Source organism: Balaenoptera ricei, chromosome 14 (genome assembly GCF_028023285.1).
Source record: "Balaenoptera ricei isolate mBalRic1 chromosome 14, mBalRic1.hap2, whole genome shotgun sequence".
NCBI lineage: Eukaryota > Metazoa > Chordata > Mammalia > Artiodactyla > Balaenopteridae > Balaenoptera > Balaenoptera ricei.
Window position 1 is genome coordinate 20739406 of NC_082652.1, and position 140181 is coordinate 20879586.

A 140181-nucleotide genomic window follows, 5' to 3' on the forward strand; every position below is an offset into this window, starting at 1 on the left:
CCGAACCCACACTCTCCTGGTTGCCAGTTACGTACCTTTGGCCACCATTTTCTCAGCCTTCCCCCAGCCTGCTTTTCTTCCGGCTCCTGATCTCAGCGAGTGGCACCACCACCTGACGAGCTCCCACACCAAAGCCAGCCTCCTTAGGTCTTCCCGCTTGTTCCCGACACCCCCTTGGTCACAGAGTCCTGCTCATTCTTCTTCATCGATGCGTTGCCTCTCCTCAGCCTCACTGCCTACATTTACGGAGCACAGACTATGAGCTGGACAGGTGTGTTCTAAGTGCTTTAATCCTCACAACAAGCCTCTAAGGTAAATTTTATTATCATCTCCAATTTCAGATTAGGAAACAGAGACACAGGGTGGTTAAGTAACTTGCATGAGGTCACACAGCTACTAAGTGGCAGAGCAGGATTCAAACCCAGGTGACCTGACTCAATTCTGGGTCCAGGCCCACTGTTCTCTCATCTAGATCACTGCAGTGGTCTCCTTGCAGTCTTCTGGCTCTGACTTGGCTTCCTCTAATCCTCCACCCTGTGGCCTGACTCAACTCACTAAGACAACAGTCTGACTCTTTACTGGATCCGCATGGCCTTCAGGATAAGTCCACATTCAGGGACCTCCGTAACCTGGTCAGCAAGTGTTTCCCTCTTTGGCTTCATGCGTTTGTTTCTTGGCCTCACTTTAATCGCCGCCCTGAAAGCTCCACTAGCCACAGTGACAGCCTCCACTGCCAGGTTTCTGTACATCGTCTGACCTGCCAAGAACACTAACTCTGGACTTCCCTGGTGGTGCAGTGGTTAAGAATCCACCTGCCAAGGCAGGGAACACGGGTTTGATCCCTGGTCCGGGAAGATCCCACATGACGCGGAGCAACTAAGCCCGTGCGCCACAACTACTGAGCCAGTGCTCTAGAGCCCAAGTGCTGCAACTACTGAAGCCCGCGTACCTAGAGCCCGTGCTCTGCAACAAGAAAAGCCACCGCAATGAGAAGCCCGCGCACCGCAACGAAGAGAAGCCCCTGGTCGCCACAACTAGAAAAAGCCTGAGTGCAGCAACGAAGACCCAATGCAGCCAAAAAAAAAAAAAAAGAACACTTAACTCTTTGCCCTTCAGATTTTACTTTTTCTGATAAGCCTTTTCTGACCTCCTGAAACTAGGCCATATGCCCCTCCTGTGAGCCCCTGTAGCCCCTGACGGTAATCCCTACTGTAGCATTGATTTCTCTGTGTTGTTTTGCCTGTCCACTGGTACCTGCTCTATCACAAGCCTGTGAACTTCTCAAGAACAAGGACCTGGTTAGGGTCACTGTTGTATCCTCAGTACTCGGCTTAGTGCCTGCCTGTGCACAGCATTTAATAAATAATCAGTGAATCAATAAACCTTTATTGTTTGTGTCATACTCTTTAACACCTACTTATAAATGCCCTATGTTGCTTTTATTTTCATATGTGTTAGCCTGATCTTTATAACCAGATTGCAAGTTTCTGGAAGATAGCAAATGTGCTCAGTACTTCTAAGTCAGAGGTTACTGACACATCATTAAAAACTAACAATTAGGGCTTCCCTGGTGGCGCAGTGGCTGAGAATCTGCCTGCCAATGCAGGGGACACGGGTTCGAGCCCTGGTCTGGGAAGATCCCACATGCCACGGAGCAACTGGGCCCGTGAGCCACAATTACTGAGTCTGCGCGTCTGGAGCCTGTGCTCCGCAACAAGAGAGACCGCGATAGTCAGAGGCCCGCGCACCGCAATGAAGAGTGGCCCCCGCTTGCCACAACTAGAGAAAGCCCTCGCACAGAAACGAAGACCCAACACAGCCATAAATAAATAAATAAATTTAAAAAAAAAACAAAAAAAAAACCAAAAAAACCCCCAAAAAACTAACAATTATTCTGGGCTCAATGAATGTCAACAATCCAAAGATGTAGGTACTATTTTTCTCTCTCTCTCCCTCCATATGAGGAAACTGAGTCAGGGAGTTTAGTAGCTTCCCTAAGATGACACAGCTAGTAAGCAACAGAGCTGGGATTTGAATCCTGACATTTGTGCCTGTATTCTCAACCCCTATAATCAGAGGCTAAGGAAACTTGGAATTACAGATGTTAAGTAATTTACCCAAGGTCATACTGTAGTGCTGAGACTGGGACCCAGGTCTTCCCAAAGCCTGCACTCTTAATTACACTGCTTCTTTTGCTTAAATATCCGTGCTAAAGCTCATACTGGGTGTTGATAAATTTTGAAAGCTGCAGATTCAGTTTACTGAGATTGGAGAATATTAAATTCCCTTCCAAAAGAAGCATAATTGTAGCTTACCAAGTTAATTTACCTTAAAGATCGCCAGCCTAGTCTTACCAGCCAATTAAGTTTATGGTCTCTACTTCTCTCCCTTCGGCGCTGAAGACTGTTTTCCTCAATGTGAAAGCCATGTTTTCTAAGACTGGCCTCTAACTCAAAATCAGCTATCATTCAGGAATTTACTCTTCGCTTTATTTCCCAAAACCAGGGATGTGATTGATGTTCCCAAGTTCCCTGCTCTTGTGGCCCCTCATCTCCCCAACGTGGAATGTCTTGTTTCTGAAAGTAGCCTGTGATCCACAAGCCTTCTTGGCTGTTTTATTGCTTACCCTTAAAAAATTACTATTCTCTGTCGGCTTAGACTCTTTTCCTCACATACTCTGCTTTTTCCCTTTATTGCAAACGTTTATTAAACACTTAACTATGTACCAATATGGACATAATCTAACTCACTGAAGGCCATACTTTAGAAACGGCCTTGAAGTTTAGATCTTTTGACTGGACTATGATTTCCTTAACAAACTTCATAAAACCATCTCCTGCTCAGTTTGCAGTTGTACACCCAAATATCTCTCAGCAAAATCTCAGTGGCCACTTCCACAGCACATAATATCCGGAGTCAACTCATTAGATCTTACCACGAAGAACTTTTTACCAACACCTTGGCCCTTTTGCTGACAAAAGGATTCTTAAGCCTTTTAACAGCGTTATGGCTTCCTTAGAGCTCTTCTAAGTTCAAAACGAACTGTCCAGCTTTCTTGGGAAATGCTCTGGAGGCTCTTTCCTGAGTTAACTGTACAGCTTTGTCTCTCTGGATTAGCACTGATTTAATATGAAACCAACAGTTAAACACCTCTGAAATAGTAAAATATGATTATATTTCACAATGTTGTCTTCAGGATATAAACAATCCAAAGTGACTATTTGGGTAGTGCTGTATCACACTATTATTGTAGTAATATTTTCAGAAGAAATCTGAAGTTTAGAATAACTATAGGCCATAAAATATGGACATATTGCACTAACACATGAAGCAAAGTTCAAATTTGGATTCTAAGAAAAAGACCAAAACATCACCAATGACGATGACAGGCACATCTCTGAACTTGATCTGATTTCCTTGAGGAAGGAAGGTACTGAACCGGTTATAACAGAATATGCCTTTGAAGGATTGAGCAACAAGTCCGTCATTCTCGAAAAAAATCAAATCATCCTGATAAATGTCTTAGTTATAAGGGAGAAAAAGCAGAGATGACTAAGCTGATAAAAATCTCCTCTGGACTGTCTTATATCTCTTCCAGGCAGTGCTGTTCCTCAAAAGACACATGGCACAAAATATGGTTTTGCTGTTATATCAAAGTGTGTAAGTTAGGGAAGATAGCAGTTTTTTAAACAGAAAAATTAGATGATAACAGCAACAGGTAAAGAAGCTTTGGGATTCTGAGGAGGAAGTCCTGGCACCCCTACATAGGCACAGTAGATAAACTGAAAATGGTACACGTGCTGGTCTGAGTACAGCCTGTCTCTATTGTAATCAGGAGGAAGAGTATTACAATCCAGCGGAAGTAGCCCTTCAAAGTCTAAGGAGGAGCATTTCATCAGACAATAATTGAGCACTCACTGCATACAAAGGCAACAGATTAGGTGCTGAGGGATCCAAAAGAACCCCCTGCTTCTCTGAAATTAGAACTGCATTCTCATTTTCTCAAGCCAATGTATTTTATGTAATGAAACAAAATATGCATCATAGATCTCTTGCAGTGGTGTAAGAGTATTCAGGACCTGCAAGGAAAACTGTGCAAAGAACCTTCCCCTTCAGTCTTTTTCCTGTAGAAATATCCTACTGGTTCCCTGAGAATAGTGTAAGCTTTCTTTAGCAAGTGAAATACCACCCTGTTACTCTCTCCCTCTTACCCTGTTTCACTTTTTTTCATAACACTTAAGACCACTTGACATTTTATAGATTTGTCATCTGTCTTTCTCAACTAGAATGTAAGCTTCATGAAGGCAGAGATTTCAAAATATTTTGTTTGCAGATATATTCTCAGTATCTCAGTATCCAGAACTATGTCTAGGGTTTCCCTGGTGGCGCAGTGGTTAAGAATCCGCTTGCCAATGCAGGGGACATGGGTTCGAGTCCTGGTCCGGGAAGATCCCACATGCCGCGGAGCAACTAAGCCCGTGCACCACAACTACTGAGCCTGCGCTCTAGAGCCTGCGAGCCACAACTACTGAGGCTGAATGCTACAACTACTGAAGCCCGCGCGCCTAGAGCCCATGCTCCACAACAAGAGAAGCCACCACAATGAGAAGGCCGCGTACCACAACAAAGAGTAGCCCCCGCTCGCCACAACTAGAGAAAGCCCGCACGCAGCAACGAAGACCCAATGCAGCCAAAAATAAATAAATTAAAAGAAAAAAAAAAGAAATATATCTAGCATGAAGTTGTTGGAGGTTCTCAAAATTTTTTTTTTAAATTTATTTATTATTTATTTATTATTTTATTTTTGGCTGTGTTGGGTCTTCGTTTCTGTGTGAGGGCTTTCTCTAGTTGCGGCAAGCGGGGGCCACTCTTCATCGCGATGCGCGGGCCTCTCACTATCGCGGCTTCTCTTGTTGCGGAGCACAGGCTCCAGACGCGCAGGCTCAGTAGTTGTGGTGCACGGGCCCAGCTGCTCTGCGGCATGTGGGATCTTCCCAGACCAGGGCTCGAACCCGTGTCCCCTGCATTGGCAGGCAGATTCTCAACCACTGTGCCACCAGGGAAGCCCAAAATTTGCGTAAAATTAATAAAAGTGTTAAAAAGACACCTGAATATTATATTAGAATTATTAAGTTATAAAATTTTGGCGTATCTGTGTATATATGGGTGGGTGTGAGAGTAAATTTACAGACTCCATATGGTGTGATTCCCAGTGGACACCAAGTTAGGAGTCAGAGGATCAGAAGCTTGTGTGGGGAGTTAGGAGAGTGATTGCAAAAACAAAGCAACATGTCTTATTTAGTGGATGGAAGGAATCAAACATTGTCAGCAAACGTCTCCAAAGAGTAAACCAAATGTATCTTTCTGTCCCTTCCATGTCTGAAATCTGAGTGTACTGAATTCAAATTCACTTCAGATTAGTTGGTTTGACATTAGCTTTCTTCCTTAAGAAAACTTTTGAAACTTCGGTAGTAAAGTTTTCTTCTTTTCCCTCCTCCCTAAATTACTGCCTGCAAGATGCAAGCCCTCAGATCCAAACAGTCTCCCATTTCTATTTTGAGATTTGCCTGAGTCACAAGGTAGTCTTGGCAAATCACTCTGCTCTATCTCTCAGTTTACTGAGGCTGCCTGGGAACTGGAGTTGTCAGCCAAACAGGAAGAGAGCTGTGTTGCCTAACTCCAGAAGGTCTCGGTCCTATGGATGTGGTGAGGTTTAATGATGGATATAAACGGCTGCAGATGGAATTCCCACAGGGTGGGGGTGGGGGGGGTGGGGGGGAAGGCAAACATTTTACTTAACTTCCTCTATAGGAACTCAGGGCTGGTAGAAAGGCCAGACTATTAAATATAGCTGAGCAGATATCCCAATATGTGTGCATGACATGTGTTTCCAACTAAAGAGACCCCTTCTGTATTCCTACTTATTCCTACATATATGACACCCCAAACCCCAAATATAAGCAAAGGTATGTGACTGATCTGACCCTGGCAAAGTGACACTGTTTTAAAAAAAAAAAAAAAGAGTCAGTGTCTATAAACATGTATAAACTACAAAGGCCCTTTTTCTTTTTCAAGAATGGGTATAAAGAGCTGCTTCCACCTGGATGCTCTGATTTGTGCCCCATCCACGGTCTCAAGTTCCTCCTGGTTGTGTAGCTAGCATGTTCTCCCTAAGTGGTTCTGCCTTAGTCACTGTGATTCTAAACTCCCTGCCCACCCCCACCTCCCAGTGATGCCTCTTGACAAAATTATTCTTTCTGTACTCACACAAATGGAAACAGAAGAGATGAAAGGCCCCGGGGATGCAGACAGTGCAGGTCTCGAGCTGAACCACTGCTAAGCACAACCTGAACTTTTCTGCCTCTCTTCGCTTGGCTGAGTTCCTCTCGTGACTCAGGGTAGAGTGATGAGCCTGGCATAGGAGGCTTAGGACCCAGGGGGCGCCTTTCAGCCGAGAGAAAAAAAAAAAAAAAAAACCACCTCTCTGCAGCAAGCTGGCTGGGAAGCTCCCAGTTCTAAAGAGAGGCTGTTTACCAGAAGAGCATAACAAGGGCAGGTCTGACTGCAAGGCTGGGAACGGGAGGCAGAGTCGCCGCCAAGGGGACCCCGGTTGGACCCTGGTTGGTCAGTCACCTGCAGGACGAAGGAGGTGAGGATGCTGTTGGCCTGGCTGCAAACAATCCTCGTGGTCAGCAACATGCTCCTGGCAAAAACCTATGGATCTGGAGGTGAGATTACTATCTTTCCTTTCTGCAGCAACTTAATGAAGCAGAAAGGGTAGAGCTCCCTATTTCCCAAGCAGGAAGGAAGATGACAGGAAACGAAGCTTTTAGCAGGTTCCTGTTGTCCCATGAAAGCTTTTTTTTTTTTTCCCCTTTCTCCTTTCCCTGCCAGGAGCTTGCAGCTCCATCTTTGCCATTAAGAACAAAGGCAAGTAGCCACTTTCTCTTTCCTTTTCCTTGCCTGTGGCTCAAGAGTGGATGGAACTTGGGGGTTCATCTCCCCTACTCCTAAGTACTGTTCTTTTCAGGGGCTTTGCACGGTGTCACCAGAGCGCAGGCCCTCCTCCCCCAGCCCCTTCCTGCGGCTCTCCAGCTGAGGGGAGTGGGAGTTTGGAGTCACATCCAGGCAGCGATGAGGCAGGTTCCCTCTGTCTGAGGTTCTCTTTTCCGTGACTGAATCAAGGCTTTTGTAGAATTCTCTTGGGAGGGAGTGTTGCCTGTGGAAGTGTGGCCACATCCACGGAGAAGGGAACACCAGAGTTTATGTAACATGGAATGACAAAACAGGGATGGATGTCGGGTCCGGATGCCCACCGACCGAAAACTCCCACCGTCTCCACAGAGAGACCTGAACCCAGGGCTCCCCCGCACCCTCCTGCAAACTGGCCACAAGTTCCAGAGCAACAACCCCTTGCACTTGTGCAGTGCTTTCCGGCTTACGAAAGAGAAAGAAAAGAAAAGAAAAAAAGCTAATACTGAGCGTTGGGGGCCGGGCACCGACTGGGGGCTCTTCACGCGCTCTCTCTCCGTTCTCTTTCCGGCCTCACAACAGCCCTGCGAGGCAGGCGGGGTTTTCCACGTGAGGGCAACGTCTCCCAGCTGGGATGGGCCCGGGCTCCCCTGCCCGCCACTCAGTGTCCTGTCCGGGGGACTCCTCTTCCTCACAGGCTGCTTCTGGGACAACGGCCACCTGTACCGGGCGGACCAGCCCTCTCCCGCGCCGGGCCTCCTCTGCCTCAACTGGCTGGACGCGCAGAGCGGCCTGCTATTTGCCCCCGAGTCGGGTGAGTGCCTGTCCCGGGAGGCGGGCCTCGGGCGGGCGGGCGGGCAGCGGCTGCGTCCCGGCCCCGGCCCATGGCGCCTTCTTTCCCCTCCCAGGCGCCGGCAACCACAGCTACTGCCGGAACCCGGACCAGGACCCACGTGGACCCTGGTGCTACGTCAGCAGCGAGGCCGGCGCTCCCGAGAAGCGGCCTTGCAATGACCTGCGCTGCCCAGGTACCCGCCCTGGACCCCGCGCCCAGGGGGGGCCAGAGAGCCGGCAGCGCACGTGCGGCTGCGCGACGCCGGCCGGCCCCGCCCCGCCCCGCGCCGTCCGATTGGCCAGGGCTGTCTCCAGGCCGCGGGGCCCGAAGCCCATTGGCCGGCGCCTCCGCCTGGAATGAGCTCATCCTCCGCGAGCGCCTAGTAAACAACAGTGGGCGGCGAGGCCCCGCCCCTCGGCCGAGCTCCCCGCCCCATGCACCGCCCAGGGAGCCGCAGAGTCGCGCGTCCCGGGTCTATGCCCTTAGTGAGACCCTGGGGGTTTACGGACCTCTTGTGGAGCGTCTGCTGTGTGTGTGCTAGGCACTCTGCTCACAGCACCCCCGCCATACCCAAGAACCAGTTTCGGGGATCTGAGCCTCAAAGAGAACTTCAGCGATTTACCAAAGGCAGTGGCAGGGTCCAGCTTTGAATCCAAGTTTCTTAGACTCCATAGTGCAGACTTGTGGCTCCCGGCGCAGCAAGACGATTCTCTAGGATTAAATGGGCTATGTAAACATATAACATAGGGATTGGCATAAAGCTTGGGTTCAGCAAACCTGAGCTGCTCAGAGGAGTCATGGATTGTTTCCTGGCATAGAGGGGGGGGCCCCTGGAGGAGGTGGAAGCTGAGCTGGGCCTTGGAAGATGGCAAGGATTTGAGCATATGAAGACGTGGGAGGCAGGAGAGGCCCTTTCTCATAGCCTTCCCCTCACCTTGGCCTCGTCCCAGCTATGGTGCAGCCCTTAGGCCTGGTCTTGCCCCTAGGTCTTGAAATCAGTGCATTCTAAGGTGGGCCCCCTCGTCTCCCCCCAAACTCAAGACACTTTCTGATGAGAGCTGTTTCCCACTTCACCTCCAGAGACCACTTTCCAGGGCCCGCCAACCTCTACAACAGAAACCGAGGAGGTGTCTGAAGTGCCAGGAGGAGATGAGGTGCAGGTGTTTGCTCCTGCCAACACCCTGCCTGCCCAGAGCGAGGCCGCTGCCGTGCAGCCAGTGATTGGGATCAGCCAGCGGGTGCGGGTGAACTCCAAAGAGAAAAAGGACCTGGGAACCCTGGGTATGACTGCCCACCCCTGTCCTTGTGGGATTTATTGAGAAATATTTGCTGATTATCTGGGGTGGAGATAATGGTATACCTTGTGTCCTGTGCTTGGCAGGCTACGTGCTGGGCGTTACCATGATGGTGATCATCATCGGCATTGGAGCTGGCATCGTCCTCGGTTACACCTACAAGAGGTCAGTAGCTTCTCTTCTGGGCTCTCTGAGAGAGGAGAGGAAGGTCCACAAAGTCAAAGCAGACTCCTTTGTGGCATTCTTACCCATAAAGGAAGTGAGGTGTTGGAAGAGGAAAACCAGCTCAAGATGTAGAGACTTGGTTCTAGTCTTTACCAGGTGACCTTGGACAAACCCTTTCCTTTGGTGCCTTTACTCCTCACCCAAAAGCCTCCTGAGGTAGGGGTTCTTGTTCCCCATTTTACAAGTGAGGAAGCCTTCATCAGAAAGGTGAAGTAAGCTTGCTCAAGGTTATACTGCCTGGGAGTGGCTGGATTCAAACCCAGCTCTTTTGACACCACATTCCCTGCTGTCTAATCCAGCGTGCCTGGTGTGGAAGTGAGTGGCCCTGCAGAAATCAGGCTGGGCTCTCATTGCAGGGACCCTGAGATTGAATTCTTTCTGTGAGTTATAAAATTCTGCTACTAGAAAAAGTTCCCAGCCACTGCTTTTGCAGTTGGGGCTTGAATGTCCTGAGCCATAAGCTGTGGGATCTCCTTTAGGACAGGAGGAAGGAAGTGAGTAAGAGGATAGGGAGTCTGTTAGCTACTCTACACCACATATGAGAAAGCCAGAGAGGCTACCTGGGAAACTCAGGGACATGACCTGTGGCTGGGACGGCAGGAGGAGGAATGCTTATTTTGAGAGGTCCCCTGAGATGCCATGTGGAAAAGGCTGTCAAAGCCAGTGACGGATGCACGATGATAAGCCAGTTATGCCCGTTTTTACAGCACTGGCTAACTCTGGGAAAATTATTTGCAAAATCTTGGGCAAAATCAGGGGATTAGACTTCTAGTCCAGAGTATGTGTGATGTTTCTTTTCTATGGTCTGGGAAGGCTTCCTATAAGGGAAGTGATGTGGTGGCCTGCATTTTCCAGTGGTGAGGACCACGTCTGAGCCCACAGTCCCAGTGGGTCACCCAGCATTAAGTAAACTGAGGTGTCCTTAGGGCAATGTAGTCAGCCTCCTCATTTTACAGATGGAAAAGGGGAAGAGTTGGGTAAGAATAATAACAACAATAGCAGCAGTAGCGAACATTTACCAGAGGCCAGGCACTGCTTCAAATGATACGCACACTTTAACTCAATCCTCGCAATCACCCCTTATGAGGTAAATGCTGTTATTATCCCCAGTTTACAGATTAGGAAACTGAGGCAAGAGAGGATATGTACCTTGCTTGAGGTCACACACCTAGCATTTGGTGGAGTTAAGTCTTAGCTCTGCCACTAACTAGCGATCTGTGTGACTTTGGGCAAGTTGCTTCTGTTTGCTACTCCAGGGCACTGCTGTAGCTGAGGCATGCGACTGCCTGGCCCATAGTAAGTGGTCAGTAAACCATAGCTATTTTTCTTTTCTGTAAAATGTGGGTACTGCACTAGCACTCTCTGGGCCCCAATGCTTCTCTGATCATCTGTGATTCAGGAAGCACAGGTTCAGAGAGGGGAAGTATTGACCTGAGCGTGTCTCCTGACTCCCAGTGCAAGGTTGCTGCCCTCAGTGGGATGGTTGACGTGGCAGGTCCAGGGGCACCTGCTTGTCATTTCACAGAGTCAGAGGAAATGATGGGGAGGCCCTGGTTACAGTTCACAGTCAGACCCAAACTGTGTTGGCTGAGTCTAGCTGTTGAAATATTTCCTCCTTCCTCAGCCACTGGATAGCAGTTGGCTCTCCTCCAATCCTGTGACAGTGTCCAGGCCTCCAGGTGCGTGAACTGACTGCTAAACGTCCTTAATTGCAAGCTCAGTTCTCAGGTCCAATGAGGAAGCCAAGCCTTTTTCTTCTAGATTTGTTCCTTCAGGCTGTCACAGGATTGCCCCGAGGCCTTGTATTTATTTTCCTGTAAACTCAGGGCGAGGCACCAAGTCACCAGACTCCCCGTCACTAACCATTGGACCACCCATTCCCTTGGCAAAAGTGCTCTGAGCACAGACTGTACAACAGGAAACCACATGTGGGCTGGAGGCAAGCTCTCAGCCCCCATCTCTCCCCAGAGTCAGAATACAGAGTGTTCTGGAAAGCGCTGTTGAGCGCAGGTCCTGCTACTTCCCTGCACCTCCGTTTCTTGTTTCTTGTCTGTTCAGTGGGGCTGTATCCCCACTCCACACACACACACACATACCCACCCCAGATTACCATTAAGTATTATGTGTAAACAGTAGAACACCAATCAGGTTAAATAACCACTAGCTGCCAGCATTTATTGCATGCTTTCTTAATAAGTGAGGCCCCACTGAATGTCCTTCCCTGATGATCACGCCCAAGCCTCAGGACCACACTAGAAGGACCACTTTTACACCGTTTTACAGTGAGGAGCTGAGAGCCAGAGAAGTTAAGTGCTGTGTCCAAGCTACATAGCCAATAAGGTGTGTCTAAGGATTGCCAGTATCTCCCAAAAGTCCAGCGAGGCCCAGGAACTTCATGCCAATTTGCATTGGATTGCATAGGACAGTAGGAAAAATTGGAACTTTCAAAATAAAATAGCTGGGTTTAAAAGTTAAAAGAACCAGGATCTAGTTCTGGAGCACCCAGTTCTGGGTGTGACAGTGGACAAGTCATTTACCTTCTCTGATTTCCTCATGTGTAAAATAGGGGCAGGAGGTTAGTGATGATACTCCCAGCTCTAATGTTGCCTAAAAAAAGACAATATTACCTGGTGGTGGCTGCAGGCAGTACTGGGTTCAAATCCCAAATCCACCATTTGCTTGAATAAATGATTAAACCTCTCTGCATCTGCCTTCCCATCTCTGAAACAGAGATCCTAATAGATGCCGCCTAGGTTTGTTGTGAGGATGAAATTAGTGTAGTTTGGGCAGACAGTTGGTGTTCCTAACCTTAGCTGCCTTGAGGAACTTGTCCTGAGCAGCAGCGTGGCACAGCACCACTTCTGACTGGGAAGGGAGCAGTGGCTCAGAGTTACATAATAATTTGAAGGAACCCGTGTTACCTGAAGGAGGTCTCGGGTGCCTCCAATCACCCCCCCGAAGAGGCTGTCAGACACAGGCAGCAGCTCCGTCCACACCTGCTCTCTGGCCAGCCCAGCTCCCGGTCCTGGCCCCGGAGCAGTCAGGATAGAATTACTGCAAGCCATGAGCCCCCCTATCCCCCTCCCCACAAAGGCCAGGGAGAGAGCTTTCCCCTGGCCGGGAGGGGCGGGCAGGTACCAGGCTTCCTCTCAGGGGAGGCAGGGTGGCAGGTGGGGGTGGTGAGGGCTCAGCCTGGAGGGTCTTTGTCCTGGTTGTCTGGGCCATGAGGTTCAGGTGGCCAGTCTGCAGCTCCCTGCCCCTGCCACTGCCCCTGCAGCGTCTGTGCTCTGGCTCTGGAGGGAGTGTTTATTTTCTGATACAAAGGCAAGGGAAAAACTGTAAGTCAACACCACTCTGCCTACTTAAGAGAGGAGCTAAGTCAGTGAATAAGTCTTTTGTTCTTTCTTGGCTGCCAGATAACAGCCTGGCTGCCCCCCCTACCCCCAAAAGGTGGTGAGAAGGGGCTGAGCCGCCTGGTGGTCAGTGCAGCAGACCTTCTGGCCTCTCTCAGACCTCAGAAGGGGCTAGGCGCAGCCACCGCACCTCCAGGACTCACAGGCACCATTAACAGGAGGCACGTGGGGTTGGGTGTGTTTTGAGGCTTCTAAATGGAAGAGACTGTCATCCAGATGAGTCCCAGCACCTGCTTCCTTCATTACCCTTGGCTGCTCTTCCAGCCCGTCTCTGCCCCATTAATCCAAATTGATTTTTTCCCCCTAAAGCAGCAGTACCCAACCTTTTTGGCACCAGGGACCGGTTTCATGGAAGACAGTTTTTCCACAGATGGGGGTGGAGCAGGGGGCGATGGTTCAGGCGGTAATGCGAGCGATGGGGAGCGGGAGATGAAGCTTCGGCTCATTTGCCCGCCGCTCACCTCCTGCTGTGCAGCCGGTTCCTAACAGGCCACAGACCGATACCAGTCCACGGCCTGGGGGTTGGGGACCCCTGCCCTAAAGACTTGTGTATGATGCAGCCTGACCATTATCAACAGCTCGGCTGACCACAGCTGGATGCTTGATAAAGTAGGTAGCTGAGGAAAGCAGGGCTTTGGAGTCAGACTCCAAAGCCTCACTTTCTTCTATAAAATGTGCGTGATATTTGCAGTCTTGCAAAGTTGGGTGGAAATTGAACAAAGATGGTACATGTATAAAGTGTGTGGCATCCAGTAGGTGCATAGGTAGCTCTTCTCATGCTGGATGATGGGAAGGCCATTTCCTGGCACCTTAGTGGGTCCTCAGGAAGCATGAGTTCCTGCTTTCCCTCTTCCTCCAGCCCCTTAGATTTTGAAATTCAGGCCTGGCCCAAGACTCTTGGCACATACTCTGCTTCTTTTGTAAATGGACTTTTGGTCTTCTGCTGGCTTGGGGGCTCCCTTAATAAAATTAAACCCAGACCTTCCAAGTTTCTCCCTACATGGGCAGACTTGAAGAATCTAGCATTTTGTTTTATTACAGAGGTAGGTGTTTTTTTCGATGCGGCGGCAGCTGTAACCAATGAGCAGTGCCCAGGGGCAAAGTGAATCTCAGGCTGTGAGTGGGGATGCACTTGGTCCAGACTGCCCTGTCCTCATGGCCCTCCATGGCCCCTCTGGGTGCTCTGGGAGGTCCTCTGCTGCGGGGGTTGGTGGTGTCCAGTACAGAGCCTGATGAGGATGGGTAGGAGCTGCAGGCTTACACATTCAGAAACTCGGCCACCCAGGGTGAGTCAGGGAGGTGAGCTTACAGGTTTGCCTTCTGTGACCTTACAGTGAGAAATAGGGAGTCAGGGCACATGTCATGCGTGGGATCTCACAGAATGTTAGGGTCCGTGGAGGTTATCAAGTCCAACTCCCTGTTTTACAGATGATGAAATGAAGGCCCCAAGAGAAGGGGAGCGGCTGAGGTCACACAAATAATACTCACCTTGGCTGGTCAGTAGGAGAGTTCCCTTGGGAACCCAGATTAAGATAACATTGCTTGGTGAGTCAAGTCGTATTCAGGGCAAATCATAACAGCCTCCTATGAGTTTTACAGCAGTTCCACTGTTTTTGAAATGCTTTCCCATCCATTATCTTATTTGGAGGCAGATATTATCCCCATTTCATAGATGAGGAAACCAAGGCTCCCCGAGGCCAAGTGTCACACAGCCAAGGCTGGGCTGATCCAAGTACAGACAACTGGTTTATTTAAAGACAGTTGTGAGGTACCTGTGCCAGCTCTTCCCTGTCCAGCCCCTGCTGTTTTCTCAGTGTTACTCTCCAGTCTCTGGACACTTCTGTCATCGCACCTCACATGGTGATGGCTGTGTAATCCATCTGATCTCGGCCGTCTCCCCAGGGAGTCTGAAGCAGGCCTGTGTTGCTGCACCAAGTCATCCGTTGGCTACTTGTTTCAAGGCCTCTTTGGGGTGGGCTCCTTCCAGGAAGATTTCCTCTGACAGCTGAGTCCACGTGTCTAGTTGCTGTGTCAGACGATGCTGACCTGCGTGCTGGGGGCTGGTTCTCGTGTGCAGTGTGCTAGGCACACACCAAGCCCCTTGGCTTGCAGTGGGGGTGGCCTGGTCCCATGGGGTGGGCAGAACATGTGCAGCTGGAAGACCGGGTGTGTGAGTCCCTGCCCCACTGTTTCTTTGGGGGTGACCCTGATCGGGTCAGAACTTCTCTTGAGCATCAGTCTGACAGACTTGGGTTTGAGCCCACCATGTCATTCGGAGAGTTCAGTTTCTCTGGACTTATTTCCTCATCTATAAGATGAATGATAAGACCCAATTGTTAGGGTTCAGAATGAAGTGAGATAACGCACATAAAGCTCTTAGCATGGAGCGAGCACTTCATGTGAGTGAAATGGGGCAATTCCACGGCCTGATTGGGTCACTGAGCACCATGAGAATTGGAAGGCGTGTGAAAACTCAGGGTCCCATGGTCATTGTCTCCCATTGACCTGAGCAGCCCTCAGAGTCCTTTTTGGCCCCTGCATGGTCCCTGTTTCTAGTCAGGGCTCACAGCTTCTGGAAATTTTGGATAAGATGTCTCAGAACAGGATGGTCAGGTCAGTTTTCTGGACAATTTTATAGGTGAGGGCTGAAAATTCTCTGGGTCTTGTGGCACGTTGGGCTGAAAAAGCAAAACTCCGCCTTGCTTTAAGAGTCTCTTTCCTACACGGTATCTTCATTGAGCCCCACTGCAGCTGTGTGAGGTTCATGCAGATGAGGTTTAGGGGCTCCTTGCTGAGTTAAGGCAGTCTGGCAGAACAGAAATCTAGGCCATGAGCCACTGACTGGCTGTGACCATGGCCAGCCCCTGCCCCTGCTGGGCCTCAAGATGCCACCTTAGGAGTAGAGCCATGCAGGAGGCACAGCCTGAACGCTTCCCTCTTCTCCTGCCAGGGGCAAGGACCTGAAAGAGCAGCATGAGCGGAAGGTGTGTGAGAGGGAGATGCAACGAATCACCCTGCCCTTGTCTGCCTTCACCAACCCCACCTGTGAGATCGTGGATGAGAAGACCGTTGTGGTCCATGCCAGCCAGACTCCAGTTGACCTTCAGGAGGGCAGTGCCCCCCTCATGGGCCAGGCGGGCACTCCAGGCGCCTGAGCCCCCCATGATGGGCAGGAGCCCATGCAGACACTGGTGCAGTACTGCCTACCCACCTACAGCTGGGAGGATCTACACTTTTTGTTGTGGTTAAAACCCCCCACTTATTTTTTTGGTTTGTTTTTGGTGAATCCTAAGACAAGCAGGTGGCACTGTGGGATGAGGGTGAGGCTGGGTGGGGTCCTACCAATGCTCTTCCTCCATCCCGTGGAGCAGGATTTTGCCCGTGGATGGAGGCATCGGCAGTCCCCACAGCAGTGCTGCCAACAGGGGCTTTCAGTGCCCCGGAACTGAACCAGGGATGGACAGGGAGCTCCCCCAGCTCCTCTGTGCTTTATTGTCCAAGATGGCCTCAGCCTCTGCCTCCCCATGTGTTCTCCTTGGGCTTGAGTGGTGCACACTGTTATTCACAGTTCAGGTCATGTAGGTTGAGAAGCGGTGTTTAAAAAAGATATTTAGTTTTTTAAATATTTGGGATGCAATTCCCTGCTGACCTCTGAGAAATGGAAATGAGTCTGTACGAAAGTCAGAACTGTGGGTTGAGAACGGGATCTAGGTGGGGGGCTGCTGGCAGTGATGTGCCTTGACAACCGTGGGCTGGGCCCAGGGACTCTTCCTGTTTTGAAAGGAAAGGAGGGGAAAAATCGCACTGAACATTCCACTTAGGAAGAGGGTAAAGAAAGATCTGCAGCTGCCTCAGGCCACAGGACCCGAGTGGACCTGGGGTACCCCAGACGGTTTCTCTTCAGGGTGGACAGTGACCTCTCTTCATTCTTCAGGGGTGAGACAGCAGCCAGCTAACCTACGGGAATGACACTGTGGGTGAGGCCTTGTGAACTGCTTCTGAGAGGTTAACCTGGAAACCCACTCGGAGGCAGGGCGATGGAGGGCTTCAGGACTTGGCTCCTGCCTCGGCCCAAATCTGCAGGTGGCTCTGTAGCCTCCAGGCCAGCGCCTTCCTGTGGCGTCAGTAGGGCGAGGGCCACAACCCCTAACTTGTAAAATAATCATAGAACCATTGGAAGGGACCTTAGGGTTCCCGAAGCCTTTTGGACAGAGGGGCCAGAAGTGGAAACTGACATTCAGGGTCACAGAGGAAGCTACCAGCACGGCCAGCCCTGAGGCCCTGATATCACACTCGGAGGCCTTAGCACTGCTTCCCGTCCACGTAGCTTCCTTCCCAAAGCCCTGCCACTGCCTCACATGGAGAGGGGTTAGTGGGGCCCAGTCTCTCCCGCAGGCTGTTCCTGGAAGTGATTTGCTGAGGGGATCTAGGCCTCAGGGGGTCCCTTGTTGGTAGTGATGCAGAAGAGAACATTACTGGTTTCTACTTTTCTATAAAAGCATTTCTCTGTGTACAAGTTTTATATACCTCATTCTGACACCTGCCTATAAAGTGCAGGAAATTGCTCTGCATTTGACTTACATAAATAAAAAAAAAAAAAGACGACTCCATATTGCCAAGTTTTTGTGGGGTATCAGGACCCTCCTCCCAAAAGTTGGGAAGTTTTTGGTTACCTTGTCAACACCTGCATGGCAAGCTCTGGCTCTCTGTCCTTCACTCGGGCCCTGCACCTGGGAGGCAGCAGCAGCTGGATGGTTCGAACTGCAGCCTCCGTGTTTGGGTGTCACCATCAGGAGCTTTTCAGGTCGAAGCTGCAGGAAAGAGGGTGTGTGGCATCCAAAAGGAGGCTGGTCACTGCAAATCCTCTCCCCCTCAGCATTCTTTCAGAGGTAGAGATAGTTAAAACGAACATCAGGCAGCCCCTGGCAGGGGCTGAAGATGGGGTGGTGGGTGGTGGTGCTGTAGCAGCCGAAGAAGGGATGGGTGTGCAGATGGGGGAAGAGTCTCCGGGCTCCCAGGAGCAGCTCTGGGCTGCGGAAGGTCCCTGCGGGGGTGACTCCTAGGGCTCCAGAAGAAGGTACCAACAGGAGTTCGTTGGGCTTTTTTAGCAGGGATTTAGCAGTAGGTTCTCAGCCTCTAGGAACACTTAGGGTGACCTCTGCCCATACCCAGACACTGCTCTATACTTCTAGAAGCAAGGGGCATCCTAGAGCATCAGTTTTTCCAGGAACCAGATCCTGTCCTTCAGTTGGACTCCAGCTTTTGGAGAAATCACCTTTGGCTATGTGGATGCCTAGTGTGCCCAGGATCCTACAAGCCAGATCGCAACATCTTGCCCAGCCGTCACCCTCCACGACAGACCCCGTGTGCAGAAGCAAGAAACGGGTCTCCCCTTGAGCGCTTGCAGGGAAACACCAGGGGTGGGGGTGACTTGCATGCATTTTTTCCCTTAATGAAGGTGGCACCCAGCACTGCAGAGAGGACTCCAGGATAGCCTGGCTATGGGAGCGCACGGATGTCAGAGGGTGGCAGCGTATGGCCCTGAAGGGATGACTCAGCCAGGAGGTGGGAGTCAGACCTGCAGCAAGGCCAGGGCTGCCTCAGGTGGGTCGTGCACATTCTCTGGAGCAGGCTGGTGTCTGTGTAAGGAGGGGAATCAGAGGGGGGCGGGCACGAGAAGTCCCTGCCATGGGGTCAAAGTGGCCAGCACACCCTCCACGTGTATCTCCCTGAACCAGGCCGCAAGTCACTTTCTCACAGCACGGTCGGTTATGTTAACTGCTTAATTTATTTGGTCTGCTCGATGGCCCCGCTTGGGCCCACCGCCCCACACTTGTGGGGACCACTGAGGCACCACCAGCCACACATGCTGGCCTCCCCGCTGCCGGGAGCCCAGGGCTCGACCCTACAGCGAACCTGCACACTCCACACTTAAGTATGGTCTAGACAACAAGGAAACTCTGGCCAGAGGTGACATCTAGTCCCACAACTCATCAGGTCTATGTACAGCATTTCACATAACACCCCACAGATAAAACAAGATAGTCTGAACAGCAACCGTTCTCCTGCATCACTCCCACCCGCCTCCTCCCCCCACCCCCAATATAACCACCATTGCAGTAAGATCCCAAACCCACCCCTAATCTGTTAAATATGGTGCAAGGTCACACTTACGGGGAGGCAAATCTACTTGTGTTCAAGACCCCCACCCCAGCTTGGAAGCCAGGGTAGAGGGTGTCCCCTGGGCTTTTCAGCACACACAGCTGTGAGCTGTGGCTCAGGAGGCTGGGGCCAGGAGCTCATGAGCTGGGCCAGCCAACATGGAAGGTAGAAGCCAGAGAGCCCGGCTCGGGGAGATGTCCCCCCCAGCACCTCCACTCTGGGACTCTGCCACCACCTCTTGCCACCCAAGCTGCTGCCTGGATCAGGCACAGTGAGGGGTGAGCATCGGCTGCCACGAGGACAGGGCCGGGAGACTGCTGAGATTCCCAGCAACCCCCCCCCCCATACACTGGGCCTGCGACCAGCCACACTGCCCTCCAGAACCCACCTAGCAAAATCCCAGGCTCCTGAGGTGCCCACCAGGGTGTGAGTGACAGCAGCCAGGATACTAGAGCTTTCTAGCGGGCAGGGCCTCTTTCCTTCCAGCCCCAGCCTCTTCCTGCACTTGTGGCTGACTGCTTGTGGGAGGCAGAAAGGAAGTTCCCAGCCAGTCTCCAGCAGCTCAGTTTGAGAACACGGGGGGAAGCTCCCCCTCGAGCTGATGTGGCCCCTGGGCCCGGAAGGTGAACAGAAACCAGCCCTTCCCCTGACTCCTGGCCGGACCCACTACAAACCGACTAAGGGACCCTTCAAAACCTACTCCCTTGACCCTGCCCAGGGGAGGGCGGGCTGTGGAGTGGAAGGGGGTAGCACCACTGTCACTTCACATCCTTGGATGGCCGCTCACTTGGCCACGCTCCCATGAGAAGTCCTCCTGCACCAGCTGGACCAGAGGCTTCAGAGCCCACAGGCAGGTGCACCTGGGATCCTGCCCAGCAGGTCCAGGTCGCAATGATTAGTGTAAGCAAGAGCCTCCCGGAATCCACTGCCAGGGAGTTCCCGAGTGGTCATGAGTAACAGATTCCTCCTGGCACGGGAACCAGGCTTTTTTTTTGTTTGTTTGTTTTCTTCTTCACAGCTTTCAGGCGAGTGTTGGATTTACAGACAGTAACCAGGCCCCAGAACCTGTGGAGATGGTTTCCCCGGTGCTGCACCCGCTCGCCTCCTGGGGAGGTAGTAGGGATGGCCGGTTCTGCTTCTAAACAAGCTGCCAATCCACAGGAAGCGCAGAAGGCCCTGCCCACAGCAGGGATGGGGCGCAGAGGGGGCAGTGCTGGCTGTGGAACGCCCCCCCGCAGGGGGCTGGGCCGGGGCTAGGGGGGCGAGTCCCTGGTCAGGCCATATTGCACGCTCACAGTGTGGTCCAGCTCCTCCAGCTCTGCAGGCAGCGGGATGCCCAGGTCCCCAAGGTACAGGGAGAGGGCCTCAAAGGAGTCCTCCAGTTTGGAGAATGCTGGTCTAGAAAGAAAAGGAGTTGGAGACAGGTGAGATACGGGGGTGGTGGCGGGGGGAGAGAAAGGGTGGCACAGAAGGCACCCAGGCCTGTGGCTCCACTGCTTCCCGGGTGTCTGACCTTGGGCAAGCCCCTTAACCTTGGTGTACCTCTGTGGGAAACAGGGGTCATGTAACTGCATAGGTTGCTGTAAAGATGAGAGATAATAACACTGGGAGAAGGCTGGTCTGGCTTGAGGGGGAAGCTCAAAAAAAGCAAGTCCAGGAGAAAAAAAGCCCATCCCAGGTCTTGGAGAAAATGCAACCATCACAGGTGGGACTGGACTAGGTACCCTTTTAAAGATCCTTTCCAGTCCTCAGACTGTTTCCACATCAATGGATCTGCCCTGGGAGGGGCATTTCATAGACTCTGGCAGCCCTTCCCAAGGAGAAAGCGAATGCCTGGCTCCTAGTGCCCTGGAGACAGCTCAGCTGCCCTGGAAACCTGACAGCTCAGGTTTACTCTCCCGCCTCCTCCTTGATTCTGCTTAGATATCTTGTCACCTTCTTGGCAAGGCCTATACTGATCACCGTGTTAAAAATTATAACTTGCACCCTAAACAATCCTCTTTCCTCGGCTTGACCCCTTTTTCCATAGCATCTGTCACTTCCTCATATTCAACACAGTTTGTCATATCTACTGTTTATCACTTCCCCTTGTTAGAATGTGAGTCCCCGGAGGGCAGGCCCCTTGGTTTTGTTCACTGCAGCATCCCAGAGCTTATGAGCACAGCGTCTGGTACGTGGTAGGCACTCAGTAATATTGTCTGAATTAAAGACAGACATTTTGAATGACTGAGAAGGGATATTAGCAAACGAATATTGTGTGGCTTAACATTTTCTCCTCATGCTCTTGTTCTGGTGTGACTGAAGGATTTTGGTCCTTTGGTCCACGAAGGAACAAGATTCAGAGCCTCCCACCAGCAAATCCCAAGTCTAAAGTGGACCTTCGGAAATCATTTAAAAATAAAGGTTATGTGCCAACTGGTTATCTTGGGGGGGGGATGGAGCTGGGGAGTGGGGAGTGCTGAGGGGCACACTGCTCAGGAGATTATAGAAAACGTATACTTCCTGTCCTATATATTTTGGTAATGTTTGAATTTGTTTTTTAAAAGAAACATAATTTTTGATAGCAGAAGCACAAAGGTTCTAGTTTTCTAATGCACGAACTTAAAAAGACTCAGAATAACTTTGGTAATAATGAAGGCTATAACCTGAGAAGAATAAAGGTAATTTTAAAAGATTTCTTTAAAGGAAGAAAATGGCTAAACGCATAAAGATGCTCACAGTAGTAACACCTATTGTAAGGAGAAACTGGAAAAACCTGAACATCTACATTATGTATATTATGTGTTCATACAGTCTCCTAGTGAATTTCACAGTCAACAAAAATGATAATCTGGAATACTGGGTAGTGACAAAATGCAGAGCAAAATGTAAAACTTCTCTATTTGACCTTATAAATGTACAAAAAATATGTATTTGGACATGGACATGGGAATATGGAAACATGGAGACACTTATTCTGTTAGCATGGTGTAGGTTTGGGTGAATTTCCTGCTGTTAAAGTTTCTTGTAACAGCTGTCTCTGGGTTATATCCAGGTTACTTGCTACGATACCCTCGTCTCCCGTCCCCTCGACTGGCATGTCAGGGTTCTCAGGTGGCTTCGGTGGTCGACAGCCATCCTTGAACTCAAGGCTTTTGCCACCCCAGTTCCTGGGAAGGGCTTGGGGATGGCTGAAGGCAAGGGCGAGCATCCCAGGACCATGCAGGTTGGGGGACAGGAGTGGATACCAACCTGCTCTCAGGCTCCAGTCTACAGCAGATGGCGGCCAGGGGGAAGAAGGCTGGGGGGCAGTCTGTGGGGACAAACTTCTCCCAGAAGAGCTTCACGTTGAGGCCGAAGTCCAGTGTTCGGGGCAGGCAATCAGGATCTGCATACACCTGCCCGATGATCTGCAGGTGGAAAGACAGTGGTCAGGAATGGGCTGCTGACGTGCAGCCGCATGGCAGGGGAGGGGCATGCTGGTGTATGGACAGGACAGGAAGGATGGTCAGAAGAGGGAGGTAAAAACTGAGCTTGGAGGGCTCCCCCTCCCCCGTTTCTACAGATCTTGCTAATCCAGACTTGTCTCTCGACTGAGAGTGTGGTTACTGAGGAGGGTTTGGAAGAGGCCTCACTGCAGCAGAAGCACAATATTCCCAACTGGCCTCTGGAGGGGCAGTTTCCACACACCCGACCCTGCCCTGCTCTGTCCCCTTCTGTCTGTGTCCCCTGCCAGAGTTTAGGCCCTGAGAAGGTTGGCGCTGGGTCTGATTCAAGTCTGAAACCCTTTGGCGCCAGACCAGTGCTTTGTACACAGTAGGTGCTCAAGTGATCTCTGTTAGAGAACAATATTTTTAAAAACCTTCCTTCATTATTCCAACAGTCCCTCTTGTCTCCTCTACCACATCTCACTCCGTGGGAAGCACAGAAGCCTTTGAATGTATGTACTCGACTCAGTGCTTCAAGACACACTGAGCTAAGCTCCTGAGGGCAGGACTCTTTCCGTGACTCACTCTGCACCCCACAGAGCCCAGCGCTGTGCCACACGGGCCAGCGCTTCCTGGAGTGGCTGCTTCTCCTTGTTGGGCTGAGGGTGGGGGCAGCACGAGTGCCTGGGAAAGGTGGCACAGAGGGAAAGGCTACATCTGGCCCAAGAGCTAGAAGGACCCTTCTGCCCTTCCTGGTGAAGTTTCGTGTCCCGCCCACCCCCTTACTGGCCGTGTGACCAAGAGCAAGCCACTGCCCCTTTCTGAGCCTCAGCTTCCTCACCTGAATAAGCCCGGCCCAATCCTTCTCATGGCACCAATGAGACTCGAAGGTGTCAACAGATCTGTGATAAACTACACAACCCTCCACTGGTGTTGATTTTATGGCAAGCTACTCATCTTAGGAGGAGGAGGAGCCCCAGTTCTGACTAGGGGGCCAAGCTGCTGGGCCTGCTGCCTCAGGCCCGGCCTCCATGCCGGAGCTCACCTCACAGAGGACGATCCCAAAAGAGAAGACATCCACGGTCTCGTCATAGCTCTTTCCTTGGGGAACACAGGAGAGCAGGCTATTAGGTTTAGTCCCTTCTCTGCTCTGCACTGAGTCTAGAGCCAGGTCAGGCCACAGCCAAGAAACAGGGTTAGAATAGGTTCTGTGGGGATGCCCCAAAGGCTACCCTGGATAGACACCATCTGAAAATCCCCTTTCCTCAGTCCTGGGTGGGCTGCCTTGGAGAGATCTTGTGAAACAACACTGCCCAGAATGAAACTGCATGGGATAGTGAAAGAGAATTGGACCAGGGTTCATATGGACCCTGACACTGCCTGCTGTGTGCTCCTGGGCAGATTCCTGAACCTCTCTGGGCTGCAGACTCCAGAAAGTGTTGTATCGGACCATTTCTGAGGCCTCACAGCCCTGTGAGGTTCAAGAATCCCAGTGAGCATCTCTGGCTGGTTTGAGCATTATCCACAAGGGGGCGCCACACTTCAGTTCTCAGCACGGAGAGAGAAGAAAAGGCAATAAACAGCCTGAGCTCTCAGCTACCCTTGGGGCACGAAAGCCACAGTCAGACCTCAGCGTGGGCCCAGGATGGGGCACTGGCCAGCTTGCAGGCCTGAGCTCAGGGAGGGAGGAGTTTATGAGGTCCAGCCTGGCAGGGGATAAAAACCATCTAGCCCTTAGCTCTGGGTACCTGGCCTTACACTTCACAGGCCTCCCCTGAAGCCCCCAGGGCTCTGCTGAGAGATGTGGCCCCACCTCCCCTCCGGGGCGTCAGGACTCACCATTCAGCATCTCAGGGGCCATCCAGTAGGGGTTTCCCACCACCGTGTAGCGTTTCTTGCGGTCACTCTTGCGCAAGGTACGCTTCTTGGTGGTGGCCTTCTCCACTGGGGGCTTCTTCCTCTCCTCGACTATGAGCCGTGACAGCCCAAAGTCTGCCACCACCACGGTCTTGTCCTGGGAGGACAAGGGCCAGGTTAGCACTCGGTGGGGACATTCCCAAAAGCAGCCACTGGGAAGGGGAGAAAAGGAGTGTAGCAAAGGGGTGTCTTAGCGAACGGGGCTCGGCGTTTGTTTTTTCACTGTCTGCTCTCTGCACAGAGCAGGCTCCCCAGGCCTGGGGGTGTTCTCAGCAGAGGCGCTGGAGCCTGGAGGGGTAAGGCTCTGAGACCCGGAGAGTGGAACTCAGAGGCAGGACAGAAGATTTCTATTGTTTTGTGTTTTTCTCATCCTGCCTTGTTCCCAGAAAGATTTAAGGCTGTGGCTAGAACCAGGATAAGACAGAAAAAGACAAGGTGGAGGCATTCAGTGGGGGGACGCAGGGGAGATAAGCTCTTCAAACAGCTACAAGGCAGTCATGTGGAAAAGGGATTAAGACTGTTTGGTTTAAGTGCAGAGGGCACAGCCAGGGCCAGTAAGTGGATACCCAGGAAGCCACACTGGAAGTCAACAGGAGTAGTAGTAACATTGTAACAGCCAAAGCTGACCAGCGAGGGGGATGGAGGCTGGTCCCAAACCAGTCACTGTGAATTTACTAGCTCTGTGGCCTCGGGCTGAGGCTTCAGGTGCCAAGGCTGTAAAACGGGGTCCTCAGTGAGTTGCTTTCACCATCACAGGGCAAAACCAGGAAAAGCGACAGGGCTCTATGTACAGTTAAGGAACTTCTCAAGTCCCTTCTAACCAAAGGATTTCAAAGGCTGCTACTGGGAGGAGGTGGGATTTGTCTGCATGTGTTAGGAAGCCCCTGGAAGACAGAGGAGGGCACTGGAGGCAGCAGGAGGGGCAAGACAGGAGCCCTAGGTGATACCTCTGGTCTAAAGCAATAGGGGACAGTCTACCTGGTGACAAGGAGGCCAGGAGGACCGCCCTGGGGAGGCCCAGAGTGGTGGGACATACCAGCTTGATGAGGCAGTTGTGCGAGTTCAGATCCCGGTGGATGATACACATGGAATGCAAATAGGCCTGGAACAGAAGTATGAGCTGAGGCCAATGGGCAGTTAATCAACCAGATGGTGACTCTGAAACTGGGGGCCACAGAACCTGCTCTTCTCCCAGGTCATCCCCACCCAGCTTCAGAACCAACCCGGACTCCAGAGCCCTCCTGCTGTCACTCCCTTGTCCCAACGCCAACAGAAAGCCAAAGGCCGCCGGGGCTTCCCCTCTCCCTGATGCCATCTCCTGCCCATCCTCTGTTCACTGACCCAACCCAGTGGATGCTCTCTCCTCAAGTCTCCGACTCCACTGGGCCCTGGCCCTTGCAAGCCTCCATCCCCTCTACCCACTTTACTTAGATGCCCCACCTGGGTGCATCGCTGTGTGCTCCTGGATGAGGAAGGTGCCCCCTCACACCCCCACCCTCACCCCAGTCTCTGGCTTCAGCCACTCTGGATCCTTCCTGCTGTGAAAGGGTAAGTGGCCTCCTCCTGGTCCAGCTGGCTCTGTGCTCCTGACATCCCCCTCCCCTGAGACTCAGCACCCTCCCCGCTCTCTGTCTACACTGAGACGCTCCCCGTGGTCTAGTGGTGAGGATTCGGTGCTCTCACTTTGACCTCTCCCTCTTCCTATCCAGACGTTTCCAAACTGGTCTCTACTTGCTATTTCCCCCCTCCAGGCCTCCGCCTCTGGCTCTTGTCACCCTGGAGCCACTTCCTTTTCCTTCCCTTCCTCATCAAGAGTGGAAGGAGCCACCCCCCAGCCCCCCGCAGCCCCCATAGTACTGCTTCCGTCCCCTGGGCTCCTGGAGCTGCTCGCACGCCCAGAGAGCTCTTCCTGACCTGCCTGCCACCCCTCCTCCGAGGCTGCCCATGCCTCTCCCGAGACACCTGCCCTCGAGACGCCTGCCTTTTCCTTCTGGCCTCCTCAATGTCAGCGCCTCTCAAAGCCACCTTCTCTTCACTGCTGACCCCCACGAACCACCAGCACATCAGCCTCAGCAGATGCCTATCCTATCCTAGCTCTTCCCAAACCCGTTTCCCGACCATCACTACCCACCCCCACCCGCCCCCGGCAGTCTGGTAAACGACGCCACAGTTCTTCTAGGCACCTCAAGGTGCCCCGGGCCCACCTCCCCCCACCCCTGCTCCCTCACTACCAACCAGTCTCCATTCGGACTCCACCCTGCCTCCCAGTCTCCTGGTCCCACAGCCCCACTGTAATTCAGAAACCTGAAAGGTTTCATGACTCCCGACCCAGGTCTCCCTGCCCTGAGTTCTCCCAACTCCCCGCCAACCTACTGACCACACCAGAGTCACCTTCAAAACAGCACAGCTCTGGTCACGAAATGTTCTTGCTTAAAAATCTTGTATGTGTATCTTTTTGGCTTCCTAAATAAAGTCCGGACTCCTTAGCTTAAATGCAGGGATTTTAATGTCCCCCCTGTCTAATACTGTCTTCATGGACCCCACATAGAACAGCAGGCATTAAAATCTCGGGCTTGGGGGTCAGACCAACTGGCCCAAGCTCCTAGCTCCGTCCCTGTGTAGCTCAGCTTCTCATCTGGAACCAGGGCTGTCATGAGGGGTGCTAGTCCCTCAGCTGAGTGCCCGGCTTGGAGAAAGCACTCGGCAGTTGTCACTGTCCCCATCGCTGTGACTGGCACCATTCTTTCCCAGTGAAACAGACTATTTCCTCCTCTCTCCTCCCAGCTCTTTGCTGCTCTCATCACCCCAACCTTGGGGCCTCTCTGCCAAGAGGAACTTTCATGCAATTCTGACCCATCCTTCAGGGCTCAACTAGAACACAATTCCCGCTTCTCTGTTTTCCTGGGCAGTGAGGTTCTCTGCTTGCTCCAAGGGCCCTCAGCACCTGGACGCCCCTGTGACAGCAGGGCCAGGCTGCCTCGTGCTAGTTTGCTTCTCCAGTTCGCCTTGCCCATACCCTGTTTGCTCTTGAAGATTGGGAATTCTTTGAGAGTAGAGTTGTAAGCTGAGAACAGCCAGCTGTGGGCAATTTTCACTGGCACAGAGAGAAGCTTGATAAACAGGTGCTGAAGGACCCAGCCCATGCAGGCTGCCTAGGACAGGGTCTCTGCCTTTCAGTGCCTGCCCACCATCCCTGCACCTCTCCTGACCCCCCACTCCCAATACCCCTGCTCCGCTGGCAGAGCTGTTGGCAGGACTCACCATTCCAGAGGCGATGCCTTTGGCAAAGCTGACCTTCTGCTGCCAGGGGAACGGGTCCTACAGGATGGAGGAATGCCCATCAGAGGCTTCTGGGCCCTGTCCCACTTGTGGTCCGGGCCCCATGGGTCAACATGATCTGCCAGCAAACCCTCCCTGCCTGTGCCCAGTCCCGCCCAGGCATGGCCCTTTGTAGGCAAAGCAGTGGGCCTCTCTGGCCATCATGGTTCCAGAGTAGTGGTGACACAGGTGTCCCACAGACAACCCACCAAGGCTCTCGGGAACTTTGGGGGTGGCGCGCTCACCACGCTGCGCAGAAAGTCCTTCAGCGTGCCTCCCTCGATGTACTCCGTCAGCAGGTTCAGCTTCTTGTCCTTGTACAGCACGCCGATGAACTTGAGCACGTTGGGGTGGTCCAGGCTGCGCATCACCTTCACCTGCAGGAGGGGAGGCCAAGGAGGGCGGGTGGTTTCTTTCTCACTCCTTCCCTCCAAGGAGTCAGCTTGACAAATGTGACCTGTATCTCCCACCTCCTGCTCATGTGCTGTGGAAGAAGGCCCCAGGTGGATGGGGATGGCCTCCCAGGCCTCACCCCTGGGACCCTGCCTTTCTAGGAGCTGCATCGGGGGAACTGGAGTAGGAGGACCCAAGGCCTGGAGGGCAGCACTCAGTGGAGCAATGGAGAGAGGTGGGAGAACCGTGTCAACATTCAAGGTGCCAGGCTCCCCTGGCACGGCGTTCAGGTGGGGTCACAGCATCGAGCTGCACTGAACTGGTCTGTGTTCACGTCCATCACCCCACACTCCACAAGCTCCTCCGAACCACATCTCGCTGTACCCAGCTCATGCTGTCTTTAGTGTTTGTTGCACAAATAATTATGCTGTAATTTAGAGGGGGCAGGGACGTTCCTCTAAATGATTTTTCCTGCCTTAAGAAAGTGACTCCAAACTAAGTTTCCTCTTGAAATCTTTTTTTTTTTTTTTTTTTGGTGCCAAAAGCCGGGATTGAAATCATTATTTAGTAACAACTTCCCTCTTCCAACAGTGACATCAAACTCCTAACCCCCACACTCCCCTTCTTACCTCAGTCAGAAAAGTCTTCTGTGTCTCCTCATCACACCGAATCAACTCCTTCATGACCATCACTTTGCCTGTGGCTTTGTGTGTCACCTAAAAGGAGGGTGACTGTTACTGGTGCAGAGACCAGAAGTGGTTCTGGGGAACTGTGTGAAAATCGATGTAACTGGCCATCCCATCCCCTGGAGGACACACTGAAGTAACCGGATCAAACTGACAGAGCTCAGGTGTAGAACACACAGCACGGGCCCCGGGGGACTAAGAGGGGAGCACACCCTCCTCCCTAGAGAGCTGGGCATGCACAGAGGAGAAGCAAGAATCCAGAAAAGGGACATGTGGGAGGAGGCGGCGGAGGGGGACTGCTGCCAAGCCAAGCAGGGCTCTGGTCACCTGACACAGGAGCATGTCCCCTGGGGGAAAAGGAGTCTGGGGGCAGGAAGGTCAGTGCCACAGACATGCACCAGGGAGCTGGGTGGGTCGGGAGTGAGCTCTCCAGCCCCACTGCCCCAAAGGCTGAGACACATGGCTTACCTGACCCCCCCTCCCAGCTCTCAGCAGAGGAGGAGGAGAGAAAGAGAGGTTAGTCCCCGAGACTATTCAGCAGGGAGGCAGGAGCCACTCCCAGCACCGAGGCCTCTGGGCACCTAAAAACACCCACTGACTGGAGGCGGGAGGGCCACAGGAGAGCTCGTCCCCACCCGAGGCTCCAGGTCCACCAAGCTCACTTCAGCAGCAATGCTGCCCTTCGGTGGCCTGGGAGGGCAGGGGTGCGGCCCTCACACCATCACCTCCAGCCAGGAGTGAGGTCTGGTATCCTGCAGGGCATCGGGGAGGCCATATGATGAGAAATCCCCAAAAGAAGGTGAGAGGGCTGGGGGGCAGAGAGGTGGCACAGCTGCCACCAGTGCTCACCTTGATGGCCTGCCCAAAGAAGCCCTTTCCCAGGACCTCCCCGTGGATCAGGTCACACGGCCGGAAGATCTGCTGTGAGTAACTGCTGGAACAGCGGAGGGATTCTGAGCGGCTGATGTCACGGCTGAGCAGGAGGGGCTCCTTTGGGGAGCTGGGGCCAGGGGACTTGGAGATGCTGTTACTGCGCCTGAGGATGAGGAAGGATGAGGGTAGGGACAGGGCAGTCCTCAGAGACCCGCCAGGAAAGCCTAGAGGCAGGAACCTCAGGTCCGCCCCGTCCATTCCAATGTCTGTAGTTAGGGTGCTGTGATGGGGGAGGGGACTCTAACATCAGACAGATGTGTCATCTGGGGGCTGCAGACATCTGCAGCCCATTTAAGCATGGTAAAATCACATTCAAAGCGGGAACCCTGAGTATCTCTCACCCAGTATCTCTCACCCGGAACGATGGACTAGAGACTCTACTAGCTGACAGCACTGTTGATGGAAATCCACTGCCTTCCGTGCCTGCCTGATTTAAGCCCTGACTGGCTTAGAGCGACAGCCTAGTACCACCCCAAACAAGCAAATGGGATTTCGGATATTTTGCACATCTTTGTAGTACCTGTCTGCATTTCCCGAATTTTAAAATAATCAGTGTGTATGATTTTTAGAGCAATAAAGTCACTATGTTTATGACATTTTTTTTGTTTTTTGGCCACGCCTCGCAGCTTGTGGGATCTTAGTTCACCAACCAGGGATTGAACCCGGGCCCTCAGCAGTGAAAGCTCGGAGTCCTAACCACTGGACCGCCAAGGAATTCCCTGTCCCTTCTTGAAATCTAAAACAACTTTAATTCACCTCTTGCTTTCTAGTTTTCAACGTCTTTACTTACACTTATTAACCCTATCTGTGCCCCTTCTCCAGCCTCTGAGCCCCATGCTTCCCCCACAGGCCATGCTATCCTTCGGGGTCCAGCACTGCTGCCTCCTGTCCAGCTCAGTTCAGTGGACAGAGCCTGACCCTCTGGTTTCTAGGGAAACCTGGCAGACAGCTGGGTCCCGGCTATGAACTGTGATCCCTGGGTGGGGGGAACTGGGTCAGCACAATTCTCATAGCCTGTCCCTGGCCAGCTGGTTCCCTTCCTAACTCTGCTGGCCTCTGAGAGCCGGCTCCACCTCGTCCGAGGGCCGGGCATGAGACAGCGCAGAGCCGGGGCGGGAAGTGGCACCTTAGGGAGCGTCTCCTCAGCGTCCCTTCCAGATTCTCCTTCGTGTCCAGGGGGCTGAGGGTGCCCGAGTGTCTGGCATTCTGCATGTGGGGAGAGAGCCGTGCATCCAACCGCAGCTGGTCCAGGCGCTGGGAGACGGGGTCATGTTCAATCAAGAGCTGAAGCGTCTGGCTCGTCTGGCTAATTGCATCTTCTACCTGTGGCCAAGAGCAGTGTAAGGCTGGCTCCACAGGCTGTCCCACTGCAGGCCACCCACCGTCAGCCCAGATGACCCAAGCCCAGTGTGGCCTCCAGCTGCCACTAGCCACTCAGTGCCCTCTGACAGTCTGGCAGGCCATCCCTGCTGCCCTGGTAACGTGCCAGGCTGACACAGGAGGTCACTAGTGGTCACAGGCTCACTGGCAAGACAAAGAGATAGACTGGGGGTGGGAAAAGGTAAAGGCCATGGCCTGATCTCCCGGAGGGTCTGTTCCGTGTCCCACCCCCACAGGACACACTGTACCTCTTCCACTCGGAGTGTGCGGACGGGGGTCCCATTGATCTCCAGGATGCGGTCCCCAGGGTGGATGGCATTGCGGTTGTTGGGACTGATGTGCATCCGGTTGACCCTGGGCCAGACAAGAGTTGAGGCGGGGCGAAGGCATCTTTAAAAAGTGTCTGACCAATTTCTCTTGTGCAGGGAGGGCTCACCAGGCCCCAGGCCCCTACTGGCCCCCAAGGCCCAGGCCACTCACAGGGAAAGGCCACACTTTTCACAGGGTGCCCCATCTCCGTAAAGGGCACCCCCACTCACCCAGAGGCCTAAGCCAGAAACTTGGACGGCACCCTCCCCATCTGGGGTTCCCTCACTGCCCCCCAACCTTCACCATCCTGAAGAATCCTCCATCACCATAGTCACCAACATCCCTTGCCTGGATCTTGCATCAGCTTCCTAACTGGTCTCTGCACCTCTAGGCCGGCTCCTCTCCCGTCCCACTTCCACGGCAGCCATCCTTCTAAAATGCTCACCTGGTTGTGTCACCTAGTTGCTTAAATCCCTCAATAGACCCGCTGAGTCTTCATAATCCAGGCCCTCCATGACTTAACAGACACCCTCTGGCTACTCCCAACCACCCAATCTACACCAGACACAGCCACAGACTCCCACCTCAGCCCTGAACACAGTTCTAGGCCTAGAGCAGACTTCACCTCACTCCCCCAACCCCAGGACCTCCCCCCTCTGCTGTGAGCACCCAGTGCCCAGCACACAGTAAGTGCACAGTCACCGTCTGCAGGGCTGGCAGCCACAGTGCCTCATTACTGTTATTAGGCAGACAGACTCTTCCCCCATGTGGTCGCTGGCCTGGACCTAGGATGGAGTCTTAAGCTTTTTCTCCTCCTTCCTCCATTCACTCACTCAACCAACGAAACAATAATCCATGCACACCCACTATGTGTCAGGCACTGTTCCAGGCCCTGGGCACGCAGCATTGAACAAGACTAAGTTCCAGAAGGAACTCGTGAGGAGGACACATGATAAACAAACATAACCAAGCCAGATAATTTCAAAGAGCAAACATGATCTGAAACTTGACACGTGAAAGGTGAGTGATTCTGGCGTTAAGTATCTGGTGGGGAGGAGCCTAGGCAGGGAGAACAGTAAGTGCCAAGGCCCAGGCATGGTGACAGCACAGTGAGCCCAGGAGGAAGATACGAGATGAAGATGTGGGGAGCTCTGCTAAGACTCTGGGGTTCCAATCCCTTCAAGGCCCATCTGTGGGCTCTGCTCAAGAACCCCTGCCCCAGACACTCACTCTTTTACTTGCACGGTGGTGGCGTAGTTGGAGCAGGCACTCTCCACGGACACGGAGAAGCCCCGCCTGCCCTCGGTGGTGGCCGGCATGGAGATGTGTGTGACGGAATAGGGCAGCTGGTCCTGGACAGACTCTGTGGAGAGTCTCTCAAACATGGGTGCCAGCACCACCTCGTTGTGGCACTTCCCACTGCGGGAGGAGCAGAAAGGGGGCTGAGAACCTGGAGCCCCACCTGGAAGCCCCCACGTGGCTTCAAGTAACAGTATCCATAGCCCCATGTTCACTGCCCTTGCCCGATTCCAGCTGGCAAGAATAAGCAGCCTGGCTTCTCTGGGGTGGGCTGGGACTGAGGGAGAGACGGCCTGGGTTCTCTTCACTCTGCATCTGACTCAAGTTAAGAACTGGGCCTCAGCCTGACTTTTTTTATCGACAGATAGTTGGACTATCTATCAGTTGGACTGAGTGAGTTCTACGTTGGACTATCAGTTGGACCGAGTGAGTTCTAAGGGGTCTTTGCCTTTAATGTTCTGGGATCCTTCTCCGAGGGCGCCCTCCCAGGCACTCTCTTCCTCTGCGAGGATTGCAGGGCAGTGTGGTTATTCTCCCAGTAGGTAAGGACAGAGGGCAGAGACGTTAATCATCTTGCTCACAGCTTTCAGACCTGGTTAAGAGCGTTGCTGTGATAGGAATCCAGCATGCTGATACCCCTGCAATCTTTCTGCCCAACTCACAGTGCCACTTGTCCCTCTCTCTCGGTCACTCTTGTAGGGAAGGATGGACACGGGGCCATCATCTTACCAGTAGAGGGTGGCGTGCTGCACCAGGGCGTACGCGTCCCCATCCTCAATGATCACCTTGCAGCTCATACAGGCAAAGCACTCTGGGTGGTACTTGAACTCCCCGGCCACCTGTAAGCAGGTAGGGAAAAGGGTGGACAGACATGGGGAGGAAGTGAGTTGTCACTGCTGCTGGAGTGAAGGTAGGGGTGGGTGAGGGACCTCCCATCAAGGATCTACAGACCCCAGTCATAATCTACCTTGGCACTCCCCTCCCTCGCGTTTCCAGAGAAAGGGTCAGATGGGTGCCTCCCTGTCATTTCTGAGACTGCAAAAAACTCTTTCGGTCTCAGCCATGAGAACAGGTTCCCAGTAGTAATCATCCCCACTAGAAAGGCTCATGCTCTCCTTTAAGGCCCTCATCCCATCGTACTGTGTCTCCTCCCTGCCTGCCTACCCACCCACCCCAACACTGGACTGTTAAGTCTTTGAGGGAAGGACCTTACCTGGCACTTAATGGGTACTAAAAAAACATCTGTTAAATGACTGAATAAATAAAGGGAGAGGCCTCGGCTGATGGGAAGACCAGAAGATGAATGGCCACGGGGAACTGGAGGTACTGACAATGGACTCTGATGACCAAGAGGGGCAGAGATGGAGGGATGCACGCACCATGACAGGCCCCGTCATCAGCAGAGAGCATCCATGGCAGAACTCCCCAAACTTCCCCCAGTAGTCCTTGTGGCAGTAAAGCTTCCCATCCTTCTCGTAGTACCAGTTGGTGAGAGAATCCTGGCATTCAGAACATCTGAAAGGCAAGATGAGAACAGAAACTCTCCCGGATCCTTGGAACTAGGTTACACGGGCCGCCCCTGGCTCCCAGGTGTAAGAACAAAATGGAGGGACCTCTTTGATCCAGAGCCAGGACAAGGGAATGTTACAGTTTGCTGCTATCTTCCCAACGGAAGCCAGTCTGAGTGAACAGGACCCCAGAAACCAGCTCTGTATGACCTGCCTCCGCTGGCGGACCTCAACCTTTCTGGGTCTTGAATCCCCTGGAGAATCTGATAAGAGTCAAGAAGCCTCTCCTGGAAAAATGCGCATAGGAGGAAAATGTGCATAGAATTTAGGTATGGGGTACATGTGTATCAAGGGTTGAAGCCTACTCACGGCCCCCATTAAGAACCTCTGGTCTAGACAGCTATCTCGACGAATCAAAGAAGCTCAAAAACCCACCTATTACCAACAGCATCACTGATGTAGCATTCTTTTATTTTTTTAATTAAAAAAATTTTTTAAATTAATGTGTAATTGATTTACAATGTTGTGCCAATCTCTGCAGTATAGCAAAGTGACTCAGTTATACACATATGGACATTTTTTTAAAAAACATTCTTTTCCATGATGGTTTGTCACAGGATATTGAATATAGTTCCCTGTGCTATGCAGTAGGACCTTGTTGTTTATCCATCCTATATATAACAGTTTATGATGTAGCATGCTTGAGAAAAATATGTTAAGCATAAAGAAACAGTCAGGCAAATCCAGAAAGGGGAGGTCATTCTATAAGACAACTGCTCTTTACTCTTTCAAAAAGTTAAGGCCCAGGGATTAAAAAAGCCTAGAGACATAGAAACCAAATGCGATACCTAAACCTTGTATTTGAATCTGGACTGAAAAAGAAAACAGACGAGAATGACATTTTTGGAACAATTGAGGAAATCTGAATTTGGACTATACATTAGATTATATTGTAAAATTACTGTCAATTTTCTTAGTGTGATAATGATACTTTGGTTATATAGAAGAATTTGTAGAAGAAAAAATAGTAAAGTAATAATTAAGGGGAACCTTCAACTGACTTTTAAATAGTTAAGTAAAAAAAAATAAATAAAACATGGTGTATGTGTGTGTGTGTGTGTGTGTGTGTGTGTACAGACAGATAAAGTGGCTTAAAGTTAGCAAATGATGAATCTAGGTGACGGATACATGAGTGTTCTTTGAACTATTCTTTCAACTTTTCTATATATTTGAAAATTTTCAAAATAAAATACTGGGGGGAAGAAACCAAAACCCCATCGGCGCTGTGTAATACATGCATGTTAGCCCCAGGCCTCCTTTCTGCTCCAGTCACTGTGACACTCCACCTTCGGTCAGGCGGGGGGGCGTTCTCGGGCCATGTCTGTACAGACATGCTCGTCCTCACGTCTGATCCTGGCGCCCAGTGCTAAGAGCCCCTCGGCCTGACAAGCCCATCCCACCTCTTTCTCCCTAGTTAACAGACTCTCTTCTCTTGTCGTCGAGGCCTCACACCACCCACACTGGCCACATCCTTGTTTTCTGAGAGGCAGGGTGGAGCTGCCTCTTGGTTTGAATCCTGACCCTCTGCTGCTTACTAGTTATATCATCTTGGGCAAGTGACTTCACTTCTCTGACCCAGCTTCCTTATCTGTAAAATAGACTGCTGCGAAAATAAAATAATCTGTATTAAAGTGTAGACAGTTTGGGACTTCCCTGGCAGTTCAGTGGTTGGGGCTCTGTGCTTCCACTGCAGTGCGCACGGGTTCAATCCCCGGTGGGGAACTAGGATCCTGCAAGCTGCGCAGCGGGGCCAAAAATAAAATTAAAAAATTAAAAAAAATAAAGTATACACAGTTTCTATAAAAGGTCTAGTGCAGTAGGAACTCAGTAAGTGTTCACTGCTGTTAAAGATGATGATGATAATGGAAGCTCACGTTATCGGCCCCTTACTGCCATCAGCTGGGTGGCTTTTGGACAACTTCTCTCAGTAGCTTTTCCTCATTGAAAAAATGTGACTCACAGCATCTATTACAAAGAGCCACTATGAAGACTAAATAAGTTAATGCAAGAGGAAAGCCTTTTGCAAACTGTGAAGGGCAAGGCAAGTGTATTATTATAGTAAATTGGCAAGCACTGTAGATAGAAAAGATAGATATACAAGGTTCCCTACTCCGCTTTCCAAGAGCTTTATAATGAGTTGGGGAAGAGAAATTCTAATCAAAACTTGATTAACAATGCAGGGTGAGAGGCCACGATGGGGGCTTCTGCCACCAGCCATTCCCACCTTTAGCATTTCCTACTTGTCCTTTGGATGCTGAATTTCAGGGTCCTGAGAGCTGGGTCTGGTGTGAAGAGTAAGGATATGAAGTGCCCAGAATGGCTCAGTGAGGACCACAAATTACAGGAGGTAGAGGAGAAGACCCTGTTCTGGGTTTGCAGCTCCAACTCCTCTCAACGTAAAAGGCATGCTGGGGGACTTCCCTGGTGGCGCAGTGGTTAAGAATCCGCCTGCCAATGCCGGGGACACTGGTTTGATCCCTGGCCTGGAAAGATCCCACAGGCCGCGGAGCAACTAAGCCCGTGCGCCACAACTACTGAGCCTGCGCTCTAGAGCCCGCGTGCTGCAACTACTGAAGCCCGCACACTGCAACGACAAGTAGCCCCCCCCCACCCCGCTCGCCACAACTAGAGAAAGCCCACGCGCAGCAACGGAGACCCAACGCAGCCCAAAAAAAAAAAAAGGCACACTGGATGAGCTCTGAATTAGGAGGAGAGACCTGGGTTCAAGTTCTTAGGAACTACATGCCCTTGGACAAGCCCCTTTCCCTCTCTGGGCTCAGTTTCCCCACCTGTAAAATGAGGGGTTAGACTTTTCCCTAGATGATCGAAGGTTCAAGTCTCAGCACCACTTCCCCCCTAAGTGACCTAGGGCCAGCTGCTTTACTCCTCATTTGTGAAATGGCAACATCACCACCTACTTTCGGGGTAACAGTGAGGATTAAACTAGGTTCTGGACGGCTGTGAGGTGCCTAGCACAGGGCTAGCACCAGAAGCAGGGGCTTCCTTCCTGCTGCCACCTGTTGATGTGAAGTTTCTGGGTATCTGCTTTCCTCCTTCACTGGATAGGAACAGTGTCCCACTTACTCCTGGCAGACTCAGCACCTTGCAAAAGGCTGGCAGAGTAAGCCCTTAGCAAATGTTTCCAAAGTGAAAACGGTGGGAGTGGCAAGAACCAGCAGTCCAGGTGGGAGCACAAGAGTTCCGGGGCTCACGGTCACCGGGCCCTACCCCTCTCCTGTCTGCAGGGGAGAAAAGCTGGTGCAGACGAATTTGCACCCAACTGCAGGCCTGGGCCCTGTCACACCCTCACAATGGTATGTGTGCCGCGGGGCACAGGAGCACCAAACACGTCCTTCTCTCCATTGCCAATATCCTGCTTTTGTTTGCTGCAAGTAGCCCTGGCCAGGCCCAGGAGAGGAGGCAGGGAGAGAAGCGAGTGCAGGCATGCAGGAGACAGCCACGCCAGCCTCCTGGGAAGAACACCTGGCCAGAGAGCGACACCACCGATGCACACATCTGTGTCAAGGAATGCCTTTGAAGGGCACAGCCAGCTGCATGGCCAAAGTCAGTCACCACAGGTGTCTCTGAAGAACAGGAAGGTGAACAGCTGATAGGAGGACTAGTTGTGGGTCCCCAAGTTGCTTTGTCACAGAACACAAGTGGTTCCAGGCCACCGGGGAAGTTGCCAGGGTAGACTTAGAGTCCTAGCTTAGACATTAACAGCAGCTATGGTGACCTGTTATGGGAATGCTAACCATACTCTGGGTGCTGTATGAGGTGCCTTACATGATCTCTAACCCTGACCACACCCTGCAAGGTGATAGGATTATCCCTGTTTCACAGACTAGGAGACTGAAAAGCAGGGTCAAGTCACTTCTGCAAAGTTGCCCAGTACACACATGACGGAGCTGGGATCTGAACCAATGTGCACTTGCACCTGACGATGCAGCACGTCCACTAAGCTGGGCCTCGGGGTTTGCATCTTTGCATCTTTGAAAACACGGAGGCTGGAGCCCTGAGAGCTCGCGTTCCTTCTAGTGTTAACACCTGCTGACACTCCTCCTTAAGCCCAAGGACCCAACAGTTAAATGGCACAGCGACTCTCCTCCTCCGCTGAGTCCACAGCAGGCTGGTCCCCAGCAGACTCTGCCTTTTTAAGAAAAGAATCCAAAACACACTCTGGGAAAGTTAAGGTGCGACTCAAAAGAATCCCACCTCAGGTTCTCAGGGGGCCACGGCCACAATATCCTCTCCCCAAAGCCAAGGCTTTTTCCCAGCTTTCAATTTTTTAAAGTTTCAAGTGAAAGTTAACATCTATCCTGGCTGTAGGCCAGAGGGCATCCAACTCAGAGGTGGTGGGGTTGATGGTGGAGCCCAGACCTGGGGTGGAGGCATCAGCCACCACACTCGCCCGGTCAGTGAGCAGAGCTGAAACCCTCCAGCCCACACGCCTTGACAACCTCCAGAACTTTTCCCGAGCACTACGGAGAGCCTGGGTGTGTACAAAGTGGACCAAACCCTGATGGTCAGTTCAGTGGGCAGCTCAGATCCAAGCTGAGGCCTTTTGAGTCAGCAGGGAACACACCGGTTAAAAAAAATAATACTTAGAGTCTCACAAATAACTTTTTTCAAGATCTGGGTCCATATTCCTTCTTTGCCATTTACTATCTGTGTCACATAAAGCCAGTTACTTCATGACTCTTGAGCCTCAGTGTCCTCATTTGCACACTGGTGATGATGAGAATTAAATCACGTACAACTGCCTAGCACGAGCCTGGCCCACAGCTGGTGCCCATGAAGTGTTCACTTCCCCACCTCCGTCTTTAACTTGAGAACACCAAGGGCAAAAGGAGACAGACCCCTTGCCCTGCCATGCCCAAGCAATATGGACCTGTTTCTTGGCCCAGAACCAAACAGATTTCTGGAAATAGAGACGGTTCCAAAATGAATTATTCATCTAGTCCATTAGAAATCAATTGATTATAATCAATTCCTACCAATTAGGAAATAGTTACTGTGCATCTAGGGTGTGCAAGACCAAATAGGCAAAGTGCTGGGAGAAGCCAAGTGAGATAAGACAGAGGCCTGGCCCTCAGTCACATGCAAATTCTCCAGACCAAATGTTTACAGGTAAAATTTCAACCTTATGTGGTAAAAGCAGCACACAGCCACAATTACAGTGGATTTACACAGGTTAAAGAACAAGCCCTCCCATGTCCTGGTTGAGGGCCTGGTTGGATGCTCATCCTTAGCCTCTGAATGAGCAGGAAACTATTGGGAAGAAGCTTCTTCCAGCCCCTGCCTCTGAGCTGTGACCGGGGTGGACAGGAGAGCGGACAGGTCTCTGCCCCTGCCTGAGAGTCACCACTGGGGATGCTACGCCTCCCCCAGGCCCAGGGGCTGCGGAGAGAACAGGGGCCTAGAGACTCCGGTCCATCAGAGCCCAGCGTTCTACCACCACAGACCCCTTTATTACTCCTCCTTCCTGCAGACCCTGTAGACTGAAACAGGCTGTCAATTAAGCTGTAATTATTTTGGATATGTTGTTATCCTGTTTGAAAAAATTAACCAAACACATAATGAGCCTCTGATCAGCAAGAAATAAGTGCTGCCAGAGTGCGTTGATTCAGTTCCAACCAAAAGCCAAGAAGGCTGTAATAGTTTCAAGCAATTTGTGCCGTCGTGCTGCAGTTAAGGGTAGAGCCTCCGGTATTTGGAAAAAATGGAAAAGAGCTTGTGTGTCTCTGAGGAGGTACATAGGTTGCGGAGTTCGGAACCATTCACCTCATCCAAGTCCTTCATTTTTCAGATGAGGAGAAAAAGAGTCCCAAGGTGGCTGCCAAATGTTACTGCTAAGCTGGGCTGGGTTAAGAATAGTTTCTCCCTTTAAACATGGGTTGCTTTAGAATACAAAGATGCACTTGTTTTCTTTAAGAGACAATGTGTAAACCCAACCCATTAAATCAATGTTGGGCATTAAACGGAAAAGCTATAAAAAGAAAAATCCTTTAAAGATGTCAGACAGAAGTCACTCCTTGGGCTTCCCTGGTGGCGCAGTGGTTAAGAATCTGCCTGCCAATGCAAGGGACACGGGTTCGAGCCCTGGCCTGGGAAGATCCCACACGCCGCGGAGCAACTAAGCCCGTGCGCCACAACTACTGAGCCTGAGCTCTAGAGCCCGCAAGCCACAACTACTGAGCCCACGTGCCACAACTACTGAAGCCTGCATGCCTAGAGCCCGTGCTCCACAAGAGAAGCCACGACAATGAGAAGCCTGCGCACCGCAACGAAGAGTAGCCCCCGCTCACCGCAACTAAAGAAAGCCCGCGCGCAGCAACAAAGACCTAACACAGCCAAAAAAAAAAAAAAAAAAGTCATTTACCTTAATTTACCTCTTTTGTAAATTCCAATTTGAGGTGTTTTCTTACTTGGGAGGACGCTTGTAACTGCATCTCACCCCCCAAGCTGGTGGCACCGGCAGCAGAAGACAGTGCCCTCTGCTGAGTGCGACCTGCCAGGCAGGGGTGCCGGGGGCACAGAAATCACATCTTTCATCCCCGGCTCCCTCCTCCCTCCCCTGCGCCCCGTCACGCCAGATCATGTCCCCGTGGAATCTGGTTGTGTCACTCTCCTTGCAACCAGAGCCCCAGAACTCCTGTGTGTTCAAGGCCTGGGGTCAAGGACTTAATTTGTTCCATGAATCTGGCAAGGGTCGTGTTCAGGAACCCAGGAAGTCCAGTCCCTATGCTCTGCAGAGGAGGAAACCGAGGCCCAGGGAGGCGTCAGAGGGTTGCCATGAGGACATACTGTAGTAAAGGAGAGGGCTGATGGCAGAAGCATCTTTCTGACCAGGCAGGGACAGTGGTGATTGATGAGACTGCTACCTGGGAGAGTGGAGGGTCTGGGTGGTCCCTCCTGTGGGGCACAGAGCCCCATGTGTGGCTAGCTCTTCAGAAGTGGCTTCAGGAATGTGGCCTCCCATTTGGGGGAGGGGGCAGCGGAGAGGGTCTATGGCCAGTCAGTCAGTCATCCCCCCCCCCCCCCAACTCCAGCTGGCCAAACAGAGTTGGGGGGAGGGCTGTCAGGTTGCCCAGAGGGGCTGCGGCAGAAAAAGATAAAGGACAGGCAGACCTGGGTGGTTTCAGTGGCCTGGCCCTCAGAGGTCCAGGATGAGAGTTCATTATCTGCTCTAGTGCCTCAGAAGTTGTGTCTTGTCCCTGGAGATTAAAAGGGGCACGTGTTCCTGCTTCTAAGGGAACAACCCCTCCCCCAAGCTGCCTATCCAGGATTAAGAGTAAGAGGGATTAATGAGGCCCTGGCTTAACCCAGTGGCTACTTCAAACACTTGGCATCTTGATTCCACATGGTACAACTCAAGATCAATTCCCACTGGCTCTGCAGAGGAGAATCTCTGCCATCCCTTCATATGCCAGGCACACTACGGGGACCCTTTTTCTGCTCTCTCTCTGCTTCAAGAGGAAAGCAAACCTGAGAACGATCCTGTGGGGGATACATGCAGGGGGAGGTGCAGCCTCCTGAGGATGAGAGAAGAAACTCAGGAATATAGATGAGGCGGGCCAGAGAGACCCCACAAGTTAACTATGTTGAAACCAGTTGCCACATCTGTAAAATGGGGATACAAAACGTCTTGAGGCTGTTGAGAGATCAAAGGATAAAGTGCATAGCAGGATGCCTGGAAGAGTCTGCCCTGAGGACCAGTTCCCTCCCCCTCCCTCAAATCCAGGGGTTTCCCACCACTCTACCAGGGTCTGGCAATTCCGAGAAACCGGTAATTCCGAGAAACCGCATGGTGTTCTGCTTTTCTGCCCAGGGCACAGCCACCTGACTGCGTATCCCAGCAGCAGAGTTAGGGGCAAGGGGCTGGGTTGGGGAAGCCAGACGGAGAAGTCGACCAGGACCATGGGTGAGGGGGAGGCAGACCTTGGAACAACAGGCTGCTCCCAAAGAATGAAAACAAGCCCCACCCCAGCCAGGAATGGCTCCATTCAGGAGGGACCCAGAGGGCCAGAACCCCCCTGGGGAGTTTCTGTTGGAGGAGGGGTGGGGCAGAGAGCAGAGAAAGGCAGGTCGGAGGTAGAGAGGAAGTTTCCACATCTCCCTCTGAAAAGCCCCACAGAAGCTCAGGCCTGGGGACCTGGCAGGCATGGGGGCCAGCCCCACAGCTCAGGATACTCCAAAGCCAGCTGCCCCAGTCTCACTTGCCCAGGCCTCTCCCCAGCAACCGTACTCATAGGGAGCACAGGAGCCCTTAAAGGCCAGAGGCAAAGGTGCCTGCCATTAAGAGAACAAACGTGTATAATGAGAGTGCCTACCGTGGACCGGGCTGCCCACACCCAGGCCTCGCCAGCTTCCATGCTGTTTGGCAAAACCTGCCCATCCTGCTTGTTGGGACAAATTCCTGGGCAGGCGGCACAGCCTGCAGGTAAGACGTGTGAGAGCTGGAAGAACAGCACCCTAGCTGTGCTCTTCCCCTGGAAGCAGTAACACCAAGGGCAGGCCGGGTCGGCGGCACCTCTCGGAGGCTCTTCCAGGTGTGTCTGGGAAGGAAGGAGAGGCCGAGCTCCCCAGGAGCTGCCTTCTGGGCCCACCCCTCACCTCCCATTCCCAGAACATGGGGGAAGCCTTCGCCAGCCTGGTTCTGCTTGGAAGCAGCTTCCACTGGCTTCTGCCTGACACACGGTCAAAGGACAAGTGAAATCTGAGAAGCAGATTCAGGGAGGCATCTGTCCTCCCCTCAGGACAAGGGGCCCAAAGAGGAGATGGGAAGGGGACTTGGAGCCCAACTCACCGGAAGGGGTCTCTGGAGGTGAAGTAAGCCTGGACGGACAAGTAACTCCCCATCTTCTTCCCACATCAGATACACAAGCTCAGCTGCAAACCCGTCTGGGAGGGCCTCTAGCCGGCAGACGGCCACCATGACAGGCCCGGGGCTCCGGCACCGCTGGCTGTGGGCTGGCTGCCCGGCTCACCTCTCCCTCTGGAGGGGCCGGAGAGGTGTGAGCGCTCCGGGCCCCCTGCCCCCCAGCAGAGACCCGCAGGGGCTCATGGCTGGGATGCTGCCTCCCAGTTCTTGGAGGCTGGATGGCCCCTCAGGACTCAGGAGAAGCACCTCTCTGCGGAGGCTACACACACAAGGATTCTTGGGCAGGGGCCGGTGACTAGCCAGGAAAGAGGCGCTGCTGTCAAGTTAGCCTTCTTCTCCAGCCCCACCCCTGCCGGGGGAGGGAGGGAGGAAGGGGAGGGGCTCCGCGCGGAACGAGGTGTGTGGTTGGAGCAGCTATTAGGAAACAGACCTTGCAGGCAAGGGGTGGAGCTGAGCTGGAGGGAGGCTGCAGGCTGGCGCCGCAGACAATAACCAGGACTGGCTGGGTGTCCGTCCCTGAGCTCGGGGAAGGGCAGGGCAGGAGAGGGGTGAGCACATCTGCCCCAAGTATCCCCAATCTGATGAGCTGCCCAAAGGACGGTAACTCTGCTCAGAGGTGAAGAAAAGCACAGGAGACCAGCTCCAGGCCAAGCCACACCCCCTAAAGGGGGGGCCCCTCTGGCAGGAGAGGTTGGTCCAGAGACCCAGGTCCAGAGAGCTGCCCTCTGGGCTGTCTGCTCTGGGCTGGCATCTACTTGGTGCTGGCACTAGGGTCCCCATTCATCCCTTCCCTCTGCCTGGCCTGGAAACTGCCACTCCACTTCTGGGCAGAGCTGCACTGCGGATGAGGAAACAAGGCCCATGGTGTTAACTGACGTCTGCTGTTTCTCTGTGTGGCAAGCGCCGTATGACACTCTCTTATTTCTTTGACATGGGAGTTATCTCCACGGTATACACAAAGAAAGTGAGGTACAGAGAGATTAGGTAACTTACCCGAGGCCAAAAAACTAGTCAGTGGCAGGGCTGGGATTTAAATGCAGACTCATGTGACTCTAGAGCTGGAGGTCTCAGCCCTGAGCTTCATTCTGTCTCTTCAAGGGGAAAGATCTCTTTCAAAGCCCTCCTGCAAGCAGGAGGAGCACAGAGCCTGGAGCCCAGGTCACCTGTCCCCCCCCCTCTCTCTTTCTTTCTTTCATTCATTCATTCCTAGAATGCCAGCCATCGGCCTCAGCAGGCAGTGGTGCTTATTCCACGGTGTCCATGGTAACCAGGCTTCTCAAACTGAAAAACAGGGCATGATGGAGGACAAGGCCCACGGTGTCTGTGGGGATGATTGGCCAGGTATCTGGAGTGGGGCCTGCCTGAAGAGCCCCAGCTGCAGGACTGACCAAACGAGGGCCCACCACTGGGAGAGCCCCCAGAAGAAGTAGGCACGTCCAGACCTCATTGCTGGACTTGAGGGAGCGACACCAGCTCTCTCCCACCAGGCACACACTCCTCTCCACTGAAGTCACCCTGTCACTGTGACAGGAAAGCCTGTGGCGAAGGTGGTGGCTGGGTGTCAAGGGAGCCTTTTCCCATTCCTCTACTGACTGGGCACAGGGATAACAACGAGTGTGATAAGAGAGGGTGTTTGCACCCTGTTATAAGCTAGCATTTATCGAGTGTTTGCACCCTGTTATAAGCTAGCATTTATCGAGACTTAGGACGTTCCAGGCCCCGTGTTAAGTGCTCTGCATCTGTTATCTATCATATTTAAATGGCCAATCTACAGGGTAGATGTTATCACCCCCATTTAACAGATGATGGAACTGAGGTTTTGAATGGTTGTGTCACTAGCCTGAAGACAAACAGCTGGTAAGTGGGGGAGCTGGGCTTCAAATCCCGTAAGAGCCGGGGTTGGGATACTTTTTCTGTAAAGGGCCAGAGAGCAAACAATTTAGGCTTTGCAGGCCTACACGAATACAGACTCTGTCACTGCAGCACAAAAGTGGCCATATATAAAATGTAAACAAATGGATGTGGCTCTGTTCCAATAAAACTTTATTTATGGACACTGAAATTTGAATTTCATGTTACTTTCATGTGCCACAAAATATTCTTTTGCTTTCCCCCCTCAACCACTTAAAAATGTAAAAATCACAGGCCATACAAAAACAGGCGGTGGGCTAGTCTGCTGACCACTGCTCCACAGGCAGCACACTCAACCACACCGTTTCCGGCCTCTAATCATGAAGACCAGCCTTTGGCATTATTGCAGAACTCAGCCACGTCTATCTCCTGCCACACAGACCCCACATTCCAGCCCCAGAGGCAGCCAGCAGGCAGTGAGCACTGGAAGAGCACTCACCCTCACTCACCCTGTCCCAAGCCCTACGCGCAGCACTTATAAGCATAAGTGAATTTTAACCCACACCAGCTGGTAGTCCTGTGATCTCCCCCTTTTTACAGAGGAAGGAACAGAGGTACAGAGAGTTTAAATTCCTTGCCTGAGGTCACTCAGTTGTACACGTGAGAGGTGAAGCCAGGATTTGAACCCAGGCTGTCGAACCTGAACTCTACCATTGCTATGCTGGAGCCCAGCCTGGGCCCGAAGCCAGACTGTCTGGGTTTGAATACGACAAGGCACTGCACATAAGCCCTTGGCACAGAGTCTGGAACACATTAAGGGTTGATAAATGTTAGCTGCTAATATCATTAAGACTATTGTTACTACCACTATGGGCTAGCTATGTGGCCTTCAGCAAGTCACTGCCTCTGTCTCAGCCTTGGTGAGGTCTCTAAATAGCTGCCAGCTTCAATGTTTTTCAGCCCTATGAGGTTGCAGAGGGCTCCTTGTTTTCCTTGGGTCTCAAGTTCAGTTTAAACCTCTTGAGCTGGCCCTGAGGGGATCAGGATCCTTGCCTGGGGGCCACACAAGAGCCACAGAGGAGGTGGGGCAGAGTGGAAGGGTGGGGGGAACAACACACAGGATACCGAAAGGCCGGCCCAGCTGAGAGCTGGGAGCTCTCTTTCTTCCAGAGACACAGCCAACTATTTCTCACCAAAAATCTATTATGTTCCCCTGTAATTCGATCAGGCAAGAAGGGGGCCCCGAATTAAGTCTGGAACTAGCAAATTATCTTCTAATTGCACCCTCTGATTTCCATCTGATGAACAGAGTGTGGATGGAAGAAAATGCAAGCCACAAAGAGACGGGGCCAGGGAGCCCATGAGCATAACTCCTCTTGACATTTCACACAGCTCTGCTGTTCCAGCGGCGGCGGGTGCAGTGAGTCGGTGTCTAGGAATGCGAGCAGGAGGCTGCAGGCGCTCTCCATCCCCCCTACTCCCCTCACAAAGGACTCAGTGGGTGGGTGGGTGGGTGTGTGGGGAACTAGTGTAAGGACCTCTCAATGCCATAAAACTGCCTCCCCCTGGAAGAGGTGCAGCCGCCTCCCCCAGTGCTGACCTGAAGTGGAGGCCCCTCCAAGGTGGAGTCCACTTGACCCCCATAAATCCAGACCGCAGGAGGAACCATGAAGGACGCGAAACCACCAGACGTGAGAAGCCGCTGGCCGATCAGACACAAGCGTGTGGCTCCTCAGGGCCAACTTCAAAGGGCTCCAACCCCCCCAGAACTGGGAGGCGGGAGGTCACAATGGAGGCTGTACTTCCACCCCCTGCCCCTGGATACTGGTTCTGGGTGGAAAGCTGCTCTTCTAGGTACCAGAGCAGCTGGCACAGGATTTAGAGGCTGCGGCTGCCAGAGGCAACTGCAGGGATCCTTGGACTGGCAGTGATGGACGGGATAAGATGGCAGGGGAGGTACTAATCTCCTGCACATTTCACAAGTTGGAAATCTGGCGGAGAGCCCAGCAAACCGACTCCTTGGAACCAGCTGAGACACTGGGCTTCAAGGCGGCTGCGAGGCTGGCAAGGACAGCCTTCAGGGCCAGCGGCCCCAAGTGAGTGCTCTGGGGAGCAGTGGTGAATGAATGAATCATCCCAACCTCTTCTCAGAAGGCAGCTCTGGTCGGATAACCTGAAGCCCAAGGAACTGTGTCCGTGTGGGGCCCTCTACTGGCCGGGAGGACTCCATCCAGGGACGGGAGCTCGGGGACCTTGGAAGGGGAGCGGCGTCATCCCCATCTGCTGTTTTTCTTGCCTCTGCTCCCCCTCAATTCCAGCTCACTTTCCATACTACAGCAGCAGTCAGATGAGGGTCCCAGCAAGTCTACTGCTAGAAATTTTGCCCAGAGAAATATTCCTACAAATGTGCCAAGACCTGTGTCCAGCATGGTTTCATGCTGAAAGATGAGGAACAATCCATGTGTCCATCAGCAGGGGTGGGCTACATGCAATCTCACTTCCATGTGACAGAATACTACGCAGATGTTAAAAATAATGAGGTAGGGGTCTCCCTGGTGGCGCAGTGGTTAAGAATCTGCCTGCCAATGCAGGGGATAAGGGTTCAAGCCCTGGTCCGGGAAGATCCCACATGCTGTGGAGCAACTAAGCCCATGCGCCACAACTACTGAGCCTGCGCTCTAGAGCCCACGAGCCACAACTACTGAGCCCATGTGCCACAACTACTGAAGCCCGCACCTAGAGCCTGTGCTCCGCAACAGAAGTCACTGCAATGAGAAGCCCACACACCGCAACAAAGAGTAGCCCCCGCTCACCACAACTAGAGAAAGCCCACATTCAGCAACTAAGACCCAACACAGCCAAAAAAATAAATAAATTAATATTAAAAATAATAATAATAATAATGAGGTAGACCCTAGGGTCCTGAAACAGAAACTGTCCTGGGTAAGGAATTACGTGAAAAATCCAGGCATCAGAGAGAGTGTACAGTATGAGCCCACCATTTCAAAAGTCTATGCGCGTAATCCTTAGAGACCACCTGGCGGACTCTACCATGTGGCTGTCGGTTTCTCTTCAGGGTAGTGAGACAAGCAGCATGGAGGAAACAGCATTCATTTTCTACCTTTTGATATTGCTTACATTTTTTCTTACACTTAAGTGCTTCTTTTTAAAATGATAAATGGACAAAAACAAACAGAAGTCCTGGGACCTCCCTGGTGGTCCAGTGATTAAGAATCCACCTTCTGGGCTTCTCTGGTGGTGCAGTGGTTAAGAATCTGCCTGCCAATGCAAGGGACATGGGTTCGAGCCCTGGCCCAGGAAGATCCCACATGCTGTGGAGCAACTAAGCCCATGCGCCACAACTACTGAGCCTGAGCTCTAGAGCCCGCAAGTCACAACTACTGAGCCCACTTGCCATAACTACAAAGCCTGCGTGCCTAGAGCCCGTGCTCCGCAACAAGAGAAGCCACAACAATAAGAAGCCCGTGCATCGCAATGAAGAGTAGCCCCTGCTCACCACAACTAGAGAAAGCCTGTGCACAGCAACAAAGAGGAAAAAAAAAAAAAAAGCAAACAAAAAGAATCCACCTTCCAATGCAGGGGATACGGGTTCGATCCCTGGTCAGGGAACTAAGATCCCACATGCCGCAGGGCAACTAAGCTTGTGCACCGCCAACTACTGAGCCCGTGAACTCTGGAGCCCGTGCACCACACCTAGAGAAGCCCGTGAACCGCAACTAGAGAAGCCAGCTTGCCGCAATGAAGAGAAACCCACGTGCCACAACAAAGACCCAGCACAGCGAAAAAAAAAAGTCCCATGGTTTAGAGTAAACACCTCCTCACGTGTTTTTCCTAGTGCTCCTGTCCAGAGGCAAAGCCTGCTTGGGTGCCCTGCACTCGGGACCCCCAGGGCTGTCTCTCCGGCTTCCCTCCTGGGGTCACCACTCTGGCCACCTCCTGCCCCACTCTACTTCCTGACCCGGCCACGTAGGCTCTCCCTGGGCAGTCCCCAAGCCTTTGCTCCCTTAGCTCCTGCAGCCTCCTCCACCTCCAGCTGGTGACTGTCTCCTCCTTTTTTTTTTTTTTTTTAATTAATTAATTTATTTTTGGCTGTGTTGGGTCTTCGCTGCTGCACGCAGGCTTTCTCTAGTTGCGGTGAGTGGGGACTACTCTTCGTTGCGGTGTGCGGGCTTCTCACTGCGGTAGCTTCTCTTGTTGCAGCGCATGGGCTCAGCAGTTGTGGCTCGCGGGCTCTAGAGCACAGGCTCAGTAGTTGTGGCGCATAGGCTTAGTTGCTCCGCAGCATGTGGGATCTTCCCGGACCAGGGCCCAAACTCGTGTCCCTGTATTGGCAGGCGATTCTTAACCACTGCGCCACCAGGGAAGCCTCTGTCTCCTCCTTTTTCCAGGCCCACCTCCAAAAGAGCACTCAGTGTCCTCTGGAAAGGGTTTCCTTGACGCATCCCCAAGCACATCACACACAGGAGGGGCTAGGAGCCCGTACCTGTCTACCTCCAGATCGAATACATGAGGCCCACACCAGGCCCACACCTGACATTTGCAGATGCCTAGTAAATGATTCAGGACCCCCATTACGAGCAACTTCTAGAGTGGTGATAACTAAGGTTTACAATGCGTTTTCAATTTACAAAGGGCTTTTATGCTCATCATCCAGGTTAGTCCCTGCAACAACCTCGAAAGGAGTACGTACAGCACAGACAGGGCAAGGGAAGCTGAGGGATGTTAGGTAATCCATCCAAGGTTACTGCGGGGAGGTGCAGGACTGAGATTAAAAGCCAGGTTTGCTGACCTCTAATCCCATGCCCCTTCCTCAACAGGAACCCTAATGAGGCATTCAGGAATCCAGCCTCTCCAACACCTACCCAGGGCCCCAAAGTGCTGGGTATGCTTAACTCCTCCATCTGATTTCTCTAGATTTTCTGCCCACATTCTTATTGTCAGGATATCATGAAAGCAAATGCCTTGTGGAAATCAAGAGGGTCTCGTGACCAACAACCCGGTGAAAACATGAAGTCAGGTCTAACAAGCCATGACTGATCCACCACTGCTGAATCCTCGCGATCAGCCCCCTTCCTAAATGCTCACTGTCCACCTATTCCATCATCTGCAAAATTCCACAGAATTCCACCAGAATTTGTCCACAAAATCCCATTCAGAATTCTGTGAAGGAGTCAAGTCAGAAGAATTCTAAGTTCACTTTTTCCAGGATCTCCTTTTTTCCTCCTTTTTGAAAACTGGGCCAGTTAGTGACCTCCATTCTTATTTCACTATTAGATCCCCAACGCCTGGTACACGGCAGGTATGGAACAAACTATACTTGGGGTATTACCCCATCTCCACGGTTTCTCAAAAGTAACTAACTGTTGCTGTGCCAATAAGGTCTCCCTGCTTTTTCTTCCTTCAAAATATTAGGAAATAATTTTTCCAGTCTGAAAATCTAAACACATTTCATGTGACTGGGTACCCTCATACATCTTGGGCTTTCTACATTCCCTTCCGAGTTTCAAGGGACTGGACTATATCTCTAAGGTTCTCTCCAGATTTCCAGGATACCTGATTAAGCTGGATGCCAAGGACTGTCTTTTGCCCCGTATTTGTTAACACGACACCACGTTCCAGAAGTCGTGGACACTTGGCTCCCTTTCTGTAAAACACTGACCGAATTCTATGAGCCCCGCACTGGGGTGGGCTTGTTCTCATACCCTTTCATTTAATTCTCATAACCCTGTGAGGTTGGGATGTCATCTCCTTGTTATGTATGAAGAACTGAAGTCCAAAGAGAAGGTCATTCAAGGTTACAGGTCTAGGAATTGGCAGAGCTGGGATTTAACCCAAGACTTTGGATTCCAGGTCCAAGACACTAAAGTTGCCTCAAATAACTATTCTATACTTGCTATTTGATTTACAGTGGTGTTTTTAAGTTTGGTCGAAAGAACTGCAGCATCGGACACCCCTGGGCAGCTTGTTGAAAGTGATGATTCCTGGACCTACCCCAGGCTGATATAATAATAATTGCTGAGAGCGAGCCCAAGTATTGCATTTTATAGAAGCCCCGGTGTTTCTGATGCAGACTGAAAGCTGAAACCACCGCTTTCCTCTTTCCTGTGTGCTCTTCCACTTGATTCCACTCTACTCTCACACGAACCCTGAGAAGCAGGCAGCACAAATCACTAGCATCCCCTTGTTACAAATGAGGAAATGACTGCAAGGCAGCTTGTTCATCTTCTTATTCTGGATGCAGCTTAAGTACAGAAATGTTTGGTGGTTGACATTCTGTACAGCCTTGGCTCGCTGGGGACTTCCACCCTCCTGGCGCTGTTCTTACTCATGTGTAACACACAGTAGCTGCCTCTGTCTTTTCCTCACTGACACCGCAGTGTTGCTCAAGGTACAGTGGGAAAAGGTGACTCCAGAATATAGGGTCTTCTCATGAAAAGGCAGCCTTTGCAACGGAAACAAGTTAACAAAACAAAACACAAGGGCTGACAAAAACAAAAACAGCCTGTGCTGCTGCAAGAGTCAGTGCTACTGATGGGAGCAGAGTGGGGCACCCTCTGTTCTAACCAGGATCACCACTGGGCCGCGTCAGCGAGGCAGGACCAGAAGGTGACTGACACGTAGAAGAAAACCACCCTAATTCAAACCTGGCTTGAGGTACTGGGAGGTTTTTCCTGGTAATGGGGAGGAGTGTAGAGACAGAGAGCTTGTTAGCACCCTTCCAGCACTGCCCAAGCGAGGAGGGATTCTAGCCCTTGCAGGAAAACTACAAGGCAAATTAGCACAGTGGGCTGGGCAGTGCAGAAGGCATGCCATCCCTCAAGGCTGCAGCATTGCTGGTTTTAGACTCCAGAATGGCATTGATAGACGGAGGTCTCATTCTATGCCCCCATTTCAGAAGAAGAGCTCTTGCCTGGGAGAATACTGCAGAACAAAGATATGGGGATGATGTGCACTGGCAGGGCTTTATCCAAGTGTCAAAAGAGAAAGATGGTTGTTCGATAGAAACATGATTCGCCCAACAAGCACTGAGTGCCCGCTGCGTTCTTGGCACTCGGCCGAGCTCTGGGAAACAAAGATGAACTGGATGTGGCTCCAAACTCAGAGAATTTCATACTCCGAGAGTGATGTTAGACGTGTAAACAGATACTGACAGGGCCACGACTGAGGTTATACAAGGAGAGTAACAAAGAGAGAGAAAAAGGCTCCTCTGATTGGTGGGGAGGAGTGTGGGTGCATTCGGGGAGGCTCCTCCACAGAGGACTGGCTGCATCGGCCGAGTCTAACAGGCTGATCGCCAGGCAGACAAGAGGCATTCCAGCTGAAGGAACAACATGTGCAAAAGCACTGAGGCAGAACAGGGGAAGGTCCATCCGTGCAGCGCAGGGCACATGTGAAGAGCAAGCAGAGGGGAGGCTGGGATGGGGGAAGAGGGCACGGCAGACCACCAAGAGCCAGGTCACCCACAGGTGGTGAGGAGTTATCAGAGGTATTTAAGCAAGCAAAGGCTCCCAATGAAGAAAACACAAAGCCTGAAACACCACAGAGAGCGCTGGTCCTTAGCTGCCAGTTCCTCTCCCTGAACGGGCATTTGTCTCAAGTCCACAGCTGGCTGTGTGTACGTCCACTGAAGCCTGCTGGCCAACTAGTGTTCACTAACAGCAGACCAGGGCTTCATCCTCAGACCACGTCTCCACCAAGGTGGTCCTTTTAACACCTGAGATTTGCCTGCATGAGCTGTAGAAGAACAGGGTCGCAACCCCTTGTAGATAATTATCCACTGTTGCTCTGTAACACTAATATTAGAAAACTGAATGTTTAACATTCAGTGTCAAATGCTGTGTCTACACATTCTTCCCCTGACTGCATGGGGTTTGGATACCTTGACAAATCTCCGGGAAATGTCTGGCAGAGAAGACCTGAAAATCTAACCTGGCTGACAACAAACTTGCTGTGTGATCTAAGGCAAGCCATTAAACATCTCTGGGCTTCCATTTCTTCCTCTATAAGAGGAAGGAGTTAGGTGAGCAAAACATTCTACACCAGTAGGTCAATGCTGAAGGGCTGTGGTCAGAGAAACGCTGACTGGCTGAACACCCAGAGACCTCTCCAAGGCTAGGGTCAGCTTGGTGAATCCAGGACCTTAATTCAGGCCTCATTTTTGACCTTTTAGGTCCAGGAACAGGACTTCATAGTATCCAGAGAGGTGCAGACATTCTAGGATGTGTCTATCCTAACCATTTATTAACCTTTGTCCATTTATGAATTGGCACTTGAAATCAGAACACCACATCCCCTGTACAGGTGCTGTTCCCTGATCCTTCCTGTCATCAAGAATCCCAGGAAGCCGAGTTAGGCATCAGAAGGCTGCACTGTGAGCATGGACTTAAAATACAGGGAAATGAGGAGCCATGGAGAGAAATTTCATTCTGGCAGCCATGAGCTAGCCAAACCAGCCCCGCCTACAACAAAGGATGCCCTTCTGGTGACTAAACCCAGATTCAGTATCTCTATGTGGACATACTTCTAGTTTTGCCTGACTTTTCACTTACTGTTTCACTTTTGGCCACTCATTATTCTACTGGTTTTTAAACTAATTTTTAATTGAAAAAAAAATCATTACTTCTTTAGACATGTAACAATCACCAATTCACGTACTATTCAGCCCTGGCAGACACTGGGCTCCCTAGGAGCTACTAACAAATGGCTAACAGTCATGGGCACTCACTCTGCAAGCCCTGGTCCCACCAGGGCCACGCATGGCTTCACTCACTCACCCCTCACAATAACATGATGAGGCAGGCACTAGGCTACTTTCTCCATTTCATAGATGAGGCAACAAAGCACAGAAAGGGTAAGTAACTTGCCCAAGGTGCACAGCTAATAAATGGCAGGACCAGGATTCGAACTCAAGCAATCTGGTTCTAGAGTCTTTCTTAACTACCACACAATACTGCTCTTGTTACACACAGATCCAACTAGTTTAACTCCCAGAGGACAAACTTCATTTCCAAGTTCTTGGGGAATTGCCAAACCATCCACCCCCTCCCTGCCATAAATCACCCACAAGTAAAAGATACTTTTTTCCCCCCACTTTATACTCAATGGGCATCTTTAGCTAATGCCATCCTTCAAAGATTTTTAAAAATTTGAAAAACAAATAAATTTAAAAACTTGCGATTAGAACTGGGATTTGTCAGATTTCAGGACAGTTCATAACTAGTTTGGGCCATAGTTGAACATTTCTCTTTCTCTCTCCAGGGCTTGCTCCTGTCTGGACTGTACCTACAGAGTACAGCTCAAGACCTGCTGCTGGACAGGAGGACTCCTGGGTCAGCCTCTTTGGCTCCTTTGGGGGCAGAAGACAAATCTTTCACTTTTCACTCAACACTTGTAGGCAATTGTCCCAAATAACCCAATGTCCGGAACCAATTCCTCCCTGCCATTTACAGTAACTGCAGCCACGGTGGCTGCTAAGGGAAGGATGTGGGGAAGGGGAAGGGCAGGGAAAGGCCTCGCTTTCATCACATCTCTTGGCCACCTCAGGCAATTCATTCAACAAATATCCCTCCCATGCCAACATGTGCTCAGTGGTGACACATAAGGGGCAAAAAACCCTGTGGTCCCTGACCAAGTTATGCTAGCATATTAGAGACCTCAGGATGTCACTAAGGAGATGAGCAAATGAATAAATGTGAGATTAAACCCACAAAAAAAGCTTCAAAGGGAAGGTCTATGAAAGCATAAAACAGGGGCCACAACCTATTCTGTAACTATTTCCCTGAGACAACCGTTCCTCATCCAGGTAAAGACCTGAAGGATGAGCAGGTGTTAACCAGGCGAAAAGAGGATGAGAGAGCATTCCAGGCAGAGGCAGCAGGATCAAAGTCCTTGTCAAAAGGAAGAAGGGCGAGTTTTGGACCTGTGAAGAGCAGCAAGGTTGAAGTAGAGGAAACGGGAGGCTATGGGGCGAGGCCAGACCACGGGGAACTCTACAGGCCACAGAAAGGACTTTGGCCTTTATCCAAGAATGCTGGAGAGTCGTTGAAGTGTATGAGGACAGAGAGATGACAGAGTGTGACGTGGTCAGATTTTTTTTCTTTTTAAAGATCACTCACTCTGGCGGCTCTGTGGAGAATGTATTGGGGGTCCAGAGTGACCATGGACAGTTAGAAGGCTACTGTGGTCATCACGTGAGGGATGATGGTAACCTGGAACATGGTGGCGATAGGAGAAATGGAAAGAAGTGGACGCATTCAAAGTATAATCTGGAGATAAAACTGACAGGCTTGGATATAAGGATGAGAAAGAAGAGGTATCATGAAGGACACCTGGGTTCTGGCTTGGGCAGTGGGCGGATGGTGACGCCATTCAACGGGACAGGTTACGATGGAAAAGGAGCCAGTTTTGGGGGGAAGACTGAAGGCCCAGCTGCGTCTGAGATGCCTGCAAGACCTCCAAATGGACATGTGAAGTTGACAGCAGGATAGCTAGTCTAGAACTCAGTGGAGAGGTCTGGACTGCACACCAATTCCATCAGTATGTGTAGTATGTGGTCAACAGCATGTGGAGGACAGGACCATGTGGGTGGGTGAGACTGCCCAGGGAGGGAACAGTGAGCCCACCTGGAGGAACGGCAATGTTTCAGAGCTGGATAGAGGCGGGTGAGCAAACTGGAATGACCACAGAAGTGGGAGAAAACGAGGGGGGCATGGAATGTCAGGGAAGTCAAGGGAAGGGAACGTTTCAAGAGTGACTGAGACACTAATAATAAACGTTAACATATATTAAGTCTTAATTACGGCCAGGCACTCTGCTGAGGGCTTTGAATACATGTTCAGATTTAGTCTGCACAACAACCTTTTGAGGTGGGAACCATTTCACTCTTTTATAGATGAGGAAACTGTGGCAAAGAAAGGTTAAGGCTGTGACTCATGAGGAGCTGGGATGGAAACTCAAGCAGCCTGACTGCAAACTCTGATTCACCTACCTCCAGGGCAGCTCGGGAGGCCATACAAGATGAGGACTGAAGAGTGGCCGGTGGACGGACTGCTGAGTCTATCCTCTGGGACACCCCCAAGGGAATGTTCCAAGGGAGAGACAGAATGGAAGCCAGACTACAGCCCACTATTAGGAACGCTCCAAGTTTTGACCTGTTTTTCAGCTGTCTGAGGGAACCAGCTAGGAGATATGACCAGTAGGTCCAAACTGTGTCCCTGACAGCAGCTAACTGGGTGCTTTAATACAGTAGATGATGCTCAAAATGAAATGAGAACGGCTCAGGAGCACAGTGTTGCTACGTGCTGCTGCTGACCCTTTATATCACCCCATCCAAATGTTTTCAGAGTGCTCTCTGATCTGTTACCTCCGTGATCCTCACAACAACTTCATGAGGTGGGTTACTTTTACCACATCTTAGAGATAGGAAACTGAGGCTCACAGCTAAGGAACTTGCCCACAGTTACACAGCTGGCCTGGCTCAGCTAAGGCTCAAATCCAGGTCTTCTGACTCCAGGTCTATTGTTCTTTCGTGGGAGTCACAGTGGAAAAAAGACCCTTCTTTGAAGCCAGAGAGACCTAACTTCGAGTTGCAGCTCTATGTGACCCTGGGCAAGTCACTCTACCTTTCTGGGCCTTCCTGTATAAAATGGGGTTGTAGGGTTACCATGAGGGTTGAATCAGATAATCTAAGTGAAACTCCCAATACAATGCTTAGTAAATTATCAGTCCTCCATCCCTGGCCCCACCCCCACCCCCTCCATCTCTCCATCTCTGCCCTGGACAGCCGATGTGGGGCTTCTACGGGGTCTTAGTTTTCTTTTTCCAAAGAACAGAGCAGAATTAAGGCACATTGAAGGTCACAAGCTGCTGCTACATATTAGAAGTCCCACTCTGTTCATGCTGGAGTCCCTTGTGGGGGCAGAAGAAGGCCCAGGTGTTTGTCCTTCCCCTTCTCTGCGGGGCAGGCCCCAGGCCCCAGTCCAGCAGCCAGCCTTAATGACCTGCTGGCTGGCTGTTTCCTTAGAGATAAACTAGACAAACTAGAATCAAAGGCTTTTGGGTCAATAAATGGGACAGCAACACCAACAGTACAACAGCAGAGGGCAGGGTTGCTCCACTGACTCCCACTCCAGGAGCCAGAGACCCAGGAGAAATTTAACAGCACTTTTATTGACACTAGAGAGTTCATGAAGCCTTTGAACCAATGTCCTTCAGTGCTATCTGACACCACCAGTGTGTGGAGGGTGATTTCTTTTCACCCTGAAGGTACAGAAGAGGAAACCGAGCCTCAGGGAGGGTAAATGACTGCCCTAGTCAGGAATGCAAAGACTCTGGTAAGCAAGGAGTCAGGATGCCTGGGTTCAAATCCCAGCTATGCCAGTTTCTAGCTCTGTGACTGTAGCAAGTAACCTCCATTTCCTTATATTTGTAAAATAGGTAAGACCAGTACCACCATTATTAGGTTGTTGTAGGAATTAAATGAGATAATGTACGTGACATATGCTTAGGACAGTGTCTGGTGCAGAGTAAGCACTCAATAAATGGTACCTGTTACTGTAATTATCATTCTACTGCGCTTGTTTGGATGGGGGTGTGGGTGAGAAAATGAGCACAGCTTTCAGCACCGCAGAAAACACTGTCGTCAGCCAGCCCATTATACCACAGTCTCGGTCGCTACGTGTGTGATTTCTTCACCGGCCTTTCCTGGAGTCACAAATTTAGAGGAAATGGTCTGTAGCTTGATGAAGTGACAACAGGTTTCTATGTGCATCATCCCTTTTCCAGAGCATCGCCATTAGGAAACAGTTCTCAAAAGAGAAAGCTGTTTGCGATCCTGAGAAAGGAGGCCCTGAAAGTTCCCAGGAGCCTTAAGAATGGTGGAGTTTCCCCTGTGATAATGCTGTCAGGAATCTGGTCAAACAACAGAGTTCCAGGTAGGGGCCATAAAGACTAATAGAGGCAGTTTTTCCCTCCTCCCACAATCTCTCCTCCTTGGCCAAACACCTCTGACTAGGGGGAAAGGACAATCAAGGACAATCGTCAGAAAACTCGTCAAGTTTCCCTGGTTTGCCAACATGCCAAGAGACCAGGTCACCATTCATAGCTTCTCATTTTAACCTCAACTACAAACAATGTGCAGTCCGGCTGCTTTCCTGGCCTCCCCCAGTGAGAGGGAGCCAGTTCCTGAGAGCTTCAGAGAGAATGGCCCCAGCTCTAGAACCAATGGCACTGCTCAAGAAGGAAGGCCAGAGGTACGGAGTCCAAACAGGCCCGCTGCGAAGGCTGAGGAGAGGAAGTGGGAGGGCTGGTCAGCCAAGCATCCAGAGATCAGAGAGATCCTGGCTGGGCGCCCAACTGCACCAGCACAATTATGGACTTCCAGGAGGTATGTTCGCTGGCCTCCAAAGTACAGCCCCAGGTCCCAGCCTTAAGTGGCTTCCTATTGTCTGGGCACCTGAGAATCTGGTGGAAGGCTATCGGAGGCAAGAGGCAAGATTACGGATGTGGCTGCAGACAGCGGATGGGCTAGTGTAAGGAGAAGGCGAGAGGAGGAGTTTGAGCCAAACCCCAGCAATTTCTCCATTCAATATCCAGCCCCACCCTGTGACTAGGAAAACAAAGGTATGGGGGAAGGGGAGAAGAAAAGTCATTTCCTTTATTGTAACTGGAGCCCAGCTGGGTAAGAGCGAGGCCGGAATGGAGTCAGGAAGAATGAATTACTTTGGGTAGCACGGAAGGAGGGTCCTGCTTCTAGCAGGCCTGCACCCAGACACTCTGAATTCATCAGAGAATCACAGATAAGCTGGGGTGGAAGAGACCTTAAAAGACTATTCAGGCTAATGCCTCAGGCTCCTCATAACCCAGGTCGCTTCTGGGGCCAGACAAGTACAATCCTCCCCAGCCCTGAAGATATTCCGCCAATTTGGGAAAAAGTCAAATTGGCTCCAAAGCAGCCAGCCTCCCCAGGGCAAATCACCAGGCTCCATCTGAGGGCTCCATGCCATCCAGTTTTCGTGGGAAAGCTCAGGAGTCAGGAGATGCATCCTTTCAGTAGAGCTGGATCAGGACTCCATCCTTGAGGCAAAGCTGCAAATAAGAGACTGAACCGAGATGCTCTGCTTCCCCCACAGGCATGATCTTTGATTTAACTGTGCCAGGGTGGTTCAAAGTTAACCTTAATCCCCAAGGCTCCACATCAAATGACCAATGAGTGTGTTAAGAGAAATACACGTATGCATGTAGGTGTATACAGACACACATTCACAATATAACATAAAGTGACAACTGCTGATTATTAAAGGTTTTCTGTGTGTCAGATGCTATGCTAGGGACTTTACATAGGTTATCACATTTAATCCTCCTGAACAACCTTGTGGGATGAGTACTATTCTCATCCCCATTTTACAGATGAGGTACCTGAAGTTCAGGGAAGTCACCTACGGTCAGTTAATAAACTGCAAAGCCAGGATTTGAAACCAGACAGTCTCTTCCATAGCCTGAACTCTTTCCCACCAGGATAACGTGCCTTACTTCTTTATGAGCATGTATTTGTGTGTCTGTCTCTTTTATACACACACACACACACACACACACACACACAGTGCACTCTAACAAGCTAACATCTTCAGTTCTAGGGCCAGCTCTTTTCTTCCATGGCCTAACTTTTTGACTTTTTGGTTTCAGGCCTCACATCTGTGATATGAAGGAGTTGTATCATATAGTAGGTGGTTCTTCTAGTTATAGGAGAATCCAGAAATCCCAAAGATTAGCTTGTTCTACCCATTCCTGCTTATTTTGGATAGAAGATATTCATACAAATGGGAAAATGGCAGGAACAAATACGACCGTATGGGTTGGAGGCCAAGGAGAGCCTCAGTCTGGGAACTCTTTGGGTTCTGATGCTACTCGTTTGCCTCAGTTGTAAAATGAAAAGACTAGCCAGAGGCCCCTGCAGCTCTGATACTCTGCTCCTATCTTACTAAAAGGCAAAGTAAAAGTGGAATCAAATTCCCTGAGGGTAACCAAGGAGGAGTAACCAAAGCAATCAGATCCACAGAGAAGACTGGAGAGCTCTGAGTTAGAGCTGAAAGGGCAGAAAAATGCTCCAACTCTTCCAGAGGCCAGAGCTCTCCAGGCCAACCCCCCACGTAATTCCCTGGGTGGAGACAAGTGCTTAAAGGTCAATTAAATTTCTTGATATCAGCACAGGGGATGCTTTGCAACATGAGCTGTGTGTGGGAGCTGGAGTTTACAGCACATGGTGCCAATCTACGGTCTGTCTCATTCTCAGATCGGAGCACGGCCCTGCCACTTCAGACCACGGGGGGCCACAAATGCCCACCCAGCCTCCGACGAGGAATGACTGCAGGCCAGGCGCTGTGTTATGCTCTGGAGAATACAAAGACAGGCTCCCACTCTCAAGGATTCCAACCATTCAGTGGGTGCCTACCATGAGCTGGACCCTTGGCATACATGACTTCAATTTCAACAAGTCTGTGACAGAGATGATTAACACCTTTATTTTCCTGATGAGGAAACAGAGTCTCAGAAAAGAGGAACAAATCTGACGTTAAAGTCTGTGATATTTTCAAGAAACCGAGCTGCCTCCAAACAATAATCTAAGAGCTATAATAAAGTTAATAACAAAAAGCAGGAAACTAGGGAGGCATCTCGTGGTGAAGAAGAGCTGGCTCTGCCAGCTGCACGACAAACAACCCTTGAGGCAACTGCGTAATCAGCAGTGCAGGCATGGGAAAGTCGCTCTTTCTCGGCCTCGGTCTCCTCACCTATAAAGTGAGGGTGCTGGGATACCCCGGAAAGGTCTCCCATCCCAAACCCCCCACCTCTAGCTGCACCCGGCCCATGTGTGGCTCTTCCACTTTCACCTGGTGTTTGCTCACGTGCTCTTCCTAGGCATATCCCTTTGCTCCCTGAGCTCCCCCGAAATGGAAACTCTCTAGTAGGAAGCTTGTTTTGTATTTTCCAGAAGATGAAATAGTGCCTGGTCCGCAGTGCACTGGCAAAGACAGGGGTGTGGACCCACTTACCGGAAGCAGGAGCTGTGCCAGGCTTCGCTGACAGTCCTGTACAACCTCTGGTTCAGAGCGACATGGTCTCCACAGCCCCGACACCTCCAGGCATCTTCACCTGCACACAAAACCAAGGGGTTCAGAGGCCGAAGAAGCAGGGGTGCAGGGATGGGATTCCTACCATGTAGAAGAAGACCAAGTTAACGGACTCTCATACTGAAAGGGCTGGGCGATGCTCTGCTGGATGCACAGTTCCCTCCTCCACAAGATCCCTGGTGAGCGCTCATCCAGCTGTTCATCTCCCCGCCACAGGGAATTCCTGGCCTCAAAAGTAGCCTCATTTTTTAAAATGAGACTTTTTAAAAAACGGTTCTGGTTGTTCCTTTTTCTACTGAAACAAAACCTGCCTTTTCCCTTCCTTCAGCCCTTGCTTATAGCTCTGAGTAGATGAAATGAACAAAGTCTCTTTCTTTTCGGGTCAGCCTTTCCTACAATGGTCCCCAGCCAGCACCCAGAAATTTCTCCTCTCTAGGTTACACGTGTTGCTGCCTTTCCCTACTCTTCAAAAGCCCTGGTTGTGCAGATTTTCCATCACCCCTATGGTTCCATCATTCATTCAACCAACATCATGGGTCCTCTTGTTGGACCCATGGGTCCAAGCTCTACATTGGAGGCTGTTGGATAAATTACCCCTGCTCCTCGAAGAGGAAATCCACTGGAAAAGAAACATTCTTCCATATTGTACTTTTTCACTGAGATGTTATTTCAGGGGTATAAGCAAAGTGCTATCTTAGTTCAGAGAAAGAAATTACAAGGGTAGAAGGGAAAGAACAAACATTTAATCCCTCCTATATGCCAAGAACTGTGCTAGATGCTTTCACAGACCCAATCTCATTTAATTCTCAAAACAATCCCATGAGACAGGTATTATTATATTCATTTAACGGATGAGGGAACTGAAGCTTGGGGCCGGGGGTGAAAGGCCAAGCGGCAGAGTTAGCATCCCAACTCAGGTCTGCCCCATTCTAAAGCCTGTGCTCTTTCTAGTTACTGCTCATTCCACTCAGGGGAGCCAGGAAAGTCTTTGCAGGGGAAGCTGAGCCTTGAAAGATGGGGAAGATTTACTACAGGCTGAAAAAGGATGGGGAAGAGCTGTGTAGGCTGAGAGATTAGCATGGGCAGTAGCACAGAGTCAGTCCACGTTCCTCCAAAAGGGACAGAGCACAATATTCCTGGTGTGGCTCAGATGCTAACTTGTTGAAATAAAAGGGCAGCTAAGATCAAGTTGTGGTACCTGACTCAGCCCTAGAAAGCGGGACAAGGTTGTTACAAGACTCCCTTGTGCGCCCCGTGTGTGCGGCTTTGTTCTCTCTGGGAAACTCCAGACTGCCACAGGCACAGTGACAGTCACCGGACCCTGTTTTACAGGCACAGGGGCCATGAATAGACAATGCATGGCTTCGGGCACTTCAGGATTGCTTGGCGGCATTCTGGGGCAGCCAGGGCACAGACAGCTGTCCTCATAGCCCAGAGGAGAGTTAAATGAGCTGGCAGAAGGCTTTAAAGCCTCGACCCACCCGCTCCTCTCCCATACATGTATCACCTCCTGGATCTAAACTTCCTAGACTCTCAAGAGGGAGGGGCCTTTGTGGTTTTTGGGTGGTAGTGGTCGGACAGTGCACCATCAACCTCACAAACTCCAAGGCAGAAAAGTCTGAGACACTCATTCAAACTGGGTTACGGGTGAGACAGTGAATTAGTGAGGTTTTTTTTTTAATATTATTATTATTATTTCTACATCTTTATTGGAGTATAATTGCTTTACAATGTTGTGTTAGTTTCTGCTGTATAACAAAGTGAATCAGCTATACATATACCTATATCCCCATATCCCCTTCCTCTTGCGCCTCCCTCTCACCCTCCTTATCCCACCCCTCTAGGTGGTCACAAAGCACCGAACTGATCTCCCTGTGCTATGCAGCTACTTCCCACTAGCTATCTATTTTACATTTGGTAGTGTATATATGTGAATGTTACTCTCTCACTTCATCCCAGCTTACCCTCCCCCACCCGGTGTCCTCAAGTCCATTCTCTATGTCTGCATCTTTATTCCTGTCCTGCCCCTAGGTTCATCAGAACCATTTTTTTTAGATTCCATATATGTGTGTTAGCATGCAGTATTTGTTTTTCTCTTTCTGACTTACTTCACTATGTATGACAAACTCTAGGTCCATCCACCTCACTACAAATAACTCAATTTCGTTTCTTTTTATGGCTGAGTAATATTCCATTGTATGTATGTGCCACATCTTCTTTATCCATTCACCTGTCAATGGACACTTAGGTTGCTTTCATGTCCTGGCTATTGTAAATAGTACTGCAGTGAACACTGTGGTACATGTCTCTTTTTGAATTATGGTTTTCTCAGGGTATATGCCCAATAGTGGGATTGCTGGGTCATATGGTAGTTCTGTTTTTAGTTTTTTAAAGGAACCTCCATACCGTTTTCCATAGTGGCTGTATCAATTTACATTCCCACCAACAGTGCAAGAGGGTTCCCTTTAGTGAGAGGGTTTTTAATGAACACAGATATCCAAATGAATCTTCCAAATTCTGGAAGTACCAGAGTTTGGGAACTCTTACATGAAAGGGCTTTCAGGCTGTCACCAGCAAATCTCATTATTTTAAGCCACACCTTGTTTCTTGCTTTTACTTTTTAACCGGCAAGGAATAGTCTCTGACCTGACCACCCACTTACTCAACAATTCAACATCTTGGCTCTGAGTGACCTCTGGTTGTTTCCAAAATTCAAAAAGAATCAGGACTTTCCACTATGAAGATATTCGAGATAACTTGTTATGGCCACACCCTCCAGAGCCTGCCCTGCCCTTCAGTCTTTTTTTTTTTAATATAAATTTATTTATTTTATTTATTTATTTTTGGCTGCGTTGGGTCTTTGTTGATGCACATGGGCTTTCGCTAGTTGCGGTGAGCGGGAGCTACTGTTCATTGTGGTGCGCGGGCTTCTCGTTGGAGTGGCTTCTCTTGTTGCGGAGCACAGGCTCTGGGCGCCCGTGTGCCAGTAGTTGTGGCACGCGGGCTTAGTTGCTCCGCGGCATGTGGAATCTTCCTGGACCAGGGCTCGAACCCGTGTCCCCTGCATTGGCAGGCGAATTCTTTTTTTTTTTAATTTTTTATATTTTTAATGCTATTCTTGTCTGCTTACATTCTTTTTATGTACGTATGTATGTATGTATGGCTGTGTTGGGTCTTCGTTTCTGTGCGAGGGTTTTCTCTAGTTGTGGCAAGCGGGGGCCACTCTTCATCGCGGTGTGCGGGCCTCTCACTATCGCGGCCTCTCGTTGCCGAGCACAGGCTCCAGACGCGCAGGCTCAGTAATTGTGGCTCACGGGCCGAGTTGCTCCGCGGCATGTGGGATCTTCCCAGACCAGGGCTCGAACCCGCATCCCCTGCATTGGCAGGCAGATTCTCAACCACTGCGCCACCAGGGAAGCCCGGCAGGAGGATTCTTAACCACTGCGCCACCAGGGAAATCCCCCTCCAGTCTTGAGAAACTCAAAGCCATTCAAACACTTATGTAACACGTGCTCTGTGCTAGGCACTAGGGGCACAAAAATCAAGACTCTCTACTCCCTCCTCTCATAGCCACCTGGTTCCACCTTTGAAATGTCCCTCCAATCCTTCTCTGTCCTTCAGCACAGCCCAAGTTCAGGTGTTTGGCTTCTTTTCCTGGTGTGCTGCACAGTCTTAGCTGGCTCACCCAGACTCCCCAATGTCTACAGAACTCAACTGTTGACTCCACCCCATCCCACCTCTCAGAAGACAGTCTCCACCACCACTCCCTTCTCCACTGGCTCCTTCCAACTGTCATTTAAATAAATTCAAGTCTTTCCCATTAAAAAAAAACAAACCTGGACCCCACTTTCTCCTCAAGCTACCACCCTTGCTTCCCCACGTCACAGCCACACATATTAAAAAGTTGTCTAATAGGGAATTCCCTGGCGGTCCAGTGGTTAGGACTCCGCACTTTCCCTGCGAGGGCGCGGGTTCAATCCCTGACAGGGGAACTAAGATCCCACAAGACATGTGGCGCAGCAAAAAAAAAAAAAAAAAAAAAAAAAGTTGTCTAATAAAAAACAAACTTATGGTTACCAAAGGGGAAAAGGCAGGGAGGGATAAATTAGGAGTTTGGGATTAACAGATACACACTACTATATATAAAACAGATAAACAACAGGAGCTACTGTACAGCATGGGGAACTATATTCAATATCCTGTAATAAAACATAATGGAAAAGAATATGAAGAAGAATATATATATGTATATATATATATAACTGAATCACTTTGTTGTATACCAGAAACTGATACATTGTAAATCAACTATACTTCAATTAAAAGAAAAAAAAGTTGTCTACACATCACTGCCTTCGTTTCCTCACTTCCTATTTACTGCCCAATCCACTGCAGTTTGACTTCCACCCCCACCATTTCTCTGAAACTGTCTCACCAAGGTCAACAGTGACCGCTTATTGCTAAATTCAATGGACACGCTTCAGTCATTCTTTTAGCAAGTATTTATTGCATGCCAACTATGTGTCTAACACCATGCTCGGGAAAGAGCAGCAAACAAGAGAGAGATTAAACATAGAGCAGATATTAAACAATAACATAATTATTTTCATTATAATTGGGGCAAGTGGTAGGAAGAAGATATCAAGTTCATAACTAAGCAAATGGGGTTGGGTAGGGCAAACTAGAACATATTCCTTAAGGAAGTAATTTCCAAGCTGAGCTCTAAAGGATGAATAGAAATTAACCAGGCAAAAGGAGGAGGAAAGGGTAACACTGGAGACTGGGATGGTGGGGAGATCTGTGTAAAGGTCCTGAGGCAGGAACACAAACTCCTCACTCATCACTAAAGCTGGCTCTTGTTAGCTCCTAAGGACTAGGGGAACTAAGACCAGTCCCTGGCCTACTACAGTTCCTCAAGAAATATTTATTGAAAGAAGGGATGGCCCTCCACAAGGTGGCCCCAAAGAACCTTTATCTTTCAACCTCCTGTACAAACGAATGCTCTAGTCACATCTTGATTTATTTTTTATTCCTGCCACACAAATTCATGGTCTTGTAGCCTAACATTCACACCTATAGCTACTCTGTGTGTTTAGGATACTTTATTTACCCACCTTTTCCTCCCTTAATCAGACTTCCATCCTTCCTTGATGGTCCCCCAAAGGCAGGAAGTGTTCGTTTCACTTGGTGTATTACCTGTTTTATATCATTTGTTCTATAACTACAGTTCATTATGTTTCTGTCTCCTTTAGTCCCTTCCTCTCTGCACCACCGCCCCCAGCTCTAAGGGGCAAAGACTGCATCTTGATCATCTTCAAATCTCCAGGGCCTAGCATGAAGTCTGGTGCAGAACTGACACTCCTTTGTGTGGCAAATCCAACTGAAAAACTGGACCCAACTGCCAGCTATAAAGGTAATTTCCAAAGATAAGCTCCAACGGTCAGCAGCAATGATTCACCTGGAATGTGTCCTGGCTCCCCCGTGACCACCTCCAGGTAAAGTCACATGTAGACGCACATGCCTCAGTCTGTCACACTGTACCCAAGGGAGGCTATTCACCCAGAGCCTTCAGCCTCCCAAACCCAGACTTTCTTCAAAAATACTCTTGGCCTCTTCAGCTCCCTTACACAGCCCTAAAAGTCAATGATCCTAACTCTCTTACAACCTTCATTCTAGGAAATGTAAGAGAAATGTAATAATACAAAGTCTTGGAGATTTCTGTGAGGCCTAGTGGAAGACCAATCTAGGGTCCAGTCCGGCTGGGAAAGTCTTCCTCTAGGAAAATACCTCATTGTACCAGGCTGTTCACCTCTCCCTCGACTGTGTTTACCTCTCCTATTTGCAGACTTATCAACAGTGGCTACTGATTGTCAGAGTCCAGAAAGGGAGCTTGACTAAGTAAATGTCCCCAGCAGCTTCAAACAATACGGAGCCCTTGTCAGGTGTTTAATAAACAGAAAACCATGCCTTCATGGTTATTATTGGGATTTGTTGCTTTTAAGAAGTACTAAGTGTGTGATGCAAACAAGGTGAGAATTGTAACAAATGGCTCATTACAAAGTTTCTCACCTTCAGGATCTTTTGAATGCTGGTATAAAATACATTCAGCTTCTATACCCTTCTCTCTCCCAACTTAATAATTGGTGACATGAGCCTCAAACAATCTGTGACTCTACTGCGGTAGGCACTAGGGTAGCAGGATGGTAAGGCTGGAAGGGCCTTTAAAAATCATCTACTCAAACCTAAGCCTTTCATTTTTCTGAAAGAAAAATGGGCTTGGAGAAGAATTGAGTTGTCTAACCATCAGAAAGCTGGTCCAGGAAGGGCTCAAAACCAAGTTCTGAGACTACCAGACCTGTTGCATTTTTATGACCCTAGGCAGCCTCAGACAAGTTGAGACTTGGAAGGGCTCAGCCTGGTACCCCAGCTCAGGGCCAGTGAGTTTCCCACAAGACACTAACATTCACCTTAATCTTGGTCTAAGAACTGGGTTTCTGCAAACTAGTCCTTTTCAACTTCAAAGTGGTGAGAAATCCCCAAGCACTGAGAGCTCACGAGACCATAAAGCTTGGCCTGAACCAACATGCACAGATCCTATCCTTTCACTTGAGAAAAAAAATCGTTGGTGCTTCTCATGTTCCACTAGACTATGAGAACCTGGAACAAAACCCAGCCAATTCAGTGCAGCACAAAACAAGTACGGTAACTATTGTGCCCCCTGGGAGCTGGCAGGTCAGGTATATAAATCCAACTTGTTCCAGGATAAAGCAGGAAGCAGAGGGGCAGGGCAGCAACTGGTATGGAACAACCAAGAGAGAAGAGATCACATTTGAATGAAGTGACTACCAACAAGATTAACAGTAATGATTAACATTCCTCCAGAAATTCTCCCCTGTATCCCAAAGAGTTTTCCTCCTCACTAGCTTATCAAATATTACCAAAGGGAGTGTCTAAGGAAGAAAGATTAGACGATTTTTAAAGGTGCTCCTGGACTTCTCTGGACCTTAGAGTCTTCATTCATAAAAGGAGGGATCAAATTACTCCTAACTCTGAGAGTCTGCGACACTAAAACAGGGGCCGCTCATTTACCAGGTCAAGGCACAGACATAGGCATCTCAGAGGTTTTATTCTTGCTGTTGTTCTCTTCTGCCTCTCCTTAGTTTATTAGGAAGAATTTGTAAGGGTCAAGCAGAAGAACCGGAGTTAGATCTGGGTTTGAAACCTGGCTCTGTGTCCTTGTGCAAATTATTTAACCTCTCTGAGCCTGTCTCTTAATCTTTTTTTAAGAAAGTAAACAAATAACTTTCTCCCCCAGTTCCTATCAGTAATTTTTAATAATTGAAATATAGTTGACATACATTATGTTAGTTTCAGGTGTACTGCATAGCGATTTGATGTTTGCATACATTATAAAATGATCACCACAAAAAATCTAGTAACCACCTGTCCCCATACAAAGTTATTACAATATTATTGACCTTATTCCTTACGCTGCATCTTATATCCCTGTGGCTTATTTATAACTGGAGGTTTGTACCTCTTAATTCCCTTTACCTATTTCACCCCCTTGTCTCTTAATCTTTAAAAAGAGGATATCACCCACCTTACAGCATTACCAAGAGGATTAAGAGAAAGAACATAATATTACCTGAAAATACCTCCCACAGTGCCTGGCACTTAGTTGGCAACTGAATTGTGAGTAGCTTTTCTTCTTTCTTTCATGTATATCTAGGGGACTGGCTGGAGAAAACGCTGAGCTATTAAATACATTAGCCTCTAAAATCTGATGGGAATGTTTTCAAAACAAATTCAGCAAATGTCTTCTATGTGTCCATGTGCAAGACAGAGACTAGGCCACGAACTTATGGGGCCCTTGTCGAGCGCTCATGGGTATGAGGGGCAAGGATATATAAAAAAATAACACACGTCAGAGAGGGACAAACCAGGTACTGGGGGCAGGGCAAGCTTGGTAGAGTAATAAGACACTTGGTAGAGAAACAAACAAGACAGATGGTTCTTGCTGCTTTCGGCTTTCGGGCACTCAGGTTCTCACTTCCAACCATAAGTTTACTTAGCTGTGAATGAGTAGGCATTTTCTTATCTAGGGGAAGGCCTACAAAGAATCTCTTTATCAGAGAACTGGTTAACCAATTCATACATTCTCAGATGGCAGTTCTCAACCCATTGTCAATGGCAGGGAAAAACTACTTTTGAGTCCTTATTATATGCCAGGCAGTGTCCTAAGCACTAGGCAAGCATGAACTAATTGAATATAAAGATTCCATGAAATAAGGACTAGTATCAAAGGACTATTATTGTTCCCATTTTAATGAAAAGGAAACTGAACTGCTCAACTAACAAGTGTTAGAGCTGGGATTAGACCACAGGTCTGCTTACTCCGAAGTCTGTCTTTAACTACATTTTAGACTTTCTTTACTGGAAAAATAAATTACAAGTAGAGAGATCTGACAAAATAGAATCCCAGGATGGACGCTCAAGGTGTACTTTAATAGAACCAAGCAATGGTTTCGTGTTTTAGCTACTGTTGGATGTTAATTAATAGTTAAGAGTCTAATTCTTGCTACTGTATAAAGAAAGGTCAAGAGTGGGAAAGAATATAGACTTGTAAGAGACTGCTACAGCTCCACGCCCTCTCACTGAAATGCCGAAGTGATACCTGAGAGTGGGCTCCACCCTTCCCTAGTATGCCTGAGCCTGAGCCCCCAACCCCAGGTTGCACTGATCAGAGGCCAGCCCTGGGCTGGAAATCAGCACAGCCTCCAGAAGAGGCAGACAACCCACCAGGAATGTGGAAAGCCTAATACTGCCTCTTGAACATGATGGGTTTCTATTCAGCTTTAAAACCTTGTGGTCTTCTTGGACCCTACCTTGCTCCCTCCATCCCATATCCAGAGCCATTCAAGTCACCCAACCCTGCCCATGACATGAGGCATTTTCCTCTGGTCAGTGCCTCCTTCTCCATTCCTATCACTAACAACCTCAGCTCAGGGTCCATTGTATGTACCCACCTCCAGACTGGTGCTTTTCCTCACCCTTGTCCAATCCATCCTGCCCACCAAAGCCAGATTGATAGTATAAACACAAAATGCCCACATCATGACTCTCCCTGACCCTAAACCTATGGTCTCTGCTGCAGATCAGAAAAGTCTACAAGCCTGGCATTAAACCCTCTGCAGTCTGGCTTCACCCACCCTCCCAGCCTTATCTTCCACTTCCCACACCTCCCAATCTTTGCCTCCACCACACATATTAATTCACCACCCCTTGTGAAGATCTTGAAACTCACCTGCCTTTGCAATCCTACTCCCACAGTTTTCTTCCTTACCCCTTAAACCCCCCTGCCCTTTTTTTTTAACCTACCTGAGACCTCTCAAATCTTACCTCCCTCAAGCATTCCCTGACCAAATCTGGTAGCCACCCTGGACACCCTGCTGTTCTTCAAACATGCCAAGCACATTCCTGGCTCAGGGTCTTCCGCTCATTCTCTTTTATTCCTTGTCCAGAATGTTCTACCCCCAGATATGCAAATGGCTCACTCCCTTGCTTCATTTCTCTGCTCAGATGTCATCAACCAGAGAGGTTCCCCTGACCTCCCACTGCACCTATGCCCTTATCATACTTCATCTCTCTTCAGAGCATTTATCCCTGACATATGATATTCATGTATTTATTTATTGTCTGTCTCTTGCCACCAGAACATACACTCCACAAGGGAAGGGATTTGATCTATTTTGCTCCCTGTTGTATCCCCCAGGGCCTAGAAGTGCTTGCCACACAGTAGGAACTCAATATATATTTGTGGAATAAATGTATGAATAAAGTTCTCCCTCACCTTTGAAATTCCCTAATGTTATCACCTATAGGCCTTATAATAGCTTGCCTTGATTTGTTCATTTTTTCCTCAATTACTCTAAATAGTGAATTTCTCAAAAGCATAAACCACATATTATTCATTTCCACAAATACTGTGTGCCAGACCCTGTATGCCTCAAGGACCCCGGAATATTGGAAAGAGCACTGGACAAGTCCTAGGTTAGTCCTGGCTCTACCACTAGTTGAGTAACCCTAGACAAATCCATTTTCCTCCCTAGTCCTCAGTTTCTTAACATGTAAAATGAGGAGAGTTACATTATCTCTAGCATCTGTTAAAATTTATAACGGGTAACACTTGGCCCAGCCCAGTGCCTTAGACATCATCGGTACTCAGCAAATATTTGATTTCTTTGCTGTTGATTCTCCTGTTACACAGGAATCTGAGTTGTCTTGGAACACAGCTCTGACAGAACAAGTAAAAGTTTAAGTCCCGCTTCCTTCTCTGACTCCATGGGCAACCTAATTCTGGTGTTTGTGATACAGAGAGGATGATGCACCAAATTTGAAGCTAGAAAATATGAACTCTGACCACTGCTATTTTTTCGGCTATGGAACCTTGAACAAGTAATTTCTGAACCTTAGTCTCCTCATCCATAAAAAAGCCGTATTGGCCTTCTCTCAGTCTTCAAAGGCACCACATGCCTTTCTGCCTCAGGGTTTTTTTATGTTCCCTCTGCCTGAAAAGTTCTTCACCCTTTCTTAGCTGGACTAGCTTCTACTTATCCTCAGGGCTCAGCATAAACTTGCTTTATAAAGGAATGTGTTCCCTATCCACTTCCCTTGCCCCTGGTGCAATTTTACATATCTCAACTGCTTATCTCAGTTATTATGGCATTTATCTCAATTGTCACCTCAATTATTTACTGTACATTGCTAGGGCTGTAAGCACCACAAAGGCCAAGAATTGTGTCGTTTTGCTCATCATTATACTCCTCAGCGCTTGGCTTAGTGTGTGGCCCAGAAGTATCCAACAAATATTCTTATGGAAGAATGTACAAACTAATGCATCTAGAGGCACTAATGCCTCTAGACAGCTTTTTGGTTCACTCAGAGAAAGAGCTAATAAACACTATTGCACTCCAAGATCTTTCGCAAGTTTCTGAGAATCAAGGTTCAAGACAGGGAACCTATGTTACTCAAAGGTTAGAAAAAATCATTAGAAATCATTTCAGACAAAGAATTCTGGAAACTAAAAAAAAAAAAAAGTAAAATAGGAAGGGACGGAGAATGTCTACCTCTAGCCCTTTTTCTCCAAAAGCCTATTATCAAGAATGAGGAGACAATCCCATGCTCCCATGGTGAGGAAGTGACCCACTGGTGGCCTGGTCCTTTTATTCAGGATGGAGGAAGTGACTGTCCACAGGCTGAAAGCCAGGAAGTGGGGGCAGATATCCAGGACAGCCTCCCTCCTCCATTATTCCCTCCTGCCAGCTCTAGAAAGCTTCTGGACGCTGACCCTGGTCGACCTAGAGGCTGGGCCACCCACACAGGTGGGTGTTTCCCACAACTTTCTGGGAAACAGAAAGTTCCTGGTACTGGGGGACAGGCAAGGAGGGCAGGAAGCTGCAGGGTGGTGTGAGATGACTGGGAGGGGACCGCAGGCCCAGCCAACCTAACCCTGAAGCTACCCTTCACCCTTAGACACTCTTCCTTCCAGGAGGTGTTTGGCCACATTCCTTTCTGGTCTCAGAGGGGCCATGGGAGGGCCCAGAGCCCCAGGAGGCCTACCTGCCTCAGGAAGAAGCTTCAATATCTCCCTACCCCCAGTCGTGTCCTAAACCCCAAGGGAGCCCACAATGCCCTACTTCCTGCAAAGAACCCCAAGACCCAGGAGACCGCAGGCACCAAGATACCCTCCAGAAGCCTTGGATCCCGTGGGAAAGTCATACTCTCCTTAATTTTCCACAGAAAATCCAGAACACGGGGTAACTCTCCATACCCTCAGAACCTACCCAAACTCTGAGGATGCCGTACTCCCCACATTCCCCCAAACCGTGACTCCAAAGGAAACCGGTCCCCTCAGCTTCCTTAGAAAGAGTTTTAATTTGAGGACCTGCAGTCTCCAGGTCCACAAAAAAAGGTGCCCCCCAGCATCCCTTCCTCCCAAGGACCTCAACTCGCGGGAAGCCGCCCACCCTGCCTGCCCCCCTCCCCGCGAGCCCTCTATCCCCGCTCCCCACAACCTCCGAGTCTTCGGGGAGCGCTGTGCTCACTCCCCAAGTTCTCCCTCTAAGAAGCCGGTACCCACGGGGGTCCACTCAGCCCGAAACCCCCGAGAGGTCGCCAGCTCCCCTCAGGCGCCCCGGGACCGGGACAGGACGGCGCAGCCCTTCCTTACCCGCCTGCTCGGCCATGGTCCCAGAGGCGCGGAAATAGGGAAAAGGAGGCCGCTACACCGGCGTCTCCGCTCAGCTCCTGCTGCCGCCTCAGGCGCGCGAGGACCTCTGCCCGGGGCGCGAGCGAGATGCGCCGCCTACGGCGCCCGGGGAGGACCAAACCGCACCTGGCACGGGGGCCCGCCCGCCGACGCCCCGCCCAGCCGACGCCGGGCCCCGTCCCTGGGCCTAGCCCCGCCCCTGGGCCTAGCCCCGCCCCGGGACCTGGCCCCGCCCCCTGGTTCTGGCTCTGCGCCCTCTGTGGGTGCCCGAACTGGTGAGGGTGATTCTGCGCAGGCTGGAGATCTCAACACAGAGGACCCTCTGCCCATTTTTTTTTTTTTTTAATATTTATTTATTTATTTTGGCCTGTGTTGGGTCTTCGTTGCTACCCGCAGGCTTTCTCTAGTTGTGGCGAGCCGGGGCTACTCTTCGTCGCAGTGCGCGGGCTTCTCGTTGCGGTGGCTTCTCTTGTTGTGGAGCACGGACTCTAGGTGCACGGGCTTCAGTAATTGCAGCACGCAGGCTCAGTAGTTGTGTCTCATGGGCTCTAGAGCGCAGGCTCCGTAGTTGTGGCACACGGGCTTTGTTGCTCCACGGCATGTGGGATCTTCCCGGACCAGGGCTCGAACCCGTGTCCCCTGCATTGGCAGGCGGATTCTTAACCACTGCGCCACCAGGGAAGTCCCCCTCTGCCCATTTTACCGATGCGGACAGCTGAGGACCAGAGGGGACAAGTTCGAACCTCAAAATGGCTCAGCTCATTAGGAGCTGAGCTGGGATGGGAACGCAGGCTCTTAATCCCCAGTCGAAAGCTCTTTCCAGTAGAGTGTCTGGAATCAAGACTATGAATATGGAGAAACCAGGTTTACCCACAAATAGCTTTGAGGGGGGTTGAGGGTGGGCTTTTCTTAGAAGCTTCCAGCTCAGAGAAGCCACTTGTCTGTGCCACTATAAGCAAGCTGACACTCAGTGGCAGATCCTTAGCAGGCCAGGTAGGTATGTAAATGAACCCCGAACACCAGATCTTCCAATTTTTCAAGATAAGCCAAAAATCCAGGTATTTAGGTGAAATTTCCCTCTTTTAAAAATGTTGGTAACATTCAAATTCTAAAAATGCCATGTAGGTCAAAGGAAATGTACCAGTGGTCTGGATTTGCCCTTCGGACTCTTCTTTGTAGAGAAGAGCCCTGGACCAGGATTTAGGACAGCAGACTGGTTTCTTGCAGCCGCTAGGTGGCTGAGGGGCCTTGAGAGAACCACTTCCCCTCACTTGGTTTGGGAGGGGATTGGGGTCCTTTGTGTGACTAAGGTTCGGCCACATCAGCTGGTCCCTGAGGTCCCTCCCATCTGATTCTCTTGTGCTGGGTCTTTGGCAACTGTTATTTCCTTAGATCAGATTTAGGTCATGAGAAAAGTGTACAAATAACCAGGAAGGGACAGGGATGGGGCCCAAGGAAATGGATCACGACACTCCCACCAAGGACGAAGTTCAACCCAGCACTGAAATACACAAAGGTGAGCACAATCCTCTTCCTTCCTGCTCTGACCGTGTATTCCAAACCAGATGCAGGTCAGATTCTTCTCCTCTGGGTGTGGCAGGTGGCCCCTGAAGTCCTGAGTGTGAAGAAAGTGCTGAGGGGCAGTGTGGGCGATATGCCTGACTTCTGTTCATTCCTGGGAACCCTCTTCAGCAGTCGGCTTTAGTTTCTGAGGAAATCTCTGCTCTGATTATAGTAAAGACAAAACTGTGTATTGAATTAAAGTGATGGTGATCCAGGGGACTCTCCTGACAAGCCACCTCATGGCTAGCGAAAAGGGGTGAGGCTTTTATTTGCCCTGCACATGGAAAGAGGTTACACTGTATTTTCCCAGACACCAAGGCACTGGCAGCCTTGGAACCAAGGCCCCTGGGAGTCTTCCCTCTCCCTCTGCCCCACAGCAAGGCACCCAGGTCTGTCTCTTCTCCCTCCTCACTCTCTCTCATTACACTTCTTTCCCACCTCCAGCCTCATGGTCTTCACCAGCAGGGAGCGGGAGGATAAACAACTCCCCCCCAAGTTGCTCCCAGGGAAGTTCAGGTAACTTTGAGAAATGCAAGTTGAAATGTAAAGGAAGATAACAGCAGTCTATAGAAATGATAAAACCCAGAGATACCTTTTCAACATGGACACAAAGAACATTCCAAAATCACTTGTGAACTCAAGGGGAGTTCTGGAGGGCAGAAAAGGTCTGCGCAGGGAGAAAGCCTTCTGGGTTTCTAGTACCAGGTCACCTGTCCGCAGTTTGATTACCTGACCATGGCTTGGTCAGTCCTTGAGGCCAGATTCTGCTGACTGACTCACAATCAACTCTCTGGACCTACAGAAATGAGGACCTGGGCCCTGACAAACACCTTAAGGTCTGGCTCTGCCATCCTGAGGGGACTGGTCTACTGGTCCACAGCCAGACACTCCCACTGTTCACTTCCATGTGCCTCAGACCAAGCCAGTCTTGGACCTCTAATTTCTCCTCTCCCTGAGTCGTCCTACCTAAAATGGACTGATTAATCTTCCAAAATTATGTTTGTCACCTCTGTGCTCAAAAACCTCCAATAGCTCCCTATTGCCTACAAAATAACAGCCAAACCTGGCCCTCAAGAACTAACCACATCTCACCCTACAGCCTTCTCTCCCTACTCCCTTTGCTCCAGGACTCTGCTTTTCCTGAATACCTTCTGCCCTTGTAACATTCTGCCATTCCTACAACCACCAGCTGTCCCCCACAACCCCACTGCTCCCCATGTTCTCTGTAATTTTGTTGTCCCATTCTGCCAGAAGTGCAGTCTTGTTTCTAAACATTTTTTTTTTTTTAATAAATTTATTTATTTATTTTTGGCTGTGTTGGGTCTTCGTTGCTGTGCTTTCTCTAGTTGTGGCGAGCTGGGGCTACTCTTCGTTGCAGTGCACGGGCTTCTCCTTGTGGTGGCTTCTCTTGTTGTGGAGCATGGGCTCTAGGCACGTGGGCTTCAGTAGTTGAGGCACGCAGGCTCAGTAGTTGTGGCTCTCGGGCGCTAGAGCACAGGCTCAGTAGTTGTGGCACACGGGCTTAGTTGCTCCGTGGCATGTGGGATCTTCCCGGACCAGGGCTCGAACCCGTGTCCCCTGCATTGGCAGGCGGATTCTTAACCACTGCGCCACCAGGGAAGTCCTCTAAACTCTTAACACATTGTTATTTTCAATTATATCATTTTGCAACCCCTGTGAACTAATCTAAATCTGCACAGTCCAATATGGTAGCCACTAGCCATATGTGGCTATTTAAATTAAAATGAGATAAAACAAAAAATTCAGTTCTTCAGTCCACTAGCCACATTTCAGGTGCTTGATAGGCACATGTGTCTAGTGGTTACTGTGTTGCACAGTGCAGACAGAGAACATCTCCACGACTGCAGAAAATTCTATTGGACAGTGCTGTTCTAGACAATGATCAGTAAGGGCTGCTAACATCACAAAGAGGGACTACCAGACATTATGTGTCTCCTGATAGGATGCAACAAGAAGTATACACTACCACTCATGACATAGTCTTACCAAAAAAAAAAAAAAAAAAAAAAAAAATCAAGCCTGAATCTGGCCAAACCTCTAGATTTAACAACCAATTTATAGGAAATACAAGAGTAAGAAGAGTTTAATACCACAGTGATGCAAATAGCAAAAGTGAAGTTGTAGGAAACTGAACAGGACAAACTAACTGCAAGGGAAAGAAAAGAAACGGAAGAGGATCCTATAGATGTAACAGAGACTTAAGAGACATCCAATAGCAATGTATGGATCTAATCTGGATCTCAACTCAAACTGTACAAGAGTTATGAGACAACGAGAAAAATTTGAACAATGATTGGATACATGATATTAAGGAATTACCATCAATTTTTAAAGGTACATAAAAGAGTATCTTGGTTATATTTTTAAAAATCCTTGAGATGCATATTGAAATACTTAATAGGTGAGATATGACTAGAATTTGCTTCAGAACAGTGCAGGTACGGGAGAGAAACTGTCAGGGTGGGGATGAATCAAGACTGGACCTGGGGCTTCCCTGGTGGCGCAGTGGTTAAGAATCCGCCTGCCAATGCAGGGGACATGGGTTCGTGACCCGGTCCGGGAAGATTCCACATGCCGCGGAGCGGCTAGGCCTGTGAGCCACAACTACTAAGCCTGCGTGTCTGGAGCCTGTGCTCCGCAACGGGAGAGGCCATGACAGTGAGAGGCCCGCGCACCGCGATGAAGAGTGGCCCCCGCTCGCCGCAACTGGAGAAAGCCCTCGCGCAGAAACGAAGACCCAACACAGCCAAAAATAAATAAAAAATAAATAAATTAATTAAAAAAAAAAAAAGACTGGACCTGAGTTGATGGCTATCAGGGTTGAACGACTGGTACATGGAGGCCTTATTGTCCTATTCTACTTCTGTGTCTTTTTTCCTTTTTTTTTTTAATACTTGTTTTATTTAATTAATTAATTTATTTATGGCTGTGTTGTGTCTTCGTCTCTGCGCGAGGGCTTTCTCTCTAGTTGCGGCAAGTGGGGCCACTCTTCATCGCGGTGCGCAGGCCTCTCATTATCGCGGCCTCTCCCGCTGCGGAGCACAGGCTCCAGACGCGCAGGCTCAGCAATTGTGGCTCACGGGCCTAGTTTCTCCGCAGCATGTGGGATCTTCCCAGACCAGGGCTCGAACCCGTGTCCCCGGCATTGGCAGGCGGATTCTCAACCACTGTGCCACCAGGGAAGCCCTTGTTTCCTTTTCTTACTGGGCTTATGAATTCCTGGAGTTCCCTTACCTTTGCATTTCCTACTATGTCTTGGCACTATTCAACTTGGTAACTGTTAGGTCAAAGTTGAAGGGGGAGAAAAGAGCTCCTTTCAGAGGGATGACCTGTAGCTCTGATGTGCTGGGGAGCCCGAGGCTGGGCCAGGTTTGTAATATCACCATCTTCCATGTCACATTCTGCTGAGAACCTCACAGAACCTTACAGAGCAGCACACCCCCTGTTCCAGGTAGAGGGCTTGGCTGGAGGCCAGCTTGCCTTGTCAAAGAACATGGGGAGAGATGCTGACACGGAACAACCTGATTGTCCTCAAGGCTCTTTTTGGCCACAAGCTAAGCTCCAGGGTGGCAGCCCACAACCTTCAGAATTCCATACACTTATGAGGACTGGGTCTGCCTGTCAGACAGGTCACACCTTGGGTGGGGCTGTGTATGAAGCCAGGCCTCCAGCCTATGCTTCTCATTTCTAATTATCCATGGGTGTTTGAAGACTTTCATCCTCAATCTTCCCAGAGGCCAGACCAGTCCTCAACCCATTCCCCCCCACTCCCCTGACACAGTAAGTCCACAGCTCACAGTTATGTAAAACCATTTGTTTAATTCTAAATCAAATCACTTTTACAACAGTGAAAATTAGTGACTGGTCAAGGTGTACACGGTATCATTTTCTGACTGTGGTTGGGACCTGGTCCTAATCCACAAAGGTGGCAGGAGGGGTTGGGGGCCAAGAACATAGAAAACACACACAAAGAAAGGAAAAACGCCTCGGCAGGGGGGTGAGGTGGTGAGCCTGCGGGGGCATTGGGAAGAGGCCTCCCTGTCGGGGCTGGGCCAGCAGTCCCAAGTTGGCTCTCCTGCCCCAGCTCCTGGCAGAGCATGAGTGGGGACCTGCAAGGTTCAAAATCAAAGGGCACATGGCCAAGCTAGCTTTGCTAACAGGTTCCTGGGATGCCTTTGCTGGTGGAGCTCTCCTGGGCTCACTCCCCTTCGTTAAAGGGTCAAAGTTATTTGTCTTCCTACCTACAACCCTTCTTTTTTTAACCTTTCTTCTGGAAACCCATTTCTGTTTGGTCCATCTGACTGAAGTCCTCTCTCCCATCGCTAGGTGGGAACATTGCACTGAGAAACCAGGGCCCGTTAGACCTGGGATTTCCAGAAGGTGATAAAATGAGCACTCTTGAGTGGGTGCCCAGAGAATCTTTAAAATCCATCAGGCACACCATAAAGCGGGTGGCTTATTCCTACCAAATGGATTCGGTAAATGAACCACCTATTCAATACTTACATTTTGTCTGTTTAAACACTGAACTCTGGCACTGAAAGGTACGAGGGGAAGTGGGGGGGTGCAGTGGAGAGAGGAGAAGGGCTTCCCTCATCTTCCTCAAGGTCTTGGTTTCCACATGCTATGCAGAGCCATATCTGGAACAAACACTAGGTGGGGCTTTCAACCACTTGTTGGCTATTGCTGGGGGTAAACTCAGGAGCAGTGTGGACTGGTGAAGTGACAGACAGGCCCTCAGAGTAAGTCCATCTCCCCCTACCCTAAGGGTCTCCTGGAAGAGCCTGGATTTCTAGGAAGATGCCAGACTGGCAGAGCGAGAACCATTCCACCAGGTAAACTGTTCTCCTGCTGGCAACACACTCCCTCAGTCAAATTCGGATGAAGAAGCTTGTGAAGTTGAAAAACAAATCAAGGGCTTGGGAAGAATGACTTCCCTGCAAGTTTCCAGGGGAAGACTTCCACAGGCAGACCACATCCTATCTTTGTGCTGAGGCTCCCTGGGCTCTGCGCCCGGCTTTACAAACCACCAGGGGTTGCCTGCTCTGGAGTAGAGTGCTTCCCTGGTTTTAGCACACACACAAGAGGTCTTCAAACCATACCAAGATCAGAGTCACATGCTGGGTCTCCCCTTTCCCTGCCTCTTCTTTAAGGACAATTTGGCTTCTGAGGAGGGTGGTCTTCAACATGCAGCTGGGATGACTCAACAAGGTTCCCAGTTTCCTTTGTGGGGTCTGGGAAAGGATGCACCTGGAGCTTCTGCGGCCTTAGGGACAAGGCTGCTTGTTCAGTCGTTCCTGCATCTGAGCTCCGAATCCCACCTGAGCCCTGACTGCAGGTCTTTCCTAACAGCAGTCCGTCCTGGCTTCAACAGTAATCTAGGCTGGGTGCCCTCTGGCAGGGAGGCAGATTTGCATAGTTTTGGGGGAAAACTGATGGGAAACCACATGTCTCTGGGGATAATCTACGCCAGGAAACCAGGAGGTCATTCAAGCCACTCTGGAGCCAAAGACACTGAGCACAGCCCAGAGGCAATAGATCTTTGGGTCCCTGGTGAATTCATGAATCGACTCCAGCTCCAGCTGCTGCAATTATGATCTTAATAGGACAGCAATTTCTTGCATCTCTGCTGAAGAGGAAATAGGACAGAATAGCACTGCGATCTGGAAGGGGAACCTCTCTGTATGAGGAGTCCCACTGACTTCAGAGGCCACTTACCAAGGGATATTTAAAGAGATGAAAAAAAGTTTCCATATTTGGTTCGTCCCTTTGTTTTTATAATATTAAATTCAGGTGAAATTTTACTGACAATTCCTCTTCTCCTGCCTCTTCCCTGTGCAGAGTCAGGACCTGCTGAGCTGGGTGGAACAGGATTTCACGGTGTAACCCACGAGAGATGACTCAATGCCAAGGCCTGAGGTGTTTACAGCAGTGGCCACACTCCAGGGTCCTCAACGACTGGTCTTGAGTCCCAAAGCTCTGATGGAGAAGCAAAACTCCTTGATGTGTCACCGACCCCACTGATTCCAGAGGTCAGGATTAGCCAGGAAGCCAAACATCAAGAGTGGGGGTGGCATGTCACCGGTCCAGAGGCCCTGCATGGATGTAGGCCGGGAGCCCAGCATTAGGCAATCAATAGCCAGAACATGATCACCAGGGCCACAAACAGGAACAGGCGTGACAGGAACTGCTCGTCCACGTACTGGGGCGTTCCGGGGACAGCTGGAGGGACAGGAGGGAGGAGGGAGGCTGTGAGAATGCTGCAGCTGCACACACTGCCCACTAGAGTCAGGAGGGAGGAGGGAGGCTGTGAGAATGCTGCAGCTGCACACACTGCCCACTGGAGTCAGAAGTCGAGAGCATCAACCTTCATCTCTTTACAACAGAATCCTGCACACTAAAAATATTTCCAAACCCCAAATAATATTAGGCAAAACAAAATTCAAATTATAAAAACATGTGGAATCATATAACAATGAGGACAAAGTCTCCAATTCGTCCTAAGAGGGTTTTGTCTCCAGGTGCAAATAAACCAGGAAAGTCTTGGAGGGAAAAATAAAAGCTACTATTTGTTAAGCATCTTGTGTGTGCTGTTGTGTATACACATTATTGCCTGTTGGGCATTATTATCCCATTCTGTGTAAGAAGAAACTGAAGCACAGGTATGAGGTGACCTGCCCAAGATCTCAAGGTCCATGAGCTGGTGGAGAGCCCACAGCTGTGCTCTCAGCCTCTCCACACACTGCCTCTCGAGTCATGGAGTCTCTAGATTCTGGCACTGATGAGTCAGGAGGGGTCTCAGGGAGCCCCGCTTGAGGTGCCTTCCTTTTCCAGACTTGAGAACTAGAGCCCAGACAGGCAAAACGACCTGTCTCCCTCAATCCATAGCAAACTAGGGGCAGAAGTGGCCTGAGAACCTGGGTCTCCACTCCTCTCTGCTTTGAGAAAAGCTACTCCGTAGAGCTCCTTGTCCTGCTGTGGGGCAAGGAGAGTTAAGAGAAACTACATCCCAGATGGGCAAACTGTACCAAACACACACAACAAGGGAAAACTGTGACTGTGGCAAGGGGATAAAGAGAGTTCACAGCCTGGCTGTGAACTCTCTTTACCTGGGGAACCCAGGTGAGCCCTGGACCAGGATGGATGGAAATAAACTAGCAGGCAGGTGCGTGCTCCTTCCACAGGGCCCTATCCCTTCTTCAGAGCAGAGCACACCTGGCCCTTTGGGGTCTCTTTCCTCTGATAAAACAGCATGTGAACAGAGGAGAAACTTTTGAGGTAGATGAGGTAAGGAAGGGCAGTCCCAAGATCGCTTGGTGCTATATTATGCCCCAGTTAGGCACGCTGATGGAACCAAGCAGGCCGGCAGTCAACAAAGACTTACCGATTGTCTGCTATGTGCCAAGCACCCGGGTGGGGGGGCAGGGGACAAATGGATGGCTCAGGAGAGGTTACTGTCCCTCGAGCCTAAGCTCCTGGCCAGGAGCCACGCACTGGTCCCTTCTGTACCTCACACTGTGCCCAGCACACGAAGCCCCATTGAGTGCAAGCAGAGCTCAACCGCCCTCGGCAGCTCTGCAGCTCCATGGTCAGGATCTGGCCCTGGGCGTCAGATTGCAATAGAGCCCAGGGCACCTACCTCGCTGCCCTGCCCTACACCGACTGCAGCCAGCACTCTCAAGCTGGCTGGGGGGAGAAAGGTAGAAGCAGGTGGCAGACCTAGGCATGGCTCCCAAAGGGCTGAGGCTTAGGACCAGCCCGACGTGTGTCCTGAGGGAAGCTGGCCAGAGATGCCAGAGAATAGGGAGGCCCACACTCCATGCGGTTGCCTGGCCCCTCCCCACCCGCAATGGTCAAAGTCGCGGGTATATGCCCAGGACTAGGCTTTTACTCAGCTGGGTAGAGTATATACTTTTTCATTTTATGGGCATGGGTTATATCTTGGAAAACATTACTGAGCATTTTCTGAATTGTAAAATGGAGTTAATTGCACATCTGTCCCACAGGCTCATCGTGGGGATCCCAGGTTTATAATGGAAAGCACTCTGAACGTGCCTGTGCCTAATACTTGGTAAGTGTGCAATATCATTACCATGACTACCAGTAATCAGAAAAGAGTTTAGCACATTTTGAAAAGGCTGATTATCCTACATATTGCTGAATTCCTAGGAGTCTTCAAGCAAAATCACTAAGAGAATAGGGTCTTACCTGGAGGAGGCCGCCCATCGTTTATGTTAAATGCTGTGGCAAATATGCCAAAGGGAAATGCCCCAATTCCAAAAGACATCTGGAAGCCACCATCTCCAAATCCAAACCCTTGAAATCCCTGTGAGGAAGAAATGCAATTCAGAACAGGCAGGTTTTTCCTCACCTGTCACACGTCACCTTACGTGTAGCACCCGCCTTTCTTCCCCACCCTCTTTTCCTCCCATCTAGATCTCAAGGCAGAGGAACTCTGGTGGCTCCTCCGCCCTCCTGGCCATCCAGGGGTCCCAGCTAAGGAGCTATGAATGCCAGAAAGGACTGGCTCTGACCCAAAGTAAAACTCTCTGCTGATGCAAGTAAGCGTTCTCAGAGCTCCAGGTTCCTTCCCAGAGTCCCACACTAGCCAATAAAACTTTCTACATGCTTTATAACAGCCAAAGTGTCAACAACTCCTATACCCAATTACAAGGGAACATAGAACAAGCTACACATTATCTATAAGAGCAAAAAAAGTGGAACTCTAATTGGCCAACAATGGAGGTCATGATCAAAATTTCGATACATTACACTGACTATGAAGCAACACAGAAAAACTCTTATGACCAAGCTTTCAGACAAAATTGTTTGAACACCATGGTCACAAGTATGTGACAATATGTATGTAGGTGGAAAAGATATGGATAAGTATTTTCCCTCAGATTTTTCTTTTAATATTGTTACAGAGAATTTTAAAAATTCAAAACACTTTTTTTCCTGATTACAAAAGTAATATATGCTTGCTATGAGAAATTAACACATTACAGGAATAAATAACACAGAAAATCAGGTCTCCTTGTTCACCCTCCACTTCATAACCCCTCCCTCCAATGACCACTGTCAACAGTTTGGTATCATCCTCAGCTTTTTTTCCCTATAATGTTGGGTTCGCCAAAAAGTTCGTTCAGATTTTTCCATAAGATGGTGGAAACGAACTTTTTGGCCAGCCCAATATGTTCTACACTGCATCATCTTTCACATGAAAAGATTCGGAAGGAACCATAATATTGTAAATAGGTTAACTCCTATTTTCTAAGTGCCAACTCTGTGCTGGGCACTGTGCTAAGCACTAGTACACTCAAATTGCATTTAATTCTTACATTAGGATCACCCACATTTACAGATGACCAAACCAAGGCTCAGAGAGGTGAAATAACTTGACCAAGGTCACACAGCTGGTAAGGGGTAGAGTTTAGATCTGGAACTAGATCAGTATGGTCCGAAAACCCATGCTCTTAATTATTGTGCACATCTTAAAAAAATTCCTCTTCTCCTCTGCATCCCTGGGTAGATCTTTAGAACAAATGATTAAAAAATAATTAAAGAAAAGAAAAATTATTGGGCTAACTGCTCTCCACAAAGAGCTGATAGGCCTTCATTTGTGAGTCTTCTGCAAGTCATGCAAGTGGCTGCTCCCTATCCCTGCTGAGCATAGCCTGGCACCCAGCTCCAAACTTCTTGCTGGGCAGCACTACCTATAAAGCCTAACAGCAGATTTATTAAGAGGGCGGACCTACAGGGAAGGAAAACTGGTTTCCATCTCCTCAGTGCAGAAAAGCCTCCAACTAAGAGCCAGCCTGGTTGAGTCTGAGGGCTCCTGGGATCAAGGCTGCCTTACCCAGGAAGGTGCAACTGTTTCATCAGGAACCACCACTTCATTCAGTGCAAATCCGAGGACTGGCCCTCCGGCCTCCCTTCCAGCAACACCTGTACAATCCCACAAGTCCTCACATTTGGTAGGTTTATGTTCCTGGGGCAGAGTAGGCAAAAAACATCACCGGTGGCTGTGGGTGCTTGTAAACGCCAGAGATGTGCACTGGCGTGCACATCTGATGTGCAGTCTTCACAGTCAGGGCCTCTGGCTTCCTGGGGCCTCAGATTCCTGGGTTAGGAGCTAATGTTCCACTGGGAACCAGAGCCTGGGAAGTACACAGTCTTATCCACTGGACCACTAGGGAAGTCCTCAATAAAGTATTTTTTAATTAAAGTATGCACTTTTTTTTCAACATAATGCTATTTATTGCTAATTTAATAGACTATAGTGTAAACATAACTTTTATATGCACTCAGAAACCAAAAAAATTGTGTGACTTGCTTTACTGTGATATTCGCTTTATTGTGGTGGTCTGGAACTAAACCTGAAGCATCTCCAAGGTCTGCCTGTGGACTCCATAAGGGCAGGGATCTTTACTATGTTCACTGATACATTACCAGTGCCTAGAATGAGGCCCAGCACACAGAGGGCACTAAATATAGAATAAAATTTTAAAAGAGAGTTACAAAACAGGAGCCAAATATTGTAAAAATAAAAATAAAAATATATGTAGGACTTCCCTGGTGGCGCAGTGGTTAAGAATCCGCCTGCCAATGCAGGGGACACGGGTTCGAGCCCTGGTCCGGGAAGATTCCACATGCCACAGAGCAACTAAGCCCGTGCGCCACAACTACTGAGCCTGTGCTCTAGAGCCCGCGAGCCACAACTACTGAGCCCATGTGCCACAACTACTGAAGCCCGCACGCTCTAGGGCCCGTGCTCCGCAACAAAGAGAAACCACTGCAATGAGAAGCCCGTGCACTGCAACAAAGCATAGCCCCCGCTCGCCACAACTAGAGAAAGCCCGTGCGCAGCAGCAAAGACCCAACACAGCCAAAAATAAGTAAATAAATAAACTAATTTAAAAAAAATATGTATACACACACATCTATCTATAAAACACACACACACAAATAGATCTATAAAATTTGTGTGTATAGATAATCATAGAAAAATAGAAAAGAAAATAGACCAATGTGTTTCCATTGGTTATCTCTGGATGGTGTGATTATAAGTCATTTTCTCCCCTCTTTTCCTTTCTGTATTTTGCAAATTTTCCTTTACTTTTATAATCAAGGAGAAAAAATGTAGGGCCAAGAGGGAAACTTCTAAAGCCATGGGCTCATTTCTAGAAGCCTTCTCCTAGAATTTTCCTCACCCCTCTGTTCTCCGGTTCTGGCCTCTGTCCTTGAGGACGGGGAGGAGTCTTCTCTCTGAAACAGAAACGGTGTAAAATAAGTCTATTACGAACGCTTTGACCTGTTCCGTGGGGGAGCTCTTCACCAACAGGGTCAGGGCCATGGCCCCCTTTCGTGCCCAGCACATGAACTTACGCCTAATTAAACCAAATACTAACTCTGTTCTACATGCAATTGCTTTTCCCTAGTGTGTAGAAAACTAGGGAGAAAATCCGTTTGTTACAAGATGCTCATCAGACTGCACTCAGCTTATTCCTCTCACAGAGAGCCATACCCAGATTGGTTACAACTGTCAGCCAGGCACCTTCCTGGACCTGGGTCACGGATGTCAAAAACCCCAAATCCAAATTCAAACAGAAGACGGCCTGTCAGCAGAGAGGGCTGAGATTCAGGGTCTCTCTGCTCTGCCCCATTACCTTCAGCTTTACCTCCCACTACTCTTGAGCAAGTACTTTACACTGTTCTTTCTCTCTAGGACCTCTGGGTCCTAGCCCCTTCCATCACTCATCCCACAAATACTGGACTGAGGGCTTGTTATCCATCAGGCACTAGGCAGGATGCTACCAAGACTGAAGATAGATCCTACTCTTGAGGTGCTCGTGGTTTAAAGGGGGCTACAACCAATCACACTATAGTGTGGAAGGGACTTCTTTAAAAGAGGTGTCAATTAAATGGAGTGGGGGCATGGGTGAAAGCAACTAACGTGGGGAAGAAAGGCCACTTTAAGGAGGAGGTAACTTTAGGGCTGCTCATAAAAGACGCAGAAGTTAGAGGAGGAGAAGGGGGTTGAGCAGGACTGGAAAGGGCAGAAGAGGCAAATGGACAACAAATACAAAGGCTCATGAAGGTGAAAGCATAAATAAGTCCCTTTAAGAGAAGTCCAGTATGTATGTCTGGGTACCCGGTATGCTGGAGTGGGGTGGAAGAAGGTAAGAGACACTGTCGGGAGTTTGGGAAAAGTGTGCGTGGGTGTGTATGTGCACACTCGAGCACCACACCATGGAGGCTCTCAACAGAATGCCAGACTCACCCACGCGTCCATTTCCAGAAATCTCAAACTCCACAAAGCCTCCCAGACACCCATTTCCTCCCCCCAGACTTTAGACATCACTGCTACAGCACCCCCCTCCCACCTCCCACCCTGCAGACTCTCCTGCTGGACACCCTGCTTCCCAGGCTCCTTCACAGCACTCTGCATACTTGCAGTGGTGGTGTCTTGTGCGCTGCCTAGCATAGTGCCTGCCCGTTGGCAGATGCTCACAGCACATCTGTATCACAGCCCCGCAAATGGCAACCTGGTTCCCCTCCCCTCCTGGCTGACTCCCATCTGGATGCCAAGTGCCTTGAAATGGAGGGTCTGTAAGTACTAACTAAATGGTGGGGTGAGGAGGTGCTGAATAGAAGTGAATTCGTGTCCAAGGGGAGGAGTGTGTGTGAGAGGGGCCCCATAGCCTCACCTGGGGTCCTGCTGCCCAGTGCTGCCCCTGCCATAGAGGGGGATCACCTTGTCGCGGCTGATGCCAGCTTTGCAAACTGGACACACCTGTCTGTTAGGTCTCGTCTCCAACCACTGCAAGCAGGAGAGAAAACCACGTGAATGGCACAAGCCCACCAGGGTGGTCAGTCAGAGCCAGCAGGAGAACTACAGGGACCAGTGCCCTCAAACTGCAAACACCAGCACCAGCAGGGAACACCTCAAGGAACCCAACTCTCATTCTTGCTCCTGGCACTCAATAAATATTTACTAGTGGTGAAATCAAAATTGCCTTTAGATGCTGTCATAATTAAACAGGCTTCTTAATGCTTCGTTCTCTCAGGGGCTTGCCAGCAATACAGCAGGAAGGAACTGCAGGCCTGGAGCTGTGTCAAGAGGTCTGACAGATCCAGTCACAGGTCAGGCTGCAGGTAGAACAAACTTTAAATCTCCATCTTCCCTGACGGATCAATTGTATGACCTTGGCAGTCAGATTTTTCTTTCTGTGTTTCTCATTTTTACAGCATTTCCTCAACAACTATGTGTCTTAGACATCAGCCATCTGGAAATAAGCTGACCATTTTCTGGTGATTTACTATGTGCTAAAGGATAGATTTTTCTTATTATCTATATTCGCTTACTGTTTTTTATGTACTTTCAATGATTTTTGCATTCAACTATTTCTTTCAAAATTAAAAACAACAGTCCTGTTTTGGGTTTTTCAGGCCCTTTCACTGGTTGTATTAAAATCATTTTGTTTAACTTTCTTAAAAACAAAATTAAAATGATAAAAACATATTACCTTAGTGTCCTTGTAGACATTAAATAAATATTTTATACACACACACACACTCAACATTTATCTTAGAGCATAACTTATATCTTTAGACCCAGTGATATGTAGTTTATCATATAAATATGAATCTAGGACTTTAGGGCCAAGGAGAAGGCAGCATTTAATGATTTTTATATCCTGTTTCCTTTATCTTACTGTCAAAAGCTTGAAAACTTAAGTATTATGTGCTCTTTACAGATTTACAACAGACATGTTCTAGAGGTTCCACTGGAGTCAGAATGCACCGCCCTGAAATGTAGTGGAAACCCCTCTCACTTTCTCTGCTTCTTTCTCCCATCAATATTCTGAGGCTCTAGCAGCCTGGAACTTTTGTCCTCCCCTCCACATTTCCAAGCCACCTATAAGTGTAGGGCTCCACTGACAACAACCATGGAGACAGCTGGCAGCGATTATTAACAGCCAATTGTCAGTGCCAGACTCAGCTCTGTCCCACACCAAGCAGGCGCCTAGGTCTTGGAGAAAACTTACTAACTAGTTTTCATAATAATCAGAAACTGGAAAAACAGACTTTTTCCCTCTCATAAAAGCTCTCTGTTGAGACCAAAAAAGTTTCCCCCTTCCTAACATTTTCAAGACCTTTAAGGGTAGGGGGGATTGTTGATATGATGGGAGGTGCTTTTTATAGAGGCACAATCTCAACAATAAAAACCTAACATATGATCACATCCAACCCAATTTACAAATGAGGAAGTGAGACCCAGAGAGGTGTAGCTTGCCAAGGCCACAAAGGCCATCGACAGCAGAGTCAGGAGCATCCCTCCTGGGTACAACACTGACCTCTTGTTTCATCAACTGCCTATCAGTGGGCAGGTGTATAAAGAGGGTTGGGGGGAAAGCAAGCAAATGAGTCCACAAGCAGGGAAGATTGCAGCTTCTGACAGTAGTCTCCTGAGACTAGGGGTGTCTTGTGCAACCACAGCTGATGAAAGACAAAGTAAAATGAAATGCATCTTACCTGATGTAAACACGGCCAACTGCCAGAGTCCCCAAGGCAACCAGTCATCAAGGAGAAAGAGAAAGGGGGAAAGGAAGAAAAATTATTTCATTAACAGAAACACTGGGTAAGGTAGGAGGAGAAAAATGGGAAAACAGGATTGAACTGTGGAGCACTGCAACCCCACTGAGGGTCTGTGGGGATCACTGGTATCAGAAATTAGAAAAGACTGAGCTAAAATCACGGGAAAAATGAAGCAATGGAGACAAGACACCAGTCTCCACCTCCGGGATCCCACTACTTGTGAAGACCCCCAGGTGGTCCCAGACCATCCCAGACCCAGCTTCTCTACAACTTGACCTTTGAGGGGTTATGGCCTCTGAAGGAATCCAATAAAAGTTAAGGATCCTCCGTGCAGAGAAATTCACAGGGGCATTCTCATGCACACATGCACATGCACACACGCACTATTTTAGACTCAACTTCAGTGGGTTCACAGCCTCCTCAGGCTCACAGGTGTGGATCTAGATCTAGTTTTACAAAATCTTCAGGCTGTCCTCAGCCCTGAGAGCTCTGCTGGCAGGAAGCAGCTTAAAAGTTCAAGTCTACTGTAAAAACATCTTTAGGTAATGGGAAGATGGGGATGCTGCTTGGCAGAAAGGGCTACCTCCAGCTTAGTGACTTACACTACAGAGACTGCTGCCCAATTTCTCATTTTACAAATGAGGAAACCAAACTCAGAAACATCAAATGACTTGCCTGCAGCACCAGGACTAAAACAGAAGTCGTCTGACTTCCATTTTACTGTCCCTCTATCACCCAGCACTGGGTGCAAAAATTGACATTTACAGAATTGAAGGAAAAGTTACTCTAACTCCAGATTTAAATTTTTTCTTTCTCTCTACATTCATTCATTCAACTAACAAATATCTACTGCACGCTTACCAAATGCCAGGACAGTGGAAAATGTAGACATGGCTTCTGACGCTCACATAATGTATCTTCTCTACCTGAGTAAAATTTGGACGCAGAGGGTAATTCCTTTCCCAATTACCGAACCACAGTTTAGCCTCACAATCCAGACACACAATCTCCTTGGACATAACAGACACCTGACACCAACATTAACCTTGCAACTCCATTCTAAACTGAGCAGAGGTCACTCCAAATCACGGCAGCTCTCCAGTGGCAACTTCCCTCAAAGGCTATGGGGGAGAAGTGGGGGTGCTTTTCCTCCAGGAAAAGTTCCGGATTATAACAATGATGACAGTTACTCCCATTCATTAAACAACGACTGTGTGCTGTGCTGAGCTGTGGCTAAATATAGCTTTTCATTTGTCAATGTCATGGAATGGTCATCACACTAACCTTTGAGCGAGTGCAACCATCTCTGTTTCACAGATAAGGAAACTGGGGTACAGAGAGGAGAGTAGATTTGCTTAGGGACAAACCACTCAGATTGGAAGCATCTCTTTCATTTTAGAACCTGTGTTCTTTCCAATGGTACCCTGACTGAATTCTTCATTCTTTCAAATCCTGGTTTTATGATACCTCAATCACAAAACTAGAGTATTTCCAATTTCTAGGAGAGGGCTGATGACAACAGTTTTTGTTTATTTTTATTTTTTATTTTTGGCTGCACCTCGCGGCACGTGGAACTTCGCCGACCAGGGATCAAACCCGCGCCCCCTACAATGGAAGCACAGAGTCTTAACCACTGGACCACCAGGGAAGTCCTGATGACAACAGTTTTTGCATAAAACTTGATAATTAGGGCAAGAGCCTCCAGAAAAAAAAAAAATCTCTGCCCCATTCTACTCATTCACCAATAAATTTATCTTTTTCACTGTTGCCAATTTAAACTCCCTGAGATATTATTTAAATGACCCTTTCTTCACACCGCTTCCCTGCCCAAAAACATTCAATAGCTCCATGTTCTACTCAGTTAAATCTGGGTTTGATAATCTGGCCCAATCCTCCTTTAACAATCTTGTTTCCTAATACTCCCCAGCCCATAATACCCATCCAGAGTGCTGTTAGAGGGATACAGCAGCTTCAGATCTCAGACGAACCCAGCAGCACATTTGCCTGTCCCTAGAAATTGCCTGCCTTGGGGTGGCACACACTCTTCACCTCACCTAGCTGGCATTCTCATCCCTCTAGTTACCCCAATTTGCCCTTCAAGATCCAACTCAAAATCAAGAGGGAAAAAAAAAAAATCTCAACATTCACCCAGGTTTTCAGAGCCAGAAGGGGCTTCTGTAACCATCAAGGCTGGAATGGACACTGACTCTGCCACTTCATTTTGATATATATAAAATATGGTAACAAATATTAGGATCATAGCTCATGTAACATTTACTATGTGCTACATGCTCTTCTAAGTCTTTTACATATCCTGAGTCATTTAATGCTCCCAAACAACCCTACAAAATGAAGCACTGCGTGTGGAAGCACCTTGCCCAAGGTCATCCAGGAGGGAAGTGGCAGAGTCAGGATTCAGAGCAAGGCAGTCTGGAGCCACAGTCCTTGCTCAGAACCATCGTGCTGTAAATGTCTCTTGGCTCAGTGCAGCAAGTGGCATGGAGCAGTGCTCACTAAATGGTGAGTATTGTCACTTTAGAGATGGGGATAGGGAGCCCAAGGTGGGGACAGGATCTGCCCAAGTTCACTCAGCTTATCAGCAGCAGAGCTGGGGTGAGAACCCAGGTCTCCTGCCTTTGTGCCTGAGTGTATCAGGACCCAAAATGGGTAGAAAACCTGCTCCAAAGCTGTCCAGGGCCACAAGCTTTCTAAACATGCCATGTGTCCTCTGGGGCAGTGGAAGGGGTACTGACCAGAAGAGGTGGCCACACAGGCTGATGACGGCATCCTTGGCTGTGTCCAGGCAGATGTTGCACTCGAAGGTGCTGTCCTGCCCTCCGCTCTCACCAGCGCCATTGCTGCTGCCGTTGGGCCCCCCTGCACTAGAGTTCTCAGGAGATGCAGAGGCCGAGGGCCCTTTGCTTGCCATCCTTGGCTGTCAGCAAGCTCTGAGTGAAGATTCTCCCCAAGGAAATCCTGAAAGGCAGAGAGCCCATGACTGCCCATTTCTGCAGGCCACTCCCCTCAGTCTCCATGCCAATACCCCCATATTCTCTCAGGTCTGGAAGTTCAGACTATGACTGAACCCCTGAGTAGACTTCCCAGAGGCTGCAGAGGATGACAGTCGTGGGGCACTGCCCAGAGAGAAATGACTCAGAAACTTCCCATGAACACGGCCCAGAATGGACCACACAAATAACGAACCGCACAAATAGAGAGCAGCCTCCAAGGAACAGCCCTCCACAGGAACTAGGACCCTGTCTCACTGTCTTTCCATTCTCCCAGGATAACCGCCCAGGTGATAAATAAATACATGCTCAATCAGAATGAAAGTTCACAGGGTGTCCTCTAACTTTGGACGGCCTCTATGTTGGCGACCAAGTCTGCTCAGGCCAGAAAGTCATGATCAGTGTACGCCAGAATACAAAGAAAACCCTGTAACCATGAAAGCTTCCCAGGAAGCTAGGAAGGATCAGAAAGGTCATCTGGTCCAACGTCTTCCACACTGCAATCTTTTGCATTTCCCCTTCTGCCCGGTTAGAATACTACATACCTGATTTTGTCTAAATCTATCAACATTTAAGAGGAGGCTTATATCACTGCTGAAAACAGAAAACCAGTAGTACCTACCATAAGTGAAAGATAAATACAAACATAATGAAGGAAGAGCTTTTATCCCTTAGGAAACTGCAGCCCGAGACCTCTCCGCTGACTAATGAACGTGGAGCTGAGGCTGGGACTCGTGACACAGTTTGTATTTAAACCACCACAGACCAAGCTGGTCACCAAATACTGAGAGAAACAGACCCCTGTTCACTACCACCTCCAGGTCAAAGAACCCACCAGGGGTTGAACAAGAACGAGCACGAGAACACCACCAAAGGATACTCAGAAATTCTGGGTGCAGAGTAAGAATCTGTCAAGAGCCTGATCTGGCCACCCTCACCACCTCAGAGATTCCAAATGGGAAATGCTAGGTGGCTACCAGTCAGAATCGGAGGCTTGGATGCTGGTCGCAGTTGAGCCTCCAGCTTGATAGCTGGTCTTGGAAACCTCCCCTCTCCTCTCTGGCCACAGTCTTCTCCTCTGTAAACTGAGGCACTGGACTCCATGGTCTCCAGGTGCCCCCTTCCAGCTCTGAGGCTGCACCAGGTCATCTCACCCGCTCTCTCCAAAGCAGGCAGCCCCGCCACAAGTCTGGGACTCACCAATGGAGCACCAGAAGACCACCCTGATTTCAGCTTCCAAAGTACCAGGAGATAAGGACCAAAAAGCCACAGTCCTTTTAGACCCAGAAGCCTCTCTACACAACAGACTCAGAACTCTAGATTCACGAGCATCCCTCACCACGACAGCAGCTCAGTGACGTGAGCAGGGAGAGGAGGCCAGCTCACCACCACTTTTTCACTCAGTTACATCATTTTACATAGTGTCCCAGAAGAGCAGCTTGCTGCCAGCAGCACTGTGCCTTTTTGGCCTCAGTTCCAAGACCTTCCCCATGATCTAGTGCTTCATCCTCTCCATATACATCTGCTCTCTTCTTCATAGGGTGGAGCCTGCTTGTGAGGGCCACATTATGGCCTTTCTTTGTCATTCCAGCTCAAGCACCCGACACGTTTCTTTAAAAAAAAATAAATTTTTTTTTTAAAATTAAGGACTATGTGTATAGATGTGGAAAGACAACCATAAGTCAGGTTCACTGATGGATTTTAATGACAGTCCCCTGATATGATGATTTGGAAGCATACAGCACCAACAACAAAGCATCCTCACCCTAAAACATAGCTCTAATCAAGTCTCTAAAGCAAAGTACCCGGTTACAGAAAATATGGGCATAGATCCATGTGTTAAACAACTCCAGGAAGATGCAATCAGCAAATCCAGAATGTGGGACTTTCTACAGGACAAATAATCAAAATTCTCCAAAAAATAAACAGCATGGGTGGGGTGTGGAGTTACAAATTGAGACTTGAGACATACCAACCACTGGCAGTATGTGGATCTCACTGGAACCAGAGTCACACAATTCAACTGAAAAAGACATGTGTGAGGTGAATGACAAAAATTGATTTAGCCTAGGTATTAGTTTATATTAAAGAATTACTGTTAGATTTATTGGGTATGATAGTGGCATATTTAAAATTTTTTCATCTGCTAGATACGTATGCTTAAGTATTTATGAAGGAATGGTAAGATGTTTGGGATCTGCTTTAAAATACCCCAGGGGGAAAAGTGAAAGTAGAGAGAAAAGAAACAAGAACAAGGAAGTTGATGGTTGTTGGAGCTGGATGATGAATGGAGGTTCATTGCATCAGTTTATTTTTGTGTGCTTGAAAATTTTCCATTATAAAAGATACTTTTTAAAAAGGTCAGGTTGCAGAAGAGTATGTGTATGAATTTATTTAGGTGAGAATAAAGTACACAAATGAGGATATATTTTGCAAAGAAAATGTCTACAAGGCACACACTAAACTATCAACAGTTATTTCTGGGATTAGGAGGGCTGGGGAACTTTGAATTTTATATTCTTATCCTGTTTCAGTGTTTTATGACAAGCAGATATTACTTTTACAATAACATTTTTGAAAAAGTAAACTGTAAAATGTATGTACAATATTACATTTGTTACAACAATAATGAATATAAATATTAGAAAATGTCTTTAAAAATGTGGAAGAACATACCAAACTATTAATAGTGATTATCTCTGTACTGGTGGGGGCTCAGAGGTCCTCCGTGTTTATAAAACTGACATTTTTACCTGTATTAATTCTAAAATCAGACAAAAGAATAACAGTGCATTTAAAAACTTTTTTTCCCTGATGTTCTAGTTCTCCCCAATCCTGAAAGGTTCTGTACTGAAGTCCTGGCTCCACCACTGACTAGCCATGTAGCTCTGGGAAATCCCTTAATGGCCTGAGTATCTTTTCTCACCTGAAAAATGAGAATGTCATACCTCCTACAGGGCTGCTAAGGTGGCCATATGCGATAACACAGTGACCTGGAGGACCCACCAAGGTAAGAGGGGGCCACTGCTGCAGGGGAGATGCACATACATGCACTTACCCTGGTTCGCTGCCCTCTCCACTCACTGGCCCAACAAGGCTCTGCACAGTGCATTTTCCTACACACAGGCCTAAGGGGACAATCAGGGTTATGGTAGGTGTCAGGGTAGGAATGGCCAGGGGACAGTAATAGGTCAACTCAGAGTTTGCAGGGAATAGCAGTCATGCATCAGGCCAGGCACTGGGACAGGCCTGCATGTCCCAACTCTAGGCAGACCATATCACGCTCATTCTAATTCTTAGCAGACTGACCACGTGGTCCCTACCCGAGCTCTAGAGCTTCATCCTGGTACGCACGCAAATATTTTCTGAGTGAGTGGGCGCAGGCACGTGTGACTGGTTTTGGTCAACTCCCAGGCCGGCTGCTCACATAACCTCTCTTTTACATATCCTGGGCCCTGTCACTGGAGCCTCCCCTCCTCACCTCCTACCTTCCCTCACACACAGGAACCTCACCACGCCAGGGCAGCAAGGCAGAAATGAGCAGCCTTCCCTGGGGACTGTCCACTGAGCACCTGCAGGACAACAAAATGTGGACACAGCCTCATGGGCCCAGCAGGACTGGGACACTGCCCTAGAGAACAGAGGACCCTAGTCGGCTCAGAAACTGGACAGAGTAGAAAGGAAGCTGGCCCTGAGCCTATCTGAGCTGCCATGCTGTTAAAAGCTCTCCTGCTCCCTGTAAGGCCTATGGATTTGGACCTGACCACACAGTAGCCTTCTTGTGGCTGGTTCTGTGCCCCTGTCCCTACCCTGACCATTCTTCACTCCTGAGCTGAATTCACTTTCTAGTTTTCAAAGCACATTCACACCTACTACCACTTCTGACCCTCACTCCATTTTACAGAGGACATCAGGCCAGGGATGTTAGAGGACTTACCCAAGGCCAGGCTATCATACATGTAATTCTATGCCCAATTCAGACTTTCCAACACATCAGCACTCTTTTCACTCTTACCTGTTACCCTTTAACATGCAACTTTACAAAATTAAATACCTGGTCTTTGTATTCCCTCAAATTCACAGTGCAATGCTCTTAACTTCTGTGTTCTTTGAAGGGAGTGCAAAGCAAACTCACCACTCATCCATTTATGCGTGAAACCAAAGGATCTCTAGTACCAACTACAATCGAGGCCTGGTGCTACCAACTGGGGTGAAAGGGGTAAAAAAGAGCAAGACCACATTGAACCCCTGGAGTCTAGAATAGGAGCTAATTGTAAGAATTCTTAACAAGGAGCTCCATCAAATTTGCCTCTTTTTCCTAAACAAGGCACCCTCCCAGAGATCTGGTTCCTAGACCCCCTCGGTGATTTAAATAGGACCTGAAACTGGCTACAGCCCAAGAATCTATATTTTTAAATAAGTGTCCCACCTTCCACTCCAGAAGATTCTCTGATGAAGAGTTTTGGAAAATCAGCTCTTAAGTGGAGACTCTACCAAAAGCACAAAGCAATACAGCACAGCACAGCAAAGCACAGAGTTTGGGAGGGACAGTAACCATAGGGCTTGTCCTTCAGAATACCCAGCCCCCAACTACAGCCCACAGGGACTATGAAGAGGTCAGATAAACTTGGGGGGTGGGGGACAAGTCTGCTGAGATCTCAAGACCACCCAGCACCTGGCCCATCTGGGACAAAGCTGATCATTTAAGAAACAAGCTCACAGCTTGTTTTGAAAAACATCCCTGAAGTTGAGATGTCCACGGCGGCACATTTGGTGCTGGAACGAAGGCAGATTTGTGATAGTTAATGATCTCTTAGGAACGCAGAGCCTGGCAGCTGAAGTTGCTTGACCCAGCATCCTCACTCCTATTACCTTCCCAGAGCTAGCCTGGCCCACCTCACAGGAACTGAGCAAGGGAGAGAAACTGAGAGCTGCATATCCCTCAAGGAATCACCAGGGAACGTGACCTCACGAGGAAATCTCTTTGTAGTATTCTTGTGTTCAGTTCTCAGGTTCTAGAGAACCGCAGGTATTCATAATCTGCCTTCTCTGCCCCTTCAGCTCTAAGAATTCCTGGACCAGGGTGTATAGAGGCATCTGGAAATGGTGATTCTAATTATGAAGATTACAAATTTGGATGATAAATAACTGGCATGATGTGAGAGGTGACCCAGCAGAAGTCCTGTTCCTGTGGGCACATGCGTGTTCGTACAGAAGCTTTCTGCCGGAACAGTGGCGAGCCCCAGCCTGTCTTCACTGCTCATTAGGCTGCTGCAGGATCACACGTAGGCAGAGATGGGACTCGCATTCTGAGAATGTCTACATCACACTCACAGAAGGTTAGAGTGGGAGGAAATCTGAGTAAGCTGATTGGAACTTGGAACACACAGAACCCAGGCTCTAAAATTTTGGAGTCTAAATGGAGTCTCGGTCCCTAGGCTATAGCTCAGAGGCCTGGCCCTCAAGTATAGGACCAAGGACCTGAACAGCCTTTCAGGTCCAGAAGGACAGAAGAGGCTGAGCAAATGGCCTCTTTTCCTTAGGGCTGCACTGGTCTTTTTCTCTGGTATCCTCTAACCTCTCTATCTGTACAACTAACCCGACACCTACCTTCAAAGATTTATTAATGATCCTATTTACCAGGCATTCAAGGGTTTCAGTCTAAAAGGGGATAGAGGTAAGTAAACCAACAAGGCAGCCCAGTGTGCTGCGTGCTGACAGTGGTGTGTACAGAGCGCCTGAGGGCAGGGCTTGCTGGGGAGGACAGAGATGCAGCACACAGGACAAGTGGATAACTCAATTTGCCAAGTTCAGTGTGGCTGGAGCCCAGAGAACATGTGGGGGTGGTAGGGCAGCAAGGGCTGCAATTGAGGCAGGAAGAAAGGCCTGGAAATCCTCATGCCTTCAGCCCCTGCCTGTCGAGCTCACATTGCCTGCTGAGCCACCAAACCCAGACCCGCCTAACCTTCCAAATGGTTCCATGATTCCAATGTCTCTTTCTCTCCCCATCCAGTTCCCATCCCCTGCTAAATAAACTGGTAAATTCACATGACAGATTACAAGGCCACTAAAAATTACGTTTCCATAAGGATTTTGCCTATATGGGAATTTTAATTATATAAAATAATGTTAAATGAAAATAGCAGGATAGAAAATTGTATACCAAATTGAACATACTGTATGATATTAACAGGTTAAAAGATACAGAAAAAAATTGGAAGGGGCCCAAATATTAACTGTAGTAGTCTTTGGATAACGGAATCATGGGCAAATTTTTAAAGCTTTTTTCACACTTAACTGTACTTTCCACTTTTTCCATAGTAAGTACTATGTTATTAAGACTCAGAAAAAATATGGGAAGATGTTAAAGGTCCCAGATCATCAGATCTCAGTAGGGGACAAAATGGAAAGCAATCTGATTAAAGAAATCTACACTAAGGTGTGATGAGCCTCAGTATAATAATTCTCTCAGAAATTTTCACATTTCTAAATTTTATTGAGTTATATATATATATTTTTTTTAAAGGAAGGAAAAATTTTTTTTTAATATTTTATTTATTTATTTATTTATTTATCTATTTTTGGCTGTGTTGGGTCTTTGTTTCTGTGCGAGGGCTTTCTCTAGTTGTGGCAAGCGGGGGCCACTCTTCATCGTGGTGCGCGGGCCTCTCATTATCGCGGCCTCTTGTTGCGGAGCACAGGCTCCAGACGCGCAGGCTCAGTAGTTGCGGCTCATGGGCCTAGTTGCTCCGCGGCATGTGGGATCTTCCCAGACCAGGGCTTGAACCCGTATCCCCTGCATTAGCAGGCAGACTCTCAACCACTGCGCCACCAGGGAAGCCCTTGAGTTATATTTTTAATAAGTAACACATTCACATGGCTCAATTCAAAAGGTACAAAAGGATATAGACTGAAAAGTCTCTCTCTCCCATCCCTGGAACCTAGTCATCCTGTTCCCTGCCTTGGAGACCAATGGTACCAGACTATACCTTTAGGACACATTGCAGAAGTAGAACTACTGGGTCAAAGGGTATCTATATTTGTAATTCTGTATCAAACACCCTCCAAAAAGGATGTGCCAATTTTTAGTCCCATGAAAAATACGTAAGAGTGCTTGTTACCCCCATCTTTGCCAATGATATGTATGTTTTCAAAAGAGAACGCATAAGTAGCATGAGAAACATAGGGTAATTTTGGCAGTTTGGGAAGGTATTTTAAATTCACTAATTCACTCGCTAATTAGTTATTAAAATCCATTATGTTCCATGCACTATGCTAGGCCCTAGAGATAACAATTTCCAAACGTAACACATATCTGAGTGGGAATTCTAGGGTCAGCTGCTCCTACTTCTTCGCATTGTCTTCCATTATTTCTTTTTTCTTTCGTGTGTGTGTGTGTGTGTGTGTGTGTCTGTGTGTGTGTATGTACGCGTGGCACGCGGGATCTTACTTCCTCAACCAGGGATCGAACCCAAGCCCCTTGCAGTGGAAGTGCGGAATCTCAACAACTGGACCACCAGAGAAGTTTCATTTTCCGTTATTTCTAAATCAAAAGTGTTTTTGTTTGTTTTGTTTTCAGCTTCAATGATTTTTCTTAAAGTTTACCAGGTTTCATAAGTTAAGGGTGAAGTAGGATTCGGATTACCCCAGCACAAACTTTCGAGGGTCATCCAAGAGGCTGCCTTCTGTCATTCCTTGTATCACTGTCTTAAAATGTTCCTTAACCTATTATGGACTTTTGTCCTTAAAAATTATCATGGCACAGGGACTTCCTTGGTGGCACAGTGGATAAGACTCCGCGCTTCCAATGCAGGGGCCCTGCGTTCGATCCCTGGTCAGGGAACTAGATCCCACATGCATGCCGCAACTAAGAGTTTGCATGACACAACTAAGGAGCCCGTGTGCCGCAAATAAGGAGCTGGGGAGCCACAACTTAGGAATCTTGGAGCCGCAACTAAGGAGCCCGCCTGCCTCAACTAAGATCTGGCGCAAACAAACAAATAAATATTAAAAAAAAATTATCATGGCACAGGGACTTCCCTGGTGGCGCAGTGGTTTAGAATCCGCCTGCCAATGCAGGGGACACAGGTTTGATCCCTGGCCCGGGAAGATCCCACATGTCGCGGAGCAACTAAGCCTGTGTGCCACAACTACTGAACCTGCGCTCTAGAGCCTGTGAGCCACAACTACTGAGCCCTCGTGCCACAACTACTGAAGCCTGCATGCCTAGAGCCCATGCTCCGCAACAACAGAAGCCACTGCAATGAGAAGCACGCGCACCACAATGAAGAGTAGCCCCTGCTCGCTGCAACTTAGAGAGAGCCCGCGCGCAGCAATGAAGATCCAACGCAGCCAAAAATAAATAAATTAATTAACTAAATTAAAAAAAAAATTATCATGGCACAGAGGAATATGATGGCTCTGGGTTCAAATCTCAGCTCCACTACTTACTCTGTGACTTCAGTCATTATCTTCTCTCCAAGCCTTTTTTTACTCATCCGTTAAAATGGGGCAATTACCTTCCTCACAAGATAGTTGTAGGGATTAAAGAGGTAAAACAGTAAGGGACTAGCACAGTGCCTGGCACATAGTTAAGTGTTCAAGAAATGTTAATCGCTCCTCCACTGTGAGGTCTCACAGAGTACAATGAAGGTGTGACTGCTTCTTCATACTCCCCACGGAGCTATGCAATCAGCAGGTATTTGGTTAACTTGCTGAATGAATGAGTCACAACTTCCCTTTCTGAATGAGCATCGCTCCTTGAAGGCATTGTAGGTGAGACATCAGAACTGTGTATGAGGAAATCCAGAACAGGACACAGTTTGATCTGGGCAAAATCAGATTTTCCCCAAAAGTATCAAAATCAGGAGGCACTTGTTATATCTATTATCACTATAAAAAACATCAGCTAACACTCTGCTCAGCCCTTTACATGAATCATCTCATTTAATTGTTACAACCTGCCTTTGAGGTAAACACTGCTTATCATCTTCAGCATCCCCTGGGATGTTAGATTAAGGCGCAGAGTAGTTAGGTCACTTGTCCATGTCACAGAGCCAGTCAGAGGCAAAGTTTTCAACTCCTAAGCCAATGTGCTTAAGTACATCAGTGATCTGTTTGTGTGTCTATCTCCTCAAGCCCAGACCCAGCTTCCAGGTGCCTTGCTCAGCACAGGGCTAGACACCTCAAGAACACCTCATAAATGTGCATGGGCTGATGGCTCTGATGCCCAGGACTGCTTAGAAGTGTACAACTCAAGATGAGTCAATGTAGCCAACTAAAGTTGTAGAAAATCAGTGTCCTAAAAGAACAAGACATTCTTCAGTGATGTTTTTCAGAACTGGAAATGTTACATAACTGTTTCAGAGTAATTTTTTCTTAAGTATTGTCCAAAACTCTTAAACAAATGAAAAAAAAAAAAAAGATCAGGGATATGCAACCAGAAAAAGTTCAGGTTTCCCCAAATTAGTACTGACCTGTATTAGAGATTATGCTACTCACACAGAGGATTAATTATTCACTGAACTGTCTTGCTCACTCTAGTTAGACACCTCCTAGAGTCACATGCACAGTGCCTGACACAGAGTACATGTTCAATAAATGTATGTCAATAAATGATGGGAATTTGCCAATTTCAATTCAAACCAATATAACTGGATAAAATATTGTATTAAAGGAAGCTCTTCAGACTGGACAGATCCTAGTTAAGGGCTGTAAATTTCGAGTATAATACAGTGAGAGGACAAACCTGGAGCCAGAGGACCTAGTCTGATGCTCAGCTCTGCCACTCAGCTAAGCCAGGGTCCTCACCTGCAAATGGGGTAATTGTGTCTGTCCGTCATCAGAGAAGTTTTCAAAGTGAGAGTTTTGCTTTTGTTTTCATGCAGTCAGTAAATTCTTATTAAATTCAGATTCTATAAAATCTTATTAATTCAAATTTTATTTGCAGCTGAGCTGAAGACCTCTGAAATACTCTAAAGGTAGAGTATCAAGAAAATGAATAAGGTCGACAAGGTTTAACCAACTAAGGAGAAAACTTTCTAAGAGTTTTAATAACATCAGCATATACTTGACAAAAACAATGATCTCACTTCTCCTTTCAATAGGAGGTCCCAAGGAGGACCATCAGGAGAGCATTTATAAGATAGACCAGCGGAGTTCCCTGGTGGTCTAGAGGTTAGGATTTGGCACTTTCACTGCTGTGACCCGGGTTCAATCCCTGATTGGGGAACTGAGATTCTGCAAGCCTCGCGGCCAAAAAAAAAAGACACTATGAACAGAGTAAGAAGGCAACTCACAGAATGGGAGAAAATATCTGCCAATCATATATCAGAGGGATCAATATCCTGAATACATAGAGAACTCCTAAAACTCAACAACAAAAACATGAACAATCCAATTCAAAAATGGGCAAAGGACTTGAATAGACATTTCCCCAAAGAACATATACGAATGGCCAATAACAACATGAAAAGATGCTCAACATCACTAATTATTAGGGAAATGCAACTCAAAGCTATGAGATACTATCTCATATCCATTAGGATGGCTACTATTTAAAAAAAAAAAAAAAAACAGAAAACAAGTGTTGGTGAGGAGGTGGAAAAATCAGAACCCTTGTGCACTTTTGGTGGGAATGTAAAATGATTCAGCTGCTGCAGAAAATTCTAGGGCAGTTCCTGTATCTTCCAAAATGTCTAATATGAGCACATATTACTTTCACAATTAGAATTACTGGGGTGTGTGTGTCTGAGTGTGTGTGTTTTCAAGATAGTCTAGTTAGAGTCAAATGCTCTGGGGTCAAGAGAAGCGTGGGTGCACTGGTAGCTCTGCTACCTCAGGCAGCTGCCCAAGGCTATCACCAGTCCCGAGCGTTTCCAACTACCACTGACTCCTCGACTCCCTGCCTGTGACCAGACAAACACAAGAGCAGCTCCCAAATTACAGGATCTCCTAGTGGTCTTATCACATCTGGGATGATGCTGTAGTACCCCTTTCACTTGACATGGCCCCCCCAGCTCTGCATGGTCAGCAGTGGTTGGGGTTGAACCAAGCTCTGAGTGGTCAGCAGTTTCAGATGTACAACTCACTCTGCACTTCAACATGTCCAAATCCAACTGCCTTCAGGTCACGGAGTTACTGGCACTGCCTCAGATTTTGCAGTTCAGCTCTCACTGAATTACTTCAAGGGGCTTCAGGGGATCTGCAAACTCTGAATATTTACATGTAAAATTATACATGATGACAAGTAACTCAATTACAAAAGGGCAAAGGATCTGAATAGACATTTCTCCAAAGAAGAAATGACCAACATGCACGTGAAAAGCTGTTCAACACCATCTAGCCTTAGGGAAATGCAAATAAAACTACAATGAGATGCCACTTCACACCCACTAGGGTGGAAAAAAATAATAATAATAAAGGACAATAACAAATGTTGAAGAGGGTGTGGAGAAAATGGAATCCTCATATATTGCTAATGAAAATGTAAAATGGTGGACTTCCCTGGTGGCGCAGTGGTTAAGAATCCGCCTGCCAATGCAGGGGACATGGGTTCAATCCCTGGTCCAGGAAGATCCCACATGCCGTGGAGCAACTAAGCCTGTGTGCCACAACTACTGAAGTCCACGTGCCTAGAACCAGTGCTCTGCAACAAAGACCCAACACAGCCAAAAATAAATAAATAAATAAATTTATTAAAAAAAAAAAAGAAAATGTAAAATAGTGAGCTGCTGTGGAAAACAGTTCGGCAGGCAAAAAGTTAAAAATAGAGTTGCCATATGACCCAGCAAGTTCACTCCTACGTAAACACATTTAAGAGAACTGAAAATATGTTCAAACAAAAATTTGTACATGAATGTTCAGAGCAGCATGTCATAACAACTAAAAGACAGAAACAACTTAAATGTCAATCAACTGACAAATGGATAAACAAAACACAGTATATCCCTACAGTGGAATATTACTCAGCCATAAGAAGGACTGAAGTACTGACATATGCTATGACATGGATGAACCCCAAAAACATTACGCTTAATGAAAGAAGCCAGACATAAAAGGCCACATACATGTGATTCCAGATTAGTGGTTGCCAGGGGATGGGAAGAGGGGAGACTAGGGAGAAACTGCTAACATGTACCGGGCTTCTTCGGAAGATGAAAATGTTCTGGAACTAAGACAGTGGTGATGGTTGCATAACTTTGTCAACATTCACACTTTAAAATGGTGAATTTTATATGTGAATTCTACCTCAAAAAAATAAATTTGAGAGACAGTCTACAAAATAATTGGCCAGTTCTCTTCAAAAGTTTAGTCATGAAAGACAAAAAAGGCTGAGGAACTGTCTCAGATTTAAGAGACTAAGGAGACTTGATACTAAATGCAATGTGGGAAAATGGATTGGATCCTGGAGCAGAAAAAGGACATTAGTGGGACAAATGGCAAAACTTAAATAAAGCCTATAGCTTAGTTAGTAGTACTGTATTTATGTTAAATTTATTAGACAATGTTATGGTTATGTAAATGTTAACATTAGGGAAAGTTGGGTAAGGAGTATACAGGAAGTTTGTGTATTATTTCTGGAAGTCTAAAATTATTTCAAAGTGAAAAAGAAAGTACATGGTGCAGGTCAGGGGGTTGGCAATTTCTTTTCTGAAAAGCACTGTACATTAAATACTTTAGACTTTGCGGACCATATGGTCTTTGGGGCAACTCTGCTGCCAAAAACAGTATATAAATTAAAGGGTGTGGCTGTGTTCCAATAAAACCTTATTTATAGAAACTTGGTTCGATTTTCCTAAAATGCTGATTTAGGTACTTTCTTAAGAGGAAAATTTCAGATTGAGAAGTTTTAAAGACACCACTAAATTACAATCATTTTACTCAACACCTGGATAATATCTGAATAAGCATTTCACAACTTTCTTTACATCCTAGGAAACACAAACAAAAAAGGGAGGAAGATAAACACAGGCAGGAAGTCTTGGCTCAAACCCAACCTTTTTTTGGCAGGGGCATTCCAGCAGGATTGGGTCAATATGGAACCTCTGTTCTATAGGGCAACGTAAGCATTCTAACAGGTTTCTAAAAAGTGATCTGCTTGGAGTTTTGTAAATCACAAAATAAGGAGCTCTGATGTTTAATTAGAAAACTAAATTTATGCTAGAAGCATTATCTGCAGATTACATGTGAGGATGAACTGGCAAGTCAAGTCCATCACAGGACTGGTTTTAAATGTTGATGAAGTTAGCCAACAGATTGCAAAAACTCTCTCAGTAGACACAACATCTATAACAACACACTGCTGGAGAGAGGATTAAAGAGGGATTTATGTCCTGGAGCTGGGGGAGGCTGGCTTGAACAGCCTCCTTCCAACCCATATTCCAAAGAGTTCACTGGCTTCTCCTCATCAAAGTCTTCAGATTCATTTCCAAGTTATTCTAAGAAAATAAGCTACAAACTGATGGGGTGGGGACCCTGCTTAGTTATTCATTCAACAAACATTTAAGGAGCCCTTATCAGATGGGCCATTCCAAAGTCCTTGAAAAGAAGGATGGTACACAGGACAAGGAAGAGATTACATAAGTTCAAACCCACTGGCCTCACTTCTGGAGATGTAGGCTGGGGGGATGGAGATGTCAAGAAAAGAGAGCAGAAAAAAAGAAGGCAGCACCAGAAAGACTCAAAGTAACGACTCAGATTTAGACATTTTCAAGTTGAAAAGGACCTCCATCTAATAACTCCTTTGACAGGGAGTTCACTACCTCTGGAGGCAATCCATTCCATTGCTGGTCACCTGTGGCCAGCATTAAGTTCTTCTATTAAATCAAAATTTTGTCTTCCTGTAGAATCCACCTATTGATCCTAGTTTCTGCCTCTTTCAACCGCAAAGATGAAGTGGAAGCCCTCTTCACCATAACAATCTTTTCTGTTTTTGATGAGATTTTTTTGTTTTGTTTTCCCTTCCATTGCTCTCTTTTCTGGGCTAAACATTCTCGCCAGCCCCCCCCCCCGCCCCCCAAAGATCCTGAACAAGTTCCAGCTGCCTCAAAGCAAAGAATGCATATCTAGAACTCACAGCAAGAAAGCACTTAAGATCAGTGGGCTTCAAACATCGGTATGCAGAGGACCCCCGAGGAGTATGTTCAAAATGTAGTTTCCCTGGTTGCGACCCAGATTCTGAATCAGAGTCTTATTTGAGTCCTGCACTGTGAAGTATGCACCCTAGGGCGTTTCAAAGCAGAGGCTGTGAGAACCATATTTAGAGATACACTGCCCTGTTTTACAAATGAGGAAACTGAGGCCCGACACAGCGAAAGGATTTGGCCCATAAAGCACAACTGGCTGTCGGCGACGAAGTCTCAAAGTCAGGTCTCTTACTCCCAAGCCCAACTCTATTCAGCGCGCTTCCGGGCCTCGGCCTCTCCAATCGGGGCAAACTCATTAAAAGCACCTCCACATGAGAGAGGGGCCTCGACTGGAAGTCAGAGTTAGAGTGAGTCCCTACCTGGAAAGGACAGCTTGTGGGGGCCTTTTCCCTACTTGGGGCCTCAGTTTCCCCAAACTGTAATCACTGGACGAAAGACCACAATACAAGCCTGACCTCCCTTCTGGGGCGAATGGCCCGGGCCAGAGCCGGACTTGTTGTGTCTGTGCTCCTGGGCTCAGGTGTCGCAGCCCGTGGGCCTGCTGAAGGCGGAACCCGGTCCCCGCCCGCGTCCCTCAACCTGGACGGCCCCCACCTGCCGCCCCAACCCCTCATGTACCTGCCCCTGCTCAGCTAACGCCGCCGAGGCCGCCCCAGCCTGTCCGTCCGTCGGCCGCCCAGCCAGTCCCTTAGCTGGCTCCGTCCGGCCGGCCGGATTTCAGATTCCTCCTACGCGGACCCTGGTCAGCTGACTCAGAGCCGCCGCTCTCCGGGGACTTCCGGCCACAACCGGAAAAGGTTGGTCCACGCCGCTGTGCTTCGGCCCCAGATACTGGGCTCTAAGGTTCCGCCTGCTGGCAGGAAGCGGAAAAACACAGGGACCGTTCGGCAGCTTTTTAAAAAGCCTAAGTCCGGGCATGGAAAGCCCCAGACGTGCTTGCAACATTTTTGTTGGAACAGAGTGTAAGGATGATGGGAATCAGAATGATGGGAATATGTCATAGGACACAGGAGCTAACTTGAAGGAGATCCCACTGGCCAAATCTGGGCAATTTGAGCAAAACACATAATGATAGTGACAGAATATAACTGAATAAAATTATAACCCAATGACTCTTTACTGATATAAATAAAGAAGTGATTAAATAAATGGGGGAGAAGGGGAAATTCTTCCTTTTAGTAGAATGACAACTAGTAAATATGACGGAGTTAGAAAATCAGTAATGGACGGTAAAGCTGGAGGAACAGGATGGTTACACAGTAAAGGGTCTCCCATAGATTACTTATTGATTGCAAAGGGAAAATAGGAATTTCACAGAGGTGTAACCTCGCAGAACAAGTGAATCAAAATTATCAGAGTTAACATCACCAGTTATAGGTCAAGTAAATATCATGTGCTTCCTGGAAGGGACGAAATTTGAATATGGATCGTGGTTTAGGGGTTGGGTATCAATGTTAAAATTTCTACATTTGATCATTGTATTGTGGTTATGTTAAGAGAACTCCCTTGTTCTTAGGAAATATTCACTGAAGTATTTAGGGGTAAAAGGGCACAATGTCTCCAACTTAATTTCAAATGATTCAGAAAAAAATTCAGGTGTATAAAAATTGAGAGCATGATTTAAGCAAATGAGGCAAAATGTAAGCAAGTGGTGAATCTAGGTGAAAGGTATATGGAAGTTCCTTACATAATTTTTGCAACTTTTCTTTAAGTTTCAGATGCCAACTAAAGAAGGTCTCTTGACACCCGGTTCTACAAGGATTGAGTCATTAGCCACCGTAGTCTCTGACCTTCAACACACAATGAAAGGAGTTCAGGGGCGAAGATCAGGAATGAGGCGCTCTGTGCTCTGGGAAAACTGGCAGAACAGGTCTTCAGATGGTTAGATATTTTCAGGAGAAAATTTTAGGAGCCCAATTTCTTGCATATTTTCATACCTAGAAAGACACTAATGTCATTAACTGAGATATGTGTTCCTCGTGACTCACAGCAACCTTCTACTGAGATGTGTGCTTGATTGCACATACCCCTTCTCCAAAATCACATATAAACCAACCTCGCCCACCTCTTTGGAGCAGTTCCTCAAAACTATCTAAGAGGCTGTCTACCCCTGGGCTATAGTCGTCAGTAAGTCCCCAAATAAAACTGAAACAGCTCTCACATTGTGCATTTTTATTTCAATGGACAATGATATAAAAATTAAAATTTACCCCCAGAATGAGGGGAGTGCCTTGGTTCTAGCCAATTTACTTATTTACCTATCAAACATTAATTTATATGCTGAGCACTGGTGATGCAGTAGGAAACAAGACAAGATCTTTGCTTTCATGCCTAGCAGGAAAAATATCAAACATACAATCACAAAACTAATGGGCTATTTGGCTTGAAAATATTAATAGCTAACATTTACCGAGCTTACCTAAGCACACACCACACAATGATTCATTTGATCCTCACAACAGCCCGGCAAATGGTTTTGGTGATTACCTCTGCTATACAAATGGGTAAAGGAAAACTTTTAAAAGTTTATGCAATTTTATCATTTAATTAACAGTTTTCAGATGACATACTGATACGTGACAGAGCTGCAATTTGCACCCAGACATTGTTCTCTGGAGTTCTTTTTTTTTTTTAATTTATTTTTGGCTGTGTCTTTGTTGCTGCACGTGGGCTTTCCCTAGTTGGGATGAGCGGGGGCTACCCTTCATTGCGGTGCACAGGTTTCTTATTGCAGTGGCTTCTCTTGCTGCGGAGCACGGGATCTAAGGTGCACGGGCTTCAGTAGTTGTGGTTTGTGGGCTCTAGAGTGCAGGCTCAGTAGTTGTGGTGCACGGGCTTCAGTAGTTGTGGTTCATGGGCTCTAGAGTGCAGGCTCAGTAGTTGTGGTGCACGGGCTTGATTGCTCTGCAGCATGTGAGATCTTCCCCAACCAGGGATCGAACCCGTATCCCCTGCACTGGCAGGCAGATTCTTAACCACTGCACCACCAGGGAAGTCCCGCTCTCTGGAGTGCTTAACACCCATCTTCATTGTTTCATGAATTCAACAAGCATTTATTAAGTGCCTGCAATTATCCCAGGGACTGTCTTAGGGGTTGGGTCTGAGTAAGGGGGAAGGTAGTAGATGAAATAAACTCATAGATGAAATTCCTCATCTGCCAGACTTCTCTTCAAGTTCCTGTGGACACAGGGATGTTTCTAGTCACATGAACCTGGATTTGAGTCCAGGCTCTGAGAAACAGAAAAGCAGCCCCTGATACCCAGGAGCTAGACTGGCACTTACAGGAAGGCCTTGGTGTTCTCCTGTTGAGCATAAAAACAGAACACAGAACATCAACATCAGACAAGGCTGCTCTGTGACTGTGATGGATCAGGACAATATAAAGACCTCTCCATAATCATGTCTGAACCAGACAAAGCAAGAGCATTGTCCAAAGCACAAAAATGACCAAGTATTTCCCTAACCTAGCTCATATAGAGATTGCTGCTTCTTCACCAATTACAGCTTTAGACTCAGTCTCGTCTTCCCGCATTCTAGATAAGATTTACCAAGGTACCCCATCATAGACAGCATCTGATCCAGATAAAACCCGGCTTCCTTATTTATTTAACTATAGTTGATTTACCATATTGTGTTAGTTTCAAATGTACAGTTTCAGATTCTTTTCTTTTTTTAAAAAATTTATTTATTTATTTTTAGATTCTTTTCCATTATAGGTTATTACAAGGTATTGAATATAGTTCCATGTGCTATACAGTAAATCCTTTTTGTTTATTTTATTTTATTTTAAAAATCTTTAGAATTTATTTTTTTGGCAGCACTGCGAGGCTTGTGGGATCTTAGTTCCTCAACCAGGAATCAATCTCGGGCCCTCGGCAGTGAGAGCGTGGAGTCCTAACCACTGGACCGCCAGGGAATTCCCTATCTATTTTATATATAGTGGTGTGTATCTATTAATCCCATACTCCTAATTTATCCCTCGCCCTCCCCTTTCCCGTTTTGTTAAGTTGATCTGTATTATTTGTTTGGATTCCACATATAAGTGATATCATATAATATTTGTCTTTCTCTGCCTGACTTACTTCACTTAATATAATAATCTCTAGGTCCATCCATGTTGCTGCAAATGGCAATATTTCATTCTTTTTAATGTCTGAGTAATATTCCATTGTGTGTGTGTATATATATATATATATATATATATATACCACATCTTTATCCATTCATCTGTTGATGGACATTTAGGTTGCTTCCATGTCTTGGCTATTGTGAATAGTACTGCCATGAACACTGGGGTGCATATATCTTTTCAATTAGAGTTTTTGTCTTTTCCATATATATGCCCAGGATGGGATTTCTGGATTATATGGTAACACTATTTTTAGGCTTTTGAGGAACCTCCAACCTGTCTTCCATAGTGGCTGCACCAACTTACTTTCCCACCAACAGTGTGGGAAGGTTCCCTTTTCTGCACACCCTCCCCAGCATGTATTATTTGTAGACTTTTTAATGATGGCCATTCTAACTGATGTGAGGTGATACCTCATTGTAGTTTTGATTGGCATTTCTCTAATAATTAACGATGTGGAGCATATTTTCATGTGCCTATTGGCCATCTGTATGTCTTCTTTGGAGAAATGTCTATTTAGGTCTTCTGCCCATTTCTTAATTGGAAACACTGCTTCCTTAAGCCCTCCCCCAAATTACCACACACAAGCCCAAATCCTAAATGTCCTTCCTAAGACTCTGTTACTGAGATGCCCTATCATTCCTCATAGTTCACATCCCTCACTTTGCTGTAACAAATAATAAACCCAACTTGTTCAACCACGGGTGTGTTTCTGGTGGTCTCTGATTGGAGAGCATTCAAAGGTCCCATGCTCACTAGCTATGTGACTTCAGACATCAGTTTCACCTACAGAAGCCCCCATTTCCTCACCTGTTGAAATGCAAAGATTTATTCCTACCTCAGAAGGTTGTTGTGAGGATATGGAACAGGCTTAGCACTGAGAGCTCTCAGTGTACTTTAGAAAATTCCTGCTTGAGATGCAAACTATTATATATAGGACAGATAAACAACAAGGTCCTACTATATAGCACAAGGAACTGTATTCAATACCCTGTTCTAAACTATAACGGAAAAGAATATGAAAAATAATATATATGTATAACTGAATCACTTTGCTGTACAGCAGAAATTAACTCAACATTGTAAATCAACTATACTACAATAAAAATAAAATAAAATAAAATAAAATTCCTGCTTGAGCTGCTACCTCCTTTGAAAAGTCACAGAGCACCATCGTTATGAAAAGATATTGAAGCCAACAGCTCCAATTAAGACAACGTGCTGATTGTATTCCCCTTTGTCCTTTTCTTGGGTTCATGAGGCAGACTAAAGGCGAGAGTTCAACTTTTCCTTTGTCAGAAATGAGGTCATTCTCATGGTCTCTTCTGGAAACGTTCCTGAAACTTTAACGTAAGGGAACCAGCACTGTTTATTTCTTCATGTTCTTGCTATTAAAAATGTTCCCAAGACATAACAGAATTGGAACTACCAAACTTGGAAGCACTTCAGCTTCAAAAATATATCAAGTAATATCTTCTCTGCTTAGCACATTAAGGTACTTACAGACCCCAGAAGCCCTGTTGGTGATGTTTGCATTTATGCTGCTAGGACCCAGCATGGATTTAATAGTATTTGATGCCTACAGCAAACTGTGCTAAATAAAAAATATTCATTCCTGTGGGGAAGAATAAAATAAATAGAAATGTTCTGATGTCTTCCTCTGCTTGCTCTGAGCATCCCAAGGGTTCTCATGTTAATAGCCCTAACTTTCCCCCACCCCCTCACCTCCTCTCCAGTTATTCCTCCAAGACTAATAATAACACGCATACTAATAATGGCAGCTAATATTTATTGAATGTTTATTAACGTGTCACACACAGTGCTAAGGGCTTTATGCAGTTTAATCCTTACCCCCAAAATTTGAAACAAGTATTATTACACAAGAGGAGCTAGAGGCCCAGAGAAGTTAAGCAGCATATCCAAGGCCACACAGCTGGTAAGAATCAGGTTCATTTGGAATCTGCCAACAAACCTCCTCCTGTTAAAATGCTGCCTTGCTACCCTGGGCCAGAGAGTAGGGTCTATGAAGCGACAGAGGGAGGGATGGGGCTGGAAAGAAAGAAAGGGTAGGGGCAAGGGGGAGTGGGGGTCCATGCAGAGGCAATCAGATCTTCTCCAGAGTGCAGAGGGAAGGGGTGGAGATTAGGAGCACAAGACAAGTAAGAGGCCATTGCAGAGCCTCAGAGGGAGTGGGGACTTGTGTCAAGGGTTTTGGGGGGCCAGGAAGGTTGAATAGTGGGAAAGGGCAAGTTATTGTGAAGGAGAAAAGTGTGATTAAGGACCTGAGGCCTCACAGGTGTATATCTGCCAGGTGAGGAGAGGCAAGGATTCTAGGGGACCTTCTGACCTATGTGATCTGTTAAGGCTCACAGATCCCTGCCCTTCTCTGGGCCTCAGTGTTTTCCTCTGTTCAATGCAGGGAGAGAAGTTTCCAGGATCCCAGGAACCAGTCCAGCTTGGGTAGGTGGTGAGGAGGTGGCATCACTTTTTCCTTTGGTCTCCTCACCTGACATGGGGGAGAAGGTTCCCTGAGCCTGGTCCATCCCCATCCCAACCCCAGGCTGGGGTTAGTCTCCCTCCATGGGTCTAGGAGGCTCAGAGAGAAAGACCATGTATGCAAACAGAATGGAGAATAAGCCAGAGAAAGCCCCCCCAGTCCTCCTCAACTCCAACTGTTCCTCAGAGGAAGTGGGCCTGTTAGAAGCATGGCCTCATTAGTTACCCAACCCAGAGCAAACGTGCAAATCCTTGCTGTGTACCTTCAGGCATGTCACCTAACCTTGAGCCTCAGGCTCCTCTCATTCTCTGTGCATGGGTTCTAAGGTTGGGCTGAAGTCCACTGCACCCCTGCCATCAATCCTTCTGTCCCAGGACAGCTCACGGTCCGTTTCTTCTGCCTTCCGCCAAGGCCTGGCCTAGGGCTCTGCCCACATGGCAGCCCTGCTGGCCAAGGGCAGCGTCTCACTTGGGTCGAGGGCAGAGTGAACCAGCCTGACTTCTCAGGTTCAGGTCTGGATGGTATTATTTGTTTAGGGACATGGCCACTAGATGGTATCAGGGCTATATTCTGGAATCTTCTGAGAACTGGGAAAGGAGGACCCTATTCCTGGGAGTTAGGCTCTTCCCAGAGGATTCTGTAATATTCCCAACACAGATGAGGCTTGGACAAAAGTCTAGGAAACCAAGGAAGGTTTCCTAGTGAAGGAGCGGAAAATCAAGAAGGCACCAAGAAATCATGGGGTCCAAACCCTGGGCAGTGTGGGGAGGGAGGTGGGGTACTCATCCGGCAGCCCATCTCTGCCCTGCACCTCTGGGAGCTCAGGAAGGAAGGGAGGAATATTCACTCAGGGTGTACCATGTGCCAGGCATTATACGGAGATTTTTTTTCTTACATTTTTCTCAGTGAGTCCTGTTTTTTGTTTGTTTGATTGTTTGTTTTGTTTTTTTTGTTTTGGCTGTGCCACATGGCTTGTGGGATCTTAGTTCCCCAACCAGGGATCGAACCCCAGCCCCCCAGCAGTGAAAGCGCCGAGTCCTAACCACTGGACAGCCAGGGAATTCCCATCTCAGTGAGTCCTCTAAATAGTTCGTTGAGGAAAGAATTATCGGCCATTTTACAGAGGAGGAAACTGAAGGAATATGACGAATGTCACACAGCAAAGTAGAACTGTATTTTGTGCTTCCAAGTCCTGGAGGATGAGCTAGAAGTTGGGTGACCAAATAAAATACAGGATGCTCAGTGAAATCCGAATTTTACATAAACAATGAATGGTACATATTTATACTAAAAATTATTTGTCATTTATCTGAAATTCAAATTTAACATGGTGACTTTTATTTTTTGCTAATCAAGCAATCCTAGGTAGAAGGGATGCCCATGGCCAGGACTGTGAGGTCTAGGAGAGAAGTTTGAGTGATACCATGACCCCCTCTCAGGTGTGGGGAGAAGGCCCAGGCACCAAGGTCAACAATTGCCTGCCACCTGCTACCTGGCCACCAGGGGGCAGCCGAGGTTTGCACAGCTCCTGGTTGGGTGACTGGAAACTTTCCCAGGGCCCGGGAGCAACAAAGACCTAAAGGGACCAAGATCCTCAGACTCTCATTTTCCCCCACCCTGCACCCCATCTGTCACCTTGGATCCCACACCCCAGGAAATCGCCCCGCCCTTTGTCCACCCACGATCAGGCCAGAAACCCGGGAATTTTTTTTTTTCTCAAGACTAGATATAATTTGCATACAGAAAAGGTCAAAGTCTTAAGTGTTTCGCTGCACGAATGTTTACATATGAACACACTTGCGTAACCACCACACAGATCAAGACAGAGACGTGCTGTCCAATTCAGAGGCCTCTAGCCTCATGTGGCTACTGAGCACTTGAAATGTGGAATCCAAATTTAGATGCGCTGTAAGTATAAAATACACACCGATTTCAGAGACTTAGTATGAAAAAAAGAATGTAAAATAGTTCGTTAATAATTTAAAAGTATTGGGCTTCCCTGGTGGCACAGTGGTTAAGAATCTGCCTGCCAATGCAGGGGACACAGGTTCAAGCCCTGAGCCGGGAAGATCCCACATGCCGCAGAGCAATTAAGCCTGTGCGCCACAACTACTGAGCCTGCGCTCTAGAACCCACGAGCCACAACTACTGAGCCCACCTGCCACAACTACTGAGGCCCGTGCTCCTAGAGCCTGTGCTCCGCAACAAGAGAAGCCACTGCAATGAGAAGCCCGTGCACCACAACGAAGAGTAGCCCCCGCTCACTGCAACTAGAAAAAGCCCGCGTGCAGCAACGAAGACCCAACACAGCCAAAAACAAATAAATAAATTTATTTAAAAAATAAATAAAAAAATAATAATTTAAAAGTATTGATTACATGCTGAAATAATACTTTGCACATGGATTACATAAAATGTATCATTAAAATTAAGCTCACCTGTTTCTTTTACTTTTTTAAACTGTGGCTAGAAAATTTTAAATTACATTCGTCGCTTGCATCAGAGTTTTATTGTTCAGCACTGGTGTAGACAGATCTGATTTATTCACCTATAAAATTGGGACTCAGGGAATTCCCTGATGGTCTAGTGGTTAGGACTCCATGCTTCCACTGCAGGGAGCCTGGGGTTCAATCCCTGTTCGGGGAACTAAGATTCCACAAGCTGCATGGCATGGCCAAAAAAGAAAATGCAACTCTTGGAGACTTACCTGGCTGTCCAGTGGTGCGCGTCGCGGCTCGGCCAATAAATACATAAGATAAAACAAAATAAAATTGGGATTTGGAGAGGTGGAATCATTGGCTGATGTTTACACTGCCCAACCGTGGCAGAGTGGGATGGGAAATCGGGTCAATTTGAACCCTGAGCCCGTGGCTTCCACAGTGCCTGGCTCCCAGTCCCCTGTCCTGAATGGGGGTGCTGCTGTGGCATGTTGAGCAGTGTTTGGGTGCCCCAGACTCCAGCAGCACACCCCCTCCCTGCCGTGAGCCCATCCTGGGTTGCGGGAGTCAGGGAGGAGGGCTTCCTGGAGGAGGTGATTAAACCAACACTTGAAAGATGAGTAGGAACAAGCCCAGGTGAAGAAGAGGGAAGTATTTTAGGTAAAGGGAACAGCGTGTGCAAAGGCCCTAAGAGGGCCTGGTGATTGGAGAAATGAAAGTAGTCCTGTGTGGCTGGAGCAGAGAAGTGGGGATCTAGTGAGGTCAGCCAGGCCCAGATTCTGCAGGTCATGACAAGCTTCAACCTGAAAGCCAGAGAGGGTCAGGGGACTGACCTGGCCAGGCTTGTGTGTGGTTGTGTGCGGTTTCTTTTTTTGGCCGTGCCCTTTTGGGATCTTAGTTCCCCAACTAGGGATTGAACCCGGGCCTGGGCAGTGAAAGCGCCAAGTCCTAATAATGGAGACCCACCCCAACCCCTCACCCGGGGAATTCCAGGCTTGTGTTTTAGAAAGATTAGGCCTGTTGCCATTTGGAGAATCCTTATTCTAAGAGAGAAAATGAAAGCCAGAGAGGCAAAGGGCTTTTCAGCGTCACACAGTGAATGTGACCAGGCAGGTACCAGAAGGGACGGGAAAGGCACAAAGACAGCCTTCCTTGTTGAGGAGTTTCCCTAGGAGGCGCTGGCTTTAGATGCCCACTAGGTGATAGCAGAGGAGGGACCAAAATCGGGGGAGCTTCTGGGAGGGCCCTCCCTGCTGTCCCACAGGCCTTTCTGCTCCCATCTCTCTGGTCTGGGCGTGAGAGGGCTCCTCCCTGGGCCCTCTCGTCCAGATCCCAGACCAACAAGGAGAGCCTGGGTGTCAAGAAGCTCAAGGTCTGGTCCTAGCTCTAACTCCCCTCTGCTGCTGTCCTTGGGCAAATTCACATATAAAACAGTGCTTGAGGGCTTCCCTGGTGGCGCAGTGGTCAGGAACCCGCCTGCCAATGCAGGGCACACGGGTTCGAGCCCTGGTCCGGGAAGATCCCACATGCTGCGAAGCAACTAAGCCCTTGCGCCACAACTACTGAGCCTGCGCTCTAGAGCCTGCGAGCCACAACTGCTGAAGCCCGCACGCCTAGAGCCCGTGCTCTGCAACAAGAGAAGCCACCACATTGAGAAGCCCGCGCACCTCAACAAAGAGCAGCCCCTGCTCACTGCAGCTAGAGAAAGCCCTCATGCAGCAACAGAGACCAAATGCAGCCAAAAATTTTAAATAAATGAATGAATGAATCAATGAATGAATACATAAATAAATAAATAACAGTACTTGAGAACTTGGGTTCTTGGCTGGAGAAATGGAGATTTATTACTTAGTCTACCAGGGGCCAAATTCTTCTGTCAGACCTCCCTCTGGGCCTCTTGACCTGCCCTCTTCATCCTGTTGAGTGAGTTAGACTCCCAGGGCCTCCCCAGACCCCAAGGGCCAGACCAGCCCCAAAAAGGAAGGAGGGGATGTGAGCTAAGTTCTCTGAGTTAGAGCCAACAAACAACCCAGGTTTCAACCTCAGTCAAAGAGCCCTGGGTGGGATGGAAGGGTGGGTAATCAGCAGAGCCTCCCTGTGCCTCCAGTGTGAAGTGGGGTGAAGAGTTGCTGCCCTGCTTCTCCTCACCCCACTGCTGGGTAGGGTTACCAGGTATAGTGAGTAAAAACACAAGACTCCCAGTTAAATTAGAATGTCAGATAACCAAAAAAAATAACTGCAGTGTCTGGGGCACATACTTACACTAAAAATGATTCCCTGATTTCTGAAATTCATATTTAGGCATCTACATTTTATTAGGCAATTCTACCACTTGGTCTTGGTGAGAATGTAAATGTCAAATGCATTCTGAACGGGAAGGGTGTGAATCTTGCACTCAGCATCATTCTCTCATACCCCAAGGCCTGTTGTGGCCCCCGTGTCTAGCTAGACAGGGCTTTCAGGGCCCATTCTGTCCCCTTGTTGCTGTTGGGTTTCCCTACAGTTCTGGAGATGGGGTCTCATGCTGCATGAAGGACTCATTTGGGCTATTTGCAGCCTATTGTGAGGTTTTCCCCTCAGTGAGCTCATTTTCCATTCTCCGATCCTCACCACACCCCCTGAGAAGTAAGAAAGGTGAGTAAGTAGGGATGCATGAGCATTCCAATCAGTAGATGATGTCATGGGTATTCAGCCAAGGTAAGTGATTTGCCCAAAGCTGCCCAGTGAGGGGAAGTGGAGCCAGGGGTTGAACCCGGGGCGTGGATAAGGATCTGCTGAGGCTCTTAGGACCCTACTAGCAGGTTGGAGTCAGTTGGGGGAATGGAAAGAGCCCACATTCTGCAGCTTAAGAACTGGGCATCAAATCAATCACATTGCAATTCTGCCTGGCTCCTGCCTTCAAATCCCCTCCTAAATGGAGATCTCACTTGTCAAAGGCTATTATATGTCAGTCCCTAAACACTTTATATACACTCCCATTAATCCTCATGGCATAGGTACTATTCTTATCTCCATTTATCCAATGAGGCCAAAAGAGGCAAAAGGACTTACCCAGGATGACACAGAAAGTAAGGGAAAAGCTAGGACTCCAATCTGGGTCTGGCTTGGGCTTATTATATTCCACTACACTGCTTTCCCCAGGTATTGGATACACCTGGAATTTCTAGGTAGAAAAATCAATCTACAAACAATGACAGTTTTGTTTCTTCTTTTCCAAACTTGAAAATTTGTATTTCTTTTTCTTGTGTTATTGCATTAGCTGGGACTTTCAGTAGCATTAATAGTAGTCACTCATGACATGTTCCTGAGTGCTTCTGTGTTAGTTATGTATTGCTGTGTAATAAATATCCCCCAACTTAGTGTCTCAAAACAACAAACATTTATTATCTCACATAATTTCTGAAGGTTAGAAATTCAAGAGTAGCTTCTTAATTGAGTGGTTCTGGCTCAGGGTCTCACCAGGTTACAGCAAAAATGTCTGCCAATTTCTTCAAAGAAAATATGTAAATGGCCAATAAGCACATGAAAAGATGTTCAACATCATTAGCCATCAGGGAAATGCAAACAAAAACTGCAATGTGGTATCACTTCACATCCACTAGGATGGCAAGGACGTGGAGAAATCAGAATTCTCTTACACTGCTGGTGAGAATGTGAAATGGTGCAGCCGCTTTGGAAACAGTCTGGCAGTTCCTCAAATGGTTACAGTCATCACATGACCCAGCAATTCCACTCCTAGGTATGTGTCCAAGAGAAATGAAAACATATGTCCACAGAAAAACTTTTACATGAATGTTTAGAGAAGCATTATTCATTATAGCTAAAAAGTGGAAACAATACAAATGTCCATCAGCTTGAAGAATGGATAAACAAAATGCGGTCTATCCATATAATGGAATATTATCCAGTCATAAAAAGGAATGAAGTACTGATACATACTACAACACAGATGAACCTTGAAAACATTATGCTAAGAGAAAGAAGCTAGTCACAAACAACCACATATTGCATGATCCCATTTATATGAAATGTACAGAATAGACAACTCTATAGAGACATAGAGTAGATGAGTGGCTACTTGGGCCTGGGGGAGGGAGGAAGATGGAATGACTGTTACTGGTTATAGGATCTCTTTTTGGAATGATCAAAATGTTTGGAATTAGGTAGTGGTAATGGTTGTACAACTATGAATGTACTTAAAGCCATTAAATTGTATGCTTTAAATGGGTGGATTATATGGCATGTGAATTGTATCTCAATAAAATGTTACCAAAAAACAAAAAGGTCAGGTGGGGGTGTACTCATCCTAAGGCTTAACTAGGGCTTAAGGATCTGGTTCCAAGTGATTCGCTCATATGGCTATTGACAGGAGGCCTCAGTTCCTCACCATGTAGGACTCTTCATTAATGTCCTCATGACATGTCACCCACACCCCCAGAGAGAGTGGTCCAGGAGAGAACAAGGAGGGAGCCATAATGCTTTTTGTGACTTAGTCTAGGAAGTAATGTCACTTCTGCCACATTTTGTTAGAGGCAAGTGACTAGGTACAGCTCACACAGGGGCGGGGTGGTAGGCTCCACCTTGTGAAGGGAGGAGTATCAAAGAAACTGCGCACATCTTCAAACCACCACAGCTTCTAATGTTGCTCTATTAGGTAGAATGGCTTCCATAGTGTCTCTGAGTCCCCATCTCTCCCCTCTCTCTTTTATTCATATTTTACTAAGTTGTTGATTAAAAAACTAAAAATAGAGTTGCCATATGATCCAGCAATTCCACTCCTGGGCTTATATCTGGAGGGAACTCTAATTCAAAGAGATGCATGTACCCCAATGTTCATAGCAGCAATATTTACAATAGCCAAGACATGGAAGCAACTTAAATGTCCATGGACATAAATCCCTTGCTCTTCTAACTCCGTCATGGTGGCAGCTTCCTAGAGGACACAACCGACACCCAGGCCCTGGCTCCTCCGAACTGCCAGACGCCTTACCCCCAGGGATGCCTTCCATCTCCATCCCGCGACACTAGCATCCTCTGTGCCCCCTCCCCTCCTCTCTCTGTCAAGGGCCTTGCCCTGTGTCTGGCACATAGTAGACTCTCAGTTACTATTTGTTTTTGAACGAATACAGAATGCTCTGGAGGTAGGCACTGCCTGCACCATTCTCCTGGCACAGAGAGCTGCAGAGAACCCTCTAGGTGGGGCCAGGAGGCCAGCTCCACTGGGCAGAGGGAGGGTGCCCTCCAGGCAGTGGGGAGGAAGGCCCTGAGGTGGAGAGGCTCTTGTGGAGCTGGGAATCTCCCAGAGCCATGGGAGGCCCTCCCCACAGGCTAGGGGACATCTGACCTGGCTTCTCCCCAATCCACTATGTGACTATGGGCAAGTCACCTCTCTTCTGGGGCTTCACTCCATCCATCTCAACAATGGGATGAGAAGCCCCGCCCTGCCTGTCTCCCCAGGGAGGGGCAGGGGTTGTGAGCATCAGATGAGATCATGGCTGGGAAAATGTGAACAGGAAAGAGTGGGGTTCGCTGGGTCCTGGGCCTGGGGTCAGTGTGTGGAGGGGGAGAGGGACAGCGAAGGGAGGAAGAGAAAAGATTAGGAGAGAGGGAGACACACACACACACACACACACACACACACACACACACACACACAGGAACAAAGAACAGAAAAATGTGAGAGACAGAGAAAGAGGGAATGAGTGAGAGCGAGGGAGAGACAATAAAAGGGGGGCTTCAGTGAAAAACTGTAAAGAGAAACAGGAGAGAAAGACAGAGAAAGAAATGGAGAGAGAGAATAAGATGGGGAGTTAAGAGACAGAGAGAAAGATGGAAGGGGGGATGGAGGAGACAGAAAGAAATTATGAGAATCAGAGTCAGAGAGGGAAAGCGACTAACAGCCAGAGAGGGATGGGTGAGGAGCCAGGAGACAAAGGGTTGTGGGGACGGATGGAGATAGACAGGGATAAACAGTCTGACAGGGAGGGAGGGAGGAGGGAACGCCTTCTCCCACAGACCCCCACCCTGCACTCCCCACTGTCACCCACTGTGCACCCTGTCCCACCCCAGACGGGTGGGGACCCAGAGAAAAGCCTCGGCCCCTCTGTCTGCAGGGCTCAGCTGGCCCTGTCCTGTCCTGCTGGTTTGGCTCCCGACCTCCTCCTTCCGAGGCCGCTGAGGGGCACCCCGCTGGGAGGCAGGGCTCTGGAGCCTGTCCTGTAGGCTCACTGACGTGGCCACTGGTTAATCTGAAGGGAAAACCCAGTGACACCCTCCCCTGAGGCCCGGGCAGGCCCCAGCCTGCCTCCTTTTGGGGCCCAAGCAGGAAGAGACCTCAAAGGTCAGCTCCACTGTACCCCTCACTGTACAGAGGAGGAAACCGTGCTCCGAGAAAGGCAGGGACAAACCTGCAGTCACATAGCCAGGCAGTGGCCTAACCAGGACTCGCTGTCACAGAGGCTGTGGCCCCAAAACCTTTGAGACTTGCTTTCTTCTGGGTAAATTGCTTCCTGCCCAGGGGTGTCCTGAGCCGTCAGTAACAGTGTTTCGAATGCCAGGCACTGTGCTGAGAGTCCTGAAGTGGCTGCTGTGAGTATGCCCATTCTTACAGATGAGGAGACTGAGGCTCAGAGAAGTTGAGACTTCTAAGCCTGAAGTCACACTGTGCCATGACCCAAGCTAGGTCCATCCGACCCTGAAAGTTGGGTTCCTGCTGTGGCAACTCCCAGCCTCCCTGGGTTGTTCACCAGCAGGAAAGGGCCCTGTAATATGGAAAGGGAGGGCAGAGGTGGGAAGTTGAGTTGTAAGTACCCAGCTTCCCCAGATGGTTGGAAGTTGAATAATACATCAGCTTTGAGACACAGGAACATCTGCTGGGTGTAACCCCTCCCTGATGGACAGACCACCCCTGTCTCTTGAGGTACACATGATGCCTGCTGTGTCCCCCAGGTGACTGCAATCCAAGGATGGAGGTGGCTGCAGACACAGCTCCCTAGGCCACCTCTGCTCCTCTGGGGACCACAGTCCCTTCACGTCCAGAGCATCAGCCCTGCCCAGTGTTGCTTTCTTTTTTTAAAATTAATTAATTAATTAATTTAATTTTTGGCTGCGTTGGGTCTTCGTTGCTGCGCACGGGCTTTCTCTAGTTGCGGCGAGCGGGGGCTACTCTTCGTTGTGGTGCGCAGGTTTCTCATTGCGGTGGCTTCTCTTGTTGCGGAGCACAGGCTCTAGGTGCACAGGCTTCAGCAGCTGCAGCACGCAGGCTCAGTAGTTGCAGCACGCGGCCTCTAGAGCGCAGGCTCAGTAGTTGTGGCGCATGGGCTTAGTTGCTCCACGGCACCTGGCATCTTCCTGGACCAGGGATCAAACCCATGTCCTCTGCATTGGCAGGCAGATTCTTAACCACTGCACCACCAGGGAAGTCCCAGTGTCGCTTTCAAAGTCTGCTCTGGCTGTGTCTACACCATCTATCAGACCAGGAGGGCTGCTGCCGGGCCACGCCTGTGCTTGGAGTCCCAGGAAGTGGGGAGCCCTGGGGCACTGTCCCCTGAATATGCTGAGTGCCTTTCTTAGAACCAGGACTGGGCAGGGGGAGCACCCCAGGTGGCTGGGGGATGGATGCTTCCTTTCCCAGAAGCCTCAGAGCCTCCCGGGGGAGGGGTGTGGCCACAGAGCCCCAGCCCTGCCCTTACCTCCTTTACCCAGCTTTGGCAGAAGCCCATGGCTCTCTGCCAGCTTCATGGAGGTGGGCTTGGCGGCCATCCCTGGGATGGGGGGATGACCAGTTCTAGGAGCCTCCTTTGAGCCCCCAAACCCTCTTCCCTCCCCAGGGAGATACAGATCCCCCTTCTGGCACCTGGTCCCAGGGCCCAGGGCTTTGGCTCCTACCGTCCCCATCCAGGCGGGGCTGGCGGCAGGTGACTGGAAGGCGTGGAGAAAGGCAGGCCAAGTGGGGGCGTGGGCCCCGGCCAGTGTACTCCTCAGCCAATCAGCGGCCTGCCCAGCCGGTGGATTCAGTTACAAGCCCCAGATCACCCCATACTCCAGCCTCCTTCCTACTCCTCCCAAAGCTCCATTCATTGGCCCCGCAGCACCGGGTCGGCTGGGCTAGCTTCCGCTCAGCTACAGAGCAGCTGCCTCGTGGGCCCACCAGGGTAGGATTCCCGGGGGCTTTGTCTGACTGGGCTGGGCCAGGGCAGAATGGGGGTTCTGGTGGTGCTCTTTGGGGTGCTGAACTTCCTGGGGGCAGCTCTGGGGGGCTCCCCTGCCCTCCACTTGCACAGCACCTCCTGCCACTTGGCCAGACCCATCTCTGGCAGCCCTTTGGGGTCCCTTAGCTTCTTGGGCAAGGATGCCCAGGGACTAGCCCTGTTCCACGCCCGCTGGGATGGGCACGGGAGGCTGCAGGTGTGCAGCCGGCAGGATGAGCCAGAGCTCACTACAGCCTTCAGTACCCTCTGTGCTGGTGAGATCACCCAAGACTCCTTCATCCACACCCCTGGACCTGAGCTGCAGAGAGCCCTGGCCACCCTTAAGAGTCAGTGGGAGGCCTGCAGAGGGCCTGCCGAGAGTCTAGCAGGGACCAGGGAGAAGCGAGCAGCAGGGCAGAGTGGAGCGCCTGGCATGGGGAACCAGCGGGTGAAGAGAGGCTGGACCATGCCTGGCACACTGTGGTGTGGAGTCGGGGATTCTGCCGGGAACTCCTCGGAGCTGGGTGAGCCATCGGTGTGTGGACAGGGGGGCTGGTGGGGGAGGAAATGCAGGCTTTAGCCCTGGTACCCACTCTCCCAGGCTGTGTGTCCTGAGGAAGTGACTTAGCCACTCTGACCCTCAATTTCCTTATCTGTAAAGTGGGGTGACCATAAATCTCATTATGGGATGCTTAAATGTGGTTATAGATGGGAAAGGTCCTACTCACACCTGGGAGGCCTCATTAATTACCATCTGAGGGAGGGGGCTGGCTGGGGTGGATCCAGGGTCGGCTGAGCCAAAAAACCATTACCCAAGAGGAGGCTTTATGGGCACAGGGTGCCCAGTGGAGGGGACGCCGAGACCCAAAGGCCTGGGTTCAAATCCCAGCTCAGCCCTTCTGAGCTGAACGAGTCACCTCCCCTCTCTGAATCTGTTTCCTCTCCTGTAAAATAAACGTGACACCTCCTTCCCAGGGCTGCTGTGTGCTTGGGTGTGGGAAGTGCCAGGCATTTGGGAGATGCTCAGTAAAGGGCATCATTGCTCAGGTGGTGAAAAACATGCATGGCTTTTTTGCACTCTCGGTACAGCTGTCTGCGCGTACGCGTGGAGGGCTGGGAGGAGGACTTGGCACTTGAGTTGGAGCAGGTTGGCATCCTGACGATGCCTCATTGTGCCAGCGAGATTGCACCCTGCTGTTTACCCTTCCATTCCACACACATTCATAACTTTGGAGCTCCACTTGGGGTGTGAGCCCGAGAACTCTGGAGGCAGACACCAGTTCACCTGAGGAAAATCTTTCTGTGGGCAAGGGCTCCTGGGTGGGCTGCCTGGCAGTTGGAGTTGCCCAACAGAGGCTATACCTGGGTGTTCTCTTCAAGCTTTGGAACTGTGAGTCCCACAGGGGGAGGTCTGAGGCCACCCAGGGCATTTGTATCAGGGCTGGGATGAGAACCATGTCTCTGCTCCCAACACCACGTGGGCATAGCCGGCACGTGGTGCCCACGACCCTGCTGAGCTGGTGCCCCCTCCGCTCCCTGTAGGGGTCTTCCAGGGCCCCGATCTCTGCTGCCAGGAACACGACCGCTGCCCACAGACTGTCTCACCCTTCCAGTACAACTATGGTATCCGAAACTACCGACTCCACACCATCTCCCACTGCAACTGTGATGCCAGGTTGGTGGTGGGCAGGGAGGGCTGGGAGCTCGGGGTGGGATTATCTGCCAGGATTACCCGGTGCAGAGTCTGGGATTCCAGAGAATCCTAAAGGATCAGCCAGCCAGAGTCCACTGTGCAGTGGGAAAGCTGAGGCCTAACAGGAGAGGGGACACTTGGACCCCAAATCACCTGGCTGGTAGTGACCAGGTGGTCTGGGAGAGGAGCCAGGTAGCTCTCTGTGGTCCAGGGACCTGAGTGCTGGCTCTGGGACAGGTTTCAGCAGTGTCTGCATAACCAGCGGGACTCCATCTCTGACATCGTGGGCGTGGCCTTCTTCAACGTGCTGGCGATCCCCTGCTTCGTGCTGGAGGACCAGGAGGCCTGTGTGGAGTGGTACTGGTGGGGCGGGTATGTGGCTGCCCCTTTCGAGCCCCTTGCCAGCCAGTGGGGAGCTCGGGCTCCAAGCCTGGGAGGGAAGCCTTTCTGTATGTCTGTCCTCCAGGGAGTGATGCCTCGTCCTCCCTGTCTTCTCCTCAGGGTGGGGTCCAGGATGCAGACGCTCCCTGGGTGCCCTGCAGGACCCAGTGGGATGTGGGATGAGGGGTGGGACTGGCAGAGCCCTGATCTCCGTGGAGATGAACCTGGGGACTTCTGGGAGGGGGGATTCTGGGTTACCAATTGCCACCATGTGCTACCTCCCAGGTGTAGAACATATGGCTCTGTATCCCTCGCCCGTCTCCAGCCCAGGATCTTCTACAATGCCTCCTGGAGCTCCCTTGCCATCCCCCTGACTCCCAGTCCTCAGAACCCAGCGCCCAGCAAGCCTCGGTGGATTCAGCACCCTCAGAAGTGGCCAGCACAGCAGAAAGAGTCCAAGTACCCCAGCCAAGCCAACGCCACAGTCCTCCAGGCCCCTGTGGCCTCCCTTGGGCCTGATGTGGCCTCCATAGTCCGGCTGGAGGTCACTGATTCAGGCCTCCAGGGACCATGGCGTGGCCTAAAACCTCAAGGTGAGCTCAGAACCTAACCTTGGGGGCTCCTGATGTAAGGAGGTGTCCGTGACTCTGTTCAGGGTGGGGGGTCCCTGTGTTGCTTCCTTTCCTGCTCTGAACTCCTTCTGGGGTCTCCCAACCTCTCTTGTGCTGCAGCCAGAGGGATTTTTGTAAGCTCCAAACTTGTCCATGGCACTCCTCGCTGAGGCCCACCATGATGTCCCAACACCCAGGCGTTGTTGAGTCTGGTCCTGCAGATCCTACTCCCCAGTTGAAACTCCAGTTCTAAAAACTTCATTTGGTTCTTCTAAAGCCACTTGCTCTCTCCCACTGTTGGGCCTTTGCACATGCTGTTCTTGCTGCCTGGAGAATTCTCCCTGACTCTTCCCCTCTTCCAGCCTCAGCTTAGCAGCCTCTGCCTCCAGGAAACCTTTTCTGACCACTCTCGACTCTCTGGGCTTCCCCATGGCAGCACTGCTCTGTGTGTGTGTGCGCACGCATGCGCGTCTCCTATGTGTGAAGCACTCTGAAGGCACAAAGGGCATGAGATGGAGGGACACTGTGTGTGTGGGACTGAGCATGTGTGCTGGATGGCAGTGGGCATCAGACAGGGCTCCTCTCACCACCACACCTGCCCCCAGGTGCCCGCCAGGCCTGCCGCAGCTTCCACCGCCTGGACCAGTGTGAGCACCAGATCGGGCCCCAGAAGACCAAGTTCCAGCTGTTCAACAATGCCCGTGAACCCCTCTTCCACTGCAACTGCACGCGCCGGTGAGGCCTGCTTGGACCCTTGGGGGTGGGCTGCCTGTTGCCAGGCACTGGGAAGGGACACCTGGCTGACGAGGCCCTGCCCCAGCCTGAGCTTGCCTCTGCCCTCAGTCTGGCACGCTTCCTGAGGCTCCACAGCCCACTTGTGGGTGCCAACATACTTTGGGAGCTGCTGGGCAAGACCTGCTTCAAACTGGCCCCTCCACTGGACTGTGCTGAGGGCAAAGGGTGAGTGACATCAGGACCAGGAGGGATGGGGGACTTCCCAAGGGGTGGGTTGCCTCTGCTCCCTTTGTGCACCTGGGCTGAGAGGGTGATGGAGGGGGTCAGGGGACCTCTGAGTTCCACTGTCATCATCCCTGGGTTCGGCTCTGCAGTTGGCCCATGTAGGTTGCATCTCAACTCTGTCATTTACTTCCTATGTGACCTTGCAAGCTGAATAACCTCTCCACACCTGTTTCCTTACCTATAAAATGGAGGTAGAAGCCAAGGAAGTGGCGTGTATGACATACATAGGCCAAGGCCTGCAGGACACATAGTAAAACACCTGCTTAACTCTTACCCCATAATCCACAATTTCATTTCAATTCTGATTCTCAAAACTAACTCTGTTACTTTTCCTATTTCACAGGTAGGGAAACTGAGGCCCAGACTGACCCAGGTTTCTGCAGCCAGCTAGTGGCAGAACTTGGGCCTCTGGGTGCCAACCCAGGTTTATTCTGCCCCCTGCTAGGTGTAACAGCCCCCCACCCTCCCGGCCCCAGCCCTGCTCCTCTCTGGGCCTTGGTCACCCTCTCTGCAGAGTAGGGTGGGATTCTTGGCAGTTATGACCACCTGCCCCACTTTTCTCTCCTCACAGCTGTTCCAGAGACCCCAGGGCCATCAAGGTGTCAGCTCGGCACCTGCGGCGACTTCAGCAGAGGCAACTCCAGCTCCAGGGGACAGGCACAGACAACAGGCAGGCATGGACTTCAGAGCACCCAAAGGCCCCCATGTCATTCTATGACCGGTGCCTGCAGCTGACCCAGGGAGCCGGAGGACCTGAAGGACAGCAGAAATCCTGGAACCAGTGACCTCAGTTCCAGCTCTTCTGGGCACAAGACTGGACCTCGTCCCTGGCTTTGCTTAGGCACTGGAGGTCTCAGCTTCCCCTCCACGTGTTAGACTGAAGTGTGGACGGGCTCTTGTGGATAGCCAGAGGGCTGCATGGGTAGGGTGGGGGGGCCAAGGCCCAAATGCTGGACCACGTCTCCTGCTGTGCTGGGTGATCTTGGGCTGGTGACACAACCCCTCTGTGCTTGGATGTGGTATTCAGGAGGTTCATTCTACTGCCTCAGGCTTGGGCCTTCCCAGAGAAATTAACATCCAGATGGGAATGGGGAGAAGGTAACATTGCAGCAGCCCCAAGAGGTACCAGGAGGAGGTACATATATGTCTATGTTGCGAAGTTAATGCATGTCTCAAGAACTTGCCCAGGGAAGCCCCATCGTCTGCCTGCTGTCCCCAGGGGACCCCTTCTCTTAACAGCTGCTATGCTCTTCCTGGCCCAGCCCTGGCCCATTCTTTCTTCCCTAGACCTAAATTCAGATCTCCCCCCATGCCCTTAAGCAAGAGACCTCCTTCATTCTGAGCCTTAGTTTCCTCGTCTGAAAAAGGGGAGTGTAAACAGGACCTACCTCATAGGGTTGTTGAGGATTAAGCGAACCAACTCACGGACAGCACTCAGCACCTAGTAAATGTTCCCTCCCTCCAGCACACAGCCAAACTGTGCTTAGGCGTCTGATTTTTAAAGGTTCACATAACCTCTTGGAGGCCTCAGTTTGCTCACCTGTGAAATGGAGCTAAGAACTACACTGAACTCAACACCACAACTTGTGGTGCAGCTTAAAGGACATGGTATGTGTAATGTATACAGCTGGTGCCTGGTAATTGTCAGATCTGTCATCCTCTCTTTAGTCCCTTCCTCTGACTGCCCCCAACCCCAGACTGCTAACAAGTTAGGAAGAAGTCAGAAGTGAGGCTGGAGAATTTAATTCCTAATTGATAACCTCCAGGTTTGCTCCCCCATCCCAGATGGGGGCTGGGATAGGGGTTTGCTGATTGTCACAGTTGAGGTGCCAGGACCAAGTTTGGGGGACCCCAGTTGGCCACCCCTTGCCAGAAGAGAGTGGCAGGTGCACATAAAGCTGGAGCAGCAGCAGGAGGGAGGCAGGTGGGTTTGCAGAAGATTGGGGCAGAGTTGGGGCCACCTGGGCCTGCCTGTCCACCTCACCCTCAGGGCCCCAGGCCCCCTTCTTCCAGGCCCTGCTGACCCTGGGGGCTGGGAGACAGGCTGTCGGGGGCTGGGGCCTCCCGATCGGGTCCCCAGGAGCTGCCACCGCCGGGGTCTACGGTCTCTAGGCGCAAGGCAGGCAGCAACCCCAGGCTTTGAGGCACAGATGGTGGGAAGGCCCAGGACCCAGGCAGCCCAGGGGGCCCCTCCTCACTGTTGCCTTGGCTGCCACCATCACTGCCCCTGTTGGGGGCCACCCGAGGCAGGCGGCGGCTCTGGGGCGAGGGGCTTCGGCTGGTGCCACGGCGTTCACAGGACGAGGGCCGCAGGGCGAGGCCGGGGAAGCGGGCCAGACCTGGGCTTCGGCTACGGTGCCGCTTGGACTTGCCAGGGCTTGGGCTGCGGGACTTGGATGCAAGCAGCTCCAGGGTGCTGTCATCCTCATCCTCCGAGCTGGCACCCGAGCTGTCTGTGCTGCTGCTGGCCAGCTCCGAGGTAGGCAGTGAGATCTGGGGGGAAGGCTGGTCACTGGGGTGCCCCTCTCCCCAACCGGCCACTGAGGCCTCTGGGAACCACTCCTGCCCTCCCCCTTGGCAGACCCAGGAAGGTCAGGCTATTTGTAGGAGGTCACAGAGCAGAATGTAGAAGCTGTAGAGGCATTTGAATACTCCTTTGGTGCCCCTGACCCTGCAGCCTGGCCTACTTACCTGGAAGGGCTCAGTGACCCCGATGAGGATGCTGTGGGTGTGGCTATAATAGCCCAGGATGAAGTCTCCGTGACCCTTGGGCAGTGACTCCTCACTGAATGTCACCTGGTGGGCCGGGGGGTTTAGGCCCAGGTTGGGGTGAGGGAGGCAGCCTCAGGACCCTTCAAGCTGAATCCTGAGCCCCCAAGGGCAATGGGGACTTCCTCCCACTCTCCCCCTCCCCTTAAGTACCTGGTAGATGCTCCCGTCCACATCCTCGTGTTTGGCCCAGACATAAGCCACGTAGTCCTTGCAGTGGCGGAAACCCACCTGGGGCGAGAGCAATCAGGGTCATGACCCCTAACGTCTGACCCCAGCAGCCTCAAACTCTGGGGCAGCCAGGGACCCCACATGGGGTCCCTGGCTGCCCCTTCAGGCCCTTCCTTCCCCGATGTACCGACCACCCCTGCCCGTCTCACCCGGTACAAGCCGATCCAGTCCCAGGAGCTGCGGGCGAACACCGTCTCTATGCGGTACCTCACCACAGCCTGCTCCGGCCGCACCCACTCGTCTGCCACATCCAGCCGCACAAGCGGCATGTCGTCTCTGAAGGCAAACTGCCCAGGGGCAGGGGGCAACATCAGGGGAGACCCTCTAGTATTCTATGCACCTAGAGCCCTTGGGCCTGAGTCGGCACAAATTGGCTGAGATGAAGGGCCTTTGAAGCCACTGCACAGGCTGGGAAACTGAGGAAGAACAGGTCTAGGATGAATGCCAGGTTTCCTGCCTCCCAGCTCAGGGCTCTTTTTGTCCTTAGCCTCCTTAGGGAGTGAGTGAGAACACAGCTTTGAAGCTTAGTAGACCATGGGTTTGGCCCTGGCTCTGCCATTGTTATGCAGTGTGACCCAAGGTGAGTTTCTTGACCTCTCTGAATACCAGGACTCTTGTCCTTAAACTCTGATGATCTTATTTAACTCTTGGGGTTGCTCTGCAGATTCAATGAGATACCATATAAAGTATCCTATAAACTTCTCAGTATACAGTAGGTGCTCAATGAATGACTTGCCTATAAGCTAACAAAGGGGTCCCATGATGCACTGGATATTCTTGAGTAAAGTGAACACCCATGAGCAGGCAAGAAGAGCTCTGGGTAGATGGCTGGAGACCATCCAGGCTCTGCTACTAACCTGCTTCATGACCTCAGGTAAGCCCTTCATCAGGCTAAGTAAGACTCAGTTTCCCCACCTGTATTAAGGAACCACTATTAACCTTGTTTGTCATCAGTCCATGGAGACAAAAGAATCTTCTCTTCCCAGGGTCACCCTAGGCTGAGCAGGGGGTCACCATGTGGATGGGGTTGCTGGGGTGGCAGGTGGCCAGGGTACTGGCTTCATCTCTGTCCCTCAGGGAAAGACTCGGTGGTGCCAGCCTCAGGCTTTGTCTGCTCCCCTGTTTATCTGGTTTCAACTTTCTCTCCCTCCTCAGCTTCCTTCCAAGCTGCTCCAGAAGAAACCAGCACATCCCCTCCCTGCCCGTGGGTTCCTAACAGCAGGTCTGGCCAGGTTGCGCTCTTAGAAATACCCTTTAGGGCCTTGTGGGGTCAAAACTCCTGCTGAGCCCTGTGCTGTCTTGCTTTGGATAAGAGATTTAAGTTCTCTGAGCCTCTGTTTCTCTCATCAGTAAAACTGGGAGGAGAATTTGGACATCCTCAGGGCCTACCACAGTATTCAAAGGGATGACATACATGAAGTAGGCTACACAGGCTCTGGCATATAGTAGGTGCTCAACAGGTAATGTTTTACAAGGGACAGGGTTCTAGATAAGGAGGGAAGGATAGGGCGCCCAAAAGGAGTGGTTCTCAAGGTGTGGTCCCTGATTGGGGGTTAAACCTCACACCCAAGGCTTTTACCAAAGGTCATGGGAGGCCAGACATGGGCAGATTTCCATTCCCAGCTGAGGACATTGGCCACTGTCCCTCTGACTGACCATATGACAAAGTTATCAGGGAAAACATTCTCTGGTCTGCTGGGCTCCCTCTTATCAGATCAAGAGAATAGGAGAACCCAGAGTTGGGTTTCAGGACTGGAAATTGGGCTCCACCCCACTCTGCTGCTGAGCCTGTGTGCGACTTGGGGCACATGCTACCCCACTAACAGAAAGTTGGACTACATGGTCTCTAAGATCCAGTTCTGACATTCTTGGATTTCCCCTTTATCCTTTGGCAGCTAGGGGCCCCAGTCCTAAACACAGGGGCTTCCCTGGTGGCGCAGTGGTTAAGAATCCGCCTGCCAATGCAGGGGACACGGGTTCGAGCCCTGATCTGGGAAAATCCCACATGCCGTGGAGCAACCAAGCCCATGCGCCACAACTACTGAAGCTTGCGCGCCTAGAGCCCGAGCTCCGCAACAAGAGAAGCCACCGCAATAAGAAACCCGCGCACCACAACGAAGAGTAGCCCCTGCTCGCCGCAACTAGAGAAAGCCTGCGCGCAGCAAGGAAGACCCAACGCAACCAAAAATAAATACATAAATCAATAAAAATTTATAATAAAAAAAATCCTAAACACAATGCTAAATTTTATAGTAACTATTTAGGGTTTAGCTTTGTATTTTTTTGTATCTCTACTCCCCCTCCCCATCACATACGGTAAGATGGTAAATAAATAATAAATGAATGTGAATGAATGCTACATGGGATTTGAGTAAATATTTTGGTAGCTGGTCTTATTATATATGTGAATTTTAACATAAGTTGCCCGAAGCCTTTCTCAGAAAAGGGGAGTTAGAGATTAATGGTAAAGGTATACCGTTTGAAATCAGACTAGCCAGGGTTCAAATCCTAACCTTCCCTTTGGTAGCCGTGTGACCCGGGGCAAGGGGTGCTGTGTCTCTGGGCCTCAGTTTTTTCACCTGAAAATGGAGATCATAGGACTTCCCTGGCGGTGCAGTGGTTAAGACTCTGAGCTCCCAATGCAGGGGGCATGGGTTCGATCCCTGGTCCAGGAACTAAGATCCCACATGCCGCATGGCATGGCCAAGAATAAATAAATAAGTAAATAAATAAATAATGGCGATCATAACCCCACTCCCAGTCTGCTGTGACAAGTGGATGCTGCTGAGGGCAGGTGTAAGGGGTTACCGGTGGGCAGTGAGATGCTGAGCTGGGCCTGGGGATGTCATGCGGGGAGGATGAGGCCAGGACTTACGTGCAGGACGAACTGGGCAGCCACGGGCTTGTGGTCGCTGACAGTGTATTCCATGTGGCTGTGGTAGCTGTGCTGGGTCACCTGGAGCCGGTGGCTCTCCCGTCCCGAGGGGCTGGGACCTCCACCTGGAGCCTTGACCTTCCACAGGATACGGTCTGTCCAGGCTGGCTTCCGCTTCTTGGCACTGTGGTGGGCAAGGGTAGGCTGAGTATCAGGGGTTGGGGGTCAAGGCACCTCTGCCTCCTGTCTCTCTTTCCTGTCTCCCTTATCCAGAAGACCTTAGCCCACATCCCCACCTCTAATCCCAGTGCTGAGCTCACCTGGTATCATATTTGTTAGTACCCACGTCAAACTTGAAGGTGGGCGCAAAGTTGAGGGGCCCCTCCTGGAAGCCCCTCAGGATGGGCCAGGTGTTCTTGGCCATGTTGAGCTGTGAGGGTCCAGAAGCACAGAATTGGACAAGAGCTTGGGCAGGGCAGGTGAGGTCAAGGACCATAGCCTAGGGTACAGGTGGTCCTAGGGCATGTTCTGTGTGCTTGGGGTTTTGGGGTCCAGGCTGGGATTCCCCACCTGGTCTTTCTCCCAGAGCTGGTGGAGCTGCTCGCTGTCGATGGCAAATTTGACGAAGTGCAGGTCGTAGCTCTCGATGCGGAAGTTCAGGTCCCCGAACCAGAACACGAGGCTGTTCGGAGGTGGGGGTCAGCGGGGTCCATGGGGTGAAGAGCCCAACCCAGATCCTTCTCTGCCCCCATCCAACCCGACGGCTGCTCCTAGTGATGACGCAGGGGGTGGGTGGGTTGCTGCAGAGCCGCCAGCCCACCACGGAGCAGCAGGGGGTGTAGACCTAGAAGTTAGGTTCCGACCCCCAGCAAGGCCTTGCCCCTCAGCAAAGCTCCACCCTGCAGGCTCCACCTCCCCATCAAACTTAACCAGCTTTCTTGTTCCTAGCTATAGTGTGGGTGGTCTCCACCCCCATAGGCCCCGCCTCTCCTCACAAGGCGCACCGGCCTCGCCCCTGAGGCCCACCCCTCCTTCACTAGCCCCGCCCAAGCTCCATTAGGTCCCGCCCCGGCCCATACTCGTGATCCAAGATGCCTTGAGCGCCAGGCCCCTGGAACTGCTGGAGGCTGAGGATGGTCTGGAAGTTGTCCTTGCGTTGCTCCGCTTTCTCCATGTGGGCCGGCAGGTGGCAGTTCAGGAAGCACAGCATGTGCCCGAAGGCGGCCAGTCGCACACTCACTCCACCCTTGTTGCCCTTGGGAAACAAGGTTGGGTGGGTCATGGGCGGGGCCTAGGCAAGGAGGTGAGGCCCGCGGGGCTTAGGGTGGGCGGGGTCAGCGGGTGAGGCCCAGGACCCGTGGAGGCGTGGAGAGGGGTGGGTTCTAGGGAAAGGAGTGGAACACTAGGAGGGGTGGGGACAGAAAGGGGCGGGGTCTAGAAAACGAGGGGTGGGGGTGGGTGGGGAGAGGCAGGCCTCAGAGTAAGGGGTGTAGCTTGGGGAGAGGATATTGCCAGTACGCGGGGGTCCGGGGACTAATCTAAGGATCCCTTAGGGCCCTGTCCCCTCCGAGGCCGCTTCCACGCTCACCCAATAGCCACCCAGGCCAGTGCGCGTGCAATCAGTCTGCACATCCCTCAGGAAGGGCAGATGGTAGTACTTGGCGAACAGCAGCAGGATGACGCCCTGCATCCGCACGGTACTCACCTGCAGCAGAGGCGCGAGGAGGCTGAGGGACAGGACACAACTCACCTGCCCCCGCCCTCGCCTTTTCCGGTCCTTAAAGGTCTGCTCCTCCATCCTCCCATTTCATGGACCCGGCCACCGAGGCCCAGCGGACCCCACGGTGAATGAAGACAGAGCTAGGGCCGAGAATCCAGGGGTCTCCACCTGCCCGGGGGTTGAGGGAGGAGTTACCAGCACGAAGTTGAAGGGCCCCAGTGCGTCCATGAAGAGCTCGCTCCACTGGTCGGTGAAGAGCGCGTCCTTGAGCCGCTTGTTGATCATAGAGTTCACTTCCTGCAACCTGTGGGGGACTGTGAGGCGGCCTTCGGATTGGGGGGGGCGCCCTAGAAACCCCTCCCACGGGAGAGGGTCTGGGAGGCAGGAGGGGCTCAGGAGGGAGTCTACTCGCCCTGTCCCCTCACCCTATGGCGATCATGTCTGCCCTGTCACTGTCATCGCTGCTGCTGCCCAGGTGGAGGAGGGATGTGACATCATCGGGGGGCATGGCTGTGCCCACGTTCCATGTGACCACAGTGATCCTGGGGAGGTGGGGGTACAGAAGGGGTTACTACTGGGGACCACTCTCTTACCCTCAACCTCCCTCCCACAGGGCTTTTTCTGGGGAAATAAGCTTGAGTATATGCCCTCAGAAGGACCCACAGTGGGCCCAGGGTCCCTTCCACCAGACTCTTCCAGGGGAGATCAACTGAGGCAGGGTAGGCAAGTCCCTTAGGAGAGGATGCTGTCTTCCGAGGGCCCCAGAGTGGGCCTAACACCCACAAGGAATCTTCCTCAGGGAGGTCAGCTGGGACGGAGTAGGGTAAGCCACCCTAGAAGGATGGCTAGTCTTAGAGTTCAAGCCCCAGCAATGTCTTGGGAGAGGGCCCCTCACCAGAAGCCAGGGTCGCTCTTGCAGGTGGGCTGAGCTGACCAAGAGGAGGATGACGAGGTGGATGTAGAAGAGGAGGTGGTAAGAGGGGCTGGGGTTTCTCTGGGCTGAAGGTTGGGGCTCAGATGCCCACCAGGCCCGGCACCCTGGGTGCCAGGCCTGGGGAGGGCCATCCCAGGAGCTGGGGGGACACACGGGGAGCGGTTTGGGGAGCGGCTGGGGGAGCGGCTGGGAGATCGGGGTGGCTTGGGCAGAGGTGGGGGCACAGTCTGGGCTAAGGGGGCCCCTGGCCGGAAGGTGGGGTAGAGAAGTCCGGGGGAGCGAGTGCCAGGCTCTGGAGGACCCTGGCCCACATCCAGAGGCAGGGTCTGTGGTGGCCGGGGCAAGACAGGATCCTCAGGGCTGCTGCAGGGGGCCTCAGGCCGGGCTCTGAAGGAGGGGGAAATCCGAGGGTCTGGGGGGGCTTGAATCAAAGATGGGGAGCCCACAGGACCAGATGTCTGAGTCGGGGGCTGGAGATGCCCGTCTGAAGGGGAGAGAGGTCTAGGGACTGGGGCATCCCTCTGTTTAGCTGGTGTCCATCCCACAGAGGCCGGGGCTGATGTCATGGATGCTGGAGTCAGGGCCTGTTCCTGAGAGGGCGACAGAACTGGACTGGGCACTGGGGAAGAGCTGGAGGGGGGCTGTGGGGGCTGTTTCTCAGATGCCACGGCCAGGCTCAGGCCTGAAGCAGCCAGGGCTGGCTTGGGTCCCATGGAGGCAGGTGGCACCTGCTTCTGGTCCCTGGACAGTGGAGCCAGCCTGGGCCCCAGGGTAGCTGGAGGAGGCTTCGGCCTAGCTGAGGCAGACATCACCAACTGGCCCACAGATGTTGGAGCCAGGCTGGAGCTGCGGTGGGCAGGAGCTGTTTTCTGCCCTCCAGGGGTAGACACTGGAGCCAGGATGGGTCGGGGAGACGCCAGAGCCAGCCTTGGCCCCTTTGAGGAAGGTGGCACTGCTGCTGGTGGCCCCACAGGTGTCAGAGCCAACCTTGGTTCCGAGCGTACTGGTGCTGCATTCTCCTTCGCTGGGAGCTGAAAACATGAGTCCATCTTGGATAGGACAAGTCAGAGACTCAGAGTCAACCCTAACCAGGCCTCCACTTCCATATAGACCCCAGCAGACTCTGTCTAGCTAAGAAAGGCACATCTTTCTGAGGAAGTTCTTCCTAATTTCTCACCTCAATCCATTCTGCTGTGAATCAGCTTCTCTTTTGGAGGAAACAGGACATGGAAACCTATCCCCTCCCTCACCTGTGACACCTCTTTCATAGATGGGGAAACTAAGACCCCCAACTCAAAGGAGGCAGAGTGTGAGCCTGGACCCGAGGGCTCTCCTTGCCTTCCTGGCTGGCACCCACTCCCTGGCCTCCCAGGAGTGTTGGGTGGCTGGAGTCAGCTTCCCTGAGCACCGCCCACCCCTGCAGTCCCTGCTGCTCCCCTAGCCAAGGGCTACTGATCTGACCCCCCCAGATCTGCCCACTCAGGACACCCTGGGGCCAGCCTGTTAAACACCACCCCCTTTCCTCCACAGTACACAGGAACTCTCAGGTTCCCCCAGCCAAACGTCCCCAATTCCTTGGTCACAGCCCTCTCTGTCGTCGTCACCCATTCCCAGAGCTCCGTGCAGGAGCAAGAGCCTGGGTTGGGACTGGCCATGTCGATTCCCAGCCCAGCTCTGTGTGACCTTAGGCAAGCACTTCCCTGTGCAGGGCCTCAGTTTCCCTGTCTTAAAATGAAGGAACCTGTTGAAGGATCCCTGGCCACACCTGATCCTGGGAAGCCTAGGTCTCATATTCTCTGCATGTATGAGCCCAACATTTGCTAGGCTTCCATTTGAGCTCCATGGACTAGTCCATCCTCCCAAGTGTGATTCTAACACCCAGAGCAAGTCCAGAATTCTGTTGATCCTGGCACCGCACCACTGTGCACAAGTTGTACCCTCTTACCCTTGTCACCCCACCTGTGAGGACAGGCAAGCAGGTATCCTCTTTATGTCCAGCAGGTGGAGTGGGGGGTGTGGGGCCCTGCAGGGACCTCCTCTTCCTTTCCTACCTGTCCCTGTCTGATGCCTCTGTCTCCAGAAGTCAGGATAAAGTGTCCCTTGCCAGGGAGGGTAGACGAAGGTTTACACTCACCCTGGGGTGGCCCCATCCCTGTCTCCAGAGATGCAGTTCTGTCTGCATCCCGTGTCCTGCTTGGTTCAGAGAATCTGAAACTCTGCCTCCACCTCTGTCCCCAAACTCAGCTCTTTGAGGCTTGCATTTTGGGCATCCTCCTTGGTTCCTAGTGTCCCACTCCAAACCCCCACCCCAAACACCACACCGCCTCCAGCACTAACAACTTAGACATCCCAGATGTCACAGTTTCAGTCTTCAGGGACAAGCCTCCTCATTTTGCATTGACTCAGAGAGGACAAGCAACTTGCCCAAGGTCACATAGCAAAGCTGGAGCACAGCTGGGTCCCCTGATACCTGGTCCAGGGCTTTCCCAGGAGGTCCTGGAGACAGCTAACTCCATCTCTCTCTGAGTGTCCGTCCCATCACTACCCCCTCAGCCCCTAGGGTACCCTGTTTGCCCAGTTCCTGCTTGGTGGGCAGAGGAGAGTGCCAGCCCCTCAGCTGGGGCACCAGGGTGCCTGCAGTATGTTGGGGGGGGGGACTAAGGATCAGGAATGGGGGAACTAGGATTTAGGGGTCTTACCTTGGAGGGTGCCCCAGTTTGGGAAATCCCGTGGGGCATGGGCAGGGGGCCCAGGCCAGCCTGGGTCCCCGGCCTCCCGCTGCCACTGATGCCCTGGCCCTCCATGTCTGCAGCCCCCGGCAGCCCGGGTTCCCTTGGGCTCCAGCTCCTCCGCTAGCTCCTGGGAACCAGTGATGTCATCAGCCGTTTCAACCTGCTGAGAATTTAAAGACACAGGCACCGACTTCCCAACATAGAGGTGGCCAGGGCAAGGTGACCTACCCCCTGGGGACTGGCTGCTGAGCCTGGAATGGTCATGGTTGGGGAGGAAGCGGGGGGAGTGGGTCCATTGGCCTGGCACAGGTCCCAGCTGGCAGCATAGTGGAAGCTGTCTTTCTGTTTCCACCCTCCAGCCGGTAGGCCTGGCCAGCCCTTGCTCAAGGGAGGGGCACTGACACACCTGAGGGTAAGGTAGCTCAGAGGTCAGCCCCCTCTCCAGGGCTTCAGAGACACCTGAGTCCCTGCTCTGATCCTGTGACCTTCTTGACTCCCTGCCAGCTCAGGGCTTGCCTTGGCCCCCACCCTTGCCCCATTTTCAGGCCTTGGTGCCCGCCCCTCGCCTGGCTCTATCCTTCCCATCCCAGAGCCAGACACTCAGGCTCCAGCAACTGGAGTCTTTCCCATCTCAACCTCAGCACTGGCCCCTCCTCTTCTGCAGACACCTCGCGCCTGCCCTTGGATGTCCCCACAGCCAGGCCCAGCCCAGCTCCTCCCAGCTTTCCTCCTCCAAGACTCACTGGGTGTAGCTTGGGAGAGGGACTTGCTCAAGGTCACCTGGTGAGCTGGGGAGGTCCCCTGAGTCTCAGTGAGGAAAGGGAGCTGCCTCAGTGATCCAGGAACCACAAGAGTCAACTGGGATGTCTGGGGGAAGGGAGCTGGGGTGGAGAAAGGCCCAACAGTGGGGGAACAGACTGGCAGGAGGGTCAAAAACAGGTCTGGGAACTTCTTTGGCCAGGACCCAGCGTAGGGCCTGGTCTCCAACAGACCTAGGGAAGTGTTTGTTGAATGAATCAATCAATCAGTGAGAAGAGTGAATGAGTGACAGGTTCAGATACGGCCGGAGATGGCTGTGGGCTCTGCTTCTGCCTCTTCCCCACTCTCACTCTTATCTGCTAAGCAGTCCCTGAAACCCTGATTCCTCCAGAGCTGCTTGATTGCTTACAGAGGAGTGATCTCACTCAGTTTAGGCAGAAAATGATCAGAGTTTTGTGCCCAGAGCTCCCTGCTGATCAACAGTCACCTCTGTATCCTCATGGACCGGTGTGGTCCCCTGCATGAAAGTCACGTGGACAGATACCTCATTCCCTCTCCTGGATGGGCTTCCCACCTCTGCTTGACTGTCTCTGTGTCTAG

At 49.8% G+C, this 140181-nt stretch overlaps 5 protein-coding genes across 10 annotated transcripts; 2 read left to right on the top strand and 3 right to left on the bottom strand.

Moving 5' to 3' along the window:
- The first annotated feature begins 6474 nt into the window (after positions 1-6474).
- PIK3IP1 (phosphoinositide-3-kinase interacting protein 1) lies at positions 6475-17339 on the top strand. Its single transcript, XM_059895032.1, has 6 exons — positions 6475-6728; positions 7670-7786; positions 7881-8000; positions 8888-9088; positions 9189-9267; positions 15691-17339. The coding sequence occupies exons 1-6, from the start codon at positions 6656-6658 to the stop codon at positions 15893-15895; spliced, it is 795 nt and encodes a 264-aa protein (XP_059751015.1). The 5' UTR covers positions 6475-6655; the 3' UTR covers positions 15896-17339.
- A 1170-nt stretch (positions 17340-18509) lies between these two features.
- LIMK2 (LIM domain kinase 2) lies at positions 18510-73344 on the bottom strand. 3 transcript variants are annotated; one of them, XM_059895386.1, is made up of 16 exons: positions 73225-73344; positions 60915-61014; positions 33924-34059; positions 33274-33383; positions 32476-32664; positions 31185-31290; positions 30683-30879; positions 29473-29659; positions 28567-28653; positions 27790-27921; positions 27488-27544; positions 25263-25328; positions 24149-24323; positions 23355-23410; positions 22134-22291; positions 18510-20300 (listed from the first exon to the last, which is right to left on the bottom strand). In XM_059895386.1, exons 1-16 carry the CDS (start codon positions 73238-73240, stop codon positions 20156-20158), a joined length of 1917 nt encoding a protein of 638 aa, XP_059751369.1. In that variant the 5' UTR covers positions 73241-73344; the 3' UTR covers positions 18510-20155. The 3 variants fall into 3 exon arrangements, with proteins under 3 accessions (XP_059751369.1, XP_059751368.1, XP_059751370.1); XM_059895385.1 differs by lacking the exons at positions 60915-61014; positions 73225-73344 and adding exons at positions 42446-42670; positions 42922-43361; XM_059895387.1 differs by lacking the exons at positions 60915-61014; positions 73225-73344 and adding an exon at positions 42922-43359.
- Positions 73345-78646: 5302 nt separating this feature from the next.
- On the bottom strand, positions 78647-107365 carry RNF185 (ring finger protein 185). 2 transcript variants are annotated; one of them, XM_059895388.1, is made up of 8 exons: positions 107222-107365; positions 92202-92424; positions 89386-89404; positions 87558-87670; positions 86061-86115; positions 84707-84838; positions 83056-83173; positions 78647-81069 (listed from the first exon to the last, which is right to left on the bottom strand). In XM_059895388.1, the coding sequence occupies exons 2-8, from the start codon at positions 92375-92377 to the stop codon at positions 80972-80974; spliced, it is 711 nt and encodes a 236-aa protein (XP_059751371.1). In that variant the 5' UTR covers positions 92378-92424; positions 107222-107365; the 3' UTR covers positions 78647-80971. The 2 variants fall into 2 exon arrangements, with proteins under 2 accessions (XP_059751371.1, XP_059751372.1); XM_059895389.1 differs by lacking the exon at positions 84707-84838 and having other exon boundaries at positions 107222-107363.
- A 16501-nt stretch (positions 107366-123866) lies between these two features.
- On the top strand, positions 123867-128346 carry PLA2G3 (phospholipase A2 group III). Its single transcript, XM_059894983.1, has 7 exons — positions 123867-124380; positions 125399-125531; positions 125787-125921; positions 126216-126523; positions 127147-127276; positions 127385-127501; positions 128133-128346. Exons 1-7 carry the CDS (start codon positions 123867-123869, stop codon positions 128344-128346), a joined length of 1551 nt encoding a protein of 516 aa, XP_059750966.1.
- Positions 128347-129288: 942 nt separating this feature from the next.
- INPP5J (inositol polyphosphate-5-phosphatase J) lies at positions 129289-139528 on the bottom strand. 3 transcript variants are annotated; one of them, XM_059893730.1, is made up of 14 exons: positions 139459-139528; positions 138790-138985; positions 136052-137121; positions 135582-135698; positions 135352-135460; positions 135025-135141; positions 134516-134691; positions 134007-134118; positions 133757-133866; positions 133437-133620; positions 130711-130848; positions 130484-130561; positions 130253-130357; positions 129289-130054 (listed from the first exon to the last, which is right to left on the bottom strand). In XM_059893730.1, the coding sequence occupies exons 2-14, from the start codon at positions 138892-138894 to the stop codon at positions 129548-129550; spliced, it is 2928 nt and encodes a 975-aa protein (XP_059749713.1). In that variant the 5' UTR covers positions 138895-138985; positions 139459-139528; the 3' UTR covers positions 129289-129547. The 3 variants fall into 3 exon arrangements, with proteins under 3 accessions (XP_059749713.1, XP_059749712.1, XP_059749714.1); XM_059893729.1 differs by having other exon boundaries at positions 136052-137139; XM_059893731.1 differs by having other exon boundaries at positions 137078-137139; positions 139459-139523.
- Positions 139529-140181: the final 653 nt, after the last annotated feature.

What these genes read in the sequence shown, in the direction of transcription:
- PIK3IP1 (XM_059895032.1), top strand. Translation starts at nt 6,656, where the DNA reads ATGCTGTTGGCCTGGCTGCAAACAATCCTCGTGGTCAGCAACATGCTC. An exon ending in GCTATTTGCCCCCGAGTCGG is followed by an intron (nt 7,787 to 7,880) that starts GTGAGTGCCTGT and finishes TTCCCCTCCCAG; the next exon opens with GCGCCGGCAACCACAGCTAC. An exon ending in AAAGGACCTGGGAACCCTGG is followed by an intron (nt 9,089 to 9,188) that starts GTATGACTGCCC and finishes TGTGCTTGGCAG; the next exon opens with GCTACGTGCTGGGCGTTACC.
- LIMK2 (XM_059895385.1), bottom strand. Translation starts at nt 42,974, where the DNA reads ATGGGGAGTTACTTGTCCGTCCAGGCTTACTTCACCTCCAGAGACCCC. An exon ending in TCTTTGGGCAGGCCATCAAG is followed by an intron (nt 28,654 to 29,472) that starts GTGAGCACTGGT and finishes CCCTCCTTTTAG; the next exon opens with GTGACACACAAAGCCACAGG. An exon ending in GGCCCCTGAGATGCTGAATG is followed by an intron (nt 23,411 to 24,148) that starts GTGAGTCCTGAC and finishes GTGTTCCCCAAG; the next exon opens with GAAAGAGCTATGACGAGACC.
- RNF185 (XM_059895388.1), bottom strand. Translation starts at nt 92,377, where the DNA reads ATGGCAAGCAAAGGGCCCTCGGCCTCTGCATCTCCTGAGAACTCTAGT. An exon ending in AAACAGTTGCACCTTCCTGG is followed by an intron (nt 83,174 to 84,706) that starts GTAAGGCAGCCT and finishes TCTTCCTCACAG; the next exon opens with GGATTTCAAGGGTTTGGATT. An exon ending in CGATGGGCGGCCTCCTCCAG is followed by an intron (nt 81,070 to 83,055) that starts GTAAGACCCTAT and finishes CTGTCCCTCCAG; the next exon opens with CTGTCCCCGGAACGCCCCAG.
- PLA2G3 (XM_059894983.1), top strand. Translation starts at nt 123,867, where the DNA reads ATGGGGGTTCTGGTGGTGCTCTTTGGGGTGCTGAACTTCCTGGGGGCA. An exon ending in CGGGAACTCCTCGGAGCTGG is followed by an intron (nt 124,381 to 125,398) that starts GTGAGCCATCGG and finishes CGCTCCCTGTAG; the next exon opens with GGGTCTTCCAGGGCCCCGAT. An exon ending in CACTGCAACTGCACGCGCCG is followed by an intron (nt 127,277 to 127,384) that starts GTGAGGCCTGCT and finishes CTCTGCCCTCAG; the next exon opens with TCTGGCACGCTTCCTGAGGC.
- INPP5J (XM_059893729.1), bottom strand. Translation starts at nt 138,894, where the DNA reads ATGGAGGGCCAGGGCATCAGTGGCAGCGGGAGGCCGGGGACCCAGGCT. An exon ending in CTGCCCAGTTCGTCCTGCAC is followed by an intron (nt 130,849 to 133,436) that starts GTAAGTCCTGGC and finishes GCCCCTGGGCAG; the next exon opens with TTTGCCTTCAGAGACGACAT. An exon ending in TGGACGGGAGCATCTACCAG is followed by an intron (nt 130,358 to 130,483) that starts GTACTTAAGGGG and finishes CCGGCCCACCAG; the next exon opens with GTGACATTCAGTGAGGAGTC.